The following is a 141,758-nucleotide window of genomic DNA, read 5'->3' on the forward strand; positions in this document are numbered from 1 at the left end:
ATTCCTTCAGTAGCACCTTAAAGACCAACTAAGTTTTTATTTTGGTATGAGCTTTCGTGTGCATGCATACTTCTTCAGATACACACGTGTCGATGTGAGTCTTTCGCCACCTAGTGGCCGGCGGCGGGGTGGCGAGCAAGGGGAACTGCGACGACGGGGCTCCCGAGCGGTAGACTTATTATTGATATTTTTTTAATTTTTTAAAAAACAACCAACGATTTCCACCCGCACACCGCCACCATTGTAATCCATGGTCCAATGGCAATAGACAGGGCTAGCAAAGAGGGCAAAAGGGGTTATTGTTTTGTTCTTGTTTTTATTATGTATTTTGTGTTTTTACCTTGTATTTTTATGCCGTGATCTGCCCCAAGATCTACGGATGAAGGGCGGTATACAGATTTAATAAAAAAATAAAACAGTGGCCCGGCCCAGGATGCCTTGCCATTCTGTGCAAGGTAGCAGAACAGGCACAGATAAACGAAACTAATGGATGTCAGGCAAAACACTTCGAGACATTGATATTCTGAGGAAGGTGAGACAGGTGAGGAAGTGAAGGCTGGGATTTTTTTTCTGGCCTTGATAGCTGCTGGTGGTGGTGGTGGGATACCAGATGCAACCAGTGCTGGCTTACCCGATAGCAGGTGCCCAAAAGGGCACCCAAGAGAGTAAAATGTGTCAGTAGCAGTTCATAGCTCATAGAACCATAGAGTAATCTAGTCTGACCCCTGCAATGCACAAAAAAACATTGACGTAGTCATTGTGGGGGAAAATAGGAATTTTGTTTGATTTCCTTACGCCCCATATCCTTCCTCTATTTTTCTGTTCTCTTTTCATTATCCAAGGTGGCGGCGTCCTACTAATGTGAACTGAAAGAATGTGAGGAAATCAGATTCCCTGCCGTGTGTTGCATATCATACACCTGCATGTATGTTTCAGTGCATGTATAAGTTTTGTGCCGTTTCAAAAAACAAAATTTTGACGCTTTGCTATTTTGTTTTGAATTACATGTGGAATGTAGGCTATGAGTCTAATACCCCCAATTGTCACCTGAGGCCCTTCTCTGCGTGCTTTCTCAACGGGAAGTACAGAGCGCAGCAACACGAGAATGGGCTTTTCAGTGGTGGCTCCTTGCTTGCGGAATGCTCTCCCTGGGAGTTGTAGCCTGGCAACAAGTTCTCCATCTCTGCCCTAGAGATGTTGGCACCCAGAGCCAGCCATGCCTCCCTGACTCAGCCAAATACAACAGAGAGTGAAGGGGCAGCAGCCAGGCTCAATTCAGCCAGTTCTGTGGCCAATACAATAACTAGTGTTGATTGAGTTCCCTCAATTTATTTTAATTTTTATTCAGGACCACAGTAAATTGAGAAGAGAGTTAAGCTCTCCGCTGCCACCAGCTGTGATTCCAATTCTCCTTCCCCGCAACTTCCAGGTACCAGTGTTTGCATTCAAAGCAAGAATGGCAGAGCTGCATTTAACTTTGTATGGCCCAGGGAGAGGTTTGCTATCTCATGCGTTGCTCGAGAAGTGGCGAGGAGATTGTGCATCATTTCACTGGGGCCCTGAATTTCTGCTATAATACGCTTTGCAGGTTTGCCAATTTGGTTCTCTTTGAATATGCCCAGCAAGCATTCGTGAACGGAACTGAATCGCTTTCAGAAGTGGCACTCTTTGAAGTTTTGTTTTATTGAGTCTCAATCTGAGTACAGCCAGCCACAGAGAAATGGCAGATGCAAAGCCCCAAATGAACGGGTAAAAGCTGAACAATCTGAATACGCCACTCACTTTGTTTCTCGGCACTGCTGGCCTTTCCCAAATGGCCAGAAGCAAGGCAGGCAGCTCCCTGCTCTGCTCCGCTCACGAAACTGCAGGTAGGGGGAAGGAGGGATCGGTATAAAAAATAGTGCAACTGAGCATTCCCCCCCACAAGGGTACATTCTGAATCACTGCAGAGACATTCAAACAGGAGGCGGGTTCACAATCAGCCCAAATTCCCTCTTGGCGAAGAAAGCAGGTGTTGGGATGTGATGCAAGAGGTACAACCTCCGCAGCACTGGAAGAAGCAAACCTCACATAAGGCGGCAAAACCCCAAGGGGCCAGCCCTAAGTGAGGCTGTGGGTTAGGTCAACAAAGCCCAGTTCAGTTATAGCCGGAAGGCACCTTCAAGCAGAACCTGTGGACCATCAAAGAAAGTGGGGATATGACGAGGTGAAAACCCTCTGTTGACCTTTGTGGGTTTAAAGCAATGTTGGCAAAATAGGGCTTTGGCTTTCAATGTTTGTTTGAGAACAAGCTGCCTTGTGCTGCATACCAGAACTCCAGGCGAGTTCTCTTGGGCTCAGGTCCTGGAGGAATGGCGTTTTTACCGGCTCCTGCACAGAGACAAGAGGCCTAAACAGGCTAACCCCAAACATTTGGTTGGCCACAGTGACGATGCTGGATGGGGCCTGGGGCCTGATCCAGCTGGACACTTCTTATGAACCAGGAAATGTCCGGAATTGACGCTGAGCCTTGGGAGCACATTCGTACCACACATTTGCCACTGTAAACGGCCATTCCCCCCAAAGGATTCTGGGAGCTGTGGTTTGTTAAGGCTTCTGAGGGTTGTGAGGGGACCCCTATTCCTTTCCCAGAGTGGTTTGATGATCAATCCCTCTTCACAGGGAGCAGGTAGGTAGCCGTGTTGGTCTGGATCGAAGTAAAATAAAAAAATTCCTTCAGTAGCACCTTAAAGACCAACTAAGTTTTTATTTTGGTATGAGCTTTCGTGTGCATGCACACTTCTTCAGATACCTTCTTCACAGGGAATTCCTGTTTGCAGAATGCTCCCTCAGAACCCTGAACAAACTACAGCTCCCAGAATCCTTTGGGATAAGCCACCGCTGCGGTATCATAGCTTTAAACGCATGGCGTGAATGTGCCCCAAGAGAGGCACCCCAGGCTGCATGTGCCCAAGCTTTAGTGCCCTCTACGGAAACAAAAGGGTACTGTAGTGAACATCACCTGCCCCTCTCATTGGCGCAGAGGATGAAGGCTCAGGAACCTGTCCTCCTCCCTTCGCCTGGCTTGGAGGTGCTGCACTTTCTGCCCTTGCTCCACGTTCAGATCCTGCTCCCGGCAAAAGACAGCAGAGACCCTGGGCTTGTGTATCCTCTCCTCCCCACATCAGGACCCTGGAGGGTGGGGTTATGCCCCACAAACAGCGCAACTTGCTCAAGGAGAGCCTGGCAGGGGTCTCTGTGGCATCTTAGGAAGAAGAAGTCCTCCTCCCCCCCTCCTGCCCCCAGCCTTGCTATCACGGATCCTTTAAACCCGGGAAAACCAGGCACTGGGATTGGGACGTTTGGCATGCATTAGGTCCCTTCTCATGCAGTGGCAGAGACAGTGCGATGATACAGGATGTAGCAGCAGCAGCAGCAGCAGCAGCAGCAACACAGAGATCCAGGGCTACCTTTAGAAACACGCACAAAACTCACACACACAGATATACAGCTTAGGCGCTCTAACCCAGCGAAGGCGACGGAGGCATCTCCCTTTTCCGACGGGAGCAGCAAACACGGTCCAAAGCGCGGGATGGCTCGGTGGGGACGCCCAGCAGCGTGCAAGAGACCCTCGCCCCATCGAGGGCCGAGCTGAGACGGGGCTTCGTTTTTTGGCAAAAATGCAGTAAAAGCTGAAGCAGCAGGGAGTCTTTTTCCTGAGGAGACGCGAAGAAGAGAGCACGAGGCTCGGGGCCGCAGAGACCCTCCTAGGGGTGTGCGGCCCCCCATCTGGAGGGCCTGGACGGGCGACAGACCCGCCTGCTGGCAACAGTACATTCAGACGGCTGGGGGGGAGGGAACTGCCAGTCTCACATCCAGTGTATGCTGAATCCACGGCTGAGGTTGAGCTGGAGGTCACTCACAGTGAGAACCTAAGAAGGAAGTGAGATCAGTGATTAGCTGGAGCCTTTATTCCCTTCAATAGTTTGCGTTTCTAATAGTTATCCCTCCCACCCCCATTTTTCTATTGCAATTGTTTTTTTTTTTTTAAAAAAAGCGGCCAGTGGTAATCTAATAAATCACTGGCTTCAAGTTACAAGAAAGGAGATTCCGATTAAACATCAGGAAGAACTTTCTGAGAGTAACAGCTGTTCAACAGTGGTTTTTAAGCAGAGCTTGGGTGGCCATCTGTCAGGGATGCTTTAGCTGAGATTCCTGCATTGCAGGGGGTTGGACTCGAGGACCCTCAAGGGCCCACCCAACTCTACGATTCTATGATTCTAAGTGGAACCTGCAGGAAAATGTTGCAGTGTGGAGTGCTTCTGTTTAGGGTTACAGCCAACCATGTCCTATTCGACAACATTTCCCTCTCCCACAGACACACAACGTTGTGTGGGCAGCATGGTGTAGTGGTTAGAGTGTTGGACTAAGACCTGGGAGAGCAGGGCTCAAATCCCCACTTGGCCTTGTAGCCCCCTCAGTGACCTTGGGTCAGTCACTCATTCTCAGCCGAACCTGCTCCACAGGGCTGTTGTGAAAGTCAAATAAGGAAGAAAACTATGTATGAGGTCTAGGAGGGAAGTTGGGGTATAAATGTAAAATTAACTAAGAAACGTGCTCAGTCTTCATGGGACAGGCTTTTTTCCTCCCACCCAAAAAAACTGTCCTCTATTCTACTTCTGCAAAATTTGGGGTTCCCAAAACCTTGCTGATACCTCCCTCTTGGGGGTGGACGTTCTTGTTTGGGCTGTGTAAGGATTTATCCCTGGAGAACTGAGTTTGCTCTTAGTATATTAGAACTGCAAATAAAAAGATGGGGGTTTTTTATTTATTTATTTTTAAAAAAGAAAGCTAAAAACAGTACAGTGACCAAGTTAGAAAACAAAGGCAGTAGAATCATACGAGTTGCCCAGTTAAAAACAAGCAGTGATGGGCCTCTCTTGGGAGGGCTTGCCAGATTCTAGGTGCCAACACAGACAAGACCCTGCCTCTAGCACCCACTGGCTGCACATCCAAGCTGCCTGTCAAGTTACCTGGTTTGTCAGATAGGTAAAAGGCCTCTCCTTGCCATTGACAGTGACTGTCTTTGGCTCTTCCCGGACCCCGTAGACACTCAGCGCATCGACTGTGACGTACGTGGCTCCCGCATTGGAATGCAGGACAGTGGAAGTGAATGTGTTCTGGAAGGAAAAGACAAAAAAAGTGGGAACTCCCTGATCATAGCTGCCTCCCTGCTTAAGCAAACACACTCAACTCCTCTCTTCTCTTCCCTGCTGCTAATATTGGATTGCCTGTGCAGAGCCTCTGGGGCTGTTGGTAAAGGAAGAGAAGAAGTGATTGTCATCTGACGAGGCCACAGGAAAAGATCTGCTAGATTTGAAGCGGGAGCTCTAGGTCTGGGCATGCAGGGAGGGAGGGAGGATCGACTAGGGAAGCCCCTACCAGCCTCCCACCGAAAATGCAGGTGAGAACTTCTCAAGGTCGGTTGACATCAGCGGAAGAGAGATGGGAAGCAGGGCTCACTCTACTGGTTCTGCTGTGGTAGGCCAGGTCCTCACCCTAAGGCAGTGGTTTGCAAACTTTTTTCTCTGGACCACACTTTCAGAATAAAAAAATTGCTTGTGCCACATCTTTTTAGTGAGAAGAAATATATCAGAAAACACAATTAGGATTGTTTGCAGTATCACTTGCTGCTCTTGCTCTCATTTTTGAAAAGATATCTATCCATATTCTACAAAAATAAAAATAAAAATTGATACTACACTGAAATGTTTAAATTTTTTGTTGATTGTCATTGAATCTTCCTGCCACACTTGGCACCCTCTACTGCCACATCAGTGTGGTATGCCACAATTTGTGAGAACTACTGCCCTCAAGCATCACCTTCCCCCAGACTGCCTCAGGGGCAGAGATGAGAAGCGGGGCTCACTCTGCCTCCTTTGCTAAAAGCCCGGCTCCATCAGGCTCCTCCTGCCCCTATTGTGCAATGGTATAATAATAATAATAATAATAATAATAATAATAATAATAATAATAATTTATTATGTATACCCCGCCCATCTGGCCGGGTCTCCCCAGCCACTCTGGGCGGCTTCCAACAGAAGAATAAAACACAACAATCTATTAAACATTAAAACATTAAAAGCCTCCCTGAACAGGGCTGCCTTCAGATGTCTTCTAAAAGTCTGGTAGTTGTTTTCCTTTTTGACATCTGTTGGGAGGGCGTTCCACAGGGCAGGCGCCACCACCGAGAAGGCCCTCTGCCTAGTTCCCTGCAACTTGGCTTCTCGCAACAAGGGAACCACCAGAAGGCCCTCGGTGCTGGACCTCAGTGTCCGGGCAGAATGATGGAGGTGGAGACGCTCCTTCAGGTATACTGGACCGAGGCCATTTAGGGCTTTAAAGGTCAGCACCAACACTTTGAATTGTGCTCAGAAACGTACTGGGAGCCAATGTAGATCTTTCAAGACCGGTGTTATGTGGTCTCGGCAGCCGCTCCCAGTCACCAGTCTAGCTGCCGCATTCTGGATTAGTTGTAGTTTCCGAGTCACCTTCAAAGGTAGCCCCACGTAGAGCGCATTGCAGTAGTCCAAGCGGGAGATGTTTAATCCCTCTTCATCTTCCTTGTCACATTCCCCTCGTGTGCCATGCTTTTTTAGATCATAGACCAGTGGGAAGGGACTGTCTTGTTTCAATTTATTTCATGCAAGCTGTTCTGGGAGCCTTCCTTTTGCCGAAGAGCAGGGTAAAAAGGTTCTAAGTGAATAAATACAGTGGTACCTCGGGGTACAAACACTTCGGGTTACAGTGTAACTAACCACTTTAAGTAACTTGCTCGTCACACCACAGCAGGACAAAGGGGTTCTTCTTACCTGTGTGACATTGAACACGAAGTAAGAATAGTCGCCCTTGGCGAACGTGTCCAGGCTCTCGCCGTCATCCCAGTAAAGGTCTCCCCAGGCATTGGCGTTCTGCGACAGGGCCGCAATCAGGTGAAGAGCATTCCCACTGCCCACTGCTGTGCTGCCTCCGGGTTTCTGAGAGGGAAAGAGATCAGCGTGTGAAATCCAGATTCACTGAAAGCAGCCCCGACTAGGGCTGGGCGATGTCTGGTTTTCAACATGGTGACCAGCTATCCATCGTGATCTAGTGACACATCACGATGTCTGAAGTAACACTGAGAAAGTCTGAAAAGGGGGCTGGGATGGGGAGGGAGGGAGGGAGGAGCAACCAGGAGGAAGGGAAGGAAGCGGCCTGCTTGCTCAGGTGAAGGAGCTCCTGCAGCCCAGCCCCAGAGCCTTGGCAGAGGAAGCCTGTGAAGGTGTTGTGTCTGCCTGCCTTTGCATTTGCCTTCACCCGAGCAAGTGGGGCAGGCTGCCTCTTTCTGAGAGGGGAATAGGGGCCTCCTAACAACTCTCAGCACCCTTTAAAAAAACTACAGCTCCCAGAATTCTTTGGGGGAAACCGTGACTGTCTGAAATGGCACCAGAGCACTTTAAACGTACGGTGTGGATACTGCCTCAGTTCATAAATTCACAGCAACAAATGTCCAACACCTATTTGATAACAACATTTATACAGTGGTATGCAAGGCCTTCTTTCACTTTGATTTCACTGCACATCACACTAAACCGGTCTTTGTGTCTGTAATTATATTGTTCTAAATGAGCACGGGGTGTCAGTCTGGATCATACCCTGGGTTCCTTCCAGGCTGATCCTTCCTTAAGGGAAAGGTTTTGGCTGGCCAGTTAAGTACAGCGATTTAACACACCCAAAGGGGTTGCTCTGTTGCCATAGAGCAGGCATCCCCAAACTGCGGCCCTCCAGATGTTTTGGCCTACAACTCCCATGATCCCTAGCTAACAGGACCAGTGGTCAGGGATGATGGGAATTGTAGTCCAAAACATCTGGAGGGCTGAAGTTTGGGGATGCCTGCTGTAGAGACAAATGGCTGGGCCTTTTTGCCACCTCACCTGGCTGGACGCCACATCATCCTAGGATGGAGAACAAACCGAAAGGGACTGTGTATAGGAGGAGTGTGCAGTGGTGGAGCTTCATGCTCCGGCACCGGGGGCGGAGAGCAGGCGGGGCGGGGCTGGTGCGCATTCTGGGGGCAAGGCACTCTGCCCGTAGGGGCGGGACATGCGTTCTGGGGGCGGGGCACCCAGCGCGGACGGGGGGGACAGCCGCGATGACGCCCTCGGGATCGCGCTGCCCAGGGCAGGGCGCCCCTATCACCCCTCCCTTCCTACGCCCCTGTGTGTGTGTGTGTGTGTGTGTTGGGCTGATGCTGGAAGCTAGGGGCATGTCTTGCTCTGTGCATAAGGTAATATGCACAGAGCAGAACTGTGCATTTATGCACCAGCAGCATAATATGCACAAACAGAACAGAGTTCCTCAGGTCTCCAAGCGCCTCCCCCACTTCCCTCTCTTGCTCCTATGTGTATGGGAAGGCAAAATCAGCAGTTAACCACAGTTTGCCGTGCCGTCCAGAGCTAGGCCTGCGGTTCATCTTTGCTGTGGTTAAACAATGAGCTCCCGCAATCGTGGTTTGCCGTTGGCTTGTTTGAAAGGTAAATCACAACAAAGCCTGTCTTTGGCGATGGAGGTTATCCTGTAGCACTGCGGTGTGACCATGCAGGTGCCATTGGACCTCAGCTCCCATTAGCACCAGCCAGCATGGTCAGTGGGTAGAGGATGATGGGACTTGTAGTCCCACAATATTCGGAGGGCCAAGGGTTACCCACCCTCCCCCTTTTAAAAAGAGAAGTCACATGGTGGCAGGTGGAAGAGGATGGAAACTATCAGGCCTCACCTGGGTTGGCAGGATGGTCCCTTCCCGCACATGCACGTTGATGTGGTCCAGAGGTGCGGCCATCTTCAGGTTCTCCCCGCTGCTGTTCACTGAAGAGCCCTGCAGGGGGCAGCGAGAGGCTGAGCTGTCAGGTTCATGCCAAGCGGTCAGATTACAGCAGCCTCTACCAGCCTCCCAGCAACCCCAAACATCTGGAGGAGCATGGGTAGGCAAACTAAGGCCCGGTGGGGACCGGGACCAAATCCAGCCCAATCGCCTTCTCAATCCAGCCTGCGGATGGTCCAGGAATCAGCGTGTTTTTACATGAGCAGAATGTGTCCTTTTAGTTAAAATGCGCCTCTGGGTTATTTCAGGGGCATAGGAATTTCTTCATCCTCCCCCCCTGAAAAAAATATAGTCTGGCGCCCCACAAGGTCTGAGGGACAGTGGAGCAGCCCCCTGCTGAAAAGGTTTGCTGACCCCTGATCTGGAGGATGTCACATTGGGTCGGGGCTCTACGAGACACACGGCCACCTGTTTTGGGTCGCTGGTTTTGGTCTTCAGAGCCCTAGAAAATTTGACGCCACCTAATCTGAGGGAGATCCTACACTTCCATGAGCCTTGCCATGCATTTAGAGATCAGCATCGGAGACCCAGCCCGTTGGCCCACCAGCGAGAGCTGTTAGGCTGGCGGGAGCGAGGGACAGGGCTCTCACCACACCTTTGGAATTCCCCCTTTCCGGGGGGAGAGAGAAAGAGATGCCTCATCCTTGCTGCTTTCAAAAAGAAATAAAACCGTAGGCACATTTATTAAGATTGGCTGAACAGTGATGCACTTAAAAAAAAATTGTTAACTGCTGGTGGTCTTTGTGTCTGTAATTATAGTGGTACCTCTGGTTGTGAACGGGATCCGTTCCGGAGGTTTTAACTATTTGTATGTTTTAAATTATGGTTGCAATTTTTTTAGAGATAATTTTATCGTTTCATCTTTTTTGTAAACTGCGTTGAGGCATTTCCCCTACGATTGAGAGGTATATAGTTTTTATTAAATAAATAAATAAATAAATAAATAAATAAATAAATAAATAAATGGGAGACAAGATCTTCTGGGGTGTGAATGCTCTGAGCCCCAGCAGAGGAATAATTCCCAGTTTCCTTTCTTGGGGCAACAAAAATGACCCAAGCAGAGAAATTATGAGACCACCACGGCTGGTCTGACGGGCCGCACGCTCTTACCGTGTAGTAGTCATACCACAAGCCTCGGGGAAAGTAGCCAATCACCGAATTCACGCCAGGCTCCAGCACGGGAGTCAGAAGCAGGCCCCGCCCCCAGAGGAACTGCCTGTCAATGGAGTAAGTGGCCACATCCTTCGGGAACCTAGGAGGGAGAACAAGCCGCCACAAATGCCGTCAACCAAGGCCACAATCACACCACACATTAAAAACACCACGAGTCCCCTTTAAAAAGCTATGGCTTCCCATAAAGCATAATGGTTGCGTAATGGTTGGAATGTTGGACTAGGGCCTGGGAGAGCAGGGTTCGAATCCCCATGCATCCATGAAGCTCCCTGGGTGACCTTGGAGCCAGTCACCATCTCATCGCCTAACCTACCTCACAGGCTTGCTGTGAAACAGGGAGGAGGAGAACCACATAAACCACCTTGAGATCCTTGGAATATAAAGGTGGTATATAAATATAATAAATACAATAAACAAATAAATAAAATTATTTGTTTAAGGGTGCTGAGAGTTGTTAGGAGTCCCTTATTACCATTCATTCAGTTTATATACCGTCCTTTATCAAAAGATCTTAATGTACAATGTTAAAAACACATTACAGAACATCAATGATACAAACGTTTTAAAAAATGAATAAATAGCATACTGACAAGACAGCCTAAAAACAAATTAAAAGCATACTGACACGACAGCCTAATAATAAAACAGCCATTATAATAAACTGTACCCTCCCCCACATTTTCCCAGGCCATAGATTATTTAATAGCCGTAGGCCCGGGTAAAGAGGAATGTTTTTGCCTGGCACCTAAAGACATGCAATGATGGCAACTCCAAGAGGTGCAGTTCCCAGTTTCCTGGGGAGACAAATGGGAGTGTCAAACCACAATGGGAATCGAGGTTCTGAGAAGGGAACAGGGGCTCCTAACAACTCACAGCACCCTTAGCAAACTACAACTCCCAGAACTCTTTGTGGGAGAAGCCATTGCTTTTTAAAAGCAGCAGCACAGAGCTTTAAATGTGTGGCGTGAATGTGGCTTGGGTGTCCCAAGTAGAAAGTTCCCCCGCCTCTGGTTTAATGGGTTCCTTATTCTGTTAGGGTCCTTGAACTTCCTGTGGATACCCCCACCCCCACCCCCTGGGAAGAGGGCTTTGGCAAGGCAAGGGAGAGAGCTGTTCTGTTCTCTTGGCCCTGAACCATGCCCGCTTGCGAGCCCCCCAGAAACGGGCATGATTCCTTACTCGAAGAAGAGAGGCCGGGCCACAGTGTCCCCTTGCAGGTGAGCCCGGTGGAAGAGAGAGTAGAGGTACGGCAGGAGGGCATAGCGGACCTCTAGCGCTGCCTTCATGGCAGTTCGGGCGGCAGGGCTGAACGCGGTGGGATCTTGGGCCTGAAGAGGGTGGAAAACAAGAACAGGCAAATTGGCTTAAATGGGGGCATGCAGAAGAACCAGGGCAAAGGAGGCAGTGTGGCGTAGGGGTTAGAGTCCTTGCCTAGGACCTGGGAGACCAGGGTTCCAATCTCCACTCGGCCATGAAACTCACTGGGTTTGCCCTTGGAGGTCGGTCACTGCCTTTTATCCTAACCTACATCACAAGGTCGTTGTGGGGATTAAATGAGTGGGAAAACCAGGTGCGCCAGCTTGAGCTCCTTGGAGAAAAGCGGGGGGGGGGGGTTATAAATGCAACAAACAAACAAACAAAAATGGTCCCGATTGTGCAGAAACTTGAACTTTAAAATAAATAAATACTGTATGTTTACATTGTTGCCACCTGCCCTGGGATCTTATGGTGAAGGGCAGGTAAGAAATCAAATAAATAAGAAAACAAACCCAACAATGATGGGAAGCTGAATTCAGAGCCTTCTTTGCCCTGCTCTGAGTTCCTATCTGAGGATCGATTCAGATATCATGTTTTGCATCCAAACTCTTTGAAAGAAGGAGCAAAATAATGTCAACGGCATAAAACAAACTGGGTGATTTGGTTACCGGCACTCAAAAGAGGCTCCCTGTTGTATCTCTGCATGAGCTCACGGCTTCCCAATCGGGAGGCAGACTCAGAGCAGAGACTCATGCAGAGTGGCAGCCCTTACTGTCTTACCCGAAAACAAATCATGTTGCATGTTAGCAAAGTGTGCCTCCAATTCTGGTTCTGAAGAATTTTTATGAACAGAAACAAGAGAAGCAATAAGTTTTATCTCAAAGAGTGTGCAGGACGAGGGATGCAGTAGCTGACCGGAAGTTTGAGAAACACTTAACGCGAGTCCCCGTCCTGCCCCCAGCAGCTTCACCTTCACGTCCTGGGTGTTGTGGTTTCGTGCAAAGGGGTAGAAGGCTCCCAACTGCATCCAGCGAGTGCAAAGCTCCTCTGTGGTGGAGCCCGAGAAGCCGCAGATGTCTGCCCCGACCAATGGGATCCCAAAGAGGCTGAAGCTGAGCACCCCTGAGGATTCAGGCAGGGGGGGAAAGGAGTTAATAGTGGCCAGGTGACGACTGACATTAATGCCTGGCTGACTTCCGGATTAGATTACCACAATGCATTGTTTATGGGGCTGGCCTTGGAAACAGTCCGAAACCCCCCACTGGTACAGAATGCGGCCACCTGCCTATGGACACTATGCCTGCTTTTAAACTTCACTGACTTCTAGTTTTCCCCCAGGTCCAATTGAAGGTGCACGGTTAAACAGGTCTGGAGGGAACCGGAGCCAGGAGTAGGTCCGTAAAAAACACACACACCAAACAGTGCAGGCCTAGCAATTCTTCCCAGTAGGTCTTGACCCAAAGAGGCAGTGGTGAGGGCTGAAGGTCCCCGTCTACCCACCGCTGCCTAAATCTCCTCCTCCGCAGGGTTTCCCCCAAGCAATCTGAGACTGTGTTAGCATGCAGACATTCTTTCCTCTGCTCTTTTCATTTCTCTGCATGTTCTGGGAGACCGGGGGGAGGGGAGCTGGTTGCAGCAGGAGGATGAGACTCGCTGGCTTCTTCAGCGGCCTGCCTCTTCTCTGCCTCCTGGGCCCCCTCCTCTCCTGCCTCTGAGTCTGGACTGCTCTCTGCCCCAGCCTCTTCCTGCTCACTAAACCCTGTTGCCTCTTCCAGCTTCTGACACCTCCTCCTCCCAGTCTGCTCCTTCTTCTCTCTCTGACCACTCATCACCATCCCACCACCACTCCCCTGGCTTGGCAAACAGGTACGACCTTCTTCCCCTGGGGTTCCCTTGGCGGTTCCCCAGCTGCTGCCTCCCACCATTCCTCTGTGCCCAGCCAGTCCATGACAGCATCCAACTAAGTCCTACCCAGAGTGGACCCACTGTCACACTCACATCCCTGCTTGTGGGCTCCCCATTGGGGCATCTGGCTGTGAGAATGGATGCTGGACTAGATGGGTCGGCTTAGTCGCCGGCATCTCCAAGCAGGGCTGGGAATACCTCCCTTCCTAAAACCCTGAAGTGCCACTGCCAACAAGGGTGGGCAAAGCTACACTGTATGGACCAACCAACTTCCCATGTTCTTATGTCCACCTGCCCTGGAAGGTCCTCTCCTGCCTTGGGCACTGCTGCTGATCTCTGAATCACAGCACATAGTTAAACTGTGGAACTCCCTCCCACAAGACGCAGTGATGGCCACTAACTTGGATGGCTTTAAAATACAATCAGAAAGATCGCTATCCGTGGCTACAATGGCTGTGCTCTGCTTCCACCATCAGAGACAGTGATGCTTATGGAAATTGGTGGCTGGAACCTGCAGGAGAGGAGAGTACTGCTGCAATCGGGTGCTGCTTGTGGAGCTTCTTGAAGGCATCTAGCTGGCCACTGTGAGAATTGCGGGATGTAACATCACTGTAGCAGTCAAGTACAACATTTCCTGTTTGCCCAGAGTGGACACACAGGGGGATGCTACTCCAGCCAGGAGGACTTCCTGGCACACCTGTCTGGAGCATCCTCCCCCTGCGTGTGACCCTGGCATGACCCTGGGAGACCCCATAAAGGGCTGGTCACGCAGCCAACTTTCTCTTGATGCCCTTCTCTCTCTTGACTCTTCCTGATGCTCTTTGGGATGAATGCACACTCTCTTCTGTAACTACAAGCCAAAGGCTGCCTTCAGGATCCTACTGTGAACTGAATGTAAGTAAACTTCTTATTACTTTTAAGAGAAGACTGTTGTGTCTTTATTGTTTTTAAGAGGGAATAAAGGGGAATTTACCAGGAACAATCCAATCTGGACAAGCCGGACCGGATTGCTTAACTCAAGAGATTCAAACGAATCTACCAACTAGCTTCCTGCTATATACAGGGAATGTGCACTGCAACCAGCTCACTAGCGTGAGTGAGGAATGTTTAATCAATATATCCTCTCCTACTATCCACAACATTCCCACAAGAATAGGGTGCTGGACAAGATGGGCCATGGGCCTGATCCAACAGCCAGGCTCTCCGTGCGTCTTTCTGAAGAGCTGTGTCCGCAGCTGGAAAAGAAAACCATTTGCACCTACCTGGGATGGAGCAGACCATGTCCTTCCACTCGCTCCTGTTGTCACCAAGCCAGTGCCCTGAATACCTGCCCTGGCTGGGGAAGGAGGAGCGGGAGATGACAAAAGGCCGCTTCCCTCGGATCTTGACTAGCGCGCTGAAAGGGAGGAGGGGAGAAAAAGGTGACTTGCAAAAAAAGTCTGCTTGTAAGCCGAGAGCACGGGAAGGAATGCCAGCTAGCTTTGGCCCCGGAAACTGCATGTCTTGTCACTGATGCTCTCATGCCCCAGACAAACCCATCCACCAAGGCGATGGGAGCTTACCTAGCAGTAGCCTTGGCTTCCATCAGCCCATAGAGGTTATGGAGATTGTAGTGCACAGATGCGTTCTGCCTGGAGGAGGCACAGATGGTCTTGGCGGAAAGGGAATTTCCCAGTACGGCTGGTGGAGAAAGAGAACGGCTGGTTAGAGGAAGTACAACAAATTGCGTGTACTTGGCAAACAGGTACGAGCTCCTGTCTGGGGTGGTTGACCCATGGAGACCATTTCTCTTTCTCTCTCTCTCCCTGTTGCACGCAAACACAGAGGCAGTCACTCAAGAAGGCTATTGTAGGATCATGGGCATGTACAGCAGGAACTAAAGCATCTCCTCTCTTACCGGGCACGTATGGGGGTTTATCTAGCTCTTCCTGGGAACAGCCTGCGAGGGAGCCATCCACAAAGTTCGATGGTTCGTTCATGTCCTAAAGCAGAGAGATTGGGGCGGATCAAAATGGCCCACTTCGCACACTGCCCACAGAAATTTAAGCTTTCCGCAAGCACAGGTGAGCTGCAGACCATGGGACTTGCCCTGAAGCCAATATGAGCATGTTAAACACAACATTTTTTCATGTTTCAAAGGCACAGATGTCTGTGTTTGTTCAGTGTGAATGTAGCCTTAAGGTTATGGCCTGACCATAGGTTGCGAAGCAGTGATGGGTGTCCCCCCCCAGCTCCTCAAACAGGTTTGGGTCAGAAATAAGCCATGCTATTCCCCATCCCATCTGCAAAAGTGCAAAACAACTCGGCTTGTTTTTGAGCCAGTCTGAATTTGGACTGGAGGCCACCAGCAGCAGCTCTGACCCCCAAGCCTCCCTCCCTCATCTTCCCATAAGCCTCCTTGCCTGCCCCTGCCCCTCCTCCTCCCCCTTCCTCCCCACCCACTCACCCACCCTCCAAACCCCTTTTTCCTGCCCCACACTCCCGGCTACAGCTGCTGACACTCTTAATTTGGGGGAAAACAGGAGCAGGGAAGAGAAAGAGGTCTCTTACAACCTCCCTCTGGTGCCGCATCCAAGAAGGAGGCCACAGGGGAACTATTGAAATGCCCCTTGGGAGAAACTACATTTACCAGGATCAACTTAGGGGCACATTTATTGTGTTTCCATCCTACTTTTTTCTCCAAGGAGCTCAATGTGGCACACACGGTTCTTTCCCCCTTCCTCATTTAATCCACATAACAACCCTTTGAGGTAGGTTAGCCCGAGAGGCAGTGATGGGCCTGCAAGGTCACCCTATGAGCCTCATGGCCAATTGGGGATTCGAACCCCGGTCTCCCAGGTTCTAGTCTGACACGGTAACCACTAAGCCACACTGCCGCTAGGAAGCTGCCTTATACCAAGCTCATCCAGCTTAGGGCTACTGGCAGTGGCTCTCCAAGAGATTGAACCTGGGACCTTCTACGTGCAAGGCAGCTGCTCGGCCAATAAGCTATGGTCCTTCCCCCAGGCTGGCACCTGGTCTGCTGTTTAACAGCACCCCTGGCACTGGGCTTTAATGTTTAGCTCCCACACTGGGTCAGAGGAGTGGTTAGAGTGACAGACTACGACCTGGGAGACCAGGGTTCAAATCCCCACTCAGATATAAGGCTCACTGCATGGTCATGAGCCAGTCTCTGCCTCTCAACCTAATCTACCTCGCAGGAGATGCCACAAGGAGTGGCGGAAACCACGTACCACACCTTGAGCTCCTGGGAGACAGAGGTGGGACAAAAATGCAATAAATAAATAAAATGGGTGGCATCAGGTACACCAAGTGCTTTTGGCACTGCATTGCAGGGGGTTGGACTTATAGGGACAGAACCACCTAAAATGTATAGAAACTTATTCATGTATGTTACTACAGTGGCTAGAATGTCACTCGCCCCAAAATGGAAAGAAGCAGAAGTCCCAGCAAAGGAAGAATGGATACAAAAACCTAAGGAATACGCAGAAATGGAAAAACTTACCGGAAGAATAAGAAATCAAGATAACAAACTTTTTTAAATAAAAGAATGGAAATGATTTATTGAATATTTACAGATAAATTGTAAACAGATAAGATCATTGGCAGGATTATTGTATTAACCTGCAGTCTGATAAGAGTTTATTTTTAAAGTAGATGAATAAATGAGCAGATTAAGTAAATTTGGATCTGCAGAGGATATTAAAAATGAATTTAAGGAACAGCAGAAAGAGGGGGAAGGAAATCAAGTTTTGAAATGTTAAAATGATTGTAAAATTAGTGAAATGTATAAACTTGAAAAAGTATAAATAAAATTTGAAAAACTGGGGGGGGGAGTCTAGATGACCCTTGGGGTGACTTCCAACTGTACAGTTCTGTGATTCTGATACTCCAAATCTAATACTCATCATCTCCCCTTTTCAGTGCCCACTCAACTGTTGCAACTTTTCTGTTTAGAAACCGGAAAAGATTGAGGAAGGAACTTACAATCCAAAGGCCATCAAAGGGGACGAGGGAGTGGAATCTCTCCAGGTTTTCCAGCCACCACTGGTGAGTGTTTAGGTTAGAGAAGTCGGGGAAAGCGGTGAGGCCGGGCCAGACCTAGGGGATGGGGAGGACAACAGCACAAATCTGATGGATAAAATTCAGGCAGAGTTGAACCCAATTCAATTGAACCCAATCAGATGCAATAGGTTAGTGCCTTATCCAGCCCACCAGACTAACCCTTATTTCTTTTTTGAATTCATGTTTACCATCTAACCTAGTAGTTGCTACCACCCCTTTGGTTCCATAAAAGTATCCCCAGTGAAAATACCCTATACTGAGAATAGCGCTTTGCACAACACACTAAGGAAGATAACACAATAAAATTCAAAACAGTAACAGTAAGTTGCACATTTCTTCAAAATCTAGTTTAAACTACTGTATTTAGTTTAATTAATTCAACAAAACTGTTGAACTCAACCCAGCGATACCAGCTTTCCAAAGTCTGAGGCTTCATCCATACTTGCATTTGTGCCATCTTTCTAGGCACACATCCAGGATTTCCCAGCAGCTGCGGTTTTTGTGTGTGTGTGTGTTCCAGTGCTTTCCCCAGGAAAGCCAACGCTTTACTGCTAAATCAGAGCAAATGGCAATCAGGTTTTCCGCAGTTGGCCATTTGCTCCAATTCAGCAATAAAATGCAGGTTTTCCCAGGGAAAACACCAGGACAAAAAATTAATGGAGAACTTCTGAAACAACAATGACATATTAGCTCCACTCAAGGCATGATGGAAGCATTGGCTGGGAAAAGACATAACATTTTACAACGACAGGAAGGAACACCATGGACAGAATTAATTGTCACACACAGGAGGAATAAGGATATAGTTTGAATGCTTCACGTATAAGTTTATAAATCATTTAATGTGTCAAGAGGAATGGATGTTATTAATATTGCAGTTGTTTTTATAAGGGATGGTTATTTTGAATGGGATGTAATTGAGAGGAATAAGATCTTGGAACGCAGAAACAAAGTAAATCATCAAACCATAAATTCTAGCATGCGGGAGGCCACCTAAATTATATAATTTGGCATGTGAATGATTGGGATTAATAACTGTATTGTTATTTGGCATTGATATAATGAGGCTACCATTGGATTATTGTAATTGAAAATTAATAAATATTGACAAAAATAAAATAAAACTAAACCACTTCTGGCCACATGACCTGGAAGCTATACGCCGGCTCCCTCGGCCAATAATGCGAGATGAGCGCGCAACCCCAGAGTCGGTCACGACTGGACCTAATGGTCAGGGGTCCCTTTACCTTTTAAACCGCTTGGACACAGAACAGGAAATCCCAATCCTGTGCCAAGAAACCCACGTGTGGATGAGCCCTTATAGTCTATTATTATTATTATTATTATTATTATTATTATTATTATTATTATTATTCCACCCTTCATCTGAAGATCTCAGGGCAGTTCAGTAAATCAACATACAGGACAGAAGCACAAAATAAATAGTTAAAACAAAAACAAAACAACCCCCCCAAACACACATTTAAAAGGCTGTAGAATATTAATCAGGCAAAGGCTTGGTTGAAGAGATGTATAATGAAGGCGCCTGACAAGCTTTCCTGGAGAGAGCATTCCACAAATGAGGAGCAGCTGCATAAAAGGCCATTCTCATGCTGCCACCTTCCAGACACATCATGGCCCCCTGCTGCCCCCTTGCCTCTTGGCACCCCCAGGTAATTCCCACCTCCTTTGGGAACCACCAATCAAGCCTGACAAAGAGCTCCAGAGCTGAAAGCTTGCCTAATATTTTGTAACATTTTGCTCTGATGTGGATTCCACACACACCCCTTATGGGCCGTTTGCTTTTTGTACAACTTTTAGAGGAGGTTTGTTTGTTCCTGTATTAAAAATTTAAGGGGCAAAACGCCACCCTGCTCCTTCGCTCTCACCTTCCCGATCAGAGGTTTTCCTTGGGTGCTGTTGATGAATATTCCACGCTTCAAGCCTTCATCGTAAGGCCAGTAAGAGCCTGGAGGTTGGGTGCTGCTGATTCCTGGGTCCTGGGGGGAAAGCAAAAGGTGGTCAAGTAGGCTGGGATCCAGACAGCAGTGAAACCAGCCTCCTGCACCAAATGGATCTTTGGCTACCTGCTTAAAGAAAGGCAAAAAACTCAAATGTTCTACCGGGCTAGAGCAGTGGTTCCCCAACTTTTCCAGGCTACTGTCTCCTTGTTTCCATAATGTCACCACCCCCCTCATTGTCCCTGCAACTGTATGGCAGGCAGGTGGAAGAGCTCTATAGCATGGGAGGAACACACATATCACTATATAAAAGGCCATTTGTAGGGAGAACAGGGACCTTTGCTGAAAAGTACTTATGAGCAAACAGGATTTTGTCCATGGATGAAGGGCAATGCAAGTTTTTATGGGGAACAGAATGTTATATTTAATGCCACTTGGAACCGCTTTTTCCATTCTCCTTTTAGATTGCATTGTGCCTCCATGGCTAAATAAATAAAATACTGTACACAGGATTTTGGAAATGCAAAGCTCTAAATAAAAGGGGTCCCAACATAGCAGCAGCCTTTGATGAAAGCTACACCGGAGCGACAGGACGTTACTTACCTTGCTTGAAAAAATTAAAGCTTATCTTGGAATTGCGCATTTATATTACTGGGGTAAGAAAGAAGTGAGAAGAGCACAGAGAGGTTACCAGAATCATCACGTAGTGCTGCCCATGTTTGTGAAGGTCTTCCACCAACTGGGGGAGAGTGCCAAACTTCTGGGAGTCGATGGTGAAGTCTCGATAGCCATCCATGTAGTCAATATCATTCCACTGGGCAGCCTGCAAAAAGAAAGCATAGATATCATAGAATTGTAGAGTTGGAAGAGAATCTGAGGATCATCTAGTCCAACCTAGGAATATGCAGCTGGCCCTGCAGGGATTGGACCTAGGACACTGGCATTATCAGCACCATGCTCTACTCAACTGAGCTACCTTAGTTGAGCTGAAAGAAAGAAAGAAAGAAAGAAAGAAAGAAAGAAAGAAAGAAAGAAAGAAAGAAAGAAAAGGGTTAGAGAGTGTTGGGCCAGAACTGCAGAAAGCTACTAACAGTTCAATCCTATCCATGTCCACTCAGAAGTAAGTCCTATTAAATTCAGTCCTTTTAAATTATCCAATCCACTCAGTCCTATTAAATTAACTTACTATCAAAGTAAGTTAAATTAGGATTGCAGCCTTAGCTATTAAAACACACTGGGCGACCTTAGGCAATTCACTTTCAACCTAACCTACTTCACAAGGTCATTGTGAGGCTAAAGCAGAAGGGAGGGGGGTGTATACTGTCCTAAGAATATAAGATGAACCTGCTGGAGCAGCTTACTGGCCGACCTAGTCCAGCATCCTGTTCTCAACAGTGACCAACCAGATGCCTGTGGGGAAACCCACAAGCAGGATCCAAGCCCAAGAGCCTCTTCTCTCCTGTGGTTCCTACCAACTGGCATTCGAAAGCATTGACAATCATTGGCCTACATTGACCGTCAACGGCTCTCTAGGATTTCAGACAGGAGTCTTAACCAAGCCCTACTTGGGAGATGCAGGATTTGAACCTGAGACCCTTTGCATGGAAAATACCATGTGCCTCAGCCCTTAACCTAAATCTGCAAGCTTCTCATTCTGGAGGGTCCTTGTTGATGTTTACCTGCGGGATCTGAAAATTCCTCATGGCCTTGACGGTCTCCCAGGTCTCGTTGCTTGTTCCATAGCCCCAGCGGCAGAGATGGAAGCCCAGTCCCCAAAAGGGAGGCATGGCTGGGAAACCTAAAACGAAAATCAGGAAAGCGTTAGGTGTGCCACCTCCTCTGCCCCAGAGCCACGGTCTTCTTCCTCCTGTGCCTTTTGACTTGTCCAGGTCGGAGTTTACTGTGTATTTGCAGTTGTTTGCATTCCGATTTAATCCACGTAGTCCAGTCTTGGGTCCCCTAGATGTGGGTGGCCTACAACTCCCATCATCCGCAGCCAGCTTAGCCTGGTGGGCAAGCATGAGGGGAGTTGTAGTCCACCCATGATGGATGAACACTGTTGTAGTCCACATGGCAAGAACCTCAAACAACACCAATCAGTATGATTCAGGTTTACCCAGTGCGGGGATAATCCAATACGTTGGGGGAAACTGAGCTCTGAATCATCACTGCACTTGGGGTCGTAGATGACTTGTTTCTGTGTTTTGGAGTGGGTGGATCGACTGTCACCTTCTTCTACTCCCCTTTCCACGCCCACTGCTTCCTCAACGCTCTCTCTCGTTTCTTTTTGTAACTATTTCCGGTATGCATGTGCCACTGACCATCCGGAAGTCACCCCACTTTATCAGTCGTTCTGCCATGCTTCCCCAGTATTACAGCATTGTTTCCACCTGGAGGGGGCGCTCTTGCATTATAGAATAATGAAAGCAGGGCAAAGAGAACCCGGGACATTTGTCATGTGAAAAATTGCAGGAGTTCAGCAGGAAGCTGTGGGATTGGAAACGAAGCAGGGTGCCTGCACCCAGAGGTTTGCATACTATCAAGAGCACAAAGCACAATAAACAAAGGGGCGTTTGGAGTAGCCTATAGATACTCACCAATCACCTGCTGGTACTGCTGGACCACCAAATTGGGGTCCGGGCCTAGGAAGATGTAGAAATCCAGAATGCCTCCAATGGGTCTCCAGGTGAGGGCAGGTGCGGGCTGAAGCACCACCTCTAGGCGACAAACAGGAGAGAGGAAGACTTAGGGTTTGTCCACAGTTCTGTTTGTGTGGTTTTCTATCTGCCCCGCTGCTTTCTCTGGGAAAACCAGTGCTGAATCAGAGCAAACATCAATCCGCAGAAAACCTAATTGACGTTTGTTCCAATTCAGCAGTAAAGAGTGTGTTTTCCCCAGGGAAAGTGGTGGGACAAGCGAAAGTGTGCTCTGTACACTGCGACTTTTCATTTGTTATTTGTCCTGTTTGATTATTTCTTTTGCTTTAAAAAAACAAAACAAAACAAAACCCGTTTAAAAGAATTTCAGTATTGCTGGGCACCGTGTACAGCTTTGACAGAAAGGTGATGCATAAATATTTAAGCAAATGAATGAATGAATAAAAAGAAGTGTTGAATTCAAATGGGCAGATCGTTGGGCAGAAGGAAGCTGGGAGAAATCCACAAAAATGGGGAGAATAGAGAAGATCTGTACTTTGTATCCAACAGAAACCTTCTTTACTGTAACTGATATTTCAATTTATGGCTTTCAATATCCTTAAACCCTCCAGATCTTTTAAAGGCATTTAAAATAATAATAATAATAATAATAATAATGCCGGAAATTGCTAATCAATTGCTGGAGGTATAAAGGACTGTCAGACTTCGAAAGACTGGCATCACTGGATCAAGTACATCAATTCTGTTGAATTTTTAAATTGGCCTTTCAATAACTGTGCAATTAAGTGTTACTGTTTGAATTTTATTATGTTGTTATCTTCCTTAGTGAGTTGTGCAAACCACTATAATGAAGGGAGGCACTGGGGATGACATTATGGATCCAAGCTGGCAGTGGCCCAAAAAAGTTTGGGAGCCACTCCACTAGTTCTTAAGAGCCCTCGGGGACACACCAAGGTCCCTCTTCTCCCTTACTCTTCATGGCTTTCCCGACACGATCTGTGCGTTGGAAGTGCTTGGCCAAAAGGGGAGGGTTGCTTGGGTGCCTCTAGCCCTCTCAGCTGATGCAGGCCACCTGCCTCTCCCTCTCTTTTTCTACCAACCACTCTGCGGTCTCCAGGCAGTCAAAGGGCCAAGCCCCTCGGAGAGAAGGTCAGAGACAACAGACAGCCAAGGAGGGTTGAGAAGCAGCTGGCTGTGAAGGCAAGGAGCCAGCAGCTGCAAGATGCGGTTAAACCGCCCAGCGGTTGCTAAAGAGCCTGCCTCATGGCAGGAAACAGATGGCTCTTGCCTCCGTAAAAAGCCCCTGCTGCACCTCCAAAGCTCCATTTTCCTCCGTTTCTTCTAAAGCAGTGACTTGGATTGGCTTTCCGCACATCTAAAGTCCATCTGATTACCTGAAAAGCATGTGTCACCCATTTTTTTTAAAAAAAATACAAACAAACCCCTGAAGACAAACCCACTTTTGACCACCCTCTGACTAGTTATTCAAAAGAAATGAGCTTACAAACATTTTCCTCTTTGCTTCCAGTGAAGAGCCTGAAACTCCCTGATTTTCTTTATTCATCACCTTCAATCAGATCCACACGAGGCAATGCTCAGAACATTCAGATTGGTTTAAATATCTAAATTATTTCACCCCAAAAGGTGCCAAGGGGACACGTACCCATTGCGTTGCTGTTCATGAGGAATACGCCATGGGAAGCTCCGTCTTTCTCCATGGCAAGGTAAAAGGGGTGGACGCCATAGAGATTGTAGGACTCCTGAAAACGAAAAGAAGTCAAGACTCATTTTCAGCCAGTACGTCATAAGAACGCAAGGAGAGCCCTGCTGGACTGGGGCCAACGGCCCATTCAGTCAAGCATCCTGTTCTCACAGTGGCTGACCAGATGCCTCCTTGTGGGAAACTTGCAAGCAAAACCCAAGCCCAAGAGCCCTCTCCCCTCCTGTGGGGCTCAGGGTCCTGCTTGCAGATAGCCCAATAGATGCATCTGGTTGGCCACTGTGAGAACAGGATGCTGGACTAGATGGGCCATTGGCCTGATCCAACAGGCTCTTCTTGGGTTTAGAGAGGCAGCCAGACATGATAGTTCAGCATCCTGCTTCCCACAGTGGCCAACTGGATGCCTCCAGGAACTCCACAAGGAGGAGATGGAGGGCAATCATTGGATGGACCTCCCTGGGTTTGCCTGGTCACAAAGCCATCTAACCTGATGGCCATTGAGTGTGGCAGAAAGTTCCACAAGTTAACTATATGTATGGAGCAGAATCTTCTTGCCTCTTCCCTCTGGGTCACATTTATGGAGGAGTGAGGATTCTGCCAGGTGTCGGTGATTACAAACATTGGACCTCGTGGGAACATTGGCTCATGGGGCAAACAGCCGCTTTGGGCAAGGAGGGAATTTTAAATAGGAAGGCAGCCTGAAGGGGGTAAGGTTAACCCCTCTAACACAACCGAGGTCCTGAAATGAATTGGGGACTCAGCAGTTGTTATTAATCAACTTTTATATATTTTATATACATATATATATATATATATATATATATATATATATATATATATATATATATACATATATATATATATATATATATACACACATATACATAAAGCATTGGGGAATCTGATCCACCTTTGGCCATTCAAACATGTAAGGAAACAGGGGGAAAAGAAGAGAGAACATTTGACTAGGGAGGGGGCAATAAACCTACAGCATGACTGAAAATAGTTAAGACCCCCCAATCTTGCATAAAAGGTACCGTAGGGGGGACATCTCGGGCCCAGAAGGTCAGGGTGTTCCACTCCAGACTATGCAAGAAGTTGCTTCGATGTTCTCCCAGTCCATAAATGAATGTGGATGGAAGGACTGTAGAAATCTGCAGAAACTGATCAGCAAAGAACAAAGGAGCCACTGTTGTGTTCAACCTAAATAAGGGAGGGGACGAGATGTTAGGAAGGACAGGTGATAAGAAAAAGGCTGCTTACCTATGTTTCCCCTTGCCAAAAGTGTTTCTAGTCCTCATGGCTGAACAGAGAGAGTAGCTTTAAAATGTGGTGGGATACTAAAATCAAGTCCAAGGGAAGGCCCCTCCTTCCAGGAGAGGTCCTGCTTTAGGCCTGTTTCACACACTACTGCATCAGCCTAGAAGCAGGACATGAATTTAAGAAGTGAATAACAAATACATAAATTTAGAGGGGAAGAGACAGATCCTTACAGCACGGTCCCCGAAGATTTCCGTTTCACTATCAACCCAAAGGGCTCCCTGGAGAACTCAATGGTGTACAATGGATTCTCCGCTCTCTTGGTTGCTGGAGGAACATCAAGGGGCACTTCGTACCGAGACTCTGTGGCATCAGTGATCTACAAAATGGGGACACATAGACACACCCAGGTAAATGGGAGACGCAAGACACTGTGAATTGTGCCAAGGGCTCAAGCTGAGGCCAAGATCCTAAAGCCAGATGTGAGAGTGAAAGAAGGTCTTCAATTGTGACCACTTAAGACAACTTCTGCCAACCTGAGGTCTTCCCAATGCCTTGGACCACCATGTCCATCAGCCCCAGTCAGCATGGTTGTGCTGAGTGGGTGGACGGGAGCAGCAGTCTATGACAGTTGACATCTAATAAATTATAAACATGATGTACAGCATGGTCACATCTTGTGCAGGCATAATGCAAGGGATGGAGTGTACACACAAAAACATGTACACTTGAACCACCCCCTTGGAACTGCCCCCCTCCTCCCTCCAGCAAGGCAGAGAGCTTAAAAGCTCTTTTCGCACCAGGAAAACCTGCCTTGTGTACAATTGATACACACAATTTCAACCAGCCAGCTTTCAACCGCACAAGGTTGAAATCACACCAGTAAACTGGGTGTTAAGTTGTGGCTGTACTGCATCGATTGTAAACGTAATGTGCTTGTGTTAATGTATCTGTGTTTGTTTTAAGATGTGTTGTCAGTCGTTTGGAGTTCTTTGGGTAACGTGCAACTGCCAAGTATTTATTACCATTATTATTATTATTATTATTATTATTATTATTATTATTATTATTAATTATGTATGATAATAACGGTGATAATAATGATAATGATGGTAATGATGATGATGATAATAGCACCAGGCTGATGAAGGCTGACTGAAGACGAGCAGCCTGCTGAGGCAGGCACCGTCTGTTAGCTTTCAAAAGCTTTTTCATTGCGCAAAACTAGTATTTCCTGCATGTACAAATCTCCTTTCCGAAAGCACATATAGCATGAACATCAGGGTACGTGGGAAGTCAGATCACTGGCCCATCAGTTTTGTCTCCTCACAGACTATAGGGTTTCATGAAGGGGTTTTCCCCAGCCCTTCCTGCAGAAGCTGGGGATTGATCCTGGGAACTTGTACATCCCAAGCAGATACTCCACCACTGAGGTATGCCCCTTCTCCTCTTCCCCTAGGCCCCTGCCCTGAAGGGTTTGTTGTGCACCAGGAACACCCAGCTGAAAATCGCAGAGCTGATCTGGGTGCGGAGCCAGTGCACTTCCACCCCCAGATGTTTTGAGAATACAACTCCCAGAATCCCTGTCCATTGGCCATGCTGCAAGGGGCTGGCAGGAGCTGGAGTCCAACATTGATTCTCCAGTCCTGGAATAGACAGCACGCAGAATGGAACATATGGCTCACGTTGTTTGAGCTAGTGAGAAATCTTTGCCTATTTTCATTTCAGTGCACCCTAAACTACTTGAATATCACTGAATAACGTGATTTATCATTTAATCTAGCACAGGAGCGGTGGACTTGTTGCTCACCAGAAGTTGCCGGGCTCCAACTCCCATCAGCCCCAGCCATCGTGGTCAATGGTCAGGCATAAAAGGAGCCTGGCAACATCTGGAGGGCCCCTGCTTGCCCAACCCGAGCGTACAGAGACTGGCAACTGCTCTCCAGAATTTGAGAGGCCTTTTCCCTTGGGGGTGCCAGGGACTTTCTGCAAGCAAAATGTGTGGCTCAGTATGATTAAAAGTGGAAAATGACAGATCTGGGAACAATAACCCATAGGACACAACTCGCCTTGACATGTAGCCGGGCATCTGTTTCAAACTCCACGCTGAGCTGCAGCTTCTCAACATCTCTCGGGTAATAGGTCTTTGCCTTCCTGGTCAGAAAACCTCGCACTCCTAGCTTAGTTTCATTCAGGCTGCCCAAGGCGTAGCTGGGGAAGTCAGGCGGGTAGAAGCACCAGGGTACCCCCCTCGCGCTGCCTGAAGGCCAGTCACCATCGACGAAGCAGCATCCCCGGGCCTCGCACAGCTCCCGCGTCACGACTGTGCTTCTCTCTGGGAAACAGTCAAAGCGGAGGCTTTCTGGGATGGAGACACACTTGGTCAGGGGCAGCGTTCCGTGCTGGCCCCACCAGATCTGCCCGAGAACCCAGACAGTCACCCCGCTAAGCAGGGCGGCCACTGTCAGGAGGCCCCCACCCAGCCACCAAGTGGACAACTTCTGATGACACAGCGGTTTCCCATCAGCGGCCTCCTCTCCAGATTCTGTGATTTGGGGGACATCTGCTGTCAGCTTCTGATAGGACTTCATTTTCTGCGTGCTGGATGAGGAAGGAGAAAGGAAGAAGAAACCCACTGTGACAATATTTCTCTTATTCGCAACCACAGGAACTGAAGAAATAAGTGCAGTAACTTTGACATTGGACTACTGAAGACTATTCAGAAAGTTCACACAGCCCAAAGTGCAGCTGCTTAACTGCTGACTGGATCAATAAAACTGAGCACAACTTGCCAGTTTTTAAACAGCTTCCCTAACTGCCAGCATCTTTCACAAGCGTGGAAACTGAACATGAGCCTGTAAAGCTGCTTAAGATCTTTAATTCCAAGTGTGGTTTTTAGGCTTTAAAACAAGGAAACCTGTGAGCCTCCAAACATTATCGGACTCCAATTCCCATCAGCCCCAGCCAGTGTGGTCAATGTTGAGGGATGATGGGAGTTGTAGTACAACAAAATTTCTGGAGGACAGGTTCCCTATTCCTGCTGTAGTAACTGACACAACGGAAGTAGGAAATTAAGTAGAGTGTCCTAAGAAACAGTTTTGGTATGTGTGGTTTTTAACTTGTTCATAAAAGTTCTAGAGTTACAGGGGAGAAATGAGGTGGTCACATTCGCTGACGATACTAAATTGTTCAGGAAAAAGCTCCCAAAGGACTTTTCCAAACTGAGTGAATGGGTGGTAAAAACATGAATGTCATGCAATGTAAACAAATGTAAGGTGCTGCATGTCAGGATACCTTTAATATGTTTAATATTATTAATTTCACATATAAGATCTAAACCATAGGTAGGCAAACTAAGGCCCGGGGGCCGGATCTGGCCCAATCGCCTTCTAAATCCAGCCTGCGGACGGTCCAGGAATCAGTGTGTTTTTACATGAGTAGAATGTGCCCTTTTATTTAAAATGCATCTCTGGGTTATTTGTGGGGCCTGCCTGGTGTTTTTACATGAGTAGAATGTGTGCTTTTATTTAAAATGCATCTCTGGGTTATTTGTGGGGCATAGGAATGCGTTCAAATCCCCCCCCCCAAAAAAATATAGTCCGGCCCACCACATGGTCTGAGGGACAGTGGACCGGCCCACGGCTGAAAAAGTTTGCTGACCCCTGATCTAAACTGTCAGTGACTGACCAGGTATAAGATGGGCCATTGGCCTGCTTATGTTCTTATGTTAGCATCTCAATAACCTACTTGGTTTTATCAGTCTTGAGGGCAGCAGCTTTAAAAAGCAACATATACACACATGTCAAACAACCTTGCAGTCAAACTCTGCTTCCTTATTTTGCTGCGACTGGGCTCACCTCTTGGGAGAGCTAAAACAAATCCACCTCCCCAACCATACCTCCATGTGTCTCCGCTTGATAATGGTAACAGCAGGAAGGAATAAAGCCTTCTGCCTTGCAACTGTTGGGTGGCACTACCACAAACCTCCAAGAATAAGCTCTTGTATTTGTTTTCAGCAGAATATATTTTTGAGCCTGCTCCCAGCAACACCATGAGCTGGATTCCGTGGCTTATATGCCTGGGTTGCATTCTTAGCTGTGGCAAACAGTAACGCTGTTTGCTTTTTAGAGGCTGAGTTGTTTTTTGTTGCGCAACAATTGTTAATTATTCCTGCCAGCTTTTTTTAAAAAAGTTTTTATTTGAAACATGTGTTTTTAATATTTTTGTGTACTGCCTGGAGACAGACTGGTATTTAGGAAACAGCAACAAAATTGATGATGGTGATGATAAGTAAAAGCCTGCCTACTAGCAGAACAATTTGTAAGTGTCCTTTCCATGCAACAGAAACAGCGTAAACACTTCGCAACCCAAAGTTACTTCTGAGTAGACCTGCACTGGTTGTGCTTTAAGTTTCATAGAAATGCTCCCCCCCAAAAAAAAAGTACATACAGGGCCACACAGAAAAGCCATTATTGCAAGGCGCAAAATTCAGCACTTTCACTCTAGGGCAGAACTTGCTACCTTTCCCCCAATCAGGGCTCTTGAACACACTCTGTCTCTGTTTTTCAGGCATTGTTCTATCACACACAAACACACACCCTTTGATTTCTTTGATCTCACTTTGGAGAAATAGAAAGCGAAAGTGTTTTCTTGCTTTCCTACTGTGGCAAAAAACCAAAATGATTGTTTTTAAAGCTGTTTTAGAGGAGGAATTCAAATACTGTATGCAGACGTCCCAAACCAATCTGATTTAAACAAAACATAACATAGTACTACTAACAGATAAATGAACAGGGGTAGGAGGGAGCACTGTTCGTTATACCACATAGAAAAGGGTACTGAGCAACCTTAAAAGACTGACAGAACTAGTTTACATCTAAAAAGAGTTGTATAAGACTATACTGCTATTGTGAAAGAACAAATAAGAGACCAATTCATTAGATCTATGAATTGTTTTCTCACTAGTCCTGGGGTAGGCAACCTAAGGCCCGTGGGCCGGATGCAGCCCAATCGCCTTCTCAATCCCGCCTGCGGACGGTCCTGGAATCAGCGTGTTTTTAAATGAGTAGAATGTGTCCTTTTCTTTAAAATGCATCTCTGGGTTATTTGTGGGGCCTGCCTGGTGTTTTTACATGAGTAGAATATGTGCTTTTACTTAAAATGCATCTCTGGGTTATTTGTGGGGCATAGGAATTTGTTCATATTTTTTTCAAAATATAGTCCGGCTCACCACATGGTCTGAGGGATGGTGGACCAACTAAAAGGTTGCTGACCCCTGATCTAGTCCAACCCCCTGCAATGCAGGAATCACAGCTAAAGAATACCTGACAGATGGCCATCCAACCTCTGTTTAAAAACCTCCCATGGAGTTTTACTGTCAGAAAGCTCTTCCTAGCATTTAGTCAGAATCTCCATCAATATCCTTCTTAAAACTATTGTGCCCAGAACTGGACAAGGGACTCCAGGTGGGGGTTTGACCATAACTTGTGCACACAAAGAAAACTGTTGCAAACAGCAGGCTGATTTGTAATTGACAGCAGCGCTTCAATAGCCCCTGGCAATTACTATTATTATTGGATGGCCATGTGTCATGGATGCCTCAGCTCAGACCCCTCACCGTGATCAACTCCCGCCTGGAATCCAATGTCCCCACTGTGGAAGGACGTGTGGATCCAGAATTGGCCTCCACAGTCACTTACGGACCCATTGTTAAAACCGTGTTTATGGAAGACAATCTTACTCGGCTACGAGTGATCGCCAAAGAAGAAAGAAGCTGAGAGCCCTGCATTGCAGGGGGGTTACTCAGATGGGTTCCCTTCCTACGATTCAAATGGTATTGATGTTATCTGATGTGGCTTCTAACCCCGCCCCCCAAACACCAGCCCTTAAGCCTCTTCCTCCCCTCCCCTCCTCTCCACTTCAACAGAAACAAAACCACCAGGAAACACGCGCGCCTTGCCGACAGAGACGGACAGAGACCACCCAGCTCCATTCACCCGCTTTTCCCGCGCTTCCTTCCCTCGCATGAATGAACATTCTTCAATGGGCGTGGCTACGCCAAGTACGGCGGGTGGGTGGGAGCGAGGAAGGAAGAGCCGGGAGGAGGAGGGAGGGAGGGTGAGAGGAGCAGGAGCGAGAGGGCGTGGCTTCGCTCCCTTGCCCCGCCCCAGGCTCGCTGACGTCTGCCGTGGCGAGGCTCGGGTGACAACCCGTCCCCGGAAAACGGCCCCAGCCCCGATTGGCTGGGCGGCTCGAGAGGGAGGAGGAGCTTCGGTGCGCGCTTGTTGCTGCCGCTGTTCTCCCTCCCGGCCTCCCCTCCCCTCCCTCCCGTCCCCGATGGGGGCGGGGAGGAGAACTTGACTTTCACTCACTCGCGGCACGCGCGCGCCAGGGAGAGGAGGCCAGAGCGAGGCCGCTGCGCTGAGGGGAGGCGAGGCGCGAGCCCGGCCGGCCGTTGCGAGGCCCGTTCGCCGGTTTTCGCCTCACGCTTCGCTGTCCGGCGGGTAAAAGGGGAGGGGGAAGAGTAGCCGCGGGTGCGCGCGCGCGCTCTCGCCCGCCCCGCGCTCCCGCCCGCCTAGCCCAAGGTAAGGCAAGCAAGCGACTGACTGACTGACTGGAGTGGCGGCGGCGGCTTTGTTGTTTCGTGAGGGGAAGAAAAACAGGCGAATTCGGTTGGACCGCTGAGGGGACGGAGGGAGGTCCGGGATTGGGCCGCGCGCTGGGCCGGCTCGCGCATGCGCCTCCTTGTGGAAGGTAGGGGGAGGAGCCTAGATGGGAGGGGTCAGAGAGAGAGAGAGGAAAGGCTAAAGCGTGGAATTTGCTGAGTCATTACTGGAGCCCAGCACGTGGTGGCAAAATAAAGTCTGCCACGCCATATGTATGTATGTATGTATGTATGTATGTATGTATGTATGTATGTATGTATGTATGTATGTATGTATGTATGTATGTATGTATGTAATTCTCTCTCCCCCTTTCCCTGCCCCTTTGTGGATCAGAGTTTGTTTTGGGAGGGGCAGCTGGTCCATTAGTGCGTTTGGGGCTCTGCCTGTCAGCTTCAGCCCGCCTCGCCCTCGCCGCACTTGCTTGTTTTCAACTAACCATCACGGGGAGCTCATCCCTCCTCCTTAGAATCATATAGTTTTTATCTTGCCCCTTCAACGTTACAGGTGGCTAGCAGACTAGTAACAAACAAACTAAACAGTTTATAATGATGACGAATAAACAAAGCACACATGCTAAAGTTGGGATAGCTCAGTAGAGCATGAGACACTTAATCTCAGGGTTGTGGGTTCGAGACCCTTGTTGGGCAAAAGCTTCCTTCCTTGCAGGGGGTTGGACTAGATGATCCTTGTGGTCCCATCCAACTCCATAATTACAGTTATAAGAGTTAAAAGGGGTCCTTCTCCAGGAGGGAGCCCGGACCTCCAGCAGAGCACAATTGAAAGCCCTTACCGGCTAGTAAAATGACAGAGACCAGACCAGAATTCTGGTGAAAAGCAAGGCAGCTAGTTAAGCCTGATCTTTATTAAACAGCTGTTGCAACTGGGTGTCCCCCCCCACACACACACAGGAAGGTGGGGGAGAGACCCAGAACCAAGGTGTGCAAGCTCTTATATGTTGTTGCTGTTGTTGTTGTTTAGTCGTATCCGACTCTTCGTGACCCCATGGACCACAGCACGCCAGGCACTCCTGTCTTGCACTGCCTCCCGCAGTTTGGTCAAATTCATGTTCGTAGTTTCGAGAACACTGTCCAACCATCTCGTCCTCTGTCGTCCCCTTCTCCTAGTGCCCTCAATCTTTCCCAACATCAGGGTCTTTTCCAGGGAGTCTTCTCTTCTCATGAGGTGGCCAAAGTATTGGAGCCTCAGCTTCAGGATCTGTCCTTCCAGTGAGCACTCAGGGCTGATTTCCTTCAGAATGGATAGGTTTGATCTTCTTGCAAAGAGTCTCCTCCAGCACCAAAATTCAAAAGCATCAATTCTTCGGCAATCAGTCTTCTTTATGGTCCAGCTCTCACTTCCATACATCGCTACTGGGAAAACCATACCGGTAGCTTTAACTATACGGACCTTTGTCGGCAAGGTGATGTCTCTGCTTTTTAAGATGCTGTCTAGGTTTGTCATTGCTTTTCTCCCAAGAAGCAGGCGTCTTTTAATTTCGTGACTGCTGTCACCATCTGCAGTGATCAAGGAGCCCAAGAAAGTAAAATCTCTCACTGCTTCCATTTCTTCCCCTTCTATTTGCCAGGAGGTGATGGGACCAGTGGCCATGATCTTGGTTTTTTTGATGTTGAGCTTTATACCATATTTTGCGCTCTCCTCTTTCACCCTCATTAAAAGGTTCTTTAATTCCTCCTCGCTTTCTGCCATCAGGGTTGTGTCATCTGCATACCTGAGGTTGTTGATATGTCTTCCTGCAATCTTAATTCCGGCTTGGGATTCATCTAGTCCAGCCTTTCGCATGATTAATTCTGCATATAAGTTAAATAAGCAGGGAGACAATATACAACCTTGTCGTACTCCTTTCCCAATTTTGAACCAATCAGTTGTTCCATATCCAGTTCTAACTGTAGCTTCTTGTCCCACATAGAGATTTCTCAGGAGACAGATGAGGTGATCAGGCACTCCCATTTCTTTAAGAACTTGCCATAGTTTGCTGTCGTCGACACAGTCAAAGGCTTTTGCATAGTCAATGAAGCAGAAGTAGACATTTTTCTGGAACTCTCTAGCTTTCTCCATAATCCAGCGCATGTTTGCTATTTGGTCTCTGGTTCCTCTGCCCCTTCGAAATCCAGCTTGCACTTCTGGGAGTTCTCGGTCCACATATTGCTTAAGCCTGCCTTGTAGAATTTTAAGCATAACCTTGCTAGCGTGTGAAATGAGCGCAATTGTGCGGTAGTTGGAGCATTCTTTGGCACTGCCCTTCTTTGGGATTGGGATGTAGACTGATCTTCTCCAATCCTCTGGCCATTGCCGAGTTTTCCAAACTTGCTGGCATATTGGGTGTAGCACCTTAACAGCATTATCTTTTAAAATTTTAAATAGTTCAGCTGGAATATCATCACTTCCACTGGCCTTGTTATTAGCAGTGCTTTCTAAGGCCCATTTGACTTCACTCTCCAAGATGTCTGGCTCAGAGGGGAGCTCTTATATAGACATTTTAAATTGCCCGCCCTGGAGTCCAAGACCGCCCCCAGAAACATCATAGATACATCACAGAAGGGGTGTAGCCCAAGACCACCCACCCCCCAGACACATCACACCTACATCACAGAGAAGGGGTGTGTGTGTTGTTTTTATCCTGCCTGGCAAGTTACCTGTTAACAGTCATTTGACGGGATTATCTGGGGAGCCTGGCCAGTCTTTTGTAATGATAAATACTTAGTTACAGGTAGGTAGCCGTGTTGGTCTGACTTATGCACACGAAAGCTCATACCTATGACAAACTTAGTTGGTCTCTAAGGTGCTACCGGAAGGAATTTTTTAATTTTTTGTTTTGATAAATACTTAGTTCCTGAACCAGGTCACAGGGTCACACCCTATTCATATCTTAAAGGTAAAGGGTAAAGGGACCCCTGACCATTAGGTCCAGTCGTGACCGACTCTGGGGTTGCGCGCTCATCTCGCATTATTGGCCGAGGGAGCCGGCGTATAGCTTCCAGGTCATGTGGCCAGCATGACAAAGCCGCTTCTGGCAAACCAGAGCAGCACATGGAAACGCCATTTACCTTCCCACTGTAGCGGTTCCTACATTTTGACGTGCTTTCGAACTGCTAGGTTGGCAGGAGCTGGGACCAAGCAACGGGAGCTCACCCCGTCACAGGGATTCGAACTGCCGACCTTCTGATCAGCAAGCCCTAGGCTCAGTGGTTTAACCACAGCGCCACCTGGGTCCCTGTATTCATATCTTAAATGTGCCCTTAAGACAGGATTTGTAAGAGACAATGGGGAGGTTTCCTACTTTGACCTTGCAGAGAAAAATTTGAGGTCAATTTGTTCAGGACTTTTTCCCGTGGGGTTTCAGACATTTGGTTTATATATACAGTTCTGAACATTTATCTTATATATATGTGACCTTAAAATTATTATAACACAGTATGGTCCATGGGGTTACAAAGAGTCGGACACGACTAAACGACTCAACAACAACAACAACAACATATGATTCTATGCTGCTAATACAGGAAATTCAACCAGCAAACTTAAACAACAGCAACCAGTACAAATAAATTGTAAAATCAAACTGCTCTAAGTTAGTGAATGCTTACATTAGCAGCTCTTAAAAGTCTGGGAAAATTGAAATAATGACTATAATTTAAATTGAAATACATTTTGTCATGGTGGAGAAGAATGTGGCCGTGTGACCTTTCTGCTGCTCAGCTGCTAATGTTAATGGGCACCTTCAATACTTTCCTTGCTCTTCCTTTTTAGGATTCCTTATTTAAATTGTTCTTGAATGGGGCAGCCGTTCAAATACATGGCTGATTCAGATTCAGATACAGAGGACTGTGTTTAGTTGATAGTCACTGTGGCCTGTTTTGTGTAAGGCTATTTTGTGCTCCCTAAATGTTGCTGCTTTTCAAATTAGTATATGGTAATGTATATATAAATGTATTTAATACACATCACAGCAGTTCAAGAAGTCAGAAGTCAGAAGACTATCTCTGTTATATTATTCACTGTAATGATATTTTCTCTTTCGTTTGTCTCCCAACTGCTCTTGAAGAAGCTAAGGATAACATGCACACAGCCATGCCCCGCCCCCTGCTCTGAACCTCCAAATTTTGCAACAACCCTAGTGCTTGTCAAAAGGAGACAAAAGTTGAGAAGGGCCTTGAGTCAAGGTCCTGTAAGGAAAGGGTAAAGGAGTTTACAGGGCCGGCCCTATGGCCAGGCTGGGTGGCGCAGGGCACCACGGCGCCGGCCCACCAGGGGGGGCGCCGCGAGCTGTGCCCGCCCGCTGACCGGCCAGTCCGCCGCGCAGCTGTGCCCACGGCAAACGCACTGTGCCTGCCCGCCCGCCGCACAGCAGCGCCTGTGGCAGCCGTGCTGCGCCCGCCCACCGCACTGGGAAACGGGGCGGGGAGGCGCCGGAGGGATCCGTCGCACCACGGCGCCAGGGGCGCTTAAGACGGCCCTGGGAGTTTAGAAAAGTAATAATAATTAAATTTGTATACTGCCCTTCATCCAAAGATCAGAGGGCAGTTCACAACATCAAAATACAAAACAAGAACACAAAATACACAATAAAATGTTTAGCCTGTAGAAGATATTATGAAGAGGTAGTATGACAGCTTTCTTAAGATATTGGAAAGCTGTTTAACAGATCACAGAGCAAAGGATTCGGATGAACTTCTTGACCACACAAGCTGTTTGATAGTGGAATAGATGACTTGCAATGTGGCAGACTTTCTATTACAAGATTTTACACAGATGCTGGGTGGTCACCTACTGGATGACCTTTGACACCCCTTCCGATGCAGATTTTGGGCTTAGAGAATGGTCCACGGTCATCAGGGAACTTCCTGGCTTAATGGGGAAATGACCTTTGCCCACCTGGTCCTAGCCTGTCACACTGACTGCTGCACCATGCTATATTTACATACAGTATTCTGTATAAAATACTTCTTAACTACCACATTGTAGAACAGCATAGACAGCCTGTATATATGGTTGTTGCATGCTCTTGATCTCTTAGGTAAAACCACAAATTTCACACCAGCTCAGATACCGCTTTCACTAACTACCTACCCCCCACATGCTTACGTGAATCATTTTGTGGTTCAGAGACAAAATAAAAGGGGGCAAAGGGAGAAACCCTATTATCTTTCAAGATGTCTCTGTAGGCCACATGGAGGTGATATCTAGGATATTTCCAGTTTGTTCATAGCCATGTGCCTGTGTGGCTATATTTTATATATGTACCATGTAATCTTATAACTTGTACAATGAACTGGATTCTGGTCTATGAAATACTGGTACTCTATTTCTGATGTTTAGAGCTGAGTTTATGTAGCCAAAAAGACACTGTTCGTGCATGATGTGTGTGTGCGCGCACACGCATCACAGCTGACTGGGGTAAATCCCAGACCCATCCATCAGAGTCTATATTTCCTCTTTGGTGGGGTGGCGGAAGGAGCATATCATACGGCAACATTTTGTTGCAGGTGCCACTTGTGCTGCAAGTTAACTCGCAATTTATGTGCATTTCACTTTAAGCACTTGGCATATATACTGTATTTCATATACTGTATATGAAAAAAGACTTTGGCAATCCCACCCGCCATTGCGCCCAGTGTGTTTTGACTATACACAATTTTGGTTTAACACATTATCCGCAGATTGTAACCCCTGCATAAATTGAGAGTATATTGCTAATACAAAACCACTTTTTTTTTTTGGCAAACAGGTTAACATGGTTACATTTCTCGATACCTTTATGTTTGATGAGTGTGTGAGCAGGAATTTATATACAGTATTCTTGTTTGCTACTAGTGGAATCCACCCCATGCCCCTTAGTCTAATATTGTTAAAACCAAGGAAACTCCTGGTTTCATGTCTCACCGCAGCCCTCCAATCAATTCAGTTCATCAGTCTCACTTTCAGTAGTCAGGGAAATAACCATACCAACCCGCCTTAAGGGAAGGCTGAGAACGATGAATATGTGAAGGGCTGGGGGAGTTATAGCGGAATTTATTTAGTGCCAGGGCTGTGACATTCGCAACTTGCTGCATAGGTTGCACATGCATGAGCAGTTGTGAGATGTGGGTAGGTCGGTGTGAAATCTATTCTGGACTTTCTTCTAGTAAGTTTAAATGTTTTGTTTTTCACGGATGAATGTGTAATTGTACTTTAAGAGTAGAATGGCTCCAGTACTCTGCGGTTGGGAAAGTTCGGCTTTGGGTTCGAGGAATTTCAGCCCTGCGGAATGAGTCGGCAGATTAACTCCTTTTAGGGACTGTGGATATGAGGTGCCTCTGAGTCATTGTGCTCTTTGCACTTTCAGCGGTAGCATGCATGCGTCCTGACCAGCTAACTTCAGATAGTCCATTCAGCAAAATCTAATCTCCATGCATCTTGATGGCATGCACAGCAGGCTTTGGTAGTTTGTGGGAAGCATGCAACAGACACACCGGTGGAGGAAGTTGCTTGAACCGGGTTCTGCAGCAGTGGAATCTATTGCAAAAGTAGAGGGAGTTTCGCTTTCCTCAAATCATTTAATCTCTGCAATCTGTGAACTACTATGGGCTGCTTTAATTGGTCGTACCTTCTTATGACAGCTCATAGTTGAAATTTTCAACTAGGGAGTGTATCTTAATCATCTGTTCTCACAGGGCCACCAGGGAGACTTCCAAAAATCGCATGGGATTCAAATCAAAAGAATTCAGTGAATATTGGCACAGTGTGGGCCAATATAACTTGCTCACTGGTTAATATTGGTGCAGTATACTGCTTCCTTACTGGTTAGACAATGGATGGGCAGTTAGTGACCTGAGAACTCCTTGCTGATTTCTCCCAAGCCAAGACACAGGCTCAGAGCTCTCCACCCTCCAGTGTGAGCATAGCCTTTGCCAGAGTTTGCCTCTTATGTACTTTCACTTATGCACCCTGATAGAGTAACATGTGTAAGATAAGGGGAGAACAAAACCAAAGCATCTGTTGCTGTTCTTGTGGGAGAGAAGGGGATTAAAGATCCCTTTCCCTGTGTCTTGCTTCTACAGGAAAGCATCCCTATGGAAAGTAAAGATGGCTGGCATTGTAAGTTTTGGTCTGGTCAGCTAATGATCCCCATTACAGTTCTGGGAGGGGACTAGCTAGAAAAGCAACCATTATTTGTCATGGATAGACATGGTTAAGCATAGAGTTGTTTTAGGTCCACTAAAGGACTTGCAGAAGCCCATCAGGATTCAACATTTTTCTTGGAATAACCAATCTCCAGGCTTTTCAAAGTCACCTGAGTTTCAAAAATGGTCAGCTTAAAAAATGGAGCTGCTGTTTGAGAATCATAATAGGATATGTGGAGTAGGGCTTTGTGTATTTTACAACGTGGTGACACCTGTCCAGAATACAGGCTAGAGTATCTCGTATGAGAGGGAGGATAGACTGCCATGGAGGGGAGGATGCTCTTTTTTAAAAAAAGTTAGGAAAGAAGTAGACGTTTTGGGGAGGGAGAACTTTCTGTGAATTCCACCATCTTTCATTTAGACCAGGGATAAGGACCCGCCAGATGTTGTGGGACAACTCTTGTCCCACAATGGGCATGGCTATTACCATGGGCAGGGCTGACTGGGACTGATGAGAGTTGCCTTCCTGATGTTTGTGGACATCCACAGGTTCTCTGTCTCTGCTTTAGATAATTGAGTGTCTGGCACTCTGCTATGACTAGAAACTTGGCTGTGCGCTAAGAAAGATGGTGGGGAAATGGGAAGCAATCTCTGAGTTGAGAGCACTCCCCTGACAGACAAAAAGTCTGTTGTGAAGAGCAGAGTTCAAAATTAGGCAGGCACATTTTGCACCTGGCTATTGGCCACTTTCAGCCCACCTGACGTCTCCAGCATGTGGAGGTGCATGCCTGGGGATCATTTGATCTTGACTGTTTTCACACACTAGCAACACATCTGTAGAGTTCTATCCATTACATCTTATCTGCACAATCAGAATGAATTTCAGGAACCAAAAATTCATATTGAAAAATATGACTTTCAAGCTGTTTGGCCCCCAAAATGGCAACTAGGCATTCTGATTAGGCAACTGTAACCTTGGTCTAAGGAACTGTTGGTGCCTAGCTTATACCGTATTTTTCGTTCCATAAGACACACTGTTTTTCTCCTAAAAAGTAAGAGGCAGTGCCTGTGCGTCTTATGGAGCGAATGTGTGGTCCCTGGAGCCGAATTGCCCAGGGGCTAAAGGCAGATTGTGCTTTTTTTAAAAAAAAGAAAGAGCTAAAGGCTAACAAGAGGGAATGAGCCAGTTGAAAGGAACCCACTCAGCAGCTGATTGCAAGAGATAGGGGAGGGAGATAAGAGAGCTAGCTCCCTTCCCGGCCCCTTGCCTAGGCCTCAATTGTTGTCTGCAGAGGGAGACATGTGACTGGCTGATTAGATTATCTGTCTGGAAACTGTAGAAATGGGTCCCTTTCCTTGACAAGCTGCAGAACTCTGAGTTGAACCCCATAAAAACAGGATTTTTTCCCTTTGCAAGGAAACTCAGCAACCTTCCCCCTTTGCAAAAAAGATGCAGAACTCTGAGCTGACCCCCCCCCCCAAAAACGGGGCTTTTCCCATTTGCAAAAAAGCTGCACAACTTTGAGCTGATCCTTAAAAAATGGAGCTTTCCCCCTTTGCAAAAGAAGCTTCCTCAAATATTTAATGGGGGGCAAAGGCACCTAGGCCACTAGGAGTTGGCTGCTATCCCTAGGACAATTCAAAAAAGCGAAATATTTTTTTTCTTGTTTTCCTCCTCTAAAAACTAGGTGCGTCCTATGGTCAGGTGCGTCCTATGGACCGAAAATACGGTATATGAGTTTCTAGCATTGGAAGAGGGGTGGGAAGGGTTTCTAACAGCACCCATTGGGTTATCTTGGCAAGCCAAGAGTCTTTCAGCTTAGGCCCCTCCGCCTATAAAATGGTGCTAGACATGCTTTACTTTACTTTACATGTAAGCAGAACCCTGCAGGATCACACTAAGTGTCGTGTTTAGGCCAGAATCATGCTTCCCATGGCATTCATTTAGATGTACCTCAAGAGCTCACAAGCAGCGCTCAAAGGCAGCAGCTGTCTCCCACTGTTGCTCCTAGCAACTGACATTCGGGGCACGCTGCCTCTGAACATGGAGGATCGAAATAACCACTGATAGCTGTTGATTGACTAATTCTCCACGAATGACTGAGGTAACTGTGTGAAGCACTTTAAGCACACACACACAAAAGCACAATCTGTGCTAACAATGCCAATTCATTAGACGCTAGAGGAACTCCCCCTTCCCAGTTGTAGAATTGAGATACTTTCAAATGCAAAATCACTTCAAGCAATCGTTTCAAGCAATCCGATACTTTCTCCTTCCTGTTTTCCAAAGCTGTTCCTCTTCTTTCAAAACTAAGCAAGGGGTAAAATATCTTAGGGAGAACTTCCTAAGAAAAGAGACCTTTGCAAATCAGGAATTAGCTAAGCAAGCAAAAATCCTTACGCCAAGGGCAGGCCGTAGAGGACCTCTATTATTTGGCTGCCACTCACTCAGAAGATTCTGCTTCCCTTCAATCTCTTTGCTGGCTTCTATTTTTAAAAAACGTTCTTGGAAGTAGATAAGCAGAAAATAAGAGTATTCCATCCTCTTAAGGTGGAAAGTTGTGCCTCTTTTTGTGGATGGGATTCTGAGGCCCTCTTGTTTTGACACTGCGCCCTGTTTGAACCACTAGCCCAGTCAGCCTGATGTGGTTTAGTATTTAATTCATTTACCTTGCTGCTTCACCGGCAAAACCCGCAACTTGCTGGCCTGCTTGCTGTGTTTTCTTCCTTCCGTGTACAAGCTGTAATGCAGCGAAACCTTCCTTCTTGCAGTCACTTCCTAAACATGATGGACACCCGTGTTACCCAATAGCAGCGCACAGTATCAGCAGAGCTGTAGGCAAGGGATAATTAACCCTGTTTTGTACCTACAGAGAGACCAAATGAGCAAGTGGGGAAAGGGGGCTGCTGAAATCTGGACTTTGTCACAGATAAAATTGTTTTGGAACGGATTGCATCAGAAAAGTAAAGAGCTGAACTGGGCTTTGTGAAATGGTTTAGAGTGGCTTCAGACAATTAACTTAGAAAGGGTCTCGGCAGCAGCAGTATTTCATAAGAGCAACGGTTCTAGAGATTGCATTATTTTCAGTTTTGCAGCTTTGGCTGTGTTGAGAGTTTCAGGGTGGTGGAAGAAACAGCAGCTGCTGCCTCCACTTTATGTAAGCTACCGGTATAAAAGATTAAGGCCTAGGAAACTGCATTATTAGTGCTGTGTGGCAGCACATGCTGATGATATTTGCAGCATCTTCAAATGAATTCTTAGTGTGTTGTATTTCATGCTAGTGAGATTTTCAGTAGTGATAACTGTTGTCTAGTGCCACCTGAACTCACTCTCCTGTTCTGGTTGAGCTTTGAGCCTGCAAGGTTCTGACCATCAAACCTGGAGCAGCAGTTGTTCAGTGTCTGGAGAGCTCCTGGGGAAAGGCAGCTGAACTCTTTGGTGGTCAAGCATCTACGTTAAGTGAGGTTGCAAGGGCTTTAAAGCGGCAGTGCTCTGGATTGGAGCCGCATGTGGTAGCCACAGTATTCCCTCTGCCTTTTCCAGTGGGGACCCCCAAGAGAGTTAGGTGGTGGGTGAACTGATTCAGACTCATCAGTCTGCACCTCTTGAAAGTATGATTGACAAACTCCCCTTCAGAAAGGTTCCCTTAGACCAGAGGTCGGCAAAGATTTTGGGCCGGTTCATGGTCCCGCAGACTCCATGTTGAGACGGAGCGCGTGCGCACATGCACAAACGCTCCTTCCAGCGCGGAGGAGGCATGCACAGCTTACCATTGGCTGCAGGAGTTTCCTGCAGCCAATGGGAAGCTGCCCAGCATCGCGGAAGGCGGTCCCCGCGCCGGTTTAGTGTGGTGCACGGGAGCTGACCAAGCAGGCAGCGGGGGTCAATGGGCCGGATAAACGACCCCCATGGGCCGCTTGTGGCCCATGGGCCTTAGGTTGCCAACCCCTGCCTTAGGCCCTTTTCCCACTGGATTCTCTTTTCACATCTGATCATCTACCAAGGAGCCAAATAATGGTATAGCACATTCTGGGGATGTCACAGTGTTCCAAAAACTTGGCTTACATGGACTTGTGGTTGGGCTCAACCCCTACCCTGCGTGAGCGGTGGGTGCTCTTTCATAACACACCACACTTGATGCTCCCCTGCCATTGAGCATTGCAGAAGAAGATGCGTTGCGGTGAGCATAATCAGTCCACCATTATTGATCTGAGGTATGCCTGACAAGCTTCTGAGGATCCCCAGGGTTCTCTAGAATACACTCTTAAGTGCTAATACTTAAGTGTTGAGTTTTAGGAGCATGATTTTTGCTTTGAGTGTGCAAGGACCTGGGCTTCAATTTTGGAGACGCCTGTACAAAACAGGTGAATGAGGGCTACAACCTTTTTGAAAAAGCAGAACATGTACTTTGAATGCAAAAGGTCCCTGATTAATGGCATCTCCCACTAAAAGGACCTCTAGTAGCAGATGATGGGAAATACCTATGCTGGACGGCCACTGTCAGCTGGAGTAGACCAGCCTTCCTCAATCTGGCTCCCTCCAGATATTTTGATCCACCTGCTTCAGCCAATGTACTGAATGATGAAGGATGATGGGACCTGTAGTCCAAAATAACTAAAGTGCACCTGCTTTGCAAAGGCCGGTGTGGAGAATAGTGGGCTTGACGAATCAATGGCCTGACCTGGTCTAAGGCAGCTTCATATATTCAGGTGGATTACACTGCCATTATCCCTATCCATTGATAGGTCTCTTCCATAGATCTTTGCCAGTCTGTGTTGTCCAATACACAGACATGCCTCTCCCTCTGCATTTGCTTCCTTTGTAACCAAAGACTATCTGCAGCATCTGTTTCCCAGACCACGGAAGACTCTCTGATCCCTGTCCAGCCTTCTCCCAGAGAGCCGTGTCTTGGCAGAAGCCTCTCTCAGCCTGGTGGCTCCTGCCCGCTTTTCACTGCTGGTTCTGATCACTAAGGAAACAGGAACCTGGCCAGCTGGGTGAATTCTCCCTGCTATGTAAACACTGTGACTCACCTGTTTCCCTTTTTTTTTTCTCCTTCCCACCACCACCACCAGTTCAGGGCAAATGCTTTGCATATGCTCACCGTCTGTATGATTCTCATAATTGCCAATGTCCACCCTTGCTATGTTGTTGTGGGTAATGTGCTGACTGTGTATGAGTGAGGATTGATGGAGCAGAAGAAAAAAATTGTGAAGGATAGAGTGGAAGCATCTCCCTGCAGGCAACGCTCCATGCTCAGCATTTACTGGTCCCCGTGATTCCTTTTGTTGGGCTTTGGTTAATGTGTTCATTTAAAGAAAAATACTTAAATTTGGGATATTTTACAAAAAGTAAAATAAAAATACCTTAGGGATAACTATCTTATGTTTCCATAGAATCATAAAGTGTGGGGTTAGAAAGAATCTCAAGGGTCATCTAGTCCAACCCTCTGCAAGGCAGGAACCTCAGCTAAAGCGTCCATAACAGATAGCTATCCAACCTCTGCTTAAAAGCCTCCAAGGAAGGAGAGTCCACTGTCTCCCAAGGGAGTCCGTTCTACTGTCAAACGGCTGTTACCGTCAGAAAGTTCTTCCTGATGTTTAGTCAGAATCTCCATTTCTTGCTTCCTTATTGTAATGATACAATAGAGAATAATGACTAAATCGTGATCTTTTGTCTACACAGAAGTAAGTCCCATTGGCTTCAGTAAAAGATTGCAACCTAAGCAGAATATTAGTTAAACGCAGTGGGTCTATTTGTTTCAGTTGAGGGCTTAGGTTTGAAGGTGGCAAGAGAACAATACTTTTTTGGGGGGGGGCAGGTATAGTTCTGCATTTAAGGACAAAGTGGAGATTGATGGCAAAGAGCCATTGTGGTGTAGTGGTTAGAGTGCTGGGCTATGACTTAGGAGACCAGGGTTTCAACCCCCACTTGGCCATGAAGATCTCTGGGTAACTTTGGGCCACTCACTCTCATCTCACAGGGTTGTTGTGAGGATAAAAATGGAAGAGGGGAAGAAGTGCTTGTGCCACCTTGAGCTCTTTGGAGAAAATGTGGGATATAAATGTAATAATAAATGAAAATAAATCCATAAATAAAATATACTACAATACAGAAATATATTTGTATTAATGGAGTAAGGTATCCTCCCTTGGAGATTCAGTGGGAGAAAAAAATGAAATCAGGGTAAGAAGAAATGCTTAGCATTTGTCTGCTCATACTGGCCAAGGCAGCGAAACACCATCATCTGCCAAACGACACTCATCCATAGAATCATAGAATCATAGAGTTGGAAGAGACCACAAGGGCCATCCAGTCCAACCCCCTGCCAAGCAGGAAACACCATCAAAGCATTCTTGACATATGGCTGTCAAGCCTCTGCTTAAAGACCTCCAAAGAAGGAGACTCCACCACACTCCTTGGTAGCAAATTCCACTGCCGAACAGCTCTTACTGTCAGGAAGTTCTTCCTAATGTTTAGGTGGAATCTTCTTTCTTGAAGTTTGAATCCATTGCTCCGTGTCCGCTTCTCTGGAGCAGCAGAAAACAATCTTTCTCCCTCCTCCATATGACATCCTTTCATATATTTGAACATGGCTATCATATCACCCCTTAACCTTCTCTTCTCCAGGCTAAACATACCCAGCTCCCTAAGCCGTTCCTCATAAGGCATCGTTTCCAGGCCTTTGACCATTTTGGTTGCCCTCTTCTGGACACGTTCCAGCTTGTCAGTATCCTTCTTGAACTGTGGTGCCAAGAACTGGACACAGTACTCCAGGTGAGGTCTGACCAGAGCAGAATACAGCGGTACTATTACTTCCCTAGATCTAGATGCTATACTCCTATTGATGCAGCCCAGAATTGCATTGCCTTTTTTAGCTGCTGCATCACACTGCTGACTCATGTCAAGTCTGTGGTCTACCAAGACTCCTAGGTCCTTTTCACATGTACTGCTCTCAAGCCAGGTGTCAACCATCCTGTATTTGTGCCTTTCATTTTTTTTGCCCAAGTGTAGTACCTTACATTTCTCCTTGTTAAAATTCATCTTGTTTGCTTTGGCCCAGCTGTCTAATCTGTTAAGATCATTTTGAAGTGTGATCCTGTCCTCTGGGGTATTAGCCACCGCTCCCAATTTGGTGTCGTCTGCAAACTTGCTCAGGATGCCCTCAAGCCCATCATCCAAGTCATTGATAAAGATGTTGAATAAGACTGGGCCCAAGACAGAACCCTGTAGCACCCCACTAGTCACTACTCTCCAGGATGAGGAGGAGCCATTGATGAGCACCCTTTGGGTTCGGTCAGTAAGCCAGTTACAAATCCACTGAATGGTAGCATTGTCTAGCCCACATTTTACCAGCTTCTTTACAAGAATATCATGGGGCACCTTGTCAAAGGCCTTGCTGAAATCAAGATAGGCTACATCCACAGCGTTCCCTTCATCCAATCCAATCTCTGTATGTGATGCCAGATGATGAATGGTCTATCACCCTCAATGTGTAACATTTTTTTCCCCAGGCAATCCAAATTCTGAACCCAGAGAAGCTGAATTTGTCAACCTTACAACAGTGAGAGAAGTTTGTGCTCCTGATCTTGTTGTGCATGCTGTACTCTTGCCACAGGAGAGTGATATTTGGCACTGCTGGGCAACCTGATTTAGCTTCCTGAAAATGGCAGTGATGTGGTCACTGTTGTGGGGTGGGAAATTTTCTGTGTGTTATTTTCATTGGGGGGGGGATCCATTTTAGCAAATGGATGTCAATTGTAAATACAATTATTAGCCGAACTTTGCAGCTTGGAAGCTAAGTTACAAGGGATAAGGTGGTCTCTGAAGTAACCGGGTTTCTGAGCTGTATAGGGAATTTTGTCTTGGTATGAACACCTTAAACTTGGCCCAGTAGCCAGATTGGCAGCCAGAATGTGTCTGCATCCTGGCAGCTTAGCTGTGGGGTGCCGCAAAGTGCTATTTTAACATCTGTATGAAGCCATTTGGAGTAATCATCAGGACTTTTTTCTATTACCTCTGAGTCAGGAGAGGCTGTGCAGAAGCTGTACCAGTCCTTGGGTGTAGTGTTGGATGGATGAGGACCAATAGGCTGAATAGGAACGCTGTCACCTTTGAAAAATGAGGAGTTTACCTGTTCTAATTGATGTTGTAACAGTTATGCCATTCAATGGGCTTGTTCATTATACATTTTAATTATGCATTTTTAATGTTGTCGATGAAATTTTATACTGTGTATTTTGATTATGGGTAGCTATATTTTTTATAATGCGTATTGTACTTGTTATTTTGCTGTTGACTTTTACTTGTTTTCAAACTGCCTTGATTTTTCTTCTCAAAATGAAAGATGGTATATACATTATTTTGATTGTTGTTGTTTAGTCGTTTAGTCGTGTCCGACTCTTCGTGACCCCATGGACCATAGCACGCCAGGCACTCCTGTCTTGCACTGCCTCCCGCAGTTTGGTCAAACTCATGTTCGTATTATTTTGATAATAATAATTTAATAAATTTCTCTGACTGCATCCTGGTGTCAGATTAAATAAAAAAAGTTGGCTACCCCTGGCAGAATCTTGGGAACCTGTTTTAAGTACAGATTGATAGAACGGGGAGCAATTTCCTGTTTAAGCCTAAGGAGCACCAGAAGCTGAGATGAGCCACTGTGGTGTAATGGTTAGAATGTTGGACTAGGACCTGGGAGAGAAGGGTTTGAATTCCCACTAAGCCATGAAGCTCACCTTGGGCCAGTCACCATCTTTTTACCCTAACCTACCTCACAGGGTTGTTGTGAGGATGAAATGGGGAGGAGAACTATGTATGTCACCTTGAGATCCTTGGGATATAAAGGTGGTATATAAATGTAATAAACGCAATAAAATAAATAAATGAAGGCAGCCTAAAGGAGTTTTTTCACAATCAAGGGAATGTACCTTGGCAATCTTGAGTGAGTTACCCGTGCAGGCTGAAGCAATAATTGCACTGGAGATGAGAACAGTTGGCGTTCGTGGCTCCAGCAGTCTCATTCAGACCACACATGCAGGTTGACTTGTTGATAAAAAGCTGGCTTCCGCTAAGAGAGAGAACTGGATGGCCAAAATGATTTATTGGTGCTTATAAGCAGCACCAGCTTTTCATGTGCTGGAATGAGCCTCTTTGAAGCACCGCAGCACATTTTAATTTTTCCAGCCTCCTTCTTGCCCAGCTGCCCTGGAGTTATCCAGCATTATCTCATTTATTTACTATATTTCTTATCCCGCTTTTTTGATAATTGCTGTCTCCCAAAGTGGCTCAACTCAATGAGAGATAGAGAGAGAGGCCTGCCATCTAGCCGCCAGACTAAAAGCAGGAAGCACCAAGGAAGGGGATTGGAGGGAGAGGAATTTTTCAAAGTGAGCTCTTGGAGGGCACTTAAATCTACCTGCGGCCAGGTTGTTCTTTTGTTGGTGGTGTTGCCTGAATAGCAATGGGTGCCTCTTGGTCCTTCAGCCAGTGGAAGGGACCAGACTCCAGAGTGGGCCTTGCTTGCTTCTGTGCTCCCTGCGGCAAGCAGTGGGTGGAACGGCATGTCTACTCAGGCAGGGTATTCTTTCTGGAAGGAAGCCTCCCAGTGGCCCTGGGTTCCCTGGCCTGATAGCAGAAGCCGGAGTTGTGCTTATCTTCTGTTCTCCAGTCCCATAGCTCTGGAAGCATTTCTGCAATACTGCTTGCCTGCAGCTTTAAAAAAAATAAATTACCCACTGCAGGTAAATATTTCAGCATGCTTTGCTGTTCTGGTGTGCTTTTAGTAACCATTCTATGTTCCTCAAACATGTCTGTCAATATGGTGGCCAGGAGCACGTCCCTGGTTGTTGTTGAGAGCAGCAGAGAGAAATGCACAGCTCTTTTTTTTTTCATCCCTGATCACGGCTTTTGATCAGGTTGAGGAGCAAGACAGTGGGATTAGGGGAAGTACAGTATCCCGGATGTTTACAGACTTGCAATGCTGTATTTGTTTTGACCATTTACTTTTGACAGCAGTTATAAATCTCTCAGCATGCTGTCACATTTGGTTGGCTACTCTTGGTTTTCATGGTCAATCATGACTGTAATGACTTGCAATAGTTACACTTGCTAAGTGGAAATTCGTAGCATTGAGCATGGATGTGGGGGGGCCGGGTTCAAATTCCCACACAGCCGTTAAGTGTCCTGAATCACCTGTGATAAGTTGCTGTCTCTTGGCTTAAGCTTCATGGAGGACGTTCTGAGAACATAATAAGTAATGTAGAATAATTTCACATATTAAGGACTATCAAAATTAATAACAGTTTGCTGTTGTGCTCTAGGTGGTCAGTGATGATCATTAGATGTTTCCTTAGTGGGTACTAAGGGCCGGAAGCCAGTATTTGGGGGCTACAGCTAGTCAGGATTTTTCCATAGTGTGGATGACAGTGTGGGGAGATGAAAATAGGCAGTTTGGAGAGATTTAGTATAATGCAATTGGCAGAGATAGGTCTGAGATTCCCATCTCCCCCAGAAGTTAATAAAGTTAGAGAGATGATGGATAGATGATAGATAGAGAGATCATTCATAGATAGATAGATAGATAGATAGATAGATAGATAGATAGATAGATAGATAGATAGATAGATAGATAGATAAGCATCCCCACTGCTGCCTCATGCAATCCATCCGGTACATACATACCAAAGATGATATTCTGGTGCAGCAGCAAAAGCAGGAGACATAAAGATGCAGCAGGTGACCTGAAGGTGGGAGTAAGTCGATGGGCGTTCTCAAAAATAGCAACTGGTTGGGTGGGCAGATGGAAAAGCAGCAACTCTCAGCCTTTGGACTTCCCCAGTCCTGCGCCTTCCTCCCATCTCTCAGCATGCTTCGGGCCAGCCTTCCCATCAGCTGGCAGAAGGGAGGGGAGAAGTGCTTTGAATATTTCCAGGTCCAGGATCAAAAGCCTTTTTGTGTCTGCTAGTGGGATGTGGCCTTCTCTCCCTCCCTCCCTCCCTCCCTCTCACTTTTTTTTCTGCTTCCCTTTTCTGGTAGAGCCCTGCCAAGTACAGGAAGACTCCAGTGTGTGCCTCTCCTTATAGGGGTTGGGGTGGGGAGTCAGGGAGGAGGAGGAGGAGGAGGAAGTGTTTCTGGTTCTGTGGGAATGTGAGCTTTCTCCCACTCTGTAAACAGCTGGTGACTCATTGCATAGCTATGGCACCAAAGGGATGCATGGCCTAAGGCATGCTGTGTGTGTATGTGTACATACACAGGGAAGGGAACTGAGCTTGTTTTGTTCCCGTCACATCCCCGCTCTGCTTCCTTGACTTGACTTTCTCACCGAAAAACGTTTGGTGGGGGAGAGAGAGACCCTGCGGATGCGCAACCTGCCTTCCACACGGGAGGTGCCTGGGGCAGCAGCAAGGAGGCTTCCATGGTGCACGGCAAAGTCCAAACATGAGGGCGGGAGAGGAGAGCTGCACAGGAATGAGCAAGGGCTTGGGAAGGGCTCTGCAAATCCAAGGTAACGCTGCTGGGCTCCTTTCCAGCTCTCTGCAAAGCTCTCTACCGCCTCGCCCCACCTTTTCTCATTTCCCGTTATGTGGCTTGCCTGTGATTTTCGCTCCTCTGGCTTTTAACTGCTCTCAGCTGCCCTCCAAAGCCGCCTGCTTTTCTCTCCGGGAGATCCTGAGGCCTGGAACCCCCTTGCAACCTCCCTGTGTGTGGGATCCTCCAATTCTCTTGCCCTTCAGTACCCACTATTGTTAGGCCCCCACTTCTCATTCCAAGAAGAAATGGATTCTAGGTACCTTGGCAGCCCTGGCTCACATCAAGCTTAGGACACTGCTACTCCACTCGGTGCTTGAGTTACCGTATACTGATGTTGCTGTAGAAATAACAGTTCCCTCCACTTCCTAAAATATATCCCACAATTCCTCAGCCGTTGAGTCCTTTCCTTTGCTTGCATCTTCTTCATTCCGTCCTCATTTGCCTCCCACACCTTGGCTACCTTAAGTGCTGGATCTGTATCATCGCCTACTAGTTTCGTCAGTCCTGTTCGTCTTTCCAGTTCTTACAGGGATTGGCAAATACAGTCACATTCAACGTATCAGCACAGAGTTGACCAGCGACGTGGAAGAGCCTCTGTAATCACCTACAGACTTTCAGAGTTTTAAAATATTTGGGCTGCATTCTCACAGTGCTACCCAGGATTACTGGGAGCTGTGCTTGATTTCTAACAGGTGTCCAGACTCAAGCGATGCCTCCCTGTTTTAACCGCAAGGTGTGGTTGCTTTGCAATGAGGGGAAGGCACTCTGTATCTACTCAGAGGTACTTTTCTTTATTGTATTACACCAGCAACTTCCAAACTTTTTCCCTGTATGGACTCCTTGGAAATTGCTGAGGGTTTTGGTGGACCACTTAATGATTTTTCTGCCTGCTGTAGTAATTGTAATGCGCTGTGCTAGGTGACGTGCGATTTTAAACTGCATTTTTGCAGACATGCAGCGGATCAGCTGAATAAAGCTTACGGATCACTGGTGGTCAGTGGACCATTTTGGGAACCTCTGTATCACACTATTCCACATCTGTTTCTTTAAAGAAGCATGGCCGTAGTTCCTTCAGTGGGAGTTTCTGGAGGAGAGAGGCTAGGCCATCGCCGCTGAGCACCTGCTTTGCATGTTCCCTTCCTGGCATCTCCAGGCAGGGCTGGCAGAGACCCCTGCTGAAACCCTGGAGAGCAGCTGCCAGTCAGGGCCAACAGTGCAGAGCTAGACGGACACAGCGATCTGACTTGGTGCAAATCAGCTATGTCCCCAAGAAGTGGAGGGCCCCTGAAAGGGAATGTTTTCATTTCCACAGCAGCAATCCCTTCTCTCGTTTTCAATTTTGCGCGCATGTCACATGACGCTGAACTGTGTTGATCACCACAAGTGAAGGGAGAAGCATTTGTGGCTGAGCCAGACCGGCTCTCCACGCCCCTCCCCTGCTCAAATTCCTCCATTCAGCTTGCTGGACTTCCCCCTTTCACTTTCTCTAAGTGGGGGGGAAGAGTGTCCTAAAACGAATTGAGTTTGTTGACTCTCCCTTTGTCCTCCCAGCGTCTTTGCACAGAGATGACCCCAAGTCATGATTTGCTTTTGGGCTTCTCTTGTTTCCATGGTTACCGTCTCGGGGTTGGCTACTTTCCCAAGGTCACCATGGCAACTATCGGAAGGGAATCATGCTTGGGATGCTTTGGCTGAGTATCCTTTTTTTAAAAAAAAAATGAATGATTAGAACGTGTGACACGATGTAGAGGTGGATGGAGACAAGTTTACCTTCTCCGGGAGGCGGCGGGAGCTTGTAGGGGAGAAGGGAGAACTCGGTCCAGGCTGTCTTCTAAGGTTCCTTATGCCCGGCGCTGCAGCTTCCAAAAGCCACCTCTGCTTGCTAGGCGTGACAGCCCTGGGTGTCCAGACCCTCCGCTCCCACGGCCCAGGCTGGCAGGGGAGAAGGAAGCTGCTGTGATGTCACAGCTGCATTGCCCTCTCCTCCTTCTCCTACAGGCGCTCCAACTGTGTCATCCATCTGTGCTGCGCGATGCAGGTGGAGGCTCTGCTGCCGAGGTCTAGACAGGCAGACTGCCTCTCCTGCGCTGATTGAAGGGGTGTAGTTTGCAAAGTGTACCTGAGGTGAGAGTGAAGGGCAGCCGTCCTCAGGGTGAGTGGGGAGGAGGCGTCGCTGCTGTGTGTCACATTTCCACGCAGCAGGGAAGATCAGAAGGGCACCCCCTTCCTCAGCCTTAGGGCGAGAGAACCCCACAAAGTGAGGAGAACATTGCATTTTTCTCTTTCTCTTTTGCAACCTGTTCCATCATCCTTGTCTTGTCGTCTTGTGATTTTTTTCCTGTGTGGTTGTTTGTCTGCCTTGAGATTTGGGAGGCTTACAGGTGGTGGTTTGTTCACTTTTCTAGGTGCACTGTTGAAATCTTCTGGGGACTAAGGCCAGAGGTTATCATCCCTTAGCTTTTAGGTGACCTTCGTGTGGGGTGGTGGGGTATCTTAAGTGAAAGTTTGTGTGTGTGTGTGTGTTGTTTTTTAAATTGGGGGAAAAACATATTCCCTGTTTCTGCTATCTGCTAACCCTGATTCTGTGATTGTAATAAATTTGTGCAGATTTCCAAGATACTATTGCATGGTTTTTCAAAAACTGTACAGAGAAAATAGCAATTGGCTAGAGCTGTTGAGATTGGGGAAGAAAATGTTAGCTTTACGGAACAAACGGAGCCCAGACAAACCGATAAGGAACTGTTCCAAATTTAGAAACCCCCTCACTTAAACTGGGGGGGGGGTCAGATTGGCATCATGAAATGCTGGAATCCAGGATAAGCAAATTGATAAAATTTGGGTCTAAAGTCTTTGTAGGCCTGTGGACGCAGTGGTGTGGGAGATGGGAGGTAGGGGTGGAGGAGCTCTTACCTACCTCAATAACTTGGTAATTACATGAAAATCCTGGACAGAAATGATGTCTAACAGGCTGCTTTCTCATCTTCTCCCATCTTGCCACTCTGATTTCTTACTGAGTGTGGATTAAGCCGCTGTTGTGTTCGGTACTATCGGGTGGTCTGGTTTGTTATTCCACAATCCTTAGTGGCAGAGCACATCTTTTTCAGGCAGGCAGATGAACTCAGGTTCCATCCCTGGCACTGTACCTAAAATGATTTGTGGTTGCAAGACTAGAAAAGGTGGGAGCATTGGAGAGCTGTTGCCCGTTAGGACCAGTGGCCTTGAGTCTGTATAAGGTGGTCTCCTAATGGGGAAGGGTCATAGCTCAGCGATGAAGCGCTTGCTAAAGGTCCCAGGTCCAGTCCCCAGCATTTCCAGATAAGGCAAGGAATGTCTCCTGTCTGAAACTCTGGACAGCTGCTGCCTGTCAGTGTAGACAATACAGTACTGAGCTAGACAGAAGGTAGCTTCCCTATGTTCCTATATGTGTACAATCTGATTTATTGATACTTTCTCTGTCTAGTGAATGCTGGCAACTAGCTGTGCTCATTGTTGGGCTCCCATGCCTAACATGAACACACAGAGAACGCCTATTCAACAAGGAAGGTCCAGTGTTACATAACCAGGGGTCTGTATGCAAGTTCTTAGACACACATATAATAAGTGCTGCTTCTTTGTCTAAATGAGCTCTGGTTGTATGCATCTGATAGGATCACTGAGAATAGGGAATCCCTGTCTTTGCCTGTAATAACACAGGTGAGATTGAAATCATAGACCTGTTTATCTCATTTATTTAAATAATCTGTATCCTGCTCTTCATTTGAGGAAAAGCTCCCTAGCATGATTTATAGATTACAAAACCAGGGATTGGTTTTTAATATTTTAGTTTATTTTTTAGTAATCTAAAAAGGCACCTCACATAAGGAAAATTGATTGGGAGGGAGGAGGAAATCAAGGACAACTTGTGAGTTAGAAGTTCTGGTAGCTCCACTCAGTGCCCCAACTAGCAGAAATGGCTACTGGTGGCAGGGTAGGGCATGATGTTGCTTCAGTTCTCCCTCCTCACATCCTGTGTCTTATATTGTAAAAAGGCTATTTTTGTTAATTTATTCTCTTTAAGGAAGCAGTTTTCATTTCACTTTGGGGCTGTGGGGCAACAGAGGGAGGAAGTACAGAGTTCCAGGAGTGGCAGAGGAGAAAGAGCTTCCCCAGCCCCAAACTGATTGCCCCCTAACAGAAGGCAGTGCAATCAATGAGACTTTATGTTTGCTATGGAATGACCCAAGACTACAGTGGGTTTTAAACTTACAGCCGGGGGGGGGGGGGATCAGGCAGAGATGGAGCCTGTGCCATTCCCATCCCCACTCATTCTGGTGTTGATAAAAGTGACAGGGAAGCCAGCCATACCAATAAGCCACAACAGATCAGGAGGTGCTTTCTGGCCTTTAAAGATCCCCTGAATGAGACTGAGCAACTAGGGGATTCTGATACAGCAGGATCTGAGCCTGACACATCTACAATGCTCATCCACCCCGGCCCAAATTGGGAAGCCCAGGAAGAGCATAGCATTCTCCTAATTATGTTTCCCCACAAGTGGTTCTAGGATGAGGTCTCGAATAAGGTCTCCTTGGATTTATGCCTTTTCTAATACCACTGTTGGATAATTGGTCCCTGTCTTTTGGTGGCACACATCCATCCACACATACCTTAGGAGGCTGTATATCCGTATGCTCTCTTGTGGGCTCAATGGTTGGAAAGCTGGCTTATGTGGTTCCGGAAATGAGCATAGGTTTAGAAAGACAAGGAAAAGAGTTCAAAAAATAATGGAGGAGCATTGCCTTAAATAGATTTGACATATAAAAGATATGTGACGGTCTCTGAATTGAAATGCAGCATGTGAATGTGGTGGGGGAAATGTCCCATTTAGAATGTCTTTTCTGGGTCTGTTTCCTTTCTCTAAACGTGTTGCCTCTCTCTCTCCTTTTTCTCTTCCCATCTAGTTGCAATTTCTGAGCAGTTCTGTCCAGGTGACCGTACCCAGGTTATGACGACTAATCCAAAACCAAACAAAACATTAAAGGTAAGTAAAGTGGCATAAAAATGGGGGCGTGGAACTTGCGACCCTGCAGATGTTGCTGGACTCTAGCTATCATCAGCCCCAGCCAGAATGGCAAATGGTCAGGGATGCTGGGAGTTGTAGTCCTGCAACATCTGGAGGACCACAGGTCCCCCCCCCAATTCTGGTATAAAGCATAGATGGCTTTTAAGGAAAACGGAGACAAGTTCATGGAACTTCCATGGCCAGAGGCAATATACCTCTGTGTGCCAGGTACTGCAGGTGACCATTATCTTCACACCTTGCTTGTGAACTCCCAGAGCATCCTTCTCTAACTTAGTGCCATCCTTACATTCCAGGTTGCAACTCCCATCCGGGTTGCAATTCCCAGCTTGCAACAGACCATTGTCTGTGCTGGTTGGAGGAACTGTAATCCAAAACACCTGGAGAGCACTAGGTTGGGGGAGGCTGTTTCAGAGGCATATGGATAGCATTTGTTAAACATAGGGTTGCCAGACGCAATAGAGGACAGGACTTCTGTGCCTTTAATTGCCCTGCTCTCTTTTGAGTCTGGAAACCTTAAAGAGAAACCAGCAGACCCTTTGCTTGGAAATTAAACAAAGGGTCTGCTGGTTTTTCTTTAAGGTTTCCAGACTCAAAAGAGAGCAGGACAATTCAAGGCACAGAAGTCCTGTCCTCTATTGAGTCTGGCAACCCTAGTTAAACAGAATGTGGAACACAAGGCTTTTATTTTTAAAAAATGTGTTTGTGCTCTGAATGAAAATAGTTTCCATGGTGGCAGATCTTCTAAATCACAAGCGGGGAACCTGTAGACCTCTAGGTATTGTTGGACTGCAACTTCCGGAGTCCCTGACCATTGGCTATTCTGGCTGGCGCTGATGTGAGCTAGACTCCATCCTGTGGGGTGTCACAGGTTCCCTGTTCTAAATCACCACCTTCCCCAGTGGTAATTCTTTAAAATACATCATTCAGTGCCAGATTCTTTTGCCTGCAGATAACTCAGTGATACAGCTTTCCTTCAGAAGCGAGTTTTTCTTCTTTGCTTTTTAAAGAGAAACTAAAGATACCTATGTCTAACTTGCTGGAGATGAGGACAATATTCTGTATCTGGACCTGAGCTGAAGTGAAGTTTTACGCAGTTCATGGAATCTTGCAGGAAAATTCATGCCACATTCAGAGGCTGGGGACCAGTGTGGTGGCAGGGTGCATTTTTGCAAGGCACAAGTTTCCATATTCAACCCCCTGCATCTCTAGTTAAAAGGATTTTGGTTAGTGGGCTGGAAAGCACATCTATCTGATACCCAGTAGATCTTCTGTCAGCCAGCTCAGTCTAGATGGACTCATGGTCTGATTCCATGTTAAACAGCTTCATACGCTCAAGTCCTGTAACAGATTTCCTGGATGTCTTCATATGGGCATGAATTTCCGTGCATAATCATCTGAGTCATTTCCTCGTCTAAGAGGGACATGGGGAGCCCTTCTGAGGTACAACATCCTGAGGTTGACGTGGCTTGTGCAGAGGAAGGAAAGAGCCACTCTGCTGCTTCCTGCCCTCGTGCCGCTGTGGGAAGTGGGCAAAGAGCAAAGGCCCCTTGGCCCATTTGAAAAACTCCAAAATCCTTAAGAGGGCAGCATACTTTTATTAGTCCAACCCAAATGTGGGACCTGGAGTGGCTGAACACTCAGCCCATGAAATGCTGACATTTCTAAAAAATATATCAACATAGTCCTTTACACAGGAAATCCATTTTATTTTTTTAAAAAAAATCCATATTGGGATATTTGGCTCCCAAGGCATTTATAGCCTTAAAAGTTAGCATCAGCACTGTGAATTGGGCCCAGAAGCAAACAGATAGCCAATATTAATTTATTTACATACTACAGTTGAGCATTTGACCGATTTAAATAGCTGTTCAACAGTGGGACAGACTCCCTCTGAAGGTGGTGAAGGTTTTTGAACATAGGTTGGATGGCCACCTGTTATGGATTCTTCAGCTGTGATTCTGCATTTCAGGGGGTTGGACTAGATGTCTTTTGGGGTTCCTTTCAACCCTATAATTCTATGAGAGGGGGAAAGGATTTGGTCGATTAAGCAGATCAAATACTGGTCAGGTATTTTTAAAAGCACTAACTTTATCACAGCAGCAGAAAAAGAAAAGTTACCACCACGTATCTGAATTATAAAAACTGAATGATACTGCTAATTGTTGTGAAATGATACTTTTTTAAAAAAAAAAAAGTAGTACATTACCATAACTTTTAACTATGTTGGTTCAGGTTTTTTATAAATGATGAATGATTCTTGTGAATGATGCTTTGGACTCAGAGGGAAGAGTCAGATGCAAAATGTCGACTTGGGTAGGAACTACTCCGCACAAAGTGCCACTCACTGGATCATCTGCAGATTTCAAGTAGAATTCTCCATCTGAGTTCCTGCAGATGAGGAATTCTGATGCAGAACTCTGAAACTGGGTAGTAGAGATTCACAAAGAGGTGGTCAGAGGCAGCCAATTACTATTCCAATCATTACACGTGAGGAAAACTGAGGCCAAGAGATTAAGTGATAAGCATAAGGAAAGCAATGACAGAGAATGTTGCTTTTCTTGCCATTTTACTCACTATTTGGGGCCAGGAACCTTTGTTGATCTACTGCAGGCATCCCCAAACTTCGGCCCTCCAGATGTTTTGGACTACAATTCCCATCTTTCCTGACCACTGGTCCTGTTAGCTACGGATCATGGGAGTTGTAGGCCAAAACATCTGGAGGGCCTCAGTTTGGAGATGCCTGATCTACTGCAAATAACCCAGAGATCTACCACTAAAACCCAATGTGCCTCCTTTCTGCTCTAGTATATCTTTGCACGGGAGAAGGCATTCCCTGAGATACTTTGGACCCAAATAGTTTAGACTTATAGAAGTCAAAGCCCGCACCTTGCTTTGAGCCCAGAGACCAACTAGAAGCCAGTGCAGTTGCTGAACAAGTATAATACGGTTTTGTCAGCTCATCATGGTCAGAATAGGGGCAGCAGTATTTTGAACTAATTGGACAGCCTTCAAGGGCAGTTCCGGGTATGATAGCAAATAATTAGGAAGTTATCAGGGCGTAGAGGATAGCAAGGCTGAGTGATGGTTAGAACTGGGATAGCTCAGTCGGTAGAGCACAAGACTCTTAACCTCAGAGTCGTGGGTTCGAGCCCCATTTTGGGCAACAGATTTCTCCACTGCAGGGGGTTGGGCTAGATGGCCCTTGTGGTCCCTTCCGATTGTATGATCCTGTGATCCATAAGTTGCCTTTGTGACATTGGCGTCTGCAGGTCAAGGAGGAGTCGGGAGAGAACGCCCCGGTGCTCAGTGACGATGAACTCGTGTCGATGTCTGTGCGGGAGCTGAACCAGCACTTGAGAGGTCTCACAAAAGAGGAGGTCATCCGCCTGAAGCAGCGGCGGCGCACACTTAAGAACCGGGGCTACGCCGCCAGCTGCCGCATCAAGCGTGTGACGCAGAAGGAGGAGCTGGAGAGGCAGCGGGTGGAGCTGCAGCAGGAGGTGGAGAAGCTCGCCCGGGAAAACAGCAGCATGAAGTTGGAGCTGGACGCCCTGCGCTCCAAGTACGAGGCGCTGCAGACCTTTGCCCGCACTGTCGCCCGGGGGCCCATCACTCCGACCAAAGTTGCCGCCACCAGTGTCATCACCATCGTGAAGTCGGCAGAAATCTCGTCCGCTTCTGTGCCATTTTCAGCAGCCTCCTAGTGTCCAGAGCGGCAGAACTAGCAGCCCTTTTGGAAGGGAGAGTAGGATCTCGCTGATGGGTTTAGAAGCCTGCCTTCCTGAAAGATCAGCAATCCATTTTCTCCCCCAAAGCTACCAAGGGGACTCTGCAAAGGGGGAAACTAATGGGCTGTTCTTGCTGTGGGCACTTCAAGTTCTGTCAAGCCGCTGAAATGGGAATGCCATATCGAGTAGTAGGTATTGCACGAGGGGTCTTGCACAACTCCTCCTCACAGCCTCTTTAAGTCCCTGGCAGCTCCCCAATCGAGAGAAGACACCGGGGTATTCTCCAGAACATTTTGGCGTGAAACTGAACCACTCAGAAACGGATGGCCTGGCAGAATTGACAGGCAAGTTGAATAAATGAAGAACAGCCTCTTCCTTCTTTCAGAAAAATAAATAAATGTCCGATTGTAGTCAGCTTTATGTCAGTCACAGAATGGGCAATTGGCTCCGGAGCAGCTTTTGCTGAGAGTTCATCAGAATGTCATAGAACAATGTCTAATCTCTCCAGTTATGGAAACACCTTCACAGGTGAATTTCCATCTTTGATGTGGTTATCTCCCCTCCCCTTTGCCGTGTGGCCTAGCAAACAGAGCAGTATCTACAATGCAAAAAACGTCTCTAGCTACTTCCCCACAATGTGCCTGTGAGTCAGATGTCTTTTTAAAAATGTAGTCTTGTTACTTCTAAACCAATATTCTCTCTCTCTTTCTCTCTCTCTTTCTCTCTCTCTCTCTCTCTTGCTTTCTCTCTCTCTTTCTCATAACAATAACTATTAGATCTAGACTGAACAATGCTGCAGAGAAAAGGAAATGGGAAAGTGTTAAGAGTGTGGGGATGGGGGTGAGTTGTAAAAAAGAGAGAGATACTGTTAACGGCAGGAAGCCCGTGCTCTGACAAGGTGTTCTCTTACAGGGTCTGCTAAAAGGCCTGTAAAGCAGAAGCATGCAGGAGAAGACAAGAAAGGTTCACATAAGAGACAGAAACAAGTGTGATGTCAACACAAAGCCTTAACTTATCCTCTTTCTGACTTCACGAGAGCTCTTTTCGGTGCTCTTTAATGCCAAAAGACAACGTATGGCAAAGATGTCCTTGGACGAGCTGCCTAGTAGATGTAAATATCTACAAGGGAACAGATCCTTGGAGTTAATCTCCAGACCAGGGCATAGATAATGATGCCAAGGAATGCAAGAAGGTTTGAAAATGCAGGAAGGTTTCTTTCTCAAGTACCGTAATTGCAAAGTTGGGATGGGGGATGGTGGAGAAATGTGTTTCGTGGATCTGAGTTGGTTCGTGGTGGGGAGGGCAGAAGAGGACTTGGGAGGTGGGGTAGAAGAGTGGAGGGAGAGGAAAGCAGAGGTTTTTTGAATTTAGTGGGGAAAGAGAGGAGTTAAAAGTTTGTAAATGAGTTTGTAAAATCCAAGGATGTAAGGGAAAGCAACAGGTTTTCAGATTTAATGAAAAGGAAGGACCTCATACAAGTTGACATAAGCTGTGCCTGCAAGACAAGTAATCTTCAGCTTCAGCTTCCTTAGCAAAAGGTACTCCTTTAAGGTTCCCAGATAAAAAGGGGGAGGACCCTGAGGCTTGGAGCCCAAATGCCCCATGTGGCAACATTTTAGATGGACTACACCATTTTAGACTGCTGGTGTAAGCTAGAACCTTTTGAATGCTGCCTCCCCACCAGATACTCAACACATAAACCCCAACTAAGATGCCAGTGTAAAAGATACCCTGGAATTTCTCCCTGACTTGCTCCTTTTGGGGGGTGGCATCCTTTTACAGGGAGGAAGCTCTGTTTTGCACATTATCCGCCGCTCTGTATATTGATAACAGGGCTGGAGAACTTCCAAAACAGAGCTGAACCATTGCATATTGCTGGTGGGGCAATCTGTGATGTGGATTTGAACCAGGGCGGGCCGGTGAAAATGCTGGTGGCGATTTAAACCCTGTACGTGTTCCCAAATAGCCAATGCCAGGAAGAGAAATAACTTCACTCAAGCTCCCTTGGCACACTCACTCTCACTCTGTGTGTGCATTTGCTGCTGCAGGAGTGATACTCTGCCTGACACCATTATCATTGATGGTGGTAAGCAGAGACCACACTCCCCTTAGTGGAGTTAGGAACATGGATGGTGTATCACCCATGGCAGTTGGGTGCATGTACAGGGCAGATCCTTTACCAGTGCTGCCACTAACACCTACTGTGTCTACACTCAATAAGAGTTAGCAGGATTGCACACTTGCAACAACCGTAAGGAAAATAAAACAAAAACCCAAGTCATTTATTCCAGACTTAAATTCCTACCAGCCCACTGTTCCAGTGGCTTATTTTCTGAGTCTTGAGATGTGACCTTTTTAAGGATTACCTCATTTCTTTCTAGGCCTCACATTACCCTCTAGAAGGCAAGTTGATGTCCTGTGTTTTAACCCATGCCTTTTTTGACCCCCTCAGCAAAGGTTGAGGAAGAAAAAAAATAGCACATCTTATTTCCTGTAAAAAATTATTTTGGAAAATGCCCTGGATCTCTGCAAGCTTCTTTAGTTCTTAAAGCGGAGAAAGGTTTTAGATAATTTGCACTGTTGGAGCTTTGGAAAACAAGTAGGGCTGGCCATTATGGGCTTAAGGATGCCTGGATGCTTATGGGCTTAAGGATGCCCCACCCCAGAATTTACTCTCCAGAAGGAAACCTCTGTCCGCAGCCCAGGACCATCTCATAGCTGAGCGATGGGGAATTTGTGGCCCTCCAGATGTTGCTGGACTACAGCTCCCACAATCCCTCATTTGTAGCCTTGTTGGCTGGGGCAGATGGGAAATGGTGCTCAACCATATATGTATGGCCACAGGCTGTCATAGCCAGGACCCTGGAAACAAGAGGATAGTGTTAACCTCTGTTTCATCATAGAGATAACAAAAGACTAGACTTGCTCAAAAGCTGCCGTACGAAGGGCATCGCCAATAGCAGCTGCTACGTTGACTCCACAAATTGTTCTGTACAGGCTGCGCCCAGTTAATGACCACCCTACAGTGCTAGAATCCCATAGATGTACAGCTCTTGGGTTTCCATGAATGTGTTTCATGGGGTTTCCTTTCAGAATAAGACAGAGACACAGACATTTTCTTGAGTAGTGTTTCTTTGCAACTGAGTAATCACCTGCCTGCCACAGTTCTAGGAAAGTCGGCCAGAGGTGCAGGCAAGCAATTGCTGATTTTTAAAAAAGAAACTGGTAGGAGACGTTCCAACAACATTCTAACTGAAATTGTGTTTGCAGCCAGCGGAATTAAGGCTTCAGCCTTATGGTTTAGTAGCCCCTAGCAGCTGTGTGTTTCCCACCAACTAGTTTTCTGCTTACTCTCCCCATGGGGTAGTTGCTGGAAAACCTCCTCCTCCATAGGTGGTCTGCAGGCACATGAAGCATCTAGAATTTGCCATGGATAATACGCTAATCTCTGAGGGAGTGACCTCAGTCTGATCTCTGCCGTTAATTTGAGAGCTAACAGCAGCTTCTGTGAGGCAAAGTGACATCAAACAAACAAACCAACACCAGGACTATGTACCTTTGTAATTTGATCAGGAGCAAGAGGCCAAAGGCATTATTAAAGCTGTCGTTACCATAGCCATGGTAGGTAATCCATATTGGATATCATTTAAGGACCATGTGGAAATATTTGAGAGACACACTTATAGAAACATATATATATATAAATATATATAGATATATATATAATAAATGCATAATTATATACATTTTATCGTACAGATTTTTTTGTAAAAGATATTGTCTGGGTTGTTGTCTTTTTTAGTGTGGTATATTGTCATTTTCTTATTTAAAAAAAAAGAAGTCTGCTTCCAAGAGAGAGTGGGGAGGAGAGAAGAGCCGATAGTTTTCTCTGACGAGTCAGGAATATGACGGAAGGAATCTGAAAGCTTTGTTTAGTTTTATTTCTCACCTACTTTTTCGACACCTGTGGCTGCAGCCAGAGATATCTATTGGAAAGACCTTCCTCTCAAAAGTCTGTACACCGAAAGGAATGGGAAGTTCAGGAGACCTGAGCAAATTGTGCCATCAGTCACTGCAGGAATGTGTATCCTTAGCCTGCCCTACATGCATATGCTTACGTAGGCAATTCCTGCTTCCACCATCCTGAGCTTCATTTCTCCATACATGAAAAGATGTTCAATGTATGCTTTGGCTTTTCTGAGTCTTGCTGCGACTTGTGCCCAGCTCAGTGGCCCTTCCAAAGGAACTGCTCAGTGGTTTGTGGTCAGATTTGTCCGTCTTCCATTCTGCCTTTAATGGTGCCCTAAATTTGGCTCCTGGGGTATCTCTTCCCGCCTCAGCTTACCTTCATGTGAGGTTAACAATCCAGCTGTTCTCTGCTAGGTCTGGCACATCTTTGCCCATCCAGCCTCCAGGACCTGTTAGAGGAGCCTCAGAAACGCATGCACGACACTGTTGCAGTGCTTGATGTCCACATTGGGTATGACTTGCCATTTGGGGTTCTGGGGCCTGCCTTGTTTTCCACTGGGGCTGAACTCTCTCCCTCAATGCTAGCATGTCTAAGAGGGGCAGATGATTGGGCAGAATGAAACATCCCATGGACTAATTTCGGTCCACTAGCAGCCAGTTGCACTGTTCCGATCCTTGCTGCTGTTTGGCCAGACCAACTGCCTTTCTTGGAAGGCTTGCTCAGTATTGGAGCTGTGTTTAGGCTACCATGATGGTCTCATTCTGGACTGTACCAGGTTCCATGGGGGGGGTGGATCATGATTTTGAATGCACTGAACACTCCTCACTTGCAGTAACCATGCGGATGAGGGAGAAAACCATGCTAAACCTTTCTCCCTTCCATGCTGGCTTACTACACACAGGGGAGTTTAAAAAAACAGAAACAAATGAGGGAGTATCAAAGAAATTGACCTTCCCCACAGATTGTGCAGGCCTGCCATCTCAATCTGCATCATGTATTCCCAGATCCCATTAGCCGCAGCCCATTATGGCCAGGGATAGTGAGCATTGTCCTCTTAACAACATCTGGAGGACAGCAGGTCGGGGAAGGCTGCCATAAGACATGGCACTTCGATATTTGAAAGCTAACAAGCTGGATTGTTTAATCTTGCAGTGAAGGATGTGCAACTTCCTGAGAAATTGGTAACTGGAGCAGTCAGCAGTGAGGTTTCTTAATGTGAGAAATCAGAAGGGAATTCAGGTTTACTCCCGTGGCCTAAAGCCAAGAAGTGAAGCCCTTCCCTTCCCCCTCCCTTTTCAAGTCTTTTTAAGCTTTACCACTATTTGGTTTTAATGTTTAAGTTTTTTGTCCCTACCTCCATAGACACAGGAGTGTTTTCCCACTGATAGCTGACCATAATGCTTTTCTTTCCCCCATTTTCACTGATCCTTGAAAAATTATAGGAAAGTTTCTCTCTTTTTTTATCACCTGTTCATTCTGTCTTCTGTGGTTTTACTTGATTATTTTCATTTCAATATTTATTTTTCGTGCGCTGCTTTTTTATTATGAAATAAATTATTGATATATCAAGTAATGTGGGTGCCTGTTTCGTAAGGCATATTCACTGTGTGTGTGCGTGTCCAATCTACTTTTCTCTTGACAAAAAAAAAACTTACAACACAATGTTAATTTATTGCTGTACATTTTAAGCTGCAATGACTGGTTTTTTTGTTTGGTTGGTTTTTTTGTACCTTTCCAATAAAGCATTTTCTGGTTTCAGATTTGACCTGGTCTGTAATCAGTATGTTCAAAACTTTGGGGCCTCAGGCTGCCATCCTTCCTACAGCTTGCACAGAGCCCAGGAGGGCTTTATGAAAGACCTAGATGGTTGACATCAGCCTGCCTCAAGAGATTATGGAGTGTGTCTCCAGGGGTGAAGTCCAACTGCTGTGTTAACAGCACCAAAGTGAACTCCCCGGGGCACAAGCCTGGGATGTGTGTCTGGAGGTCTTGGGCTACCCCAAAGGAAAGCAGAGCTATGTTTGGCAGCAGCAGTTGATAATAATATAATAATAATAATTTATTATTTATACCCCGCCCATCTGGCCGGGTCTCCCCAGCCACTCTGGGCGGCTTCCAACAGAAAAATAAAACACAATAATCTATTAAACATTAAAAGCCTCCCTGAACAGGGCTGCCTTCAGATGTCTTCTAAAAGTCTGATAGTTGTTTTCCTTTTTGACATCTGTTGGGAGGGCGTTCCACAGGGCAGGCACCACCACCGAGAAGGCCCTCTGCCTGGTTCCCTGCAACTTGGCTTCTCGCAACGAGGGAACTGCCAGAAGGCCCTTGGTGCTGGACCTCAGTGTCCGGGCAGAATGATGGAGGTGGAGACGCTCCTTCAGGTATACTGGAAGGAGGGGCAAAAGGCGCCATCCAGCCACCACTCTGGATTTGTGTAGTCTAACCAAAATGAACAAAAGCTGGCAGGTAGCAGAGTTTGTTTGGGGACTCAAAAAACCCGAATGACCCTGCCTTTCATAGGACTAATTAAAATGCCACCCTTCCTTATCAAGCTTTCGAGTTCTCCAGTGATCATCTCCAAGGTGTGCCTCAGAGCAACAGCTGCTGGGGAGCACGAGCTGGGAGATTGCCGTTGCACCCCAGCCCTGCCTGTTAGCTTCCTCTTGGCAACTGTTGGGGAACAAGCTGTTGGACAAGGTGATGGGCCTGTGGCCTGATCGAACAGGGCTCTTCCTAAGGGAGGCAAGAGAGGGGCCGGAGAAAGCTAATGGGAAAAGCTTGAAGGCTTTAATTTGTTAGCAGCCTTAGGCTGCCGTGCAGGAGATGTCATGCACACTTAATTAGACCGCTAGTAGTTGTGTCAAGGGCGGCTAGGAAAAGATGCAACAGTGACAACTCGCTTAAAACCCTGACAACAAAATCCATCAGTTATTCTGCTCTGTGTCCAGCATTAAGTGAAAGACCTAGGGGCCCTCGAGGCAGACAGCAAAAGTTGAAATGCAGTAGCATTTGGATCAGGCTCAAATAGGAGTTGGGCACATGTAACCCTCTAAGCTTCTGAATCCAGCCCTTGGAACTCTGCCCAGGCCACACCCCTTAGGAGTCCTCCACACTCTCATTTGGTTTTTTGGCCTGGCCAGAATATCCCTGAACCACATACAGTTGTACCTCGGAGGTCGAACAGAATCTGTTACGGAAGTCCGTTCGACTTCCGAAACGTTCGGCTTCTAATTGGCTGCAGGAAGCTCCAGCAGCCAATCGGAAACCGTGGAAGCCCCGTCGGACATTTGACTTCCAAAAGAACATTCGAAAACTGGAACACTCACTTCCGGTTTTCAATCGGGAGCCAGAACGTTCGACTCCCAAGGCGTTCAGGAGGCAAGGTACGACTGTACTAAAGTGTCTTGTTTGCCTGAGCTCAGGAAGTTCTGACTCCGTTGGAACGTTTTGAGCTTTTCCCTGCAAAGATTTCTTTGTACTTCTGCAAACCTTGGGAATTCCCTGCAGCTTGCTGATCCCTCCCAGTCCCAGGTGGTGCCTTCCTGAGTTACAGAGGACTCCTATTCAGAGAACGGGTTTGCCTGCTAGAAGAATACTTAACAGTGATTTGACAATGCACACAGAAATGTTTCCCCCCCCCTTCATTTTATTAGAAGCCTTTTTATATAAATAATTTAAAATGTACAAGTTTACACTCCCAGCAGTTGCCACCTCTCTTTAAAAGATGCAACATCCAAAGAAGAAAGCATTACATTCTATCACTGCATAGAGAAGTGCTGTTCAAGCAGAATCTTGAATGATCTGCAGGCTAGGGACAGGTGAAAGCTGTTTCCTGGTTCTGCTGGATCTCTCAGCGGCTTTTAGTACCTTGACCCTGGTATTATCTCTTGGACCGTCTAGAAGAGTTGGGTGTTGGGTGCACTGTTTTGCAATGGTTCTGCTCCTTCCTCCTGGGCTGTGTCCAGAAAGTGATGTTAGGGGGATGAGTGCTTGGATCCCTGGGCTCTCACCTGTGGGGTGCTTCGGGGCTCTGTCCCCCTTCCCATGCTTTTAAACATCTCTATGAAGCCGCTTGGAGAGATCACCAGGGAGTTGGGGCTGAGTATTCACCAATATGTAGATGATAACCAGCTCTACCTCTCTAAATAGGAACCATTGAAGGCAGTGAACGTCCTGTGCAAGTGTCTGGAGTATGGATGGCAGTCTTCAGATTGAGGTTGAATCCTGACAAGATGGGAAAACTGTTTCTGGGGGAAGGGGTGGGCAGGTGTGGGGGACTCCCTGGTTCTGAATGGGTTAACTGTGTCCCTGAAGGGCCAGGTGCGCAGCCTGGGGGTCATTTTGGACACTCAGCTGTCCATGAAGATGGTCAGTTCCGCATCCAAGTCGGCTGTCTACCAGCTCCATCTGGTATGCTGCCTGAGACCCTACCCGCCCATGCACTGACTCACCAGAGTGGTACATGCTCTGGTTATCTCCTGCTTGGGCTACTGCAATGTTCTCTACATGGGGCTGCCTTTGAAGGTGACTTGGAAACTACCACTATCGGCCCTGCTCTCTGGAGCTGATGGGGAGTTGGGAGTCGCACAAGATTAGAGGTCCATAGGCTGCTCTTTCTTTCAACAGTATACTGTACATTTCAAGGGGAGAGCCATAGGCAGTTCTTATGCTGCCCCCTATATGTGTGGAATTTCCACAATGGTGGGTGTCAGAACTGAGCCCACACGGGGTGGGTGGGTGGGTGGGTGTTAAGCCCACCAAGGATTTCTGCCTACATTCTTTGTACCATGTGGTCAAACTGTCCTCAGCTTTCCTCTCCAGGAAACAGTTTCAATTCTACCACCACCAACCTAATACAAGGGGGCACAATTCCTGATCCATAGCAGATCAGTCTCTCTAAAATGGCTTTAACTGAGATAGATCTGGGTTCAACCAACACACAATATATATATATATATATTGATTATTATTATTTTTTAAAAAAGGTTTTTCCTTTAGCACCAAGAACGGACTAGGAATAGCAATGTTTACGCTTCCTTGGAGTCTCCATTTCCTCCATAAGGAGTTCCTCACTTCCCATTTGCCTCTGCTTTCAACTGCAGCCATTGCAGCTGCCCCCTCAAAGTCCTCTCCTCCCTCAGATTTCTGCCTATTAATTCACATGTGACTGAGCTGGATCCATGCTTTCAAACGCAGCTTCAGTTAGTTTCATTCCTTCCCACGGGACCAAACCCAGACTATATCGCTGTTGGGGCACAGTTTTCATTCAAAAACATTACCTCTGCTCCCGCAATCCTGGCCTTTCCCCTGTTCTTCCAAGCCAGTCCCCAACCCAATCCCGTCTTGGGCCCGGAGCTGTCGCTCAAGAGTCCAACTGAGAAAAGTTGCCCCCACTACACTATCTTTGCTTCAGCCAATAGGAGAGAGGCTGGAGGCATTCTAAGCCATCTTCCAGAACCTCTTGGAACTTTCTGGAACATGCCGCCATTTTGTGCCCTCACGCGCATCCCCAAAAGCAGGAGGAAAAGGCTCACACAATGGGTTGAGTGCAAAGGCCGAGGAAACACGAAGAAGTGGGAGGGCTTGAGAAACCAACTTTCCAAGCATTTGAGCCTTCTCGAGGCAATAGCCAATTGAGGGGATTGGTGGCGACACCTCCATTTTCTCTCACGCCGGCCAGCCCATCTGATGTCCAGTTCTGTCCGCAGCAACTGAGCTGGAAGGTGGCGAGGAGGTCTTTCCTACAAAACCCACCATGGTTTCCACCCGCGAGACGTGCCCTATAGTTCGTCGTCGGAGATTATCAATACCCTCTTCTCAATGTTCTTGCTCTTCTTGATGTGTTGGCCATCGGCTTTGGGCTCCACGTGCCCGTTCTGCCCCAGCTCGCCAGCCTCTCGCATGGACTGCTGGGTGTACTGCTGGTACGCTGGGGAGAAGTTGTGAATGGCATCCTGGACAATGTCCTGGGGGCTCATGGTCTCCTTCAGGCCACTGGAGATGCTCTGCATCGGGGCAAGGTTTGCTGGGAGCAAGAAGAGGACACGGGAGAAGCGTAATCATGTAAACATGGCTACAACTAATCCAGAATGCAACAGCTAGACTGGTGACTGGGAGTGGCCACCAAGATCACATAACACTGGTCCTGAAAGTCCTGCATTGGGTCTCAGGACATTTCCGAGCACAATTCAAAGTGCTGGTGCTGACCTTTAAAGCCCTAAACAGCCTTGGCCTAGTAGACCTGAAGGAGCGTCTCCACCCCCATCGTCCAGCCCGGACACTGAGGTCCAGTGCTGAGGGCCTTCTGGCGGTTCCCTTGCTGTGAGAAGTGAGGTTACAGGGAACCAGGCAGAGGGCCTTCTCGGTGGTGGCACATGGCCTGTGGAACGTCCTCCCGTCAGATGTCACGGAAATAAACAACTATCTGACTTTCAGAAGACATCTGAAGGCAGCCCTGTTTAGGGAAGTTTGTAATGTTTGATGTTTTATCGTGTTTTTAATATCCTCTTGGGAGCTGCCCAGAGTGGCTGGGGAAACCCAGCCAGATGGGCGGGGTATAAATTATTTATTATTATTATTATTATTATTATTATTATTATTATTAGGAAATAAAGGGGAAACATACCAGGAACAAGCCAGACTGGATTGTTTAATTTAAAGGATTCTGACGAATCATCCACTTGCTTCCAACAATGTGCAAGGGAATGTGCTCTGCCGCTTGCTCACTAGGGTGAGTGAGGAGGGATATTAATATTTTAATATTTGATGAATTATTGTATTTTAATATTTTGTTGGGAGCCACCCAGAGGGGCTGGGGAAACACAGGCAGATGGCCGGGGTATTAATAATAATAATAATAATAATAATAATAATAATAATAATAATAATATTTAGAAAGAAGAGACTAAGAAAAGCCTTTTCAAAAAAGCAATTTCCTCAACCTGGTGCTCGCCAGACATTGTTGGACTACAACCCCCATCAACCCTGACCATTGGACCAAGATGAAGCTGGTGGGAGTTGGACATCTGGGGGCACCAGGTTGGGAAAAGCTACCAGAAAACAAACAGCAGTGCTATGTAGGTCCAGTCATTTTCTACTTTTTGGCCACCAGTAGTTCAAAAAGGCTCAAAACATGTTAAAATAAAAATTCTGCCCCAGTCTCCAGTTACTTTGGCCCTGTTGTTGCCTGTCCTTTCCACACATGTGGAAGAGACCGTACCTCCCTCACCATTTTATAGTAATGTAGGGCAGGAGTGCCAGCTTGGTGCCACGACCATGGGTGTCCAGGGTCGTGGGTGCCATGCAACGTTCATGGCCCTGGCACCTAAATGTATGGGTAATTTTGTGGGTGGTACGGCACCTAGGGCCCCAGGGAGTTGGCACCTATGCTAGGGGGAAATGACACCACGGTTCTGACCGCTCAAAACGCTGTTCTCCGAAAAAGACTGAATGCCTCCTAAGCGTCAGCTGCCGGAGAGCACCTCCTTAAAAGCACCAAGTGCTGTTCACCTTCAGATTCAAGACTTTTATTTGAATTTATTTATTGTACACTTAAAGCAGGGCTTCCCAAACTTGGGGCTCTAGCTGCTTTTGGACTACAACTCCCACCATCCCTAGCTATCAGAACTAGTGGTCAGGGATGATGGGAATTGTACTCCCAAAACAGCTGGAGGCCCAAGTTTGGGAAGCCCTGACTTAAAGCAGGGGCGTAGCCAGGATGAAAATCAGGGGGGGGCAAGGGGCGGGGAGCAAGGGGCGGGGCCAAGGGGCGGGGGCGGGGCCACATCGGAGCAGCCCGAAATCGGGCTGCTCCGACTCCCTCCTCCCCCTCCGCGATAGGAAGGGACGAGGGGGAGCCAGGATCAGCCCGAAATCGGGCTGCTCCGACTCCCTCCTCCCCCTCCGCGATAGGAACGGACGAGGGGGAGCCAGGATCAGCCCGAAATCGGGCTGCTCCGACTCCCTCCTCCCCCTCCGCGATAGGAAGGGACGAGGGGGAGCCAGGATCAGCCCGAAATCGGGCTGCTCCGACTCCCTCCTTCCCCTCCGCGATAGGAAGGGACGAGGGGGAGCCAGGATCAGCCCGAAATCGGGCTGCTCCGACTCCCTCCTCCCCCTCCGCGATCGGAAGGGACGAGGGGGAGCCAGGATCAGCCCGAAATCGGGCTGCTCCGATCCCCTCCTCCCCCTCTGCAATCGCTGGGGCAGGTGGAGGGAAAGCCCCAGAGCCGCGCAAAGCGGTTGCCTGGCTTTCCCTCCGCCCGCCCCACAGCCAGCCGGCTAGAAGGGACGTCTCCCTTCTCCCTTGCTGGCTGTGGGGCGGAGGGAGGGAAAGCCAGCCAAACGCTTTGCGCGGCTCTGGTGCTTTCCCGCCGCCCGCCCCACAGCCAGCCAGGGAGAAGGGAGACGGCACCGGGCGGGCAGTGGGGCAGGCTGGCCAGTGGCCCTGCTTCTATGGGGGGGCAATTGCTCCCTCCTGCCCCCCTGCCTACGCCCATGACTTAAAGCAACCTTGTTCACCCTGGTGCTGTCCAGATGTTGTAAGGCTGTATCAGCCCCAGTATGGGAGATGCGGCCCCAAACATCTGTATGGCACCAGGTGGCAGAAGGCTAGCTTCAGAGGAACACAACCTTGTTCAGAACACTCACATGTCGCACTTTCCTTCTTCTCCCTGTACACCTGGCAGGTGAAAGCGTATCGGAGGGCGATGGCAGCAAACAGCATTTCGATGCAGATTATGAAGTTCTGGTAGCCAGCTGCTACCGTCCCGGCTCCCACCGTGTTCCCATCGATGATCTGAACCTCTGGGATCACCCCGCATTTCTCCAGGATAGCCAGCAACATCCCTGTGCAAAGGGAATATTTGTAAATTTATCACCAACCCAAGCATTAGGTGGCTTGTCAGGTCCTGTTGGCGCATGTGGGTTTCCCACAGGTCCATGGAGCAGTTCTGCACGTCACCAGGATCTTGTGAGGTACATCATTTTGCCACCAGGGTTTTAGCCAGAGATGTGCTCAGGCTCCCTTGCGCCCTTGGCGAGGAGCTGTATTGCTGCCTCCCCCCTCATCCCTTGCACCTGCCTTAAAACCCTTGACAGCTACTCTCAGTCAGTGTAGATTTGCTTTTCTATTATTTGATTGTATTATTTAATTTGTGTACCGCTTAATTCTTCTTCTTCTTCTTCTTCTTCTTTGGCGATCACTCATATCCGAGTAAGATTGTCTTCCATAAACACAGTTTTAACAAGACACATCACCTGGGAAGACAGGCAAACTAATGGTGTACTGGAAGAAGCAAAGATCACCAGTGTCAAAGCAATTATTCTCCAACATCAACTTCGTTGGACTGGTCATGTTGTGTGGGTGCCTGGTTATCGTCTTCCAAAGCAACTGCTCTATTCCGAACTTAGCAATGGAAAGCGTAATGCTGGTGGTCAACAAGAGGTTTAAAGACTCTCTCAAGGCAAATCTTTAAAAATGTAGTATAAACACCGACAACTGGGAAACACTGGCCTGCGAGCGCTCCAGTTGGAGAACAGCCTTTACCAAAAGTGTCGTGGACTTTGAAGATGCTCGAACTCAGGACGAAAGGGAGAAATGTGCTAAGAGGAAGGCACGCTTGGCAAACCCTCACCGTGATCAACTCTCACCCGGAAACCTAGGTCTCCATTGTGGAAGGGCGTGTGGATCCACAGTCACTTACAGACTCACTGTTAAAACCATGTTTATGGAAGACAATCTTACTTGGCTACAAGGGATCACCAAAGAAATAATATATGGAAAATATCTCTAAGCGGTGTACAAAACAGAAGCAACAACAGACAGCTTAAACAAAATATTACAGAAATATACATATTAAAATGTTACATTAATACAAAGTTACATATAAATATAAATCAATATCAATTCATTTTCCTTCTGACCTAACTCACTTTAAGGCAGCTCCCTATATTTCTTCAAGTATTTAACGGAGGCATCCGCAGATGGGGTGAACAATGAATTAGTCTCTCACCATTTTGTATGTGGGCAGGTGGGTGGGTAAATTTTTCCAGGTGTTGCAAGCAGTGCCAGAGAGCCCAGTCGAGCCTCAGCCTGTCTGTCCCCACATTCATTCATTCATTCATTCATTTATTCATTCATTCATTCATTCAATATACTGCCCTTCATCAAGAGATCCCAGGGCAGTTCACAGAATAAAGTACAAGATAAAACACAAGTAATTAATTAAATCAAAACAACAAAACAACAATAGCCCCCTAGGGACAATGAACAACCTGGCTTCCCCCCTCCCCTTCACAGCTCCATTGCCCTCTCACTTTAGCAGGACAAATTCCCTGGAACCAGATTGGTGCAATGCTGGTCCCTGTTGCCACCGGTGCTACAGTCAAACCTCGGTTCCCGAACGGCTCCATTTTCGAACGTTTCGGCTTCTGGACGCCAAAAACCAGGAAGCAAATGTTCCGGTTTTCAAACGTTTTTCAGAAGCCGAACGTCCAACACGGCTTCCGCTTGAGTGCAAGAAGCTCTTGCAACCAATCAGAAGCTAGGCCTCAGTTGTCGAATGTTTCGGAAGCTGAGTGGGCGTCTGAAACGAATTCGAAAACCAATGTTTGACTGTACTTTAATAGTGGCAGACACCTCCATGTTACATGGCACAAATACGCCTCCTCCTCCTCCCTTTTTGGGGCAGGGAGCTGGCATGATATTCATGCCCCTTTGGGCCTGATCCCATGGCAAGGGCCAACCTTTGCCAGGTATGTCCTTGGCTTTAGCTGCCAAGTCTCAAAAGCCTTTGTTCCTATTCCACCCCTTCCTCCAAAGAGCTCGCTCGAGAAACTTCATGGCCAAGGGGGGATTCGAACCCTGACCTGCTGGGTCCCAGCCCAAACCCTCTTAACATTTACACGCCGCTGGCTCTCCCCCAGATCCTGCTCAGTCGGAAGAGAGGAGATGCTGCCAGTCAAGAAGACGGGAAGACCGAAACCTACCTTGCCAAAAAGAGAGAAAGATGACTGCCTTGATGGTGAGGAATTTAAGGACCGGCTCAAAGGGTCGCAGGAGCTCCATGGTGGCGAAATAGAAGAGGAAGAGAGCATAGAGCGCCAGGCTGACGGAGAAGTTGTAGATAATGGTGATGTAGAGGTAGCCATTGTGAATGCTGGGAAGCACAAAACACACACGGAGGTACCAAGCGTCAGACAATCCTTGCATTTAGATCCCTCTCCTTTCTCCAAGGCACTTCAGGGACTGTGCTTGTTTCCATCCTGTGTCTTATTTAACCCCCTCAACAATTTAAGATGATCTTGACAAGCTGGAACATGTGCACAGGAGAGCGACCAAGATGATCCAGGGTCTAGAAACCAAGCCTGATGAGGAGCAGTTGAGGGAATTGGGAAGAGACGACATATTATAGCCATCTTGATTTTTTAAAGGGCTGTCGCATGGAATATGGATTCATGCTATAAAGAGATTCAAGCTGCTGTTGCACCTTTTGTCCACAATCACTATTCATTGTGGATGCAGTGGAGAAAGCCACATGGCTTTGTGAAATGTAATCACATCACAACCATTTGCATTCCACTCTTGCAGCAGTTTAGCAGCTTTTAATCATTAAATTTTTTCGGTGGGTCAGCCAAGGAAAAATGGTTTGTTGCTTAATTTTTTTCAAGAAATGGGTTGGTTTCGAGCTGCTTTATTTTTGTGTATTTCAAATGCCTTTTACCCTTTTCCAGAAAACTGCCCTGAGCTTTTCCTCTTCCAAAGGCGTTCTGGATCCGGCCTGCGGACAGTCCGGGAATCGCCGCGTGGATTGCCAGCATGTGCGTTCCCTCTCCCTCCCTCTCCCTCACACGGCGGCAGCGCCTCATCCCTCCCTCCTCCTGGCTTCTCCCCGCCCTGCCTAGAGGAGGAAGGGGGCTGGGCTTTGTTGGCTCCAGCAGCAGCAGTGCTTGAGCGACCGCCATTTTAAGCAGCCCCTCTCTGGAGACCTTTTGTGTGCCGCTCATCGTCCCCCCTCTGCCACCACCACCAGGTAAGCAGCCACCGGGGCTCGTGCATCCTCCTCCCCCCCCCAAAAAAAATAGTCCGCCCCCCCCACAAGGTCTGAGGGACAGTGGACCAGCCCCCTGCTCAAGAAGTTTGCTGACCCCTGCTAAACCATCCCAAACCATAAAAACCGCACGCCCTTGCCCCGCACCCTCCCTTCTCCTCACTTGAAGTCGCCGTCGTTGTATTTCCCAAAGGCTTGCAGGATGATGGTGATGATCGCCATCAGAGGCTTCACAATGCAGAATTGCAGCGTTGCCTGGAGAGTTTGAACAAGCAGAGATAGAGCACAGGGAAAATGTGTTACAGTCACACACTTCCTACCACCAGAGGAAACTCGTGTGCATTTAACTTGTGTGCATTTATCTTTACGCGCGTGGCAAATTAAAATAAAATAAAATAAAAAGGGGGGAGGGGCAGGCATTCGGGGTAAAGGAACCTTTGGGCAATCCCACCCACCACTGAACCCAGTGTGTTTTGACTATAAATTATGGCTTTAGGTGCTATCCCCAGAACATAACCCCAGCTTAAATTGAGAGCTGCCTGTATATAACTCTGAACACTCGCATAGACCCATGGAACCAGATGTTCCTGAGCCACTGCATTCGTATCTGAAGCAAAATGAATCCAAACAGTAAAGACGAGACCTCAAGCATTTTGGTCCCTGGAGCCCTTTAGTTTATGCGGTTTTCCCTCCCAAAGGCGATCTGCCAAGCTTTGGAATACCAGTAATCCACGTTATTGAGATAAAAAGCCTCCCCAAAGCTGGCAATCATGGTCTGGGCCGCGATCAAAAGATGAGAAACTGGTTTACTGTTATTCAAGTCTCAAACTGATTGCACGTATAAATTCAAAAGAGACAATGGGAGGAATGAATCATTTGTTCAGTTATCAATGAGATCTCAGAAGTTAATTTTGTCCAGAACCTTTTTACCTTGGGGCAGTCCCACCATATATGCCTGTAGGTCCCAGTATCCTGGCATTATTGTTTCTATTTATTGTCCACCCTTTCTCTTAAAGTTCCCTTAAATTTCCCCCCTAAGTATTATGTGTGGGGTTGTTGTTTTTTGGGGTTATTTGCACATCTGTATAAACAAGAACAACCACCATGCTTGCATATAGCTTTCAAGAGAGGATAAATGCTTTCTGTCTAAAGTAAATCATTAAAATCCTTGCTACAAGATTAGGCAAGGCTGTTCTTTTTTTCACTCTTTCTCACTCTCTCTCTCTGTGCATTTGCCACAAGAGACTAACGCAGCTAGCTCCCTGGAAGGTACAGTCAAACCTTGGTTCCTGAACGCCTCCGTTTTGGAACGTTTTGGCTCCCGAACCGCAGAAACCCAGAAGTAACTGCTCTGGTTTTCGAATTATTTTCTGAAGCCAAACGGCTTCCGAGCTGGGTTCTTCATTTCTTTTCATTGTCTTTGCAGCCAGGCCATTGATCCTCGGTTTTTGAACTTTTTGGAAGCCATGCGGTCTTCCAGAATGGGTTAAAAGTTTGAAAACCGAGGTTCCACTGTATTATTTTCATCAGAGATGAAAAATGTCCACCTGCAGCTATAGGCAGTGCCTCTCCTGTGAGCCTCACCTGCTTGCAGAATCTGAGGAATCCAATCGAATAGGACATCCCCTGTAAACAGCACGTTCCATAGAGGCAGCTAGACCTAGGAAAAGATAAGACAAGCCCCCATCAATTCAGGCTAGGGGCTCCAAGGGTTCGCTGCAGGGGGACACTGTTAACTAATGAGGAGCAGTGGATATTTCCATATTAGCAGCCTAATACGGCAACTTACACAATGGGTTTCCCTCTGATTTCAGCCATGATGGTGCTCTCGCCTCCGAGGTACTCAAAGCAAAGGCTCAAAAAGCTGTAGATTACGAAGGCTGAAACAGAGAATGAGAGAATGGCAACAGTTAAAAACAGTCCACCCTACAATTCATTTATATTTATTTACCACTGTTCATGAAAAGCATATTAGAGTGGTTTGCAACAGCCGTACATAAAGCCACACAATAAAAACCATATAAAAAGTTAGAGATCAGCTAACTTATCATGGAAAGACGTATTTTTAATTGTCTGCATAAGCCTGACAGAATAGGAACGTTTTCAGGAGGGGTTTAAAAGATGAAACGAAAGCCGCCCCTCTGAAATTCTATAGGCAGACTGAAGACTGTGAAACTCATGGGCAATGCAAAAAAAATATATTAAAAAATAAGTCAGCGTGGCCTGCAACAAGATGTTGCAGCGTGAGGTCTTCCCCGTTTAGCATTCCAGTTGCTGCATACCCTCTCAGAGCCTCGCCACTTACCAAGCAAACTCAGTCCTCATTGGACTGGTTTTGGAATTTCTCCCTTTCCCTGCTCCCCTCCCCCCCACACACACACCAAAAAAGAGGTTTTGACTCTGCTAAAACTTGCAAGGTCCCCACCCCATTTCTTGGTTTCCTTAGTTGCTGCTGCTGCATCAAAGAGCTGAAACACATCTTGGCGACGACACTGGTACTAGCCAGTTGATGCCGTCCACAATTGACTTTTGTTGGGAGCTTCCAGGAAAGAAAATTCATGTTGAGAGAAAGGAGGATTTGCAGAGTTCAGCCCTGGAGAGGAAGTGGTGTGCTTTGCACTGAAGACGATAAGGGTGCCTGCCAACGCTCTAGATGTGCCCGTCCTCACCCACCGTGTTTCTGAGCCACATGCAGAACGTCTTGTGCAATTCACCACAGAAGTGTTTCTCAGAACAGAAGTGAACTCCTTGCTCCTGAACTTTATTGCAAAAGAAACCCAGCCGTTTCAACATGTGCAGGCCGCTCGGGATCGAACAGCGCTGCACGCCCTTTTTTGCCGTATGCGGTGGGCAACGGCGCAAAATCAGCCTGTCGCAGAATGAAGCCTCGATCTGCCCATGTTCTTAGGCCGAATCGCAAAACCCGGCTCACCTGCCCTGCCCTGTGGAACGCCCTCCCAGCAGATGTCAAGGCAATAAGCAACTGTTTTACTTTGAGTTACAGGTAGGTAGCCGTGTTGGTCTGAGTCGAAGCAAAATAAAAAAATTCCTTCAGTAGCACCTTAAAGACCAACTAAGTTTTTATTTTGGTATGAGCTTTCGTGTGCATGCACACTTCGTCAGATACACTGTTGTGTGCATATACACTTCGTCAGTGTATCTGACGAAGTGTGCATGCACACGAAAGCTCATAGCAAAATAAAAACTTAGTTGGTCTTTAAGGTGCTACTGAAGGAATTTTTTTATTTTGTTTTACTTTGAAAAGACAACTGTTTCGGGAAGTTTTTAGTGTTTGATACTATATTGTTTTTAATATTCAGTTTTTAATATTTAGTTGGAAGCCACCCAGAGTGGCTGGGGAACCCCAGCCACATGGGCGGGGTATAAATAATATATTATTATTATTATTATTATTATTATTATTATTATTATTATTACCTTCGTAGCAGTCACGCACAGAGTCGAAATAAACGTAGTACTGGTGGCTGCCTATCATCAAAAGGCTGAGCCACGAGTCGAAGGCGTAGATGGGCACGATGAATAGGATACGGATGATGTAGCGCTGCTCGTTGGGGATGGTGTAGCTTTTCAGGTGCAAGAAGATCTGGAAGGAAAGAAACGGGCAAGGCTGTAGGAAGCAGGACATCTACTCCAGAGAAACACAAGCAGGCATAGGCAAACTCGGCCCTCCAGATGTTTTGGAACTACAATTCCCATCACCCCTGACCACTGGTCCTGTTAGCTAAGGATCATGGGAGTTGTAGTCCCAAAAACATCTGGAGGGCCGGATTTGCCTATGCCTGCAAGAGAGCAAGCTTCTCCCATCCTCAGCCATCAGCCACACCATCAGAGACCGATGGGAGTTGAGAGTCTGCAACCTCCAGAGGCATCCCTGGTTTGGACAACACAGAGCTAGACACACCTATCATCCGAATTGGCAAAAGGCCATTTCCAATTTTATTTTGTTAATCAGCCCTGTCTTTGGAACATGAGGACTAGAAGCTTGTTCTAAGCGCAAGCCTACAGCTCATTGGAATGCAATGCACTTGCAGGGCATGGAGAAGGTCCAAGGTTCAACCTCTGGCATCTCTGAGCAGAGCTGGGAGAGACCCTTGCCATAACCCCGGAAAGCTGCTGCCAGTCAGTGTAAGCAATATTGAGCTCCATGGACCAGGGGCCTGACTCAGAGTCAGGCAGCTTCCTTTGTTCCTAGGAATCATGCTTGGAAGATCAGGAGCAGCCCATTGAAATTGCTGCGGCACCTTCCAAAAAACTTAACACAAAGATGTGTAGCTGTTAAGTGGTGTTTATTAAAAAGGGCCATTTGGTGCCCTCCTGACAATGCTTGCCCCCAACTTGTGTCTTCCCTTGGCATGCTGGGAGTTGTAGTCCAACATCATCCAGAGGGCATGAAGTTGGGGAAGGTGAACAACTGTAAAAAGCCCTGTTATATTATTATTACTTTTCCCCAGTAAATTTTATCTGTGCTGTTGACATTTACACAAATGTAAACAGCACAGATAATAATAATAATAATAATAATAATAATAATAATAATAATAATAAAATACATACATTTCTTAAAAAATTGTTTAGGGGTACTCTCGTTTTGACTCAAGAAAACCACCATTTTATAGTTCAAATCGGGAAAAACAAACACAGCAAATGGGAGAAAAGTACAAAGATTCACAAAATGTTTAGGGGTATGCGTTCCCCCCGTACCACTCCACACCCCGGGGGAAAACACTGCATACAAGACAATTGTTAAAAGCTAATTAAATGTTTTTATTACCAGTATTTTAATAACACAGCACTATTTAAAAGCCTGTTCTTAAAAAAACCAGTCCGTTCCCAAAGGAATAAAATGGTATTCACCTGCCGGCAGAAGGACAACTAGGAGGGAGCCAGACTATCTTATTTGGGAGGGAGTTCCAAAGTTGTTTGGGAGCAGCCACTAAGAAGGTCCTCTCCCCTATCTCCACCAAGCATGCCCTTATGGGTGGCAGGACTGAGAAAAGGGCCTCCCCTAAAGATCTTGGAGCCCGAGGCACGTCCCTATGGGAGAATACCGTCTTTCTGAGAGCCTGGACCTGCAGCTTCTCCCAACTCACCTGGTGGCAAGTGATGACGAGGGCAGCCCACACAAAGAGGCCAGAGATCACCTTGGCTGCCGAAGTTGTCAGGAAGAGATGCTGGCTGTCTTGGGAGTGGTTCTGGTCGGCCCTCAGCTGGGAGCCATCGCCTACGACCAAGGGGCCGGAGCCCACTGCCGACGGGAGGAAATTCAAGGGGAGCGTGGCAGGAGACATGCTGCCGGGGGGAGAAGACTCGCTGGCAAGCGTTGCGTTGTTCATCTGGCAGAGACGAGAGGGAGCAAAGGTGAGCTATCGGGAGATAAAAAGGTAACCTACGACACCTCTGCAGGAGGCACGGGGGAGAATCCGTGAACAGAGGGCTTTGTGTTTGCTCTCAGCTCTTAGCAATGACAGCTTTTATTGCACCCTCTTATTGTCCAAGGTCAGAATGGGAGACATGGCAGAGTTTATACGCAGCTTCGTTAAACAAATCCTTGCCTGGAGCACACCTTTAGTTGAAAGGTATTCAGACTGAGACTTGGTATAAAACAAGAAAGCTTGCATTTATTACAGGAAGTACATTCTTGAAAGGGACACGGGTGGCGCTGTGGTCTAAACCACAGAGCCTAGGGCTTGCCGATCCGAAGGTCGGCAATTTGAATCCCCACAACGGGGTGAGCTCCCGTTACTCAGTCCCTGCTCCTGCCAACCTAGTAGTTCAAAAGCACGTCAAAGTGCAAGTAGATAAATGGGTAGCACTCCGGTGGGAAGGTAAACGGCATTTCCGTGCGCTGCTCTGGTTCATCAGAAGCATCTTAGTCATGCTGCCCACATGACCCAGAAGCCTTCTGCGGACAAACGCCGGCTCCCTTGGCCAGTAAAGCAAGATGAGCGCCGCAACCCCAGAGTCATTCGCGACTGAACCTAACGGTCAGGGATACCTTTACCTTTACATTCTTGATAGGAATCAGAGAATCGTAGCGTCGGAAGGGACCCTGAGGGTCATTTAATCCAACCCCCTGCAATGCAGGAATCTCAATGAAAGCATCCATGATAGTTGGCCATCCAACCTCTGCTTAAAAACCTCCAAGGAAGGGGAGTCCATCACCTTCTGATGAGTCCATTCCACTGTCAAACTGCTCTTAACCTCAGAACATTTCCCCTGATGTTTGGTTGGAATCTCCTTTCTTATCATTTGAATCCGTTGGTTTGGGTTCTATCTTCTGGAGCAGCAGAGAAGAAGCTTGCTGCATCTTCCATGTGGAAGCCCTTTAGTCCTTCATGTCACCTCTCTTTTCTTCTCCAGGCTAAACATACCCAGCTCCCTCAATTGTTCCACATAAGGCTTGGGTTTCCAGACCCTTTATCATCCTGGTTGCCCTCCTCTGCACACCTTTCCAGCTCAGCAATAGCCTCAGAACTCAGCAATATCCACAGAACTGGACGCAATACTCTAGCTGGGGTCTAAAATGCTACCTAACCATCTAGTTGGAGAAACAAAGAAGCCATGCTTGTTCTGTTCTCAGAAGATAGTTCCAATATGATCTCTTGCCTCAAGGTCCAGAGAAAGTTAAGTGATGAGCAGAAGACGTTGTAAAGCTGAATGCAACCTAAGATTTATCACACTAAACATCAAAAAGACAAAGAGAAGTCAGCATAGAATCACAGGGATGGCCTGGGAAGCTGAAGGTTTCACACAGCCCTGCAACTGCAACAACAACAACAACAACAACAACTTATATCCTGCCCATCTGGCTGGGTTTTCCCAGCCACTCTGGGCAGCTCCCAACAGAGTATTAAAAGCACAATAAAACGTCAAACATTAAAAGCTTCCCTAAACAGGGCTGCCTTCAGATGTCTTCTAAAAGTCAGATAGTTGTTTTATCTCCTTGACATCTGGTGGGAGGGTGTTCCACAGGGCGGGCGCCTGGTTCCCTGTAACCTCACTTCTCGCAGGGAGGGAACCGCCAGAAGGCCCTCGGAGCTGGACCTCAGTGTCCGGCCATGCAAACCCCTCTCAGCAAGCTGAGTTGCCCCCAAACTTCCAGCAGCAATCTTGCAAGGTACAGTAGCTAAGCTGCATGTGTGCACGTGTGTGTGTGTGTGTGTGTGTGTGTGAGAGAGAGAGAGAGAGAGAGAGAGAGAGAGAGAGAGAGAGAGAGAGAGAGAGAGAGAGAGAGAGATGCCAGGTTACCCTGTGAACTTTCTGATCAAGCAGAGATTAGAACCTGCTTCTTCCTGGTCTCTGCCCAACACTCTCCACCACTAAACCACACAGATTCTATTTTGCAATTCCACATGGAGAAGTCATTTTCCTAGAAGTCACAGCTTGCTTGTTTAAGAACACAAACACACAATCAGAAATGGGGAACCTGGGCCTCCCCAGATGTTGCTGGATGCTTAGCTGCCCTCAGCCCCAGCCAGCAGGGTCAAAGGTCAGGGCTGAGGGGACCTGTCCTCCAAAAACATCAGGACCTCCAAAGGTTTCCCATCCCCAATTTGGTTTAATACACAAATGTCCAGCCCTTCAGACAATGGTTCTCTTTTTCCCTGTACCACACTTTGAGAATAAAAATTTGCTCGCGCCACGCCATTTTTTAAATTGATTGGAAATACATTGGAAAACAAAAAGAATCAACTGCTAGCAGTGCTTGGTATACAATACAGAACACGACTACTTTATAATATGATCAGGGATATCCAGAAAGTACAAAACAACGCAGCGACTTAAGAACAGGAATCATTCTCAAAATATAATTATAAATGAGTCGTCCCTAGCATTCTGTTCCAACTGTGATTCTGGTGCGGAGTGCCTTCCATTAGCTTCGGCTGGTGGCCCCATTGTGCCCCTACCTGGACAGGTAGCCTAACCTCTGCTGTCTATGCTCCAGGTTAGATTACTGCAATGCGTTATACGTAGGGCTGCCTCTGAAGACGGTTCGGAAACTTCAGCTGGTGCAGATTTCAGCAGCCAGCTTGCTCACCGGGGCAAGACAGTTTGAGCATATTAAGGTTAAAAAAAGGTAAAGGACCCCTGGACGGTTAAGTCCAGGCAAAGGCGACTATGGGGTTGCGGCGCTCGTCTCGCTTTCAGGCCAAGGGAGCTGGTGTTTGTCCACAGCCAGCTTCCCGGGTCATGTGGCCAACATGACTAAACCGCTTCTGGCGCAATGGGACACCGTGACAGAAACCAGAGCGCATGGGAACGCCGTTTACTTTCCCGCCGCAGCAGTGCCTATTTATCTACTTGCGCTAGCCTAGCATGCTTTCGAACTGCTACGTTGGCAGGAGCTGGGTCAGAGCAATGGGAGCTCACTCCGTCGCGCAGATTCAAACCGCCAACCTCCCGATCGGCGAGCCCAAGAGGCTCAGTGGTTTAGACCACAGCGCCACCCGCGTCCGTTTTCAGCATCTTACACTGACCCTAGCCCAACTGCACTGGCTGCCAATTAGTTTCTGGGCCCAATTCAAAGTTCTGGTTTTGTCCTATAAAGCCTTAAACAGCTCAGGGCTGTCACACCTCTCCCTGTATGAACCTACCTGGACCTTGTGATCATCCTCTGAGGCCCCTTTTCATGTGTCTCCTCCATGAGAGGTCCAGAGGGTGACAGATGCGAGAACCGACCCATTCTGCAGTGGCTCCCTGCAGGTACAATGCTCTCCCCCAAGGAGGTTCATCTGGTTCCTTCATTATATGCCTTCAGGTGCCAGGCCTTTGGCTGATTAACATCTTACAGTATACCTCTTTTAAATGTGTTTGTGGAAAGGGGTTTATTGGCTTGTGTGTGTTCTTGTTTTTATTATGTACTTTGTCTTTTGATATTTTTTTTAATTGCTTTATTGAACTTTTTTTAAAAAACCGTAACACAAAATCAAAACCATCCATAACAAATAAACATCAAGTAATTGTCAGTATCTGTTACACTTTATCACGGTCTTCTTCTGAGTTCCATTGACTTCCCGCCAATTCCCTCTAATTTTAAATGTATATTTATCTTGTGCACTATTTGTCTCTGTTTGAGATAATTACTTAACCAAGATGTTACATCTTCCTAAACCTATCTGGTGTACAACAGAAGCTATTCAAGAGCTGCCACAGATTTCACGGTATTGCAATCTTTGTCTTTTTATATTGTATGTGTTATGTTGTGAACTGTCCCGATATCTATGGGTGAAGGGCGGTATACAAATTAATTAATAAAATAAACAAATAGATGGACCATTGGGTCTGACTCAGCAAATTACGGCACCATATGTTCCCAAACCCTCTGTTTCTAAACAGGAAACTCGGTTATTCAGCAGTTTTGCAGGCATGATTGCATCTCCTTCTAACCACCGGTTGAAGTGACTCTCGCTTCTTTGCTTTTAGATAAAGCAAGATTTTCAACTCTTGTTTCTCTGGCTTCGCTTTCTTCACTAGCCCCATAGATTGCAGAAATTCTCCCGAGGGCGACAACCAACATCCGTCGCAGAATTCTTTAAAAAGCAGGGCTTTCTTGGCTGACGGCTTTGCACCTTTCCCCGTTCTTGGTGGTCTTCCTGTTATAGTTTGCTAAATCCAAACCGCCCAGAAGACAATGATTTTTTTTTGCCAGCAGAAGCAACAGAGCCAGCATTTCTCTGGCATCTCGTTCCCAGCATCAAACTAATAATACATGTGTATTTTTAGGTGGTGAACGACACAGTTCCATCTTTAGATGTCATTCCTTACATTTATCAAGGCTTCTATTTTGGGACTCCTTTAAAGAAGAAACACACCAACGTTTCCGATAACCACAACAAGTCTCCAAGAGCCCCGCTGGCTAGGGCTGATGGGACTTGTAGTCCAAAACATCTGGAAGGTTCCAGGTTCGGAGAAGGTTGTCCTATAGCAATAGAGGGCAGCCTGCGGGCCAGATCCGGCCTTCAGCAAACGTATACAGTGGTACCTCGGTTTAAGTACACCAGGGGTTCCCAACAAAATTTTCTCGAGGAGCCTTCATCGAGCCGCTATTGTGACAAGGACCCCCATTAATTCCTAATCCTAAAATTAAAAAGTGAAAGCCAAATTAAGAGTCTTTTTATATTTTATATTTATACGTTTTTTACAGTTCTTCCTCTTCATCTGTAGACCTTTGTCGTTTTAACGAACCACTTTTTAACCAACGGTCCTTTTTTAACTATGCGAACTGTAGCTTCCGCGAAAAACAACGCTTTGTTTACAAACACTACTGTTTTGCAAAGAGGCAGCTCGCGCCAGGGAGGAGGGAGGGGAATGGAGAAGACAGGGTACCTGCGCAGTAGCGCACAAATGAAGCCAACGCGCGCAAAGCATCTTGGGGAGGTGAGCGTTAGTAGAATGTGCGCGCTGCCTCTTTGCAAAACAGTAGTGTTTGTAAAGCGCCACCTAACGGCATACAGCAGAACTACTGCCTCTATCTAATTCTAGTTTTGCGCTAGACTCTGCTCATGCAGGAAGCAGCCCAAACAAAAAAATCTGTTATCATACGAAATATATTTAATATATTTTTTATTCTAATAGCATCTTGCGGACCCCTCTGGCATAGCTCGCGGACCCCTGGGGGTCCCCGGACCACCTGTTGGGAACCACTGAAGTACACAATTGGTTCTGGAAGTCTGTACTTAACCTGAAGCATACTTAACCTGAAGCGAACTTTCCCATTGAAAGTAATGGAAAGTGGATTAATCCGTTCCAGACGGGTCCGCGGAGTACTTAAACTGAAAGTACTCAAACCGAAGCGTACTTAAACCGAGGTATGACTGTATTCAAGCCACAATAAAGCTCATGTATTTACTTCTGAAGAATAAGAAGCAAATCAACCACAATGCAGTTTTCAAATAACTACGGGATGGGGAACCTGTAGCCATCCAAATGTTGTTGGACCAAATCTCTCCATCGCCCCAACCTGGGCCAGGCTGAAAGGAACCGTTGAGATTTGGAGTTCCTCACTCCCAGTGCAATTTTATTGCTGCTTTGCTCCCAATAATGAATCCAACGGTCAGGAAGGCCGTTTCTGCACGTGCTGGAGAGCAGGGTGGATTTGATTTAAATCAATTTGATTTAAATCACGATTTAAATCACTAGTCAGTAAGATTTTATTTAAATCGTATTTTTAACAGAAAGGCATTCCTGCTAGTATAATTGATGAATAGCCTTTGGACTATAATGTAACTTAAACAGAAAACAATCTTTAGAAAGATTTTTTCCTCCAAAAGCATTTTATTTTAAAAATCTTAATTAAATTTTAAAAATCTGATTTAAATAAAAAAAATCCGATTTACATTTAAAAAAAATCTGATTTTTATTTTATTTTTTAATCATTGATGTTTATCCACACTGTAGAAGGAATGAGCGGTATCAGTGAATCGTTTATCAACAGATCCTGCTGCAGAAACTGAGCGCAGGAGAGGCTGTGGAGCAGATCTCGCAGCAAAATGTGCGCGAGAACATTGGGCCGGCACAGAAGTCCGTTTAGCAGCATGTAAACAGGGCAGGGTGTGGACATTTTCAGACGCTCCAACTGTTCCTGCTTATCAGGAGTGGCGCCTCTTTTCTGGCCCTGCTCTCTATTTATGCCTCTTGGTTCTGCCTCCTTGTGAGAAGCAAGAACGTAGCAAGCTGCTTAAAGGAGTCTGCCCCAAAGATGGAAAGGTCTGGAGGTTGGGGTGGAAAAGTCCCCTTTTCCCCATAATTTCCCCCCCCTTGGACCAGAGAGTTGGAAAGGACCATGAAGCTCATCTAGTCCAACACTGTGCAATGCATGAATCTTTTGTCCAAGGTGGGACTTGCACCCATGACCCTTGAGCTCTCATGCTCTACCAATGGAGCTATCTCATCCACACTACTTAAGATGGTACCAGATGTCTGTCACCTTTGTGACTCTTAAAGGTAAAGGGACCCCTGACCATTAAGTCCAGTCGCGGACGACTCTGGGGTTGCGGCGCTCATCTTGCTTTACTGGCCAAGGGAGCCGGCGTTTGTCCGCTGGAGGCTTCTGGGTCATGTGGGCAGCATGACTAAGCTGCTTCTGGCGAACCAGAGCAGCGCACGGAAATGCCATTCACCTTCCCACCAGAGTGGTACCTATTTATCTACTTGCACTTTGACGTGCTTTTGAACTGCTAGGTTGGCAGGAGCAGGGACTAAGCAACGGGAGCTCACCCCGTCAAGGGGATTCGAACCGCCGACCTTCTGATCAGCAAGCCCAGAGGCTCAGTGGTTTAGACCACAGCGCCACCTGCGTCCCTTGCGACTCTTATATAAATGTAATTGACCATGCGTGGGGGTTTGGAGGGATAATCAGATAAGCTGATTAAAAAATAAATAAATCGAACTGATCAATTAAAGTCTGCAGTACCAATAACAATTTGGACAGCCAATCATTTAAAGAGCCCACCCAATTCATTCCTAGATTGTAGGTGGGCCTGTAACCATTCAATTCCTCCCAGATTACCTGATCATTGAAGATCCATCCCTATAGTTTTGCAAGATCAGACAATGCCAGCTATTTCCTAAGCATTTGTTGTGATTTAATTCTGGGAAGGTCAGATGAAACTGTACGAAACAAATGCTACCCCAGTGGATTTTGCGATGCTTCCAGTTCATTTTGCCATCACTTTCCTTATTGCAATTAAGGAGCAGGATTGTTGCCCAAGATGAATTTCCTGGTATGTGATTGATACCCACATGAAAATTGCAGCGGCCCAGGAGCACCCTGAGTTAAGGCTGCTTTTTAAGCAAAATTTAGTATGGCAGCGCCCACACTTTGGGACTCCCAGCCTATTGACATCAGCCAGGTGCCATTTCAATGCCTGCTAAAACTTTTTTTTTTTTTGCAAGTCTAACCAGGTATGTGGAACATTCATGTGTGTTTTAATCCGTTTTGGGTTTATCGTGATTCTAATTATTTTTTTCTAAACAGTTGTTCTTATCTGTTTTTATCAAAATTCTATTGTTTCGTTCTTTTTGCAAACCGCTTTGATCAGGTTTTATTGGAATCAAGCGGTATATAAATTTTATGAAAGAAACAAACACTGACCTCTCAAAACGGGTGATTCTTAGATTCAGAAAGAAGCTCGAACTTCATAAACCACTTATTCTCTCCCCCCCTTCTCTCTCTCTCTCTCTCTCTCTCACACACACACACACACACACACACACAAACACACACACGTGTAACACAGTTAACACACTCTGCGAACAAACATGCCCTAAGCTTTCCGCCTCATCCATTAAAGGTTGCCCACACCAATCAACATGAGCTTTCGGTCATTAATTCACCAATTAAACTGATCAAACCTCGCACCCGTAACAGGGTAAGACTCCCATTCAGGCTCCTCTGGAGATCATCAACGTGCATTAATATTTCCCTGTTCACACCACTGAGCAATAGGAAAAACCATCCTGATATTTCCAGCAACTGCTTCCACCCCATCAGACCCACACTTCTGCTACCTTCTCAGGTGAGCCTCCCTCCCACTTCCCTCTGCAACACACGTGCGACTCACCCCAGTGTTTTACGCCCTTGCAGGAGAAGAGCTTCAGATATCTTCAGCCGAGGAACACACCAGCATCTAAAAATACTCCTCTTCGTGCTCTCAGAAGAACGGGGAGGCGGGGAGAACACTGGGCAGAGGAATTCGGGATGCAGACGAGCAGCCCCAACTGCTGGGGGGGGGCTGGGTGGTCCCACAGGACAGCGGCTCAGAGCTCAGCACCAGGGACACCTGCATCTAAAGGAGGAGAGGGGCAGAAGATGCAGGCATGAGCAAAGGATCAGTCCCCCCCCCCCCCCGGGATCCTGGTTGGCAGAGGAACCGGGGCAAAGTCCAGCAAGTAAACATTAACTGGGCTGCAAAGATAGTCACTAGGCTGGTGTCATGGGAAAGGAAGCAGCTTTGGGAACAGCGCTTGCCTGCTTTGTTTCCAATGCCAAACTTCTTCCTTATCCACTCTGCACACCAGTCTTGGAAAGGGAAGGGCCACAATCCAGCGTTCACCTGCTTGTGTGCCCGGGGCCCCAGGTCTCCACCCTGGGCATCTTAAGGGAGGGCTGAGAGGAGCTCCCCCCTGGAACCCTTGAGAGTCACTGCCAGTCAGAGCCGGCAATACTGAAGGAGCATCTCCACCCCCATCATTCAGCCCGGACACTGAGGTCCAGCTCCAAGGCGGTTCCCTCACTGCAAGAAGTGAGGTTACAGGGAACCAGACAGAGGGCCTTCTTGGTGGTGGCGCCTGCCCTGTGGAACACCCTCCCATCCAATGTCAAGGAAATAAATCTGACTTTTAGAAGACATCTGAAGGCAGCCCTGTTATGGACATTTTTAATGTTTGGTGAATGGATTTATTATTACGGCCACAGACCAGTTCCGGCTCACTTAGAACATCAGGAAAATCATAAAACACTATCGGGATTGCAATTGGGTATAACAGGGACAATACAGATATAGCAGCAGTTTAAAAGATGTAAGTTAAATCTTAATCACTAAAATATAGCCTAAATTTGTCATTTAAAACCTTAATCATTTTTGGTAGTACAGCCTGTTCCCTAGGTTTTATGGCTGTCACACAGAATTTGGCCACTCTTAGCGTGATCTCTGGATCCTTGTCCTCTACCAGGAGTTTTAGACACTGAAGTTCGGACCCATTTGGAGTTTTTTGTATAACAGGGGTGATAAATACCGAAACATTTGATATTTTATCGTGTTTCTAATATTCTGTGGGGAGCCGCCCAGAGTGGCTGGGGAGGCCCAGCCAGACGGACGGGGTATAAGTAATAAATTATTATTATAATTTTTATGAGCCACCTTTTCTTGGGGGTTCCCCAGCCGGTTCCTCCCACCATTCCTCTGCCTCCAATCAGTCCAGGACAGATAACCCCACTGAATCTTGACAGAGTGATCTGAAGATTGGTGTATTTCCTATTTAGAGTCTAGCAATTAAAAAGCCGCAGTCCCGATTCAATGCACACTATTTGCTGGTACTCCCAGCGTGAAATACATCCTGGGCCCATATAATAAGAACAGCAATCTGCATTACCATATAAAGACAGAGCTCTATACATCATCTGTCTAATGTACATTAAGTCCTGGAAGTTTTGGACTACAACTCCCATCAGCCACTGCCAGCATTGAAAATGGTCATGGGAAGATGGAAGTTGTGGTCCAAAATATATGCGGGAGGCTGGATTGTAGGAACAGTTGGAATAACTTTACGTCATAAGATTTATACACTGCTTGGTTGTCAAAAAATGAAACAAAAAAACTCAGCGGTTTACAAAAAAAAGATGAGACAAAATTTTCAACGAGGAAAGTTAACAACAATGTAAGACTTTCGCAAAAGTTAGAATAACAATAGACTTATGGTGCTGGAGGAGACTCTTGAGAGTCCCATGGACTGCAAGAAGATCAAACCTATCCATTCTGAAGGAAATCAGCCCTGAGTGCTCCCTGGAAGGACAGATCGTGAAGCTGAGGCTCCAAGACTTTGGCCACCTCATGAGAAGAGAAGACTCCCTGGAAAAGACCCTGATGTTGGGAAAGATTGAGGGCACTAGGAGAAGGGGACGACAGAGGACGAGATGGTTGGACAGTGTTCTCGAAGCTACGAACATGAGTTTGACCAAACTGCGGGAGGCAGTGGAAGACAGGAGTGCCTGGCATGCTATGGTCCATGGGGTCACGAAGAGTCGGACACGACTAAACGACTAAACAACCACAAAGACAGATAAAAAACTCGCACCAGCTTTCTAAACATCTGGGTAGGCTGGTCGAAACAGAAATGTTTTTTGCAGGCGCCAAAAAGAGGACTGTGAAGGCATCTGCTTGGTGTCAATATGGGATGCTGCTTAGACCAGTTCTCCGGAAGAGGAAAAATGCCTTCTGCTGATCCTGTTCTCTACCAGTCTGAACCGCAACCCAGAGACACTGGGCCTCGCATGGTCTTTCCACCGCATCCATGCCACCGAGAAGCACACAGGAAGCTGCCAGACTAGGTGTCGGCAACCTGCGGGCCATGGGCCAGAAGCGGCCTGCGGAGGCTGTTTAACCAGCCCATGAGCCGCCCCAGAACCAAGCCACCTGCTTGGCGAGTCCCTGTGCTGCTAACCGGGGCGGGGACTCGCCTGAGCAGCGTCGGAAATCGCGTCTGTGCATGTACTCACGCGCGCTCGCTATCCGGCCCAGGGGGACTGATCCGGCCCAGGCAAGGTAAACCTTGCTGACCACTGTGCCAGACCATTTGCCCATCCAGCTCAGTATTGTCTATAACAAGGGATGTCGAACCAGTCAATCGCGATCGACAGGTCAGTCCCCTGATGTCCACTGTCGATTGTGGTCAGTTGTGTGCTTCTTTATGACTGCTAGGTCCCTTATAATCGCTGGCTGGAAGAAGTCTCGGCCCCCCCCCTACTTTTTTTTTTAAGCGGTGTTAGCTGGTGTTTCCCTAAAAAGCTCAACCACTCTGACCTCCCCCCCCCAGAAAAGCTCAACAACTTTGGTTCTCCCCCCCCCCCAAAAAATGGGTAGATTACTGCCAGTTGGTTTATACTGGGATTAGTCTCGAGGACAGGGGTTGGCAACCTGCGGCCCACGGGGGGTTGTTTAAACGGCCCACAAGCCGCCTCCAAACTGAGCTGCCCGCTCGGTGAGTCCCCGCACGCTGCGTTAAACCGGCACAGCGCAGAGCGGGCGCCCGCTTCCGCAGCGCTGGAAATCGCATCTGCACAGACGCGATCTAGCCCACGGAGCGATCCCCGCGGGAGTGAACCGGCCCAGGCGAGGTAAACCTTGCCAACCCCTGGTCTAGGGAGTTGGGCATGGCTGGTCTACACCAACTGGCAGCAGCTCTGAAAGGTTTCAGGTCTGTCTCTCCCATTCCTACCTGGATTGAGCCCGAGTCCTTCTGTGTGCCAGACAGATTTTCTAAGAGGGTAGTTTTGATTTAAATCAAATTGATTTAAATCACTAGTCAGTAAGACTTGATTTAAATCACTTTTTTTAAACAGAAAGACACATTGTTGCTGGTATAACCTTAATATTGACAACCAGGTGCAGGTTTCCTTTTTGGAATAATAAATTTTCAGAGTAGTTTTTACAGTTATACCAAAAATTACCAATTTGCTTGTATTATTAGAAATACATAAGACAGATAATTGTGGAATTGTTGTGTTAACTGTTTATATTAGGATACCTTTTCTGCTGTACTTTATTGGAAGGAGAAAAATACAGTAGTCATTTCCTTAATAACAATTTAAACAATTTATTTAACTAAAACAATAACATTATAGCATATGTATCCATGTTTGTTAACTAATGTGGTCAAATATTTTTTTTTTTTTAAAAAAATGTAGACTGAGTTTTAGCACACATGAAAACTTAAAACAAATCCTTATTTCCTGATGAATAGCCTTTGGACTATAATGTAACTTAAATAGAAAACTATCTTTAGAAATATTTTTCCAAAGCATTTTATTTTAAAAATCAGATTTAATTTTTTTAAAAAATCCAATTTAAATAAATAAAATAAATAAAATTGGATTTAAATTTAAAAATCCGATTATTATTATTATTTAAATCACAGATTTTTATCCACCCTGTTCTCTACCACTGAACCATACCAATTCCCCACCCCCAGTCTCATTCAGATCCAGCTCTCTAAGCAAAGCAACATTCGTAAGTCCTTTGCTGCTGACGTTCTGCTCAAGTTCGAGTTTTTTTTAAAAAAATTATTAAACAAATTTAACAGAAAAAATTATCAATCAGTATAGCCAATTACATTCCCCCCTCCCCCCCCTGAGACTTCCCTCAGCTCCCCCCTCTGGTTTATTTGCACGTTATTCTCTGCATGTTGTAAAATTGTACATATCTCTACCTTCTCTATCCTATGTTCTCCTAATAAATTGTGAATGTTTATTCAAAACCTGCCAAGGAGTCCAAGTTATTTTGTTGTCTTTTTAAATAGTTTGTAAAAAGTTCCCATTCTTCTTTAAAGTCACGATTGTCCTCTCGTACCAGTCGTTTGTGTGTTTGCTTTGCCAGTTCCGCATAACTCATCAGTTTCTCTTGCCATTGTTCTTTCGTTGGGACTTCCTCATTCTTCCATCCTTGTGCTAACAAGACTCTTGCCACTGTTGTAGCATACATTAATAAGTTCTTTGTTTTCCTTGGCAGGTCTTGTCCTAAAATCCCTAACAAAGGAGCTTCTGGTTGGGTTTTTTTTTGTTTTTCTTTTGCAAATGTCCTTTAAACATTTTTTTCAGTTCATTATATATCATCTCTCAATTTTTTTAACCTCTCTACATTCCCACCACATATGATAAAAAGTGCCTTCTTTTTCTTTACATTTCCAAGGTTCTGCTCAAGTTTTTAATGAAGCCGACGGCTCAATTGCAAGGAAGCTCGGACTGGATTGCCACATCCCCCTAACATGTGCAGAGACCAGCTTGGAAGAGGAGCTGTGAGCCAGATGCCCTTTATTGAGCACATTTCATCTCGAGACTTACATTTTGCAACATCTCGCATCAGGTTTCAGAACATCAACAAGTGCAATCTTTTGGGAACACACTGAACTGTGATGGTATAAATATGTACCATCACAGGCCCTGGAGCTGAAAAACGAAATTTCTCGGCTGAGGGGAAGTAACAGATGCTCAGAAACATGCCAAGGAGGTGGATGGGAAGCCTTGAGCTTCACTCCTCAGCACACTTTCCTAGGAGTAGGCACCCACTGAACACAATGGGGCTTACTTCAGAGTAAACAGGCCCAAGACTGCAGTGGATATATAGAACACTAGTCTCATTCAGCCCGTTAAGAAAACGGGCACTAGAGGTGCAACGGGGCCACGGCCTTCCCTCCCTTTCTGCGCTCAGCTGCGGGGCGCGCCAGAAACGCAATTAAACAAAGTGCTCTCCCGTCGTGTCCCGCGGCAGAGCACAGAGAGTGAGGGAAGGCTGCGGCCCCGCTGCTCCTCCCACGGGCCAGGTAGGGTTGTCAGGAGGAGGAGGAGGAGGCGGACCAAGATGGCGGCATCAGGCTCCCGGCCCAGCGGCCCCGGAGCCCGGAGCCCGATGCCGCCATCTTGGTCCGCCGCCGCAGAGGAACGGGAGGCAGAGGGTTGAGGGGGGGGAGAGAGAGAGCGCTACGTCCCGCCTCTTCGTCCAGTCCCTGTGTCCGTGGGGCACATGCGCATTAGCGCAAACCCAGGGACACAGGGAATACTGGACGCAGAGACACAGGGACTTTATTATATAGGATAGCCATTGTGACTAGCAGCCATTGATCTCCATCTCCTCCTAATTTTTTTAACCATCTAGGTTGGCGGCGGCCGCTGCCTCCTACAGAAATGAGTTCCACAGTTTAACAAGGCCCTGTGTGAAAAAGTCTTCTTTTATCTGTCCTGAATCTGCCAGCCTCCAGCTTCACTGCATGACCGTGAGTTCTAGTGTTACGGGAAAGGTTTTCTCCCTTCCACTTTCTACCTGCCATGTATAATTTCAGACCCTTTTCTATCACGCCACCCATTTACACGCTTTCCCCTCTAAACTACGGTAAAAAAATCCCAAATTCTGCAACCTTCCTCACAGGGGAGCCACCAGTTGAAAAACCTGCCGTCCGACAAACAAACCTGTTTCGCTGCAAACACACAGAGCCGGAGAAAACATGCTGTTAAAAACAAGACAGCGTTTTGCCTGGATTCGCATGAATCTTACCCGACGACATTGCAGTTCAGAAACAAGCCTTTCACCCACTGCTTCCTAGAACTCTAGTAAGTAAGCAAGCAAAGCTGTGGAACCACACCCTAAACCTCTGTTTGCTTTTCAGTAAGAGTGTGGCATGATAATAATAATAATTTATTATTTATACCCCACCCATCTGGCCGGGTCTCCCCAGCCACTCTGGGCGACTTCCAACAGAAGAATAAAACACAATAATCTATTAAACATTAAAAGCCTCCCTGAACAGGGCTGCCTTCAGTTGTCTTCTAAAAGTCTGATAAGCATGGGGCTTATCATGCTCCCAGCTAAACAAGTCCGCTTTGTATAGATTTTAGATCCCAGTCCTGAGCAGGAACCTGGCTAATCATTCCCTCTGACTTTGGTTAGCCAAGCCGCCTCATCCACATGAGGCCACAACATGGGAGACTTCCCAGGTATACTAGTGTAAATTTCCCCCCGATTTAAATAGTCCTATTTAAAAAGAAAGCAAAAAAGATAGATCCCTGCATTTGGTGGCTTTCTGGTACCTCGGAAGTCAAACGGAATCCGCTCTGGAAGTCCGTTCGACTTCCAAAACGTTTGGAAACTGAGGTGCGGCTTCTGATTGGCTGCAAGAAGCTCCAGCAGCCAATCGGAAGCCACATCAGATGTTTGGGTCCCAAAGAACGTTCACAAACCGGAACACTCACTTCCAGGTTTGTGGAGTTCGGGAGCCAAAACATTCGACTTGCAAGGTGTTTGGGATCCAAGGTACTGTAAGACGTTATGTAAAGGCCAGCGTTAGAAACTCTGATATCTAAGCTAGGTGCCAAAGGGCACCTGAGACCAGGGTTACAGTCGCCAAAATGGAATGCCTACTTGCCACTTTCCAGCCAGAGTGCTCGAAAGGTGTATTTTTCAAACATGGCTTTTTGGTTCCTGAAATTCATTCCGATTGTGCAGATAAAATATGATGGGTAGAATTCTACAGGATGCGCTGCTAGTGTGTGAAAATAGTCAAGATCCAAGAATCTCCAAGCGTGCACCTCCAAATGGTGGAGACATCAGGTTCCCCTGGGGCATCTTCACTTGATCGCAACCGGCCGATGACCAGCTGCAAAATGGGCCTGGCGAATTTCAAATGCTGGTAAAGGCCTGAAGAACTCTGTACAGTACCTGATTAACTGGCAAGCCACCTGCCTGTCCTTCTATAGACCTGGTAGATTGCAGGAATGACCTGAGAACTTTTGTTGGTGGCAGCACAGTGTTAAAGACCATTGTACGGCAGTGACCAACCAAAGAGCATTTTCTGTTGTTGTGCCTGTTCTGCTCCATAGGACACACCATCAGTGAGCTGCTTCAGAGGTCTTTCAAATACACAACGAACTACACCTTTGGCCCCATGGAAATGATGTGCTCTTCTTCTTCTTCTTCTTCTTCTTCTTCTTCTTCTTCTTCTTCTTCTTCTTCTTCTTCTTCTTCTTCTTCTTCTTCTTCTTCTTCTTCTCACTCGTAGCCGAGTAAGATTGTCTTCCATGAACACAGTCTTAACGGTGAGTCCATAAGTGATTGTGGAGGCCAATTCTGGATCCACACGTCCTTCCACAGTGGGGACACAGGTTTCCGGACGGGAGTTGATCACGGTGAGCATTTACCAAGCGTGCCTTCCTCTTAGCACATTTCTCCTTCGCGTCCTGAGTTCGAGCGTCTTCTAAGTCCATGACACCTTTGGTAAAGGCTGTTCTCCAACTGGAGCGCTCTCAGGCCAGTGTTTCCCAGTTGTCTGTGTTTATACTACATTTTTTTAGATTTGCCTTGAGACAGTCTTTAAACCTCTTTTGTTGACCACCAACATTATGCTTTCCATTTGTAAGTTCAGAATAGAGCAGTTGCTTTGGAAGAGGATAATCAGGCATCCACGCTACATGACCAGTCCAACAAAGTTGATGTTGAAGAATCATCACTTCGACGTGGGTGATCTTGGCTTCTTCCTGTCTTCCCAAGTGATGTGTAACAATTTTTGGAGAGCCTGCTCACCACGACAAGGTGATGATCCAGCGAGTGAGAAATTATGTGCCATCACTGAGCTACCACTCCCTGCAATGCAGGAATGTCAACTGAATCCCAACCTTTCTGAGCTATATCAGAAAGGAATAGGCTACGAGCAGGGCAGGTCCAAGGGGTTCCTGCCAGTCTTCCAGCCGGTTCCCTAGGGGGGCTCCTGCAATCCCACCACCAGGCCTTCCGGGCGCTTTCGTCCGAGTCCATAAACGCAAAGGGATCTTGCACCTTCTCCCAGTACAAGCAGCAAGAGCTTCCACAGCCAGCATTGACCAGCGGAAGTGCACCAAGAGAGGAACAGCAGGCAGAGCCAGTTGCAAGGGCCCTTCAACCTCTGATTAATGCAGAACAAGGCACCCAGTTATTATTTTTAAATAGCTGCTTGCCAGGAACAAAATGGCTTGCAAGGCACAGAAAAATCTCATCACAGGCTTTCAAGATCACCCGGCCAACCCTTTCTGCAGGGGAAAAACTACTCGCACTTGCCAGAAGGGGGCCTAGATTAGTGCTGGTGAACCTGCGGTCTTCTGGGTGCTGCTGAACTACTACCCAGCCCTGGGTATGCAGGCTGGGGCTGATGGGACTTATAGTTCTGTAGTGCCTGGAGGGTCAGAGGCTGAGGGGGTGCAATGGTAGCGGACCTGGGTTTGCATGCCTTAGGATTTTGACACTTGTGTATATTTTTTAGGACCCACATTATTTTTGCAATTTTAAGTTGTCGAATCTGTTTCCCAGCATTGTGTAATATTGTCTTTCAATATTCATGTTGTGTTTTAATTGCACACCGCCCTGGGACCTTAGGGTGAAGGGCGGGTTAATAAGCAGGAATAGTAATGTTGCGGGCATCTGTCTGTCTCCAAAGACAATGGAGTGCGCCTCTGGGGGTGAAGTCAAACTGCTGTGTTTGCAGCACCAAATTGACCTCTCCGGGGTGCAAGCCTGGGCAGCGTGTCTGGAGGTCCTGGGCTGCCCAGACGACAAGACCTCCTCTCTGCCTCACTGATGTGGTCCAAAGGAAAGCAGAGCAAGGTGTTTGGCACCAGCTGGTCTGCAGGAGTTGCCAGAAGGAAGCATGCAAGACACCACCCAACCATCTTAGGGACACCGCTCCAGATCTGGGTAGGGATTACTCCCTAGTCTGAGGTCCAGCGCCGAGGGCCTTCTGGCGGTTCCCTCGCTATGAGAAGCTAAGTTACAGGGAACCAGGCAGAGGGCCTTCTCGGTAGTGGCACCCACCCTGTGGAATACCCCCCCCCCACCAGATGCAAAGAGAACAACAATTACCAGACCTTTAGAAGGCATCTTAAGGCAGCCCTGTTTAGGGAAGCTTTTAATGTTTGATGGATTTCTGTAATTTAATGTTTTGTTGGAAGCCGCCCAGAGTAGCTGGGGGAACCCGGCCAGATGGGCGGGTATAAACTATTATTATTATTATTATTATTATTATTATTATTATTATTATTATTATGTCTTTTCTTCTCCTGAATATGTCCTGCGCGGCAACGTAGGTTTAGGATCAGAGTTTTCCTTCTCCTAGATGGGCTCCCTTCCCAGGTTGAAGAGCCAAACAAGAACAACAGGAGACTGGGGGGGGGGGGTCCTGAGACCACATAACACCGGTCTTGAAAGACCTACATTGACTCCCAGTACGTTTCCGAGCACAATTCAAAGTATTGGTGCTGACCTTTAAAGCCCTAAACAGCCTCAGTCCTGTACACCTGAAGGAGCATCCCCACCCCCATCATTCAGCCCGGACACTGAGGTCCAGCTCCGAGGGCCTTCTGGCGGTTCCCTCCCTGCGAGAAGTGAGGTTACAGGGAACCAGGCGCCCGCCCTGTGGAACACCCTCCCACCAGATGTCAAGGAGATAAAACAACTATCTGACTTTTAGAAGACATCTGAAGGCAGCCCTGTTTAAGGAAGCTTTTAATGTTTGACGTTTTATTGTGCTTTTAACATTCTGTTGGGAGCTGCCCAGAGTGGCTGGGAAAACCCAGCCAGATGGGCGGGATATAAATTAATAAATAAATTATTATTATTATTATTATTATTATTATTATTATTGGGCTATGTGAAACCTTCAGCTTCCCAGGCCATCCCTGTGATTCTATGTTGACTTCACTTTGTCTTTTTGATGTTTAGTGTGATAAATCTTAGGTTGCATTCAGCTTTACAACTTCTTCTGCTCATCCCTTACTTTCTCTGGACCTTGAGGCAAGAGATCATATTGGAACTATCTTCTGAGAACAGAAGAGCAAGCAAGGCTTCTTTGTTTCTCCAACTAGATGGTTAGGTAGCATTCGCTATCCGGCTCAGTAGTGGCGCCCGCCCTGTGGAACGCCCTCCCATCAGATGTCAAAGAAATAAACAACAGTCTGATGTTTAGAAGACATCCGAAGGCAGCCCTGTAAATGACTGATGTTTTAATCTATTTTTTATCTTTTGTTGGAAGCCACCCAGAGTGGCTGGGGAAACCCAGCCGGATGGGCGGGACACACACACACACACACACACACACACAGAGAGAGAGAGAGAGAGAGAGAGAGAGAGAGAGAGAGAGAGAGAGAGAGTAATGGTTCTGGCTTTGAAGAAATCCACTCTATATATTCAATGCACATACAAAACACATAACTCCCCCAAAGAATATTGGGAGCTATGGTTTCCCCTTCTCAGAGTTAGAATTCTCAGCTCTCTTAACAAACTACAGTACCCAGGATTCCTTGGGGGAAGCCCTGTGCTTGAAAGGCAGCAATGCTTCTGAAGCCCAGTTGCTGGAATATTCAGGAGGGGAGAGGGCTCTTGTGCCCAAATCCTGCTTGCAGAATCCTGCTGGCCGCCACTGTTGAGAACCAGATGCTGGACTGGATGGGCCATTGGCCTGATCCAGCAGGCCATTCTTATGTTCTTTGATGTGTGCTGAAGATGCTTTAAATACGGTATATTCCACCTAAACATTAGGAAGAACTTCCTGACAGTAAGAGCTGTTCGGCAGTGGAATTTGCTACCAAGGAGTGGGGTGGAGTCTCCTTCTTTGGAGGTCTGTAAGCAGAGGCTTGACAGGCATATGTCAAGAATGCTTTGATGGTGTTTCCTGCTTGGCAGAGGGTTGGACTGGATGGCCTTTGTGGTCTCTTCCAACTCTATGATTCTATGATATGCTGTGGATCTGCTCTTAGTCCCTAGAACTGCCAGCTGAAAGTTTCAGGTCAGAGGCAGCAGGAAAGGCTTTCTGCATGCCCAAAATCCCAGAGAGCTGCTGCCAGCCAGAGCAGAGTATACTGAGCCCAACAGAGCAATGGTCTGTCATGACAGCCGGCAGCTCTGTACCTTCAGCTGAAGCTAAGGAAATCGCTCAGCTCTCGTCCCTGGACTTGAAGGCAAGCCAATGCTTCTGGGCTCTTAAAAACCTGGGACACAGCCCCTTGTCACAGATTTGCACCGGTCAATTTATACAAACAGAGGCAAATGTAGGGGGGGGGGTTGAGCAAATTCAGAGCAGAAGGTAGCTGGGATCCCATTAGCAGTGCACTTTACAGCATGCCAGGGATCCATGTAAGAAAAGTTTTTTAAAACATTCTTTTTTGGGGGGTTGGGTGAGGTGATGAAATGCTTAGTGTAAGGGGGAGAGAGTATAGAGAACCGCCCCCTATCATCAGGAGCAGCTCCTCCCCAAGCAGCCATGGAAGCGCAGGGTCTGAAGGAGGGAGTCAGGAAGCAGAGAGGGAGAGCCAGGGCTCCGGCAGCATGGGAGAGCCCCTGCTCCACAGGCGGGAAGAGAGAGAGACAGAAAGGGGGGGGGGAGAGGGAAAAGACGGAGCGTAGACCCTTTCCCCCGGCACCGGAATTAAGGAGGAGGAGGAAAGGGAGGAGATTCGCTGTCCCTAGGCTCTTATGTTGGTCCCAGGGGCGAAAAGGGGCAGTGCCAGATTCTGACACGGCAATAGCGCGGACATGAAACAGACAGCTCATCACGCTGTAAATAATGTGCACCAATAAAGACTCTGGAAGACAAGTTTGTGGAGAGTCGTTACTCAGGAGTAGCCGTAATAACCTCTGACATTTAGGATGAAAGACACAGAGCCCAGCCCCGCTGGGCTATGCCTCAACAAAGCCCCCCCCCCAACTCCAAGAGAGTAACTTAGGCTTCAGAAAGTTTAAGTGCACCCTCCTCCAAGTCTCATTTAAAACCACATTTTGGGGCACCATGGTGCCATCTTCAAACCAGACTTCCTCAACGCTGCTGAAATCAGTGTGCCTTTCTATTGGGTAAACCCAATAAAGGACTGTGGTACACAAACATATCTTTAGAACCAAGTGCCGTTGAAACCAAGGAGACAGATCGCCGTTGGAATCAAGCCTCAAAACGTGTTTACTCAGAAGCAAATGCCACTGGTTCCCATGGGGCTGACTTTTCAGTTAAGTATATTTTGAATGCACAGCCTGAGGCATACACAATTTTCTTTGGATTAAGCCCCCCAAAGCCCTTACATGGATTTTTCAAAACATCTTCTATACGCCACTCAATTCAGACAATGCTGAAACACTTCTCGAGGGAATAAATTAATTCGCCTGCTTTATTTTATTCCAAAAACCCTTAATTTTATTAGAGAGCCTCAAAGTGGCACCTGCATCAAGGTAACATATTCTTCATGTTCAATCTGTGAATTAATCAACTACAAGCAGATGGCTAGCATATCAAAGGGTGTTTAATGAGCTGCCCTTCTTCTTCAGTGAAAGATATTAGGACTGGGACATAAATATCATTTAACATAAATTAATTACCTCTTTCTGCGCTTAAACCCTTGTGTTCACACAGTTTTATACAAGACAGCTATTCCTTCCTCCCGAATGGAAGGTGCCTGCAGAACCTAAAATATTTCTTCATACAGAATGCTGGAATTCAATTTAACACAACCAAGGGTGGACTTCATAATTTAGGACTGCATTTACCTACAAGTAAGCCTCAGAGAGCTGCGGGGGAGGATTTACTTCTGAGTAGGATTGGGCTTCAAGTGTCAGACTTTGGTTTTTAAACTCAGATGGTTTGCTTCCTCATGTACTGCATAAACTATGGAACTCACTTCCGCAGGAGACAGTGACGGCCGCCAAGTTGGATGACTTTAAAAGAGGAGCAGACAGATTCATGGAGGATAAGGCTTGGTGGTTGATAGTCATGATGGCTCTGCCTCCACAGTCAGAGGCAGCAATGCTTCTGAATGCCAGTTGCTGGAAGCCACAGGAGGGAAGAGGGATCTTGGGTTCGAGTCCTGCTTGTGGGTTTCCCATAGGGGCATCTGGTTGGCCACTGTGAGAACAGGATGCTAGACTAGGTGGGCCACTGGCCGGATCCAGCAGGCTCTTCGTATGTTCTTTATATTCTTATGGTGTCTAACTTAGCTCTCAAAACAAGAGTTTTGCACTGCTGGGTTTTCTAAAAAAAATATATGCCCCGCTTTTTCCTTGCAGGCAAACCCAACCAAGTTAATAACAAAGGTAAACAATGTATTTAACATCCAGAACAAATCCAGCAGCAACTTTATATATAAAGAAATAATTTCACCTTGCGGTACTCAAGTTCTGTTGCACATTGAATAAAATAAAAGTAGTTCTGTTGGTATACTAGTTCTGTTTTAAAAAGAAAAGCCACACTCCCAAAGTTCTCCAAGAACTCTAAAAACATCAAGCGTTTATAGGATTGAAAGTGCACACATCAACACAAACATGCTTTCTATGGCTGAATCCTTATAAAGCTAGTTGCTTGTGGAAAAGATGGGACCAGTGACAGCTAGTGCCCCGTGGGCCTGGTGTGGGGGAGGCAAGGAGGCCCAACAGTAGGTGGCGCTAGAGAGCCAACTAATTCTAATTTTATCCCCATCCTTCTCCTCTGTAAGAAGAAGAGGAGGAGGAGTTTGGATTTGACATCCCGCTTTAACACTACTTGAAGGAGTCTCAAAGCGGCTAACAATCTCCTTTCCCTTCCTCCTCCACAACAAACACTCTGTGAGGTGAGTGAGGCGAGTGAAGTCTGAGAAGTGTGACTAGCCCAAGGTCACCCAGCAGCTGCATGTGGAGGAGCGGAGACCCGAACCTGGTCCCCCAGATTATGAGTCCACCGCTCTTAGCCACTACCCCACGCTGCCTCTGTAAGGGCAATGTTGAGATGGAGGAGGATGAGGAGGTTGACAGGTTGTGTGACCCCCCTGAACTGGTTGTAAGCAGGGAGACAGAAAGGTGGCAAGTTGAGGCTGGTGGGCAATGCCCCCTTCCTCTGAATGGGCCAGCCTTCACCGAGATCTGTAGGCTATGAGAAATTAGATCAGAAAGCCAGTTTGAGTAGAAAGCGGGCCAGGGGAGACTTAAGGGGGATCACGGGACATAGAAATCCATGCAGATGGGGAGACTGGCCTTACACACTGCTGGTTTTCAGAGAGAGAGGGAGAGGAGGAGGAGGAATATAGCATGAGAACCACGGTGGATTTACTGATTAGTGACCCCGACTACTGGGGCCTGGAAGCCCAGGGTTCAAATACACACACTTGGCCGTGAGCTCAGTGAGTGACCCTCGGGTCTGCCACAGACACTCGGCCCGTTTCCCAGGGTTGTTGTGAGGATTAAATGAGGACCATGGACGCCGCTTGGAGAAACAGGTGGGCTATACGTAACTGAATCCCCAAAAGTAAACCAACGCCCCCAGCTGGATCCGCTACAGAAACGTCAACAATCAAAAGTAAACTTCCCGTTTTCCATGGAACTTCCCAAACGTCTCCAAGAAGCGCCGAGCGTTTCAAAGTTTGGGCTAAAGAGGAGCAGCCTCGTTTGGGGACTTGCCTGCTTCTTTTTTTGCCCAGACCGGCCGAGATCTCTCTCTAGGGCCGCTCTCGCCCCACCTCCCACCCGGGACAGGACCTCCTCCTCCTCCTCCTCCCGGCCGCGCGCCCCCTTACTCACCTGCGTCCGGCGCGCAACAGGAGCGCACGGGCGGAGGCACAGCTCCAGGAAGCGCGGCGCTTTCCCAGCGCGGCTGCTTCCTCTTCTCGTCCCATCCGGCCCCGGAGAGCCCTCCCTCGGCAGTACCTCCACCTGGCTTCCTTTCCCCAGAGACTCCTCCCCCTCCTCTCTCATGCTCAGCTCCAGCCTCGCCGGCCCTTGCTGTTTGCGCGTCTCCCTGGCACCTGGGCGCTCCTTCCGCGGCGCCGCCTGCTTCCCTTCCCAGCCGCACCTGGCGCAGGTGCGCACGGAACGGAGAGCCCGGCCAAGACGGGGATGGCGATTCTCTCCACATTTCCTGGACGAGTCAAGTACCCTCTGGGGGCGAAGGCAGGAGGAGACCATAGTTGCTTATTTATTTTCTTCTTTTTTAAAACCATGCCTCCAAGTTGATTAAAGTGGTACACATAATTCTCCTCCCGCCACCATTTTATCCTCACACAGCAACCCTGCGAGGTAGGCTGTGATGGGCCGAAGGTCAGGCAGGGAGCTTTATGGCCGAGTGGGGATTTGAACCCTGGTCTATCAAGTTTTAAGGCAATGCTCTTGCTAGTATAGCACACTGGCAGACTTACGTGGCAAGGCACACAGCTGATCTTTGAGAACACTATGGCACAAGAAGCGGTCTGGTTGGAGCTGTCAGCTGACAACGGGCACATGGTATATTTAAATATACATGGTATATTTAAAGCTCACCCAATGCACATTGAAAGCATGTGACTTACCCCCCAGACACCTGGGATGCATTTAAGGTCCCCAACTCTAATCTGCAGGTTGCCATCTGATTGGATTTTTTTCTGATCCTGATTTGATTTTAGGATGTATTTTAATTGATTGCCTAATTGATTGCCTGATTTTATATTAATGTGTTATACATTTGATGTTAGCCGCTCTGAGCCCGGTTCTGGCCAGGGAGGGCGGGGTATAAATAAAGATGATGATGTTGATTTGAAGGATTAGACAAATTCATAGAGGAAGGGGCTTATCGACAGCCCCCAGCCATGATGCCTACAAACTTGGAGGCAGTAATGTTTCTGAATACCAGTCGTTGCAAGCCCCAGGAGTGTGTTGATCTTGTGCTCAGATCCCATTGGGGCATCAGGTTAGCCACTGTGTGAACAGCATACTGGACTAGATTGGCCCATGGGCCCGATCCTGCGGGCTCCCCTTACGTTTGTGTTAAGATGCAGAGCAGGCTCCCATTCACTTGTCGATCATGATCACTGCATAACCTCAAGGATTCTCCCGGCATTCGAAACGCATCCCAAAGCTACCACTTCCTGAGAACCAGGGAGGTGACAGAATGCCCCGCAGAGACTGTCAGATCGATGGGCCTGCTTTCTATGCCTCGCACATGTCTCAGCCTGAATTACAGCGCTGCTACGGTGCGGTGATGGACGCTTAGGTGCCACATAATTCCTTCCTGGCAATCGCTTGTCCAATTTGTAACTTGCAGAGGTGCCATAAAACACCCGTTTAATTGACTGCATCTGGATGCATCAGCTGCCCAAAAGAGGCTGCCAGATTTTGGGTCCCTCTGCAGCCTTGGGAGGCAGAGCGACAACAGTGATTATGACGTCTCCGACTTCCAAGCGAGTGGCAAGATTTAATCTTCGGACGAGGCACAATTGCACGCTGCAGGGGAGACGGGGCAGAAGTCCACTCCCAGCTTCCAGGATGGAGAGCCACCTGAACATTAAGGCTGCAATCCAAACTCCTCCCAACTGGGAGTAAACTCCACTGGATTCAGGACAGCTCACTTCTAAGTACAGTAGCCATGATCAGGATTGCGCTGTATGGCTGCTACTCTCCGCGTACTTAACTGGGAGCAAGACCAACTTATAAGGTTGGTCTCTGCTGGAAGGAGCAGGTTCCTATCTTGGGGTTACTCCTGGGGTTACTCCAGTGTTGTCCCTGCAATACCTGTTTCCAGCTGTTTTGGACAGAGATGATTTGCTCCATGCGCCATGGCAGCTTCCAGGCTGGATTACCGCAATGTGCTCTACGTGGGGCTGTCCTTGAAGACAGCCTGGAAACTTCAACTAGTCCAAAATTCAGTGGCCAGATTGCTAGCTGGAATTTCCTTTCAGATTTCATATACCAGAGGGCCTTCTCGGTAGTGGCACCCACCCTGTGGAATGCCCTCCCACCAGAGGTCAAAGAGAACAACAATTACCAGACCTTTAGAAGGCATCTTAAGGCAGCCCTGTTTAGGGAAGCTTTCAATGTTTGATGGATTTCTGTATTTTGGTGTTTTTTTGGAAGCCGCCCAGAGTGGCTGGGGGAACCCGGCCAGATGGGCGGGGTATAAATAAATAAATAAATTATTATTATTATTATTATTATTATTATTATTATTATTATTATTATTATTATACCCCCATGTTTCAAAACAGTTGCATAGGTTGCCGGTTCACTTCCAGAGCCCAATTCAAGATGCTCACATTAGTATTTAAAGCCCTAAACAGAGGCATTATTCTGGGATGAGTCTGGAAGACCTGGGGGCTAGGCAGCACAATCCTATAATAATAATAATTTATTATTTATACCCCGTCCATCTGGCTGGGTTTCCCCAGCCACTCTGGGCGGGCTTCCAACAGAATATTAAAATACAATAATCGATTGAACATTAAAAGCTTCCCTAAACAGGGCTGCCTATACAGTGGTACCTTGGTTCTCAAATGCCTTTGTACTCAAACAACTTGGAACCCAAACACTGCAAACCCAGAAGTGTGTGTTCCGCTTTGCCAACTTTTTTCAGAAGCCAGACATGCTCCATTTTGAGCGCCACACTTGCGTTTTGAGTGCCACGCTGAGGTCTGGGTGTGGAACCCACTTCAGCTACTGATTGATTGATTGATTGTGTGACTGCAGTACATTGTTTATTGCTTTCATTTTATGGATCAATGGTCTCGTTAGATAGTAAAATTCATGTTCAATTGCTGTTTTAGGGGTTGTTTTTAAAAGTCTGAAACGGATTAATCCATTTTGCATGACTTTCTCTGGGAAAGTGCGCCTTGGTTTTGGAACGCTTTGGTTTTGGAACGGACTTCCAGAACGGATTAAGTTTGAGAACCAAGGTACCACTGTAAACATGTCTACTCTGAAGTAAAGCGATGCTGTGTTTAACACGACAGTATGTACTGGATTGCGGCCTTATTCATTTTAGAGAGAGAAGACAACATGCAAGGAAATGCCAGAAATTAGATTGCATTCCCTCCCCCCCCCCTCCCATGAAATTAACAGGAGAGACTGTCCACCTGCATGAACTCAAAACAATCACTTACTGGAGGCGTCGGGAGATTAAACATTGCATCAATACCACGCTTCACCTCTATGGATTTTAATGCTTGTCGTTAAGCTGGCTGTTTGACAAACGCAACAGAGGTGATATGCTATTATTGACTTGGTGTAATAAAAATTTATATTACAAAAATAAAAATAAAATTTGGAAGGGCGGGGAGTTTTTATGGGCTGCTTTATGAGCGTTTTCAGCGACTCCAGAGAAAGGGGCAGATAGCGATTGCCGAGGGAGTCAATACAAGAGGGTAGCAGATCTGCAGCAAATCCATCAACTCGGTGGAGAAACAGGAGCTCTGAACATCCAGCAAAGCTCAGTTATTTGGAAAATGCTACTAAACCCCCACCCAGGATAACAGGGATATTAATTTAATAAGTTTCTTTGCACCATAATAAGAAGCATCAAACACAGTAACTGTTGGTCAAGTATCTTGCAAGAGAATGGTTTCGTCTTAACAACAGTAATAGAACACAGTACAGTGGAACCCAAACACTGGAAACCCGAAGTAAGCGTTCTTTTTTCGGAAGCCGAACATGCTGTGTTTTGAGTGTTATGCTGAGGTCTGTCTGTTTTTGCTATTTATTTTGCATTTTTGTTTTTGTGGCTCTTTTTGTTTTGTTTTTGTGACTGTGTGGATCCCAGTTCAGCTACTGATTGATTATGTGACTGCAGTACATTGTTTATCGCTTTCATTTTATGGATCCACGGTTTGGTTTTGGAACAGACTTCCGGAACGGATTAAGCTTGAGAACCAAGGTACCACTGTATTATTCCCTCTATTTCCAATGTCTGGAGTGTGAGCGCTATTCCTTATGTCCCCAAATCATCACCACTCATGCAAAAAAGAAGAAGAATAATAGAATCATAGAGTTGGAAGAGACCACAAGGGCCATCCAGTCCAACCCCCTGCCAAGCAGGAAACTCCATCAAAGCATTCCTGACATATGCCTGTCAAGCCTCTGCTTAAAGACCTCCAAAGAAGGGGACTCCACCACACTCCTTGGTAGCAAATTCCACTGCCGAACAGCTCTTACTGTCAGGAAGTTCTTCCTAATGTTTAGGTGGAATCTTATTTCTTGTAGTTTGAATCCATTGCTCCATGTTCACTTCTCTGGAGCAGCAGAAAACAATCTTTCTCCCTCCTCCATATGACATCCTTTTATATATTTGAACATGGCTATCATATCACCCCTTAACCTTCTCTTCTCCAGGCTAAACATACCCAGCTCCCTAAGCCGTTCCTCATAAGGCATCAAGAGGAAATCCAGTTTCCAGGAGCACCAAAACAATCCAAGGCCACAGAATGCTGACTGTCAGAGGTTGCACTTTGTTAAGAGAGTTACTAGAAGACCCCTACTCCCCACCCCCCAGAGTGACCATTCCCAGAGTTCTCTGGGAAGAGTGATTCCTTGTTAAACTATGTTGGCAATTGTAGCTCTGGGAGGGGAATAAAGGAATCTCTTAACACCTCTCATTACCCTGAACAAACTACGACTCCCAGCATTCTTTGAGGGAAACCATGAGCAGGCATCCCCAAACTTCGGCCCTCCAGATGTTTTGGACTACATTTCCCATCATCCCTGGCCACTGGTCCTGTTAGCTAGGGATCATGGGAGTTGTAGGCCAAAACATCTGGAGGGCCGCAGTTTGGGGATGCCTGGAAAGTGATATCATACAGCTCCAAATGTCTGGATGCGGTCCATGTTCTTCGGCACCCTTTCACATTATGAACTATTTTCTGTCCAATATAGAACTGGAATTTGAAACCAACTAAAAAAACTTTTTAAAAACGTGGTTGTCTTTTGCTTCGAGTTGCTGTGGCAAAAACGCAACTCACGTATTTGATAAGGAATAAAATTAAAAATTAGATGGGTACAATCCAGCTGTTTGTAAGTACTTTCGAAAACATCCATTTTGGCTGGATGGGTTGGAATCGCAATCTTAGGCACATTTACTCATAAGTAAATCCTTCTGATCTCAGTGAAATCTACTCTCAGGTAAGTGTATTTAGTATTGTGGCCTTAAGTGCCCATCTGGCTCTCAACCAAAAGATTATAAAAAAAATTATATTAAAAAATTATTAGAAGATAAAGTCCTGACCAGAGAAGAATGGCAGATTAAGTTGATTGATTATGCTGAAATGGCAAAAATGACCAGAAGAATCAGAAACCAGGAAGACCAAAATTTCAATAAAGAATGGGGAAAATTTTAAATTTATATTAAAAACCTTTGTAAAGAGTTAAATTATTAGGATTAGAATAACACTTGTAGTTTAATGGTGAATTTTGGATATAATGGAGATGTAAAAGATTTGGGTTATTTTAAAAAATGCAGGAGGGATTGACTAACAATAGGACCCACGAAGGGGAGAAGTCCAGGAGATTCTTTGGAATAATGTTATTATGTTGTATGTTGGATATGTGATTGTAAAACGAAAAACCATATATTAAATGCCCCCTGAAAAGCAAGATGAAAAGACTTGGATGGTCTATTTTGGCAGCTAAGGGAGAAGAGAGTTTGTGGGGTGGGGGTTATGGGTTTTGCTTCCGTTTCATTATTTATTTTGTGTTTTTCCATATTGTATTTTTTTTTAATGTTGTGAACCGCCCTGCGATCTTCGGGCAAATGCCGGTATACACGTTCCACAAATAACAATTTTAAAAAGCCGTTTCGACTTCTTTCTCACAAAAGTCACATACAGGCCCAGCAAGAACAGACGAGCTTTGAAATGGATCTTCGTGGAGGTCATTTATTGAGCTGCAACCGACTCGCTCATCGCAGATCAGGAATGCAAGATGGCTGCGTTGAATGCTATCCTTTTGCAATGTTGGTGTCCTGCTTGTTTGGTCTGCTATACTGACTTATTTTTTTTTAAAAAAACAACAACAACAACTATTGTCTCTGTAGCAAAGGCACATCCAAGACAGCGCCCATCTGAAAGAGGTAAATACCTCACGTGAGGAAAGACAAATCAGTCCCGGCGAGTTGAAGTCTTCCACGCTGCAGGTCGGACCTCACCACACCCGGCACCGGCCAATCACCTCTTGCAGGATCCGGATCCCTTCAATGCTCTTGTCCTTCAAGGCCAACGCCAGGAGAACTGGCTTGTTCCCAGCTTCCTGAGAGACCGACGTCACCAGGTGTTTGGCACAGATGTGGACGAGGGGCTGGAAATCAACCCGTGTTAGAAACTGAGATATAAATTCTTAAGAGTCAAATGACACCTTAAATCGAGGTTATGGTCCCCCACAGCGATATGCCTAGGCGCTTTTTTTTCCTTACAGGATTACAAAGCAAATGGTCTGCGGGGCAGCGCAGCAGCAAAAGGCTTGCCTCTTTGGGTGCTGTGCGAGCCAGCTGATTTGCAGGGCACAAAAAGAGCTGATGGGCATGGCATTGCAGCCACGCCAGGCTGCCAGGCGGAGATGTCAGTTGCCAAACTGGCATCCAGACATCTCCATGCAAGAGACCAAGGGCTACCTTATGACATTAGAGCCACCTCCTTGAGGCTCGGGTCCCCTGGATATTTCTCAAGGGCCCAAAAGGCAGCCCATTTCCACCACAAGTTGCTCACGTAAATGCTGCCAGCTGTTGTGAAAACGTATCACAGCCGGTTGATTTAACGGTATGCAAGAATTTGGCTCCAGTTTTCCTCTTCCCTCCCCATTCTTTTTTCCTTCTGTGTCGTGTCTATTTAGGCCGATAACCTTGCAGGCAGGGACCGTGTGCTTCTCTGAACAGAACTGAAGAAGAAAGAATGAACGAACAAACCTCGTCTTTGCCAAGCAGGACTTTTGTGGTGAGCAAAGGGCTGCTGATGCCGTCGGCCACCACGTTCGGCTCCACCGAGATGAGGGTCCCCATCTTCCCGTACTGGGTCACCACCACCAGGATCGTGTTGGCAAAGGCTGTGCACACCACCTCGGTCGGGATGCCCTGCACCACCTCCTCGGCCTGCTTGGAGTCCACAATGGATCTTGTGGCCATGGCGATAGCTTTCAACTGGCAAAAACAAAACCCGCAAGGGAACGTTATTTGGCTCAGACCTCACAACCAGCAGGGAACAAACAGCCAGCAGCACACCGATGTGAGGCTTCCCTTGAGCTTGGCCTGGAAGCTGCAGATAGTGCAAAATGTCGCAGCAAGATTGCTGGCAGGAGTAAGACCCTGTGAGCGTTTAATACTTCTGCTCAGAGATCAGCACTAGTTGCCGATTTCCTCCTGGGCCAGGTTCAAGGGGCCGATATTAGCAGCATTCGAAATTAGCCAGGCACATTTTGCACCTGGCTATCAGCCACTTGCGACCAAGCAAAGATGCCCAGGTACCATGATGGTGCCTGACATTCAAAGTGTTGGTGCTGACCTTGAAAGCCCTAAACAGCCTTGGCACAGTATACCTGAAGGAGCGTCTCCACCCCCATCATTCAGCCCAGACCCTGAGGTCCAGCTCCAAGGCCTTTCTGATGGTTCCCTCCCTGAGAGAAGCGAAGTTACAGGGAACCAGGCCTTCTCGGTGGTGGTGCCTGCCCTGTGGAACGCCCTCCCATCGGATATCAAGGAAATAAACAACTATCTGACTTTTAGAAGACATCTGAAGGCAGCCCTGTTTAGGGAAGCTTTTAATGTTTGATGTTTTATTGCTTTGTTATTATTAATATTCTGTTGGGAGCCACCCAGAGTGGCTGGGGAAACCCAGCCAGATGGGCAGAGTATAAATAATAAACTATTATTATTTTAAGTACTGTACATTTAATTAAGATATTGACTGTTAAAACCCCATATCAGTCGTTTTTATTGTTTATGTAGAGAATTATGCAGAATTTCTGGTTTGATATGCTGGCTGTTTGCCATAATAAACATTGACTGACTAAATAATAATAAATATTATTATTATTACATCGCCACCATCTGGAGCTGCAAACCCGGCGATCCTTGGATCTTGACTATTTTCAAGCAACACATCCTCCAGAATTCTATCGGTGATATTTTATCTACACAATCGGAATGAATTTCAGGAAACAAAAGGTCGTATTGAAAAATACAACTATCAAGCCATCTTGCTCAAAAATGGAAACAAGGCATTCTGTTTTGGTGACTGTAACCCTGGTTTAAGAACCTGAGTTTCCAACACTGACTATTAGAATATAAAGCCCTTGATGACTTGGGGCCAGGTTATCCCCTTGACAGCTTCGAATTGCAGACCTGGCAGACGTGTTATGCTGTGCCACAAAACACCTGTTCCGCATTTGCAAGAAACCAATCTTTTAGTGTAGCAGCAACATACACTTTGGAACTCCCTGCCTGTTGACACTGCACAGCCGCCTTCTCTGAACTGCTTTCTGCACCTGCTAAAAAAACTATTTCTTTAGGGAAGTCCACTAGGCCTGTACAACCCTGAGAAGTGCTTTTTCAGTTTATCTCTGAGGAAAGCGTTCCCTAGGGAACATAAATTCCAGCCTGGGCAATAATTCCAGGCTGGACTGGGGGCGGGGAGGGGGGAGAGAAGGCCGGATCCTGTGGGCTGGCTACACCGGAGGAGGGCTCTCTCACAACCACCTGTTAAGTTTGCAAGGCAGGCAACCTGGAATGAAGGGGTTGCTGCTTTGGTATCCTCCTTCCTTCCTTTTTACCGCCTGCTTAGAATTTTAGCGTCTGCGGAGTTAATCCTAGCAGTTTGCAAGGCAGCGGGTCGGGGGAGGAGCGCTGCTTTGGAGATCTGCCTCTTCCCTTTTTCCCCAGGATTTTGCGTCTTCCTAAACATTTACAGAATTATACAATGACGACCCAGGATTTTAGCCATTTGCAGATTTGCTCTTTTGCCGTTGTACCTACCTAGGATTTTTTTTTTTGGGGGGGGGCGGTTGGCCAAACGCGTGCGCCTTTGGAGAGAAGGCCAGGGGGCCGCCGAGCGCGCCCCGGGACGCAGCCGGTGGCCTCGCGCCGGACTCTCCGGCTGCGGGAGCGTCGCGCGGCCCCTTCCCAGCGATCGCGGCCGCAGACCGAGGCTTCTCCTGCGCAGCCCGGGCAGGGAAGGCGAGGGAAGCCGGGAAGGGAAACGAGACCAAGTCCGCTCCGCCTCCGATGCGCTCCCTCCGCCGTGCCGGCCGCGCTTCTCTTTGCGCAGCGGAAACCCGCCTCCCTCGCTCTTTCTCCGGCGCCGCCTCCTCCTCCTCCTCTTCGGATCGCATTTCTCCTCCCCTCTTTGCAGGCGCTGCCTGGGCGGAGCCGAAGCCGAGGAGGGCGAGGGGGCCTCTGAGCATGTCCCAAACGCCCTCTCCGGTCCGCGCAGCGTGCAAGCCGCGTGGAGCGGGGCTTGCTTCGCTTCCCTTCTCTGGTGGTCTCATAAGTGTTGATTCAATTGCACTCGCGTGACTCGCCTTTCCCCCAGAGTCAGTGCCGGTTTTACCTATAAGCTAAACAAGCTATAGCTTAGGACCCCACTCTCTTGTGGGCCCCCAAAAAAATTTAAAGGGGAAAAAACCCGTACATTTCCGAAATATAAGATAAAAAAATAAAACAAAACCTACATACAGCAACAGCGTTTTGTGTTGTTTATATGGACCTATTAGGTCCATAAATTACCATATACCATATATTCAACACAAAACAGCGACCATTTGTTGTTGACAAAGGACAGCTGGATAAAAAACGGGCCCCATTACCTTCAGTAGCCTAAATCTGGCCCTAGCCCAGACTGGGACTCCAGGCGCCTTACAGATTATGATCGTTAAAAATTATTCAACGCAGATTAAAATAGGAAAAAGCTAAAAATAAAAATAATCAGAAAAAGGCAATTAAACACCAATAGGATCAAAACCTTCTGGGAAAATCGATTTTTAAAAATGGTGCGAATTATCCCCCCCCCCCCCCCGAAAAAACCCCACCTTGCAAAATTTGCTCGACCAAGTGGCGAAGGTAGGAAGAAGATTCACAGCACCACAAAGGGGACTTCCACCCCCTCTACTGAGTAGGCTGCAAAACCTCTCTCTGCAACCGATAGGCAGGAGGACATTGCAGGCTAGCTCCATTTGGCTTCTACCTGTGAACTGTTTCTGATTCCCAGCAGGTCATTGCAAGAAATACTACTATACAGCAGGCATCCCCAAACTTCGGCCCTCCAGATGTTTTGGACTACAATTCCCATCTTCCCCACACACTGGTCCTGTTAGCTAGGGATCATGGGAGTTGTAGGCCAAAACATCTGGAGGGCCGCAGTTTGGGGATGCCTGCTATACAGTATAACCTCAAGAGCTTAGTACCCGGGATCTGCGGGATTTGACATCTTTCCGCAGGGCCTGCAAGACGGAGCTGTTCCGTCTGGCCTTTGGCCTGGACTCAGTCTGACCCCTATGTTCTCTCCTCCCTTATGGTTTTGATTTGGGCCATTTCAAAATGAGGCTGCATTTCAAAATTTTAATTTTAAATTGTATTTTAATCTATATTTTAATGAATTGTTTTTTTTCTTTTATGTCTTATTGTAATTTTATTGGTGTCAGCCGCCCTGAGCCCGGTTTTTAATGGGGAGGGCGGGGTATAAATAAAAAGTTGTTGTTGTTGTTGTTGTCCTCCCTCCCCCTCCATTTCTCCTTTGGTGCTGTGCTGAGCCTGTGGGTAGGATTCTACTTCGCTTCATTCTTCTTGTTGTTGTTTAGTCGTTTAGTCGTGTCCGACTCTTCGTGACCCCATGGACCATAGCACGCCAGGCACTCCTGTCTCACACCGCCTCCCGCAGTTTGGTCAAACTCATGTTCGTAGCTTCAAGAACGCTGTCCAACCATCTCGTCCTCTTTTTTTCTGACAAAGGGTGGGGTGAAAGTGTTTAAATCATTGATCTAAATTAAAGTAAATTATTCTTGCTTATACTTAATAAGTAATAATTCCTGCTTATATGGAGGCATCGGTGTGTGCAACACTTTGCGAAATGTAAGAGCATCAGGTCCCTTCCAACTGGACCTAGTGGGGAAGAGCAGAGGAACAGAGGAAAGGCAGCAAGATTCAAGAAGGCGATTTGGAGCAGAAAAAAGGCAGCAGCATCTGTGGGTTTAATTCTCCTCTTTCCCACCATGCCAGCCAAGCTTTCCATTTGGGAATAGGGATGCGGGTGGCGCTGTGGTCTAAACCACTGAGGCTCTTGGGCTTGCCGATCGGAAGGTCGGCGGTTCGAATCCTAGTGACGGGGTGAGCTCCCGTTGCTCGGTCCCTGCTCCTGCCAATCTAGCAGTTCGAAAGCACACCAGTGCAAGTAGATAAATAGGTACCACTGCGACGGGAAGGTAAACGGCATTTCCGTGCACTGCTCTAGTTCGCCAGAAGCGGCTTTGTTATGCTGGCCACATGATCCGGTACGCCGGCTCTCTTGGCCAATAAAGCGAGATGAGTGCCGCAACCCCACAGTCGCCTTTGACAGGACTAGACCAGAGATCCTTTACCTTTATCTTTCCATATGGGATTCCAGGGATGTATATGTGGTGATGATGATTTATTAAATTTGCATACTGTCCTTCAGCCGGAAATAACAGGGCGCTATACAACATAAAAATACAAAATGATGCAAACACAGCTGCTATTCCTGTGGATGGAGGGAGTTAGAGGGGGGCGGTGTACTGCGACTAGATATGCATAATGTTTTGCATAAAATTTTATTGGATTTTTATTGCATCTTCATATTATGTATTTCCTTTTTTTGGTTGTGCTAAATAAACATGAGGGAGTTTTTGTTTTTGTTTTAAAAAAAGATCTGCTGACTAATCAATCAGGGACACCTTTTTTTGTTCGTGAAAATAGCTTTTAAAAATTGATTAATATCAACGATTAATCAGCCCAGCATAGCAGATGTAATTTTAAACCGCATTGATTTTAAAGGAAGACAATTCCTCCTCTAAAAATTATTCTATAGATTAATAGCCTATATTTCTCCCTACATACACACACACCTGAAAGTTACGGATAAAGAGCGAGTGCATTTCTTTATTACTGTCTTTCCAGTATTTATAGGCCATGTTTCAAGGGAGAAAAACTGTTCGCAGCCTTTTGGAAAACATGAATGAAAGCAATATAAGATCAGATACAGCTAATAAAGAAAGACAGTCACACATAAAGAGAGAGAGAGAGAGAGAGAGAGAGAAATAAGGAGAGACCCCCCATAGGATGGAAGCTATCGTCATCCTGCTTTGCTCCCTGGCTCTGATGGCATGATAGAAGTTTGTAAAACTTCATGGCTTGGAGAAAATGGCGAGAGGACATCCTAGGAAGCTGAACATCGGAAGATGCAGGACCGATAAAGACTTCTTCACGTAGCGCCGAGTTAAACTATGGAACTCACTTCCACAAGAGGCAGCGATGGCTGCCAAACTGGATGGCTTGAAAAGGGGATCGGAGAATGGCAAATCAAGTTGATGGACTATGCCGAAATGGCAAAACTAACTGGGAAGCTCAGGAATTGAGAAGAGAAGAGAATTAAAAAAGAATGGGAAATGTTTATAATGTATATACAAAATCATTGTAAACGGGTCAAGACATCAGCAGGATTTTAAAAACCCTTGTAATGTAACAGAATGTATAGATAACTTAGGAAGATGAAAAAATGGAGAAGTATTGGTATGCAGTTGAAAACAGAATTCGAAAGGACCCATGGAAGAGATGGGGGGAAGTCAGGAGATTCAGAGTCATCTCAATATTTGGATTTTGTTCTGTTTTTTTGTTGTATGTTTATTTTTTGAAAATAAAAAAAAGATTATAAAAAAAGAAAAAAAGAAAGAAAAGCGAATTAGACACAAGAATGAGAAAGCTATCAATGGCGATAGCTTAGGGCCCCACTCTCTTGGGGCCCCCAAAAAATGTAAAGGGAAAAACAACTGGATGTACATTTCCAAAATATAAGATAAAAAACAAAATAAAACCTACATACAACAACAGTGTTTTATGTTGTGTAGGCTCCTATGATGTAAGCCAAGGGCCCTGCCTGCTAGCTTGCTCCCTAAAATATCACTGGTTTGTTCATTTCTATATATAGGGTGCCAAGATTCTGCATGGACTGGTTGTATTAACTACAATGGCATTGTACAGGTTATAACACTTAATTTCATATTAATAAAGCTATTTATAATTATTAGTAATTTGCACCATATATTTACACCTATTATTTCATGTTATAGCAAGTTTCTAGAGACTAGATTACGAGTCTGTAGATTGTGTTTCTAAAGGAACTTTTGTTATTGCCAAATGCCAATGTGTTTGCATTATTAAGTTTGCTATGAATTAAAAAAAAATCATTTTAAGTTAGAGCTTAATAATTATTTCACTATTAATAGACTTCTTCTTAATTGTATTTCAGTTCAACAATTACTTTGATAAAATACTTATTTTGTTATGTGCAAATGGCTTTAGATACCAATTAGGTCCATAAATTACCATATAGCATCTGTTGTTTAGTCGTTTAGTCGTATCCAACTCTTCGTGACCGCATGGACCTTAGCACACCAGGCACTCCTGTCTTCCACTGCCTCCCGCAGTTTGGTCAGACTCATGTTCGTAGCTTTGAGAACACTGTCCAACCATCTCGTCCTCTGTCGTCCCCTTCTCCTAGTGCCCTCAGTCTTTCCCAACATCAGGGTCTTTTCCAAGGATTCTTCTCTTCTCATGAGGTGGCCAAAGTAGTGGAGCCTCAGCTTCACGATCTGTCCTTCCAGTGAGCACTTGGGGCTGATTTCCTTCAGAATGGATAGGTTTGATCTTCTTGCAGTCCATGGGACTCTCAAGAGTCTCCTCCAGCACCATAATTCAAAAGCATCAATTCTTCGGCGATCAGCCTTCTTTATGGTCCAGCTCTCACTTCCATACATCACTACTAGTGATTCACTACTTGAATAACTCAGAGAAGCTATGAGCTATGCCATGCAGGGCCACCCAAGATGGACAGGTCATAGTGGAGAGTTTTGACTAAACGTGATCCACCTGGAGACGGAACTGGCAAGCCACTCCAGTATCCCTGCCAAGAAAACTCCATGGACAAAGACAACAAGCATATATAGCATCTATTCAACACAAAAAACCAGAGACAATTTGTTGTTGACACAGGACAGCTGGACATAGAAAGGGCCCCATTACCTTCAGTAGTTTAGGGCCTCATCAAACCTTAATGCGGCCCTGGTGCTCAGGTCCTGCTTGTGAGTTTCCCATAATGGGTGTCTGGTTGGCCAATGTGAGAACAGGATGCTGGACCAGATGGAAGAAGCCTGAAGCAGGACTACACAGAAGCTCCTAAGGCTCAGAGCATCTCGTACAGAAGATGTTGCTCCCTGAGATTTAAGGGATCCAGGCCATGAAGGGCAAGACAGGTACATTTGAAAAGGATCTCAGGGTCTTAGCTTAACTCAAGCTGAACATGAGTCAACAGTGTGAAGCAGCAGCAAAAAAAGCAAATGCTCTTCTAGGCTGCAAAGCATGCTATTCTAGGCTGGTTAGAGTGTGGTTCTGATAATAGCAAGGTTGTAGGTTTGATCCCCGTATGGGACAGCTGCATATTCCTGCATGGCAAGGGCTTGGACTAGATCAGGGGTAGTCAACCTTTTTATACCTGAGGTAAAGGTAAAGATACCCCTGACCATTAGGTCCAGTCACGGACGACTCTGGGGTTACACGCTCATCTTGCTCTATAGGCCGAGGGAGCTGGCGTTTGTCTGCAGAAAACAAACAGCTGGGCCATGTGGCCAGCATGACATGCCGCTTCTGGTGAACCAGAGCAGCGCACAGAAACGCCGTTTACCTTCCCGCCGGAGCGGTACCTACCGTATTTTTCTACTTGCACTTTGACGTGCTTTTGAACTGCTAGGTTGGCAGGAGCTGGGACTGAGCAATGGAGCTCACCCCGTCACGGGGATTCGAACTGCCGACCTTCTGATCGGCAAGCCCAAGAGGCTCAGTGGTTTAGACCACAGCGCCACCTGCGTCCCCTACCTACCGCCCACTAATCCATCTTTCTTGATGGTAAAAATTTCCTTACCGCCCACCAGTGCTGCAGTAATTTGTGCCGTAGAAACCCCTACTGCCCACCTGGAATCCTGAAACGCCCACTAGTGGGTGGTAGGGACCAGGTTGATAACCCCTGGACAAAATGATCCCCAGGGTTCCTTCCAACTCTGTGATTCTATGAATGGATCCTCCTTCCCAGGGAACTCTGGGAATTGTAGTTCTGTACAGTTAATGGGGTCTCTCTTGACTAATTATTATTATTATTACATGTCACCCATCTGACTTGCTTGCCGAAGCTGTCAGGAGTATGGGCAGAGTCAGGCTCTGGGGCCTGTAGTGCTTTGCAGGACTGGGGCCTGCCTCAGCTTTTGCTGGAGAGGCAAGGAGTGGCCACTCAGGTGAGGCCACTTGATACTTCACTGCACCTGGTGGCAGGAGCTGGGAAGGATAAAAGCTCAGCATTTCCCTTCAGCTCTTTGCCACAGCAACGCTACCCCTGCCTGGTTGCCTCTGGCCTCTTGCTCCTTGGACCCTCGCCTTGCCGACGCCTTGCTCCTCGACCCTTGGACCTTTGCCTTGCCGACGCCTTGCTCCTTGACTCCCAGACCTTCGCCTCTGCCTTGCTCCTTGACCCTGTGAATGCCTGCTGCTGGACCCTCAACCCTGCACCTGTTCCTGCTTCAACACCACCATCTTGCCCTGGTCCTGACGTCCTCAGCCAGGGCTTCAACCGCCCGCCGACCGGACCATGACAGAAGCCACTCTGGGCAGCTTCCAACACAATATTAAAAACACAATAAGGCAGCTCTCAGCACCCACTACAAACTAGAGTTCCCAGACTTCTGCAGGGGGGAAAGCCGTGTCTATTTAAAGCGCTATGACACTGCCTTATTCTATTTTCCATTTATTAAATTTGTACACCGCCCTATACCTGTGGATCTCAGGGCAGCTCGTAACATAAATTTCCAATATAAAAAACATTGAATATATATATATATATAAAAACCCCATTAGATGTTCTGCCTCTCCAGTCTTTGACGAAGCTGGGGAGGAACCTTGTGCTCTGCCGCCACTAGAGGGCAGCAGAATCCCACAGAAAGGTGCCTTCATAACGGGGAAAGATGGATCGCAGACTTGGATCGCCTTCCCCGTTGAACGGTGTGGCGTTTCCTTTGCACTGCCAGGAGCCTCTGCTTCCTACCTCTCCCTCAGAAGAGATCTACCTGCTTGGCATAGATAATGGCCCTGACTGTCAATAAACCTACAGAGAACAAAAGCGGCAACAGCCTTTGAGGATAATTTATTCTCCGGTCGAGACACAGCCCCGCTCCATTTTTGACGCTGCTAACCTTCAAACTTCACAGGACGTGGCAGAGGGCCCAGGGAGCATTCTGTAACTGAGGCAGAAGAACGTGGACGCAAAGGGCAGACCGGGAGGGAAATATTATTATTAATAATAATTCTAATCAGGGCCATCTTTACCCAAGGGGTGCAGGGCACCCAGGCGCCAAATTCTGGAGGGGCGCCCGTCGCCGAAGTTGCCTAAGCTTTTAACTATCTACCTGTTATGAAATAATAAATAATTTTGATCAAGCTAGAAAAACAAAATACATATACACCTAGGTATTACTGAAATGTACACCTACTGTTTCACTAAAGGATTTTCGACTATGTGCGCTCATTTACCAAAGACGCGCTGTGCCAGCGGCGGCGCTTGTCATTCACAATGGCGGCGCTTGTCAGACTCATCGATGGCGCTTTTCATTCTCAACGGCACCATGCACGCGTAATTAACTAAATTTGGGGGCGCTGGGCGGATCTTTGCACCCTGGTGGCGCATATGCTAAAGATGGCCGTGATACTAATTTTTTTATTTTTACCTCGCCCATCTGACGAGGTTTTCCCGGCCACTCTGGGCAGCTTCCGGCATATACAAAAACGTAATAAAACATCAAACATTAAAAACTTCCCTATATAGGAATGCTTTCAGATGTCTTCTGAAAGTTGCATAGTTCTTTATCCCCTTGACATCTGACGGGAGGGCGTTCCACAGGGCGGGCACCACCACTGAGAAGGCCCTTTGCCTGGTTCCCTGTAACCTCACTTATCGCAGCGAGGGAAAGGCTGGAGGTTCCAGTCCCGCTTGCCCGCGACAACCCTCCTCACACCAGACATACAAAACACTGCAGTACTGCTTTAAACAGTCATGGCTCCCCCCCAAAGGTTTCTGGGAGCTGTGGTTTGTTAAGGGTGCTGAGAATTAGGAGGTACCTTCTACCATAGCTGCCAAGTTATCCCTTTTTTTAAGGGATTTTCCCTTATGCTGAAAAGGCTTCCTCATGAGAAAAGGGAAAACTTGGCAGCTATGCCTTCTACTCCCCTCGGGAAGCTAAAATGGTCAATCCCTCTTTCCAGGAGCAGTTTATTCCTGCTGGCCACATGACCTGGAAAGCTGTCTGTGAACAAACGCCAGCTCCCTTGGCCTGAAAAGCGAGATCAGCGCCGCAACCCCATAGTTGCCCTTGACTGGATTTAACCGTCCAGTGGTCCTTTACCTTTACCTTTGTTATGTCTTCTCCTGCCCAGGTTTTTTATTTTCAAGCAATCAGAGACTGCGCCTGCAGGCAGACAACCTCTCCCCTGCCCTTTTCATGCCTCTTCTGGTTTCGGGAGACCAGGCGGGGAGGGGAGCTTGTTGCAGCAGGAGGAGGAGACCACCAGTTTGGCCTCTTAGCCTCCCTTATCCCACTCTCCGCCTTCTGCTTCTGCCTTTGATTCTGGACTTCTCTCTGCCATAGACTCCCCCCCGCTCACTAAGCCCTGTTCCCTCTTCAGCTTCTGACACCTCTGCCTCCCAGTCTTCTCGCTCTGACCGCTCATCGTCCTCCACTCCACCCCTCTGAGCCTTCTTCCCTTTAGGGTTCCCCAGCTGGTTCCGCCCACCATTCCTCTGTGCCCAACCAGTCCATGACCTAAGCTACTGAAGGTAATGGGGCCCTTTATATCTCCAGCTGTCCTTTGTCAACAACAAATTGTGTTGAATATATGCTATATGGTTCTAATAGGTTTCTAAAGCCATTTGCACATAACAAAAAATGTATTTTAACAAAGTAATTGTTCAGCTGAAATACAATTAAGAAGAAGTACATTAAAAGTGAAATACAATTTTTTTCCTTTAAGTTTTTTTGGGGCCTCCAAGAGAGCGGGGCCCTAAGCTATAGGTTGTTTAGATTATACCTAAATCTGCAGAGACATCACCTTGCCTACAAAGGTCCATATAGTTAAAGCTATGGTTTTCCCAGTAGTGATGTATGGAAGTGAGAGCTGGACCATGAAGAAGGCTGATCGCCGAAGAATTGATGCCTTTGAATTATGGTGCTGGAGGAGACTCTTGAGAGTCCCATGGACTGCAAGAAGATCAAACCTATCCATTCTGAAGGAAATCAGCCCTGAGTGCTCACTGGAAGGACAGATCCTGAAGCTGAGGCTCCACTACTTTGGCCACCTCATGAGAAGAGAAGAATCCTTGGAAAAGACCCTGATGTTGGGAAAGATTGAGGGCACAAGGAGAAGGGGACGACAGAGGACGAGATGGTGGGACAGTGTTCTCGAAGCTACGAACATGAGTTTGACCAAACTGCGGGAGGCAATGCAAGACAGGAGTGCCTGGCGTGCTCTGGTCCATGGGGTCATGAAGAGTCGGACATGACTAAACGACTAAACAACAAAAAATCTGGCACTGTCCATGACAACCGCTGAATTACCTTCCACCTGATCCTTTTGCCCAGAGATTGAACATAGGACCTTCTGCATGCAAAGCAGATGCTTTTTTCCCTGAGCTACAATCCCATCAAGAATTAACATTTGCTTCGAGTTGTAAAGATGCCCTGTGCTCCAGAAATGTATGCAGCCCTTTTCAGGGCTTGCAAGGCTGTACTGCTGTTGAGATGCCCCAAATAAGAACAGCCTGCCTTCTCGACCATTTTTAGATCTCCTTCGTTATTTATTTAGGTCTATGTGGTTCCCTCCCCCCCACTCCTCAGTGCACAGATGCTCCCCCCCCCCACTTATTTTCCTTCCCTCCCCCAGAAAAAAAAACACAGTAAAAGGAAAAAGCACTTTAGGAGTTGAGTGTGGCTTTTCGGGAGCCGGACGAGCTCTGGAGAAAGGTGGAGGTCGTTGGTGGGGATCGATACAGGCCGCATTTTCGGCATGGAGCCAAGCCGAGCACGCCCGCGGGACCCCTTGCGGAGTGGAGATATTTTCTCCTCCTGTAGCAAAGCATCAGCTTTGAGCTTCGGAGCGGCCATTAAGGCTCGCCGCTTGTGGGAGGATTGCGCTATCAAAGTGTCTGGTCAGTTTATTAGTTTACAGGTTATTGCTTCCAAGCGCCGTGCTTTATCGTTTTCAATGCTGGTTCTGTCGGCAGCAGAAATCTAGTTATTTCTTATTTGGATTTATAGTGGGCCTGGCTCCTCGGGGGCTCAGCCACAGCAGCAGCAGTCTTGGGAGTGATGGATTTCCAATGCCGAAAGGTGCTACAGTATTGCCTTAGCAGGGCTGGTGCCAACTGAGGGCAGGGTGGGACCCCTGCCTAGGCACCCGAGGCCTAGCCCGCTTGCAAGAGTCTCCTGGGCCTGCTCCTAAAAGCATAAGAAGGGCCTGGCTGCAGGATCAGACCCCTCTAGTTTAGCATGCTGCTTTCAGATTCCCTCCACCATTGCAAACTGCACAGCTTTTCAACTGGATCTCACTCTGGCCCAAATGACAACGGCGATGATGGGAAGGAAATGTTGAGAAGGCAGAGGTTTTTCTCCTTATCTTTTAATACCAGGATTCCAGCTAGTGCCTAGAGGAGGACCACCAGCTTGGGATGACTTTAAAAGAAGGTTAGAAAAGTTCATAAAGGAGAGGGCTATCAATGGCTCCTAGCCGGGATTGCTAGACTGGCGGTCTCTGCAGAATTGTCTCTGAATACCAGCAGCTGGATATCGCAGGAGGGGAGAATTGCCCTTGTGCTCGGATTCTGCTTGTGGGTTTCTGATAGGGGCATCTGGCTGGCCACTGTAAGAACAGGATGTTGGACCAGATGGGTCACTGGCCTGATCCTGCAGAACTCTTCTGAGGTTATGTTCTTTGAACCTGGGTCCATCCAATGGAATTGAACAGACAGAGAGAGTAGCTGGGCAGCTCATTGAAGCTCCTTCGCTGCTACCTGCTCGCGGACTGTCTCGCCAGAGTGGTGCATGCTCTGGTTATCTCCCGCTTGGACTACTGCAATGCGCTCTACATGGGGCTACCCTTGAAGGCAACCCGGAAACTACAATTAATCCATAATGCGGCAGCTAGACTGGTGACTGGGAGCGGATGCCAAGACCACATAACACCAGCCCTGAAAGACCTATATTGGCTCCCAGTACGTTTCCGAGCACAATTCAAAGTGTTGGTGCTGACCTTGAAAGCCCTCAATGGCCTCGGTCCAGTATACCTGAAGGAGCGTCTCCACCCACACCGTTTTGCCCAGACACTGAGGTCCAGCTCCGAGGGCCTTCTGGCAGCTCCCTCCCTGAGAGAAGTGAGGTTACAGAGAACCAGGCAGAGGGCCTTCTCGGTGGTGGCACCAGCCCTGTGGAACACCCTCACATCAGATGTCAAGGAAATAAACAACTACCTGACTTTTAGAAGACATCTGGAGGCAGCCCTGTTTAGGGAAGTTTTTAATGTCTGATGTCTTATTGTGCTTTTAATTCTGTTGGGAGCTGCCCAGAGTGGCTGGGGAAACCCCAGCCAGATGGGTGGGATATAAATATATTATTATTATTATTATTATTATTATTATTATTATTATTATTATTACTGAAGAACACCATAAAATAAAGGTGCTAAGCCAATTCCAATATACTCACTTACTTGGCAACAAGTCCCACTAGACCAGGGATTCCCAAACTTGGATCTCCAAATGTTTTTGGACTGCAATTCCAACCATCCTAGACCAGTGGTCCTGGCTAGCTAGGGGTGATGGGAGTTGTAGTCCAAAAACAGCTGGAGACTCCAATTTGAGAAACCCTGCACTTGACCCTGCTTGGGACCAGGGCCGTCTTAAGCATATCTGGCACCCTGGTCCCGTGGTGCGAAGATCCGTCCGGCGGCCCCCACCCCCGCGCCCTGTTTCCCAGTGCTTGCTGCGCGGCTGCCGCAGGCGCAGCAGTGCAGTGCCCCCCTGGCAGCCGGGCGCCCTGGCGCCCCCCAGCCTTGCCGTAGGGCCGGCCCTGTCAATAATTCGGCCGTCCCAAGGGCCAGTTGTCAGACTGGTCCCACAGGCCAAATATGCAATTGCTCTCACAAACATGATGAACAACACACAAGTCAGTAGATAAGGCTAAACTGCTTTATTTACATATAAACAAACTGGGAGCTCAACATCATGGCTCCCTCTCTCTGGCATCACAGCCAGTAAAGAGAAAGAACAAAGGAACAACAGTCCCACGTAAACATCCTGTCTACGTCACTTCCACTCTGTGGGAATGAAAACGCATACAGTCATATGATACACAATAACCCTATGACTGCAGACGGGGAATGAATCCTAACAGGCCCTTCTTGGGACGTGCATAGAATTGCCCTGCATGGAATGCTCTTAAATAAAAAGTTATGGCTCCCCTTTATCACATACATAGCCCAACAAGACAACGACAGAAATCCACCAACAGCATACAAATCAATATGGCTAACCTGACCCAGAACACCCGCCCACCCTACTCACATAAAACAGACCACCACAGCCAATCACAAAAGAAAACTATATCCTAGGCCAACCCCACCAACTCTCACCATCAACGGAAAACAAATGCACAACAAAGAACCTGCACAACCGATGCTGACAACCCCCCCCACACTTTAAGTAAACTAGAAACATTGTCACACCACCCCCACCCCCTCCCCTTATCTACCGCTCTCCCCCTTTTCCTCCCCAATGTCTCAACAATTGAAACTGATCTGTAAAAAAGCTATGAGAGACATTGCCCAAGTCTTTGTAAACTGAGAAAACCTTTAATAATAATAATAAAAAATTAAATAAAAAAAAAAGTTATCTCATGGCCAAGGGGGATTGAAATCGCCAGGCATCTTCTCTGGCTGCTTTTATTTTATATATATATTTTGTGTGTGTGTGCATCCAGTAGCACTTTTTCTGCTGCACAAAAGAGTTGTGGCTGAGCTATGTGCCCAAAGCTATGTGTAGAGAGAGAGAGACGCGGGTGGCGCTGTGGGCACTGATCTGGGGCTTGCCGATCAGAAGGTCGGCGGTTCGAATTTTGGTCAATTGGCAGGATTCAAATTAAATAGACAAAAAACCAAGGTTATGGCAATGAATATGTCGAAAGAAGAAAAACAGGAATTACAGTTAAAACATGGACTCGACGTGGCTAAAAAGGTAAAATATTTGGGAATATGGATGACAGCAAAGAATATTAATCTTTACAGTGATAATTACGAACAAGTATGGAAGGAAATAAAGAAAGACCTGGAAAGATGGACTAATATGAAAATGTCATTCTTAGGAAGAATTGCAACAATAAAAATGAATGTATTACCTAAGATGTTATTCCTATTTCAAACTATACCTGTGGTTAAAGGTACGAGGCAATTCCAAGAGTGGCAAAAGATTTTATCAAGATTTGTCTGGCAGGGGAGAAAACCTAGAATAAAACATAAGATTTTGGTAGATAAGAAAGAAAGAGGTGGATTCGCCCTGCCAGACTTGAGACTTTATTACGAAGCGTCCTGTATCTGTTGGATAAAAGAATGGATAACTCTAGAGAATACGGACTTGTTAGATTTGGAAGGTTTTAACAATAGATTTGGATGGCATGCATATTTATGTTATGACAAAAAGAAATCACATACCGGGTTTACGAATCATGTGATAAGAAGATCTCTGTACGAGGTGTGGGAAAGAAATAAAAGGCTGTTAGAGACTAAAACACCCTGGTGGGTCTCACCAGCAGAGGTATTAACAGTTAAGAAAGTAAATATGGAAAAGAGGCGGGCCACGTATGAGGAAATCTTGACGAAAACTGAAAAAGGATGGAGTTTAAAACCTTTTGAGGACATTAAAGGAGTGTTAACAGGATGGATAGAATACCATCAAATAAATGATGTGCTTAAAGAAGATAGAAAAATAGGTTTTGAGGATAAAAGATCCAAATTTCAAATAGAAGTGCTAGAAGGCAAAACAAAGCTTTTGACAAAGATGTATGATCTGTTGTTGGAGTGGTATACAAAAGATGAGTTGACAAAAGAAGTGATGATTAAATGGGCAAAAGATTTGGGGCATAATATTGAATATGATGCGTGGTTGAAACTATGGAATCAAACTTTAAGATTTACAGCATGTACTGCCTTGAAAGAAAATGTATATAAGATGATGTACAGATGGTATTTAACTCCAGTTAAGTTAGCTAAAATGTATAGAATGAGTGATAAAAGTTGCTGGAAATGTAAAGAGAAAGATGGTGAATTTTATCATATGTGGTGGACATGCGAAAAAGTTAAAAGATTTTGGGAAAGTTTATATAATGAATTGAAAAAGATGTTTAGATATACCTTCCCAAAAAAACCAGAAGCATTTTTGTTAGGAATAATAGGAGGAGAGATTAGAAAAGAAGATCAAACACTGTTTATGTATGCAACAACCGCGGCTAGGACTTTGTTAGCCCAAAAATGGAAACTACAGGAATTACCTACAATTGTGGAGTGGCAGATAAAAATGATGGACTATGCTGAACTTGCTAGATTGACATGCAAGATTCGTGACCAGGGGGAGACAAGGTTTCAAAAGGACTGGAGTAAATATGTGGACTATATGGAGAAAAACTGTAGATCATTAAAAACTCTCGCAGGATTAAAATAAACCTTACGAATTGACCAATATGTTAAAAAAGGAACTGCAAAAAAGGGAATTAACAAGAAAACCGCATGAAGGGAGGGGGGGAAGTCATAGCTCGGCGGAGCAAGGTAAAAAATGTGAATATAAGATTTTGTATAAAAGATTGGTTTTGTTAATTTGTTGAATTTGGAAAATCGGAATAAAATGTATTTTAAAAAAAAATAATAATAAAAAAAAAAAAAAAGAAGGTCGGCGGTTCGAATCCCCGCGACGGGGTGAGCTCCCGTTGCTCGGTCCCAGCTCCTGCCAACCTAGCAGTTCGAAAGCACATCAAAGTGCAAGTAGATAAATAGGTACCGCCCCAGCGGGAAGGTAAACGGCATTTCCGTGTGCTGCTCTAGTTCGCCAGAAGCGGCTTTGTCATGCTGGCCACATGATCCGGAAGCTCCCTTGGCCAATAAAGTGAGATGAGCGCCACAACCCCAGAATCGTCCGCAACTGGACGTAACGGTCAGCGGTCCCTTTACCTTTAATCTGGGTTACTGGGTAGAATATGATGGGGGGGGTAAAGTAATTTAAGTGGACCTCATTTACCGGTAGGTGTGATTTGGGGGCGGGTGAGAGGAAGGGCAGTAGAGTGGTTGGAGTGTTGGACTAGGACCTGAGGGTTCACGTCCTCACCTCCTGGCCAGGAATCTCCCTGTTTGTCAGGATGTTGTCAGAGTCTCCTGGCTGATTGCCCAGGAAAGTATAAAGACAATGAAAAGTTTCTTACAGCCCTTTTTTATTTCATTCTTTACAGAGAGAGGCTGTAGAACCCAACCTCTTGGATAATGGCATTGTCCTGAGTGAATCTCCACCCCTGTCTCTCCCACTTCCTCATTCTTCATTCTCATAACCTCCTCTATGGGTGCTGCTACGTGCCATCTGTCTTTGAGCTCTTTGCTCTCCTACTTTCAAGGCTCACCGGGTTCTGGGAGATGGACGGTCTGGGATGCTTTCTAATGACAACGTGTCAGTCGGGTGTTACTCTGGCTCTCCCATGATTTCCCAACTTTCCCCCTCATCTGCCTCTGAGCTGCAACCTCCCTCAAACCCCTGCTGTGAATCTATACTGTCTTCCTCTTCCTCCTCCCTGGAAGGCTCAGGATGGGGAGGCGGTCTCCACCATTCCTCCTCTGCCCAGTCCCTGACACTGGATGACCTTGGGATAGCTACAGTCTCTTAACCCATCTCGCAGGGTTGTTCTGAGGATTAACTGAAGCAGGGGAGAAGCATGTTTTTTCCCTGAGCTCCTTGGCTCAGTGAATGAGAGAAATAAATAAGAGAGTATTGAATCAGAGTAATTGAAGGGAAACTGAATTGAATTCGGGCAGGATAAGCTGGGAAATTAAGGAGGAACCAGCTTCGGATGATCTGGGCTGCAATCATTAAACAACAACAACAAAACAATAACAACAACAATTTTATACCCCGCCCATCTGGATGGGTTTCCCCAGCCACTCTAGGCGGCTCCCAATAGAACACTAAAAACAGAACAAAACTCCAAACAGTAAAAACTTCCCAAAACAGGGCTGCCTTCAGATGTCTTCTAAAAGTCAAATAGTTGTTTATTTCCCTGACATCTGATGGGAGGGCATTCCACAGGGTGGGTGCCACTACCGAGAAGGCCCTCTGCCTGGTTCCCTTTAACCTCACTTCTCGCAGGGAGCGAACCGCCAGAAGGCCCTTGGAGCTGGACCTCAGTTTACGGGCTGAACGATGGGGGTGGAGAATTTATTCATGGCACTTGGGAAGTTACTTGGCTCGCCCTCCAACATTTCTCTGATGAAAATAGGGATATCCTATTCCACAATAACTCCTTCATGGATCACTGCCTTGTCGTGGCGAAGGGGCTTGAGTAACTCAGAGAAGCTATGAGCTATGCCGTGCAGGGCCACCCAAGATGGACAGGTCATAGTGGAGAGTTTTGACTAAACGTGACCCACCTGGAGCAAGAACTGGCAAGCCACTCCAGTATCCCTGCCAAAAAAACTCCATGGACAAAGACAACAGGCATATAAAAGTTATGACGCTGGAAGATGAGCCCCTCAGGACGAGATGGTTGGACAGTGTTCTCGAAGCTACGAACATGAGTTTGACCAAACTGCGGGAGGCAGTGGAAGACAGGAGTGCCTGGCGTGCTATGGTCCATGGGGTCACGAAGAGTCGGACACGACTAAACGACTAAACAACAACAATTCCACAATAATAGTAATTTTATTACTTATACCCTTCCCATCTGACTGGGTTGCCTCAACCACTCTGGGTGGCTTCCAACATATATACCAACATATATAAAAACATAACAAAACATTAAACATTTTAAAAAAACCTTCCCTTTACAGGTGTCTTCTAAAGATTGCCTAGATACTTCTCTCCTTGGCTTGAGGGTCACACAACTCCATACCCTCCAACATTTCTTCAATGGAAATAGGAGTGTCCTAAGGAAAAGCGGGACATCCTGGGATCAAATCAGAAACCAGGACGGCTTCTGTAAATCCGGGGCTGTCCCTGAAAAATGGGGACACTTTGAGGGTGTGTGGCTGTTCTCGGGGCCCTGATCCCATTGGCCCAGAGTTTGCCGGGATCTGTAAGCCAGGCCGATCCCTTGAGAGCCAGCAGTGAGAGAATCACGTGCGTTGAGAGCTGTGCTCTGAAAAATGCAAAATATTAAGTAAACTGAAATTCCATTTCGCATTCAGGAAACCCAGAAGAAAGCTGATGTGGCTGTGACTCACGCTGTTCTTGTTATGCAAAGTCCTCTTCCCGTTAGTTAGGCTCTGGTCTGGAGTAGTCATTGACGGAGGTGGGGGGACGACAATGAGCAATAATGGGGACTTGATTGTTCCAAGCATCTGGAATGTGAGTCATTCCCGTCTTCTTCCCCAAGGCCGTGGGATGTAACCAGCTTTGCCTGGCAGAATCTGTTGATAAAAGGACTTGGAAACAACAGCAGTTTGGACTCCTGCACCTCGCAACTTGTGCATGTGCAGATAAACAGTTCATTGCAGCCACAACAAATCAGTCGATCCTTCTTCTCCAAAAACAAGTGCGAGAGTTGTCTCCCCCCCCCCCGGCCACCAACTTTGGGGGTATGACCTCATATGTGAGTTCTGAAACTCCAGGGTGCCATCGCCCCTGTTTGTGACTGTCTAGCAATCATGCATTTGTGATTGGGCTGCAGGTCCTCTGACAAAATGCTCCCAAGGCTATGGTGTTGTTATGTACGGTCATACCTCGTGTTGCGTTAGGTTCATGTTGTGTCTTTTCAGCTTGCGAACGCGGCAAACCCGGAAGTGTATACTTCCAGGTTTCGCCCCGCGTGCAAAAACAGAAGCGCTCTGCGGGCTTTGCGCATGCACAGAAGTGCTCATAACAACACCATAGCCTTGGGAGCATATCTGTTTCTCTCTGCCTCTTTCTCCCCCTGAGACTTCTAGGCAGCCTGTAGCTAGCAGGCGATTGGGCTCAGGCCCCACCAGGACACCTGAAATATACTCATCGAGTCTCGTAGTGATTTCATGCTCCTTATTGCAGCTTGTAAAACAGTGAATGAATGTCCGCCCAAACCTCAGGCTTTTATATACATTATTTACACAATGAGTCCCGTCTGATTGGCTGATTCTGCTTCCCTCCTGGGGTCTGATTGGGCTGCTCCTGCAAGCCAATCAGCCTATTGTTCTAGGGTCCAATCTTAGTACAGTAATAATAGTTACAGACACGATCCGTTACGGGGTGCGATTCGCACGCCCAAAAGTCTGCAATTAGAGCACCTCTTCTGTGCATGTGCACGGCGCGATTGAGTTGTATGAGGTGGCTTCATTACCGAACGTGGATTTCATCCATTTCCTCCACCTGCCTCCATCACCTTTCCACCTCTGGTGCTCGGGTTTTTTTTTGCATAATGTCCTGTTTCCCCCCTGCTCAGTGTTTATGGAGTGGGGTGGGTCATTCCCACCAAGGAAAAAATGGAAGATTTCTGTTAAATGACTTGTTCTGGAGATGGGTTGCACAGCTAAATCTGTCCTAGAATCCTAGAGTTGCAGGGTTCTAGGACAGATTGCAATGCAGGAATCTTTTGCTCAATGTGTCGTGCCGGGTTAATCGCAGGCCTGTTCCCTCCCATTGCATGCTGAGTCAAACCATTGGTTCATATAGCTCAGTATTGTCTGCACTGACTGGCAGCAGCTCTCCAGGGTTTCAAGCAATATCCTCTCACTAAGGCCTATTGTCAATTGAACCTGGAACTTCCTGCAAGTTCCCACTGCTTTGTCCTGCTGTATGCATTTTTCATTTTTCCATAAAGTACTGTACAATGGTTTTCAGTGTATTGTTGATCTTTTTTTTTTTTTGCAAAACCTCCCCCCAAAAATGAAGTTTTTGAGCTATTTTTTAGCTCAACATTTCAGAAATGGGTTGCCATATGCCTGGGTTTTCCCAAAATTCAGAAATTCCGCTCTGATGCTATTTCAGGTGGATGGAATTCCCAGTCCTAGCATTTGTTTGTTTCATAAAGTTTATATGCTGCTTGATAGACTCAAAGTTAGGAAGAAGCCTCAAAGAAATCCAATGCAGGTGAACGCTGGTAGATTCAGGACAGATAAAGGACTTATTTACACAGTGTATTTACACCGGTAGTTAAACTATGGAACTCACTGCTGCAGGAGGCCGTGACGGGCACCAACCTGGAGTACTTTCAAAGGGGATTAGGCACAACCATGGAGGAGAAAGCTATCGATGGCTACCAGCCATGATGGCTCTGCTCTGTCTCCATGGTCAGAGGCAGCGATGCTTCTGAATGCCATCCGGTGGAATCCAAAGGAGGGGAGAATTGCTTTTGTGCTGGAATCCTGCGTGCGGCCGTTTCTCAAACGAAACAAAAATGCGGGGATTAAAAAACAGCAGCCGGAGAAAAACAACCGCCCGCCATCCAGAGAAGGTGTAAATAAGGGATCAGAAGAATGAAGAAGTCGTTCCAGGCAGAGTTTGCGCTAGTGGAAGGGCAAAGGTGTCTTGTGTGTTCGTAGCAATCTTCCCTCCCTTGTTTTCTCCCTTATAAATCCACCTGCATCTGGGTTTACTCACTGGCTGGTCTTGGCTGCAGATCATCACAGACCCTGGGTGGTGCTGCTGTGCTGGCGCCCCGGTGATTTATGGTGGCATTAATCATCGTACCTGTTCCCGCCTGCCATTTTTCAATTAAATTGTAAACCTGCGCCGAGGATCAGTCATTAACTTTCAAGGCGTGAGAAATGGTCCCTTATGTTTGGCCTCCTTCAGAAAACACTGTCACGGTTGCACACCGTGAAATATGCTTCACTCTCTCTCTCTCTTCCAAACAGGGCTTTGAAAAGCAGCCTCCTTTCCCATGAAGCCTCTCCGCTCCTTCGTCTTTGCTGCTACAGTTCATGCCCTGGTAAAACTTCACATCTGGGTTATTGTAATGTCCCCCTCACCTGGAACTGCCTGTGGGATTTTCATAAGTCCCGAGGAGACATCGTGGTCAGACTGGGAAAGCGGGTGGGGAAAGTTGGAGGGGCTGCCTGTTGACAATGCAGGGGAGAGGTTCAGCAGGCTGGGATGGGCTGTGTCGGGGCCTTGCAAGAAGGAGGGAGGGTGTTACAGTGAATAAGATCCCGGGAGGGTCCCAGCAGTGCAGCCCTCCAGCATCCCACTCTGTCCTCTCTTGTTTGTGGGTGCCCGAGTTCATGGGTGCCACACACCCCAATTTCTTGGAATTAAGTGTTAGAATTGAATCAGTGCTTAACCTGGAAGTCGGACTCTTAATAGCTGCGCTCAGCTTCCCCTGCTCAGGAAATCGCCTGAGAGATAGGCATTAACAGAGAACAAAGTCAGGGATATGGGCCATCAGCCAAGCAAAGGCTCTGTGCCAGCCAGAAAATGGGCGGAGCCCCTCCCTGAGCTCTGAGATACTCAGCAGAGACAAAACAGAGTTTAGGATTGCGGTTGGGGGAAATAGTTGCACTCTGTAAAACGCGGCAAGCTGGAGAGAAGCTGAGCAATGGCTGGTTTCTTTTTCAACTGTGTCTATGGGAGAAGCAAGATCCTTTTGGGGTATTAATGCTCTGAGCCCCTCCGTCATAGGCTCAGGTTGTATATATGTGTAAATAAACCATATATCATAAAGATGCCACAGTCTCCACTGTGCCTCATTTCCAAAGGGAACACGAACCCTGGGGAAGCACCTGGTACTGCGGTCCTGAGTCATCTAAGGCCTGATAGGTCAAAACCAGCACTTTCCATTGGGCTTGGAAACTAATTTGCAGCCAGTGCGGTCGGGCCAGAATCTATGTAATTAGGCACCCCCCAAACTTCGGCCCTCCAGATGTTTTGGACTACAATTCCCATCTTCCCCGACCACTGGTCCTGTTAGCTAGGGATCATGGGAGTTGTAGGCCAAAACATCTGGAGGGCTGCAGTTTGGGGGTGCCTGTATGTAATGCTCAAACCATCTTGTCCCGGTGAGCAACCTGGTCACCAAATTCTGCACCACCAGGAGTTTCCAAACCGTCTTCAGGGGCAGCCCCATGTATAATGCATTGCAGTAATCTAACCTAGGGCTTACCAGAACATAGATGTGAGAGGTTAAGCTATCCATGTCCAAATAGGGGCGCAGCTGGGCCACCAGACAAAGCTGATGGAAGGCACTCTGCTGCTGAGACCACCTGAGCCTCAAGTAACAGCCTCAATGCTTTTTGATGCTTTTTAATTTATTTACATAAGATATATACAAAAGAAGGTTAATTTTATCATATGTGGGTGGTCTTGTAGTAAGGTTAAAGTTTACTGGGAAATGATATCATAGAATCATAGAATCATAGAGTTGGAAGAGACCACAAGGGCCATCCAGTCCAACACCCTGCCAAGCAGGAAACACCATCAAAGCATTCCTGACAGATGGCTGTCAAGCCTCTGCTTAAAGACCTCCAAAGAAGGAGACTCCACCACACTCCTTGGCAGCAAATTCCACTGCCGAACAGCTCTTACTGTCAGGAAGTTCTTCCTAATGTTTAGGTGGAATTTTCTTTCTTGTAGTTTGAATCCGTTGCTCCGTGTCCGCTTCTCTGGAGCAGCAGAAAACAACCTTTCTCCCTCCTCTATATGACATCCTTTTATATATTTGAACATGGTTATCATATCACCCCTTAACCTTCTCTTCTCCAGGCTAAACATACCCAGCTCCCTAAGCCGTTCCTCATAAGGCATCGTTTCCAGGCCTTTGACCATTTTGGTTGCCCTCTTCTGGACACGTTCCAGCTTATCAGTATCCTTCTTGAACTGTGGTGCCCAGAACTGGACACAGTACTCCAGGTGAGGTCTGACCAGAGCAGAATACAGTGGTACTATTACTTCCCTTGATCTAGATGCTATACTCCTATTGATGCAGCCCAGAATTGCATTGGCTTTTTTAGCTGCTGCATCACACTGCTGACTCATGTCAAGTTTGTGGTCTACCAAGACTCCTAGATCCTTTTCACATGTACTGCTCTCAAGCCAGGTGTCTCCCATCCTGTATTTGTGCCTTTCATTTTTTTTGCCCAAGTGTAGTACTTTACATTTCTCCTTGTTAAAATTCATCTTGTTTGCTTTGGCCCAGTTGTCTAATCTGTTAAGGTCATTCTGAAGTGTGATCCTGTCCTCTGGGGTGTTAGCCACCCCTCCCAATTTGGTGTCATCTGCAAACTTGCTCAGGATGCCCTCAAGCCCATCATCCAAGTCATTGATAAAGATGTTGAACAAGACTGGGCCCAAGACAGAACCCTGTGGCACCCCACTAGTCACTACTCTCCAGGATGAGGAGGAGCCACTGATGAGCACCCTTTGGGTTCGGTCAGTAAGCCAGTTACAAATCCACTGAATGGTAGCATTGTCTAGCCCACATTTTACCAGCTTCTTTACAAGAATATCATGGGGCACCTTGTCAAAGGCTTTGCTGAAATCAAGATATGCTACATCCACAGCGTTCCCTTCATCTACCAGGCTTGTAATTCTGTCAAAAAATGAGATCAGATTAGTCTGACATGACTTATTTTTCAGGAACCCATGCTGACTTTTAGTGATCACAGAGTTTCTTTCTAGGTGCTCACAGACTGTTTGCTTAATGATCTGCTCTAGAATCTTTCCTGGTATTGATGTCAGGCTGACTGGGCGGTAATTGTTTGGGTCCTCTCTTTTCCCCTTTTTGAAAATAGGGACAACATTTGCCCTCCTCCAGTCTGCTGGAACTTCGCCTGTTCTCCAGGAATTTTCAAAGATTATTGCCAGTGGTTCTGAAATCACCTCTGCCAGTTCTTTTAATACTCTTGGATGTAGTTCATCTGGCCCTGGAGACTTGAATACATCTAAACTAGCCAAGTATTCTTGTACTACCTCCTTACTTATTCTGGGCTGTGTTTCCCCTGCTGAATCATCTGCTCCATATTCTTCAGGTCGGGCGTTGTTTTCTTTCTTGGAGAAGATATACAGTATAATGAATTGAAAAGGATGTTCGAAATAACTTTTGTAAAACAAAAACCCATAAGCTTTTCTTTTGGGAATTATAGGGACAGAACTACCTAAATTGTATAGAAATTTATCTATGTATGCTACTAGAGCAGCAAGAATGTTACTTGCCCCAAAGTGGAAAGAAGCAGAAGTCCCAGAAAAAAAGAAGAATGGATGCAAAAACATGGAATATGCAGAAACGGCGAGACTTACCGGAAGAATAAGAAATCGAGATAACAAACTTCTCATAAAAGAATGGAAATGGTTTATTGAATATTTACAGCTAAATTGCAAGAAGATAAAAACAACGGCAGGATTATTGTAATAACCTGCAGTTTCATAAGTGTACATATTTAAAGCAGATAATTAAATGAGCAAATTAAATGAATTTGGATATGCAGAAGATATTAAAAAGTAAATTTAAGGAACCACAGAAAGAGGGGGAAGGAAGTCAAACTTTGAAATGTTAAATTGATTGCAAAACTAATGAAATGTATAAACCTGAAAAGTATAAATAAAAATATTTTTTTAAAAAAGAGAAATGAAATAAGAGACATATTTCTGCATCCACTTTCTGAACACTGCATTCAACACGACAACTTGTGGACAACTCACGAAGCTGAATGTTGGAAGGTTCGGGACAAAGAAAGGACTTACCAAAGAGGTGTGTAGGTAAAACTATGGCGCTCCCTCCCTCTGGAGGCTGGAATGGCCATCAGCTTGGCTGACTCCAAATTAACGGAGGAGGAGGCTATCAAGGGCTACTACGGTACTAGCCATGACGGCTATGCTCTGCCTCCAGAGTAAGGTAAAGGTAAAGGGACCCCTGACCATTAGGCCCCGACACTGGGGTTGTGCGCTCATCTCGCATTATTGGCCGAGGGACCCAGCATACAGTTTCCAGGTCATGTGGCCAGCATGACAAAGCCACTTCTGGCGAACCAGAGCAGCATACGGAAACGCCGTTTACCTTCCCGCTGTAGCGGTTCCTATTTATCTACTTGCATTTTGACGTGCTTTTGAACTGCTAGGTTGGCAGGAGCTGGACCGAGCAACGGGAGCTCACCCCGTCGCGGGGATTCGAACCGCTGACCTTCCGTTCGGCAAGCCCTAGGCTCAGTGGTTTAACCCACAGTGCCACCTGGGTCCCTGCCTCCAGAGTAAATACTTCTAAATCCCAGTTGCTGGAAGCCACAGGAGGGGAGAGCTGCTCTTGTGCTCAGGTCCTGCTTGTGGGTTTCCCATTGGCTTGGCCAGTGTGAGGACAGGATTCTGGACTAAGTGAGCCATTGGCCTGATCCAGCAGGCTCCTCTTACGTTGTAACCTTATGTCCTTGATGAACCAGCTCCCAGAAACACCTTTCCTTTCTCTTTCCTTTCCAGCTCTTGCAACGCAGTGTCAAGGGAGTCCCACTGGGGAGAAGTGCTCTTTGAGGAACAATGTGCAGGCTCTCTCCTGGCAGACAGCCCAGAGGGGAAAGAGCACCTTTGAATCCTCACGGGGGCAGCATGAAGAAGAACCCTTTGGCGGGGAATGCGTGTCCTTAAATGCCTTTCGGGACTCCAGCCTTGCTTTGCAGAGCGCACCCCAGGGAGTCTCCCCTCCGGTGGTGCCTTTGTCAGGTGGATCAAGGTGACAGGTCCCAGGAGGGGGTCGTTCTGGCAGGTGTCCTCTGGGAGGAAAGGGAAGCGGCTCATCTCCCAGCCTGGATAAGAAATGCAGCTGCGACTGCAGTGAGAGGCTAAACAAAGCAGCCAAAGTTGGAGAAAGAGAGGACCTCCTAGCCCAGCCCTCTTGTCATGGTTTTTGCCCTTTACAGACCTCGAAACTAAAGTGTCCTGAGATGAGGAGCAAAGCGAGCAAGACCCTGCAGCAGATCTCCACGTTGCCAGGAGCTGTAAGAGCTGGGCATCTGCAGGACGAAGAACTCCGACTCGGGTTATGTTTTCTACTGAAAGTTTTGGTGCTCAAATAGATACAGTACATAAGCAAAACGAGGCTCAAGAGTGTAACAGTGAAGATGTTGATCCAACAAGCAACATCCCTTCTCGAGTCCCGCCATGTGGGAATGGGGCAGGCACAACTTCAGTGCGGCAGTGCCTCTACATAACTTTCCCAAGCAATCTGAGACTGTGCCTGCTTGAAGCTGACTTCTCCTCCACCTTCTTCATGCCTCTTCTGGTTCTGGGAGACCCAGTAAGAAATCAGATGCCTGCCCACGTAGATGGAGGGGAGCTTGTCGCAGCAGGAGGGGGAGACACCAGTGCCTCTTCACCAGCTGGACTCATCTCTGAGGTTAGTGGGGCGCTGCCCTATTTGCCCTAATGGAGCATCTTCCACAGGCCTTAGAGATTTAATTCCTTGTTTTCTGCCGATTGGAAGCTGAGCCTGGGATGTGTTTGAACAGCAGAAGAAAGGCCATTCAGAATGTGACTGGCGCCTCTGGAAATCTCAGATGTGGACATGCAACAAACAAGCAAAGAAAAATTAAAAAAATTGTCATGCCATTGACAACTGGTTCATCACACACTTCCCAGGTTGTCAAAGTCACATCCTCCATCTTCTAGGTCATGGGCTGAGATGCTTGTGGGAATGTTAGGGATGTGGATTAGGATATATTATTAGATAAATCCTATCCAAACTTGTGTTATCAAGCTTCCAATATCAGCAGAGTGACATTCCCCTTTTGTGTGCAGCAAAACGTGAGTGTTAGGTTTGTTAGAACCTCTACAACAATATTATACATCCTAGCAAATCCCCTTTGTCCCTCCTAAAAGAAATACACAACACAGTGTTCATAAAATAAGATAGAGTTTACTTACAGGTTCATCCTGAGTTAACAGCATAATCTCAGAAAGGCAGGCTTATGTAGAAAAGTTACAAATATGTACATCTGGAGTCTACTTAGTAGAGAAAGGCTCCATCTGGTCTCTCTCTTGGCAGCAGGCCAAGAGGGAGAACCATCCTAACTGTAGATTTTCTGGAGATGTGTTCCCATTGAAGAAGAGATGGCTAAGAGGGAGAATGGCTGCTGGCTAGGGGCTTTTATCTGCTAGCTAATCCATCTCATCTGCATGTCTGGAGGAACAGGAACTGAACTTAGTCAGGTGTTCCTCCAGGTGAGTTCCTCTTAGTGGACACTCTAGGAACTGTTGTGACTTGTCTGCCCCAGTATTCCATCCCACAATGCTGATGCCTGCCAGAGCCTGCGTGGAGTGGGTCAGGCCCCATCTTCACCATACATTTAAAGCGGATTCATACCACTTTAAAGGATCATTGTTTCCCCCAAAGAATCATGGGAACTGTAGTTTGTTAAGCAGGCATCCCCAAACTCGGCCCTCCAGATGTTTTGGGACTACAATTCCCATCATCCCTGACCACAGGTCCTGTTAGCTAGGGATGATGGGAGTTGTAGTCCCAAAACATCTGGAGGGCTGAGTTTGGAGATGTCTGTTGTTAAGGGTGCTGAGAGTTTGGTAGGAGGCCCCTGTTCCCCGCACAGAACTGCAATTCCCAAAGTATCCCAGGAAGAGAGGCCGACTGTTAAACCGCTCTGGGACTTGTAGTTCTGTAAGGGTTCTAACAGCTCCCTTTGCAAACTACAGCTCCCAAGGATCTCTGTGGAAAGGTCATGGCTGTTTGAAGTGGCATGAAACGGCTTTAAATGTACAGTGGTACCTCGGGTTACAGACGCTTCAGGTTACAAACTGCGCTAACCCAGAAATAGTACCTTGGGTTAAGAACTTTGCTTCAGGATGAGAACAGAAATCGTGCTCCAGCAGCGCGGCGGCAGCGGGAGGCCCCATTAGCTAAAGTGGTGCTTCAGGTTAAGAACAGTTTCAGGTTAAGAACGGACCTCCGGAACTAATTAAGTTCTTAACCCAACTTAAGGTACCACTGTACCATGTAGACGGGGCCTCAGGCAGCGATCAGAGGAGCTTCTGAAGCTGAATGCCCTGGTGGGAGGTTTCCACCCTTCCCACAGGACCCAATCCTGTCCGATCTGGTCTGCATGGAGTACACTGTACCTGATTCATTTCCTCTATAGTTCTCTTCCCACCCAGCTCTGCTTCCTCTCCCTGATCTTCTCCATATTAAAAACAGGTTCATGCCATTTTTATTTAATCAAAAGATTCATTAAAAGAGAATCAAAGGATGGAGGTGCGGGGTGGGAGGGAGGGAGGGAAGGAAGCCTTTCGGGATAGAAAGCAGTAACTCAATCACGGGAATCTCAGTCGAACAGCCCACAGGAGACCAGCACTAAGTTTCTCCCAGTAAAAAATCAGATGCCTGCCCACGTAGACGGAGGGCAAATGCCTCTGCTCAGCTGGGTCTGCCAGGGTCCCGGCGGACTTGCGCAGCCCGCAGCAGAGGCGAGCGCAGAAACCCATTTAATGTGTTTTTGTGTTTAGTTTTCTCTTCCCCCTTGCTGGCATTGTCTAAATTGCAGTAATTTCATTTCCCGGCATCACGCCGGCGCTATCAGTGCCTCCTTTCTCCATCTGCTAAGATGAAGATGGAAAAGTTTAATATTCTTTTGTGAGGACCAGACCCCCACCACAACTGCCTCGCAAGTCCCAGGTCATTTCCCCTCGCAGGAGGCAAGTCCGCAAGCCTTTGCCATCCTGCATCTATCTGCCCAAGTTTTCTAAAGAATCTCTTCTTCGTAGATGAGAAGCAAGTGTGATGGAAAGCAGCACTCTAGTCCTCAGTGTACCGGGCCTGAGTGGGGAGATGGGAGGGAGAGAAAGGGAATCGGATTTAGGAGGACAGCTACAATCTCAATTGAACCTGCACTTTGTAATACCAGGTGCCTCTGATGTTGGTCTCAAGAAGATCTATTTTGCTATTTGTGTTCTGTGTGTTGGATGGATCTGTAGGTAGGATAGGATAGGATAGAATATATTATTTTACAGTTTATCCTCCTGCTACTCACGTGTGTGAGCAGAACATTTAAAATAATCAGTTTAGCACTTAGACTTTATACACTTAGCAGAGTTTAAAATACCATCCCTTGCAGCATTAAACTGGAAACTTTGAGGCTCGGCTGTATAGCCTTTGTTGTATTTATCCAGGTGGAGGTTGTTGTTGTTGTTTAGTCGTGTCCGACTTTTCGTGATCCCTTTGACCATAGCACGCCAGGCACTCCTGTCTTCCACTGCCTCCCGCAGTTTGGTCAAACTCATGTTTGTAGCTTCAAGAACACTGT

The 141,758-nt window shown here is 46.9% G+C and overlaps 4 protein-coding genes across 14 annotated transcripts; 1 reads left to right on the forward strand and 3 right to left on the reverse strand.

Moving 5' to 3' along the window:
• Window positions 1-1,664: 1,664 nt before the first annotated feature.
• Window positions 1,665-49,626, reverse strand: LOC118092842 (lysosomal alpha-glucosidase). Of its 6 annotated transcripts, XM_088657068.1 has the most exons (21): window positions 49,368-49,626; window positions 41,354-41,462; window positions 26,967-27,498; window positions 25,131-25,276; window positions 24,675-24,840; window positions 23,581-23,677; window positions 21,858-21,977; window positions 20,940-21,058; window positions 19,952-20,083; window positions 19,189-19,299; window positions 17,222-17,335; window positions 15,132-15,216; window positions 14,797-14,914; window positions 14,497-14,630; window positions 12,300-12,451; window positions 11,252-11,400; window positions 10,010-10,151; window positions 8,795-8,893; window positions 6,852-7,016; window positions 5,013-5,159; window positions 1,665-3,911 (listed from the first exon to the last, which is right to left on the reverse strand). In XM_088657068.1, exons 3-21 carry the CDS (start codon window positions 27,486-27,488, stop codon window positions 3,849-3,851), a joined length of 2,781 nt encoding a protein of 926 aa, XP_088513194.1. In that variant the 5' UTR covers window positions 27,489-27,498; window positions 41,354-41,462; window positions 49,368-49,626; the 3' UTR covers window positions 1,665-3,848. The 6 variants fall into 6 exon arrangements, with proteins under 6 accessions (XP_088513194.1, XP_034987342.3, XP_034987343.3 ...); XM_035131451.3 differs by lacking the exon at window positions 49,368-49,626 and having other exon boundaries at window positions 41,354-41,476; XM_035131452.3 differs by lacking the exons at window positions 41,354-41,462; window positions 49,368-49,626 and adding an exon at window positions 31,504-31,655.
• Window positions 31,348-64,733, forward strand: MAFK (MAF bZIP transcription factor K). 3 transcript variants are annotated; one of them, XM_035131457.3, is made up of 3 exons: window positions 31,348-31,481; window positions 55,154-55,233; window positions 58,545-64,733. In XM_035131457.3, the coding sequence occupies exons 2-3, from the start codon at window positions 55,198-55,200 to the stop codon at window positions 58,977-58,979; spliced, it is 471 nt and encodes a 156-aa protein (XP_034987348.1). In that variant the 5' UTR covers window positions 31,348-31,481; window positions 55,154-55,197; the 3' UTR covers window positions 58,980-64,733. The 3 variants fall into 3 exon arrangements, with proteins under 3 accessions (XP_034987348.1, XP_034987347.1, XP_088513198.1); XM_035131456.3 differs by lacking the exon at window positions 31,348-31,481 and adding an exon at window positions 49,929-50,190 and having other exon boundaries at window positions 58,545-64,542; XM_088657072.1 differs by lacking the exon at window positions 31,348-31,481 and adding an exon at window positions 52,285-52,340 and having other exon boundaries at window positions 58,545-59,417.
• A 1,871-nt stretch (window positions 64,734-66,604) lies between these two features.
• Window positions 66,605-103,941, reverse strand: TMEM184A (transmembrane protein 184A). Of its 3 annotated transcripts, none has more exons than XM_035131446.3 (10): window positions 103,805-103,941; window positions 88,610-88,834; window positions 80,138-80,380; window positions 78,465-78,630; window positions 76,816-76,906; window positions 76,611-76,686; window positions 75,190-75,281; window positions 73,966-74,135; window positions 71,626-71,823; window positions 66,605-69,001 (listed from the first exon to the last, which is right to left on the reverse strand). In XM_035131446.3, exons 3-10 carry the CDS (start codon window positions 80,378-80,380, stop codon window positions 68,757-68,759), a joined length of 1,281 nt encoding a protein of 426 aa, XP_034987337.1. In that variant the 5' UTR covers window positions 88,610-88,834; window positions 103,805-103,941; the 3' UTR covers window positions 66,605-68,756. The 3 variants fall into 3 exon arrangements, with proteins under 3 accessions (XP_034987337.1, XP_060138478.1, XP_088513197.1); XM_060282495.2 differs by having other exon boundaries at window positions 88,610-88,828; window positions 103,805-103,920; XM_088657071.1 differs by lacking the exon at window positions 88,610-88,834 and having other exon boundaries at window positions 68,622-69,001; window positions 103,805-103,935.
• Window positions 103,942-109,866: 5,925 nt separating this feature from the next.
• Window positions 109,867-113,266, reverse strand: PSMG3 (proteasome assembly chaperone 3). Of its 2 annotated transcripts, none has more exons than XM_035132306.3 (3): window positions 112,977-113,266; window positions 110,916-111,146; window positions 109,867-110,311 (listed from the first exon to the last, which is right to left on the reverse strand). In XM_035132306.3, the coding sequence occupies exons 2-3, from the start codon at window positions 111,129-111,131 to the stop codon at window positions 110,159-110,161; spliced, it is 369 nt and encodes a 122-aa protein (XP_034988197.1). In that variant the 5' UTR covers window positions 111,132-111,146; window positions 112,977-113,266; the 3' UTR covers window positions 109,867-110,158. The 2 variants fall into 2 exon arrangements, with proteins under 2 accessions (XP_034988197.1, XP_088512773.1); XM_088656647.1 differs by lacking the exon at window positions 112,977-113,266 and adding an exon at window positions 112,042-112,130.
• Window positions 113,267-141,758: the final 28,492 nt, after the last annotated feature.

The sequence above is a fragment of the Zootoca vivipara genome, chromosome 13, assembly GCF_965207765.1.
Source record: "Zootoca vivipara chromosome 13, rZooViv2.hap1.1, whole genome shotgun sequence".
Taxonomy (NCBI): domain Eukaryota; kingdom Metazoa; phylum Chordata; class Lepidosauria; order Squamata; family Lacertidae; genus Zootoca; species Zootoca vivipara.

What these genes read in the sequence shown, in the direction of transcription:
- PSMG3 (XM_035132306.3), bottom strand. Translation starts at nt 111,131, where the DNA reads ATGGCCACAAGATCCATTGTGGACTCCAAGCAGGCCGAGGAGGTGGTG. An exon ending in TCCTGCTTGGCAAAGACGAG is followed by an intron (nt 110,312 to 110,915) that starts GTTTGTTCGTTC and finishes GTTGATTTCCAG; the next exon opens with CCCCTCGTCCACATCTGTGC.
- MAFK (XM_035131456.3), top strand. Translation starts at nt 50,124, where the DNA reads ATGAGGGCGGGAGAGGAGAGCTGCACAGGAATGAGCAAGGGCTTGGGA. An exon ending in AAGGGCTCTGCAAATCCAAG is followed by an intron (nt 50,191 to 55,153) that starts GTAACGCTGCTG and finishes CTTCCCATCTAG; the next exon opens with TTGCAATTTCTGAGCAGTTC. An exon ending in AACCAAACAAAACATTAAAG is followed by an intron (nt 55,234 to 58,544) that starts GTAAGTAAAGTG and finishes TGGCGTCTGCAG; the next exon opens with GTCAAGGAGGAGTCGGGAGA.
- LOC118092842 (XM_035131450.3), bottom strand. Translation starts at nt 31,633, where the DNA reads ATGCGCGAGCCGGCCCAGCGCGCGGCCCAATCCCGGACCTCCCTCCGT. An exon ending in AAGCCGCCGCCGCCACTCCA is followed by an intron (nt 27,499 to 31,511) that starts GTCAGTCAGTCA and finishes TTCCTCATCCAG; the next exon opens with CACGCAGAAAATGAAGTCCT. An exon ending in CATGGTCTGCTCCATCCCAG is followed by an intron (nt 12,452 to 14,496) that starts GTAGGTGCAAAT and finishes CTGAATCCTCAG; the next exon opens with GGGTGCTCAGCTTCAGCCTC.
- TMEM184A (XM_035131446.3), bottom strand. Translation starts at nt 80,380, where the DNA reads ATGAACAACGCAACGCTTGCCAGCGAGTCTTCTCCCCCCGGCAGCATG. An exon ending in TACAACGACGGCGACTTCAA is followed by an intron (nt 74,136 to 75,189) that starts GTGAGGAGAAGG and finishes TGTGCTTCCCAG; the next exon opens with CATTCACAATGGCTACCTCT. An exon ending in CTTTCTCTCTTTTTGGCAAG is followed by an intron (nt 71,824 to 73,965) that starts GTAGGTTTCGGT and finishes CCCTTTGCACAG; the next exon opens with GGATGTTGCTGGCTATCCTG.